The sequence below is a fragment of the Setaria viridis genome, chromosome 2, assembly GCF_005286985.2.
Source record: "Setaria viridis chromosome 2, Setaria_viridis_v4.0, whole genome shotgun sequence".
NCBI classification, from domain to species: Eukaryota; Viridiplantae; Streptophyta; class Magnoliopsida; order Poales; family Poaceae; genus Setaria; species Setaria viridis.
The window spans coordinates 5,450,141-5,573,764 of NC_048264.2; the positions used below are offsets into that span (position 1 = coordinate 5,450,141).

The 123,624-nt window shown below is 45.6% G+C and overlaps 14 protein-coding genes and 1 pseudogene across 14 annotated transcripts; 9 read left to right on the top strand and 6 right to left on the bottom strand.

Annotated features, from left to right (window-relative positions):
* Nucleotides 1-3,354: 3,354 nt before the first annotated feature.
* Nucleotides 3,355-9,183, bottom strand: LOC117844002 (F-box protein At5g62510-like). Its single transcript, XM_072291764.1, has 7 exons — nucleotides 8,435-9,183; nucleotides 8,095-8,318; nucleotides 7,849-7,867; nucleotides 7,695-7,757; nucleotides 7,533-7,589; nucleotides 7,357-7,422; nucleotides 3,355-4,033 (listed from the first exon to the last, which is right to left on the bottom strand). Exons 2-7 carry the CDS (start codon nucleotides 8,301-8,303, stop codon nucleotides 3,641-3,643), a joined length of 807 nt encoding a protein of 268 aa, XP_072147865.1. The 5' UTR covers nucleotides 8,304-8,318; nucleotides 8,435-9,183; the 3' UTR covers nucleotides 3,355-3,640.
* LOC117843329 (F-box/LRR-repeat protein At2g40920) lies at nucleotides 3,959-5,788 on the bottom strand. Its single transcript, XM_034723897.2, has 2 exons — nucleotides 4,844-5,788; nucleotides 3,959-4,763 (listed from the first exon to the last, which is right to left on the bottom strand). Exon 2 carries the CDS (start codon nucleotides 4,716-4,718, stop codon nucleotides 4,332-4,334), a length of 387 nt encoding a protein of 128 aa, XP_034579788.1. The 5' UTR covers nucleotides 4,719-4,763; nucleotides 4,844-5,788; the 3' UTR covers nucleotides 3,959-4,331.
* Nucleotides 9,184-9,331: 148 nt separating the features above from the next.
* Nucleotides 9,332-13,471, bottom strand: LOC117845596 (protein SEEDLING PLASTID DEVELOPMENT 1). Its single transcript, XM_034726661.2, has 9 exons — nucleotides 12,920-13,471; nucleotides 12,391-12,605; nucleotides 12,087-12,237; nucleotides 11,782-11,973; nucleotides 11,315-11,477; nucleotides 10,895-11,196; nucleotides 10,414-10,590; nucleotides 10,170-10,328; nucleotides 9,332-9,816 (listed from the first exon to the last, which is right to left on the bottom strand). The coding sequence occupies exons 1-9, from the start codon at nucleotides 13,331-13,333 to the stop codon at nucleotides 9,514-9,516; spliced, it is 2,076 nt and encodes a 691-aa protein (XP_034582552.1). The 5' UTR covers nucleotides 13,334-13,471; the 3' UTR covers nucleotides 9,332-9,513.
* Nucleotides 13,472-17,864: 4,393 nt separating this feature from the next.
* Nucleotides 17,865-22,296, top strand: LOC117846495 (SEC12-like protein 1). The gene is made up of 10 exons (XM_034727685.2): nucleotides 17,865-18,207; nucleotides 18,289-18,392; nucleotides 19,561-19,693; nucleotides 20,018-20,109; nucleotides 20,345-20,444; nucleotides 20,540-20,612; nucleotides 20,699-20,819; nucleotides 21,253-21,372; nucleotides 21,722-21,792; nucleotides 21,887-22,296. Exons 1-10 carry the CDS (start codon nucleotides 18,004-18,006, stop codon nucleotides 22,063-22,065), a joined length of 1,197 nt encoding a protein of 398 aa, XP_034583576.1. The 5' UTR covers nucleotides 17,865-18,003; the 3' UTR covers nucleotides 22,066-22,296.
* Nucleotides 22,297-47,692: 25,396 nt separating this feature from the next.
* On the top strand, nucleotides 47,693-49,496 carry LOC117842857 (pirin-like protein). The gene is made up of 4 exons (XM_034723382.2): nucleotides 47,693-48,157; nucleotides 48,276-48,393; nucleotides 48,480-48,542; nucleotides 48,637-49,496. The coding sequence occupies exons 1-4, from the start codon at nucleotides 47,790-47,792 to the stop codon at nucleotides 49,225-49,227; spliced, it is 1,140 nt and encodes a 379-aa protein (XP_034579273.1). The 5' UTR covers nucleotides 47,693-47,789; the 3' UTR covers nucleotides 49,228-49,496.
* A 1,980-nt stretch (nucleotides 49,497-51,476) lies between these two features.
* LOC117844003 (uncharacterized) lies at nucleotides 51,477-52,802 on the top strand. The gene has a single exon (XM_034724790.1). It carries the CDS (start codon nucleotides 51,477-51,479, stop codon nucleotides 52,800-52,802), a length of 1,326 nt encoding a protein of 441 aa, XP_034580681.1.
* Nucleotides 52,803-63,117: 10,315 nt separating this feature from the next.
* Nucleotides 63,118-64,986, top strand: LOC117843011 (F-box protein At5g49610). Its single transcript, XM_034723561.2, has 2 exons — nucleotides 63,118-63,416; nucleotides 63,498-64,986. The coding sequence occupies exons 1-2, from the start codon at nucleotides 63,348-63,350 to the stop codon at nucleotides 64,671-64,673; spliced, it is 1,245 nt and encodes a 414-aa protein (XP_034579452.1). The 5' UTR covers nucleotides 63,118-63,347; the 3' UTR covers nucleotides 64,674-64,986.
* Nucleotides 64,987-67,060: 2,074 nt separating this feature from the next.
* On the top strand, nucleotides 67,061-67,967 carry LOC117845935 (F-box protein At5g65850). Its single transcript, XM_072291765.1, has 2 exons — nucleotides 67,061-67,562; nucleotides 67,639-67,967. The coding sequence occupies exons 1-2, from the start codon at nucleotides 67,061-67,063 to the stop codon at nucleotides 67,965-67,967; spliced, it is 831 nt and encodes a 276-aa protein (XP_072147866.1).
* A 3,339-nt stretch (nucleotides 67,968-71,306) lies between these two features.
* LOC117843388 (uncharacterized) lies at nucleotides 71,307-73,632 on the bottom strand (annotated as a pseudogene).
* LOC117842585 (F-box protein At5g07610) lies at nucleotides 73,565-75,468 on the top strand. Its single transcript, XM_034723065.2, has 2 exons — nucleotides 73,565-73,662; nucleotides 73,762-75,468. Exon 2 carries the CDS (start codon nucleotides 73,766-73,768, stop codon nucleotides 74,987-74,989), a length of 1,224 nt encoding a protein of 407 aa, XP_034578956.1. The 5' UTR covers nucleotides 73,565-73,662; nucleotides 73,762-73,765; the 3' UTR covers nucleotides 74,990-75,468.
* A 4,010-nt stretch (nucleotides 75,469-79,478) lies between these two features.
* Nucleotides 79,479-81,939, bottom strand: LOC117845475 (protein NUCLEAR FUSION DEFECTIVE 4). The gene has a single exon (XM_034726523.2). The coding sequence runs from the start codon at nucleotides 81,853-81,855 to the stop codon at nucleotides 79,921-79,923; it is 1,935 nt and encodes a 644-aa protein (XP_034582414.1). The 5' UTR covers nucleotides 81,856-81,939; the 3' UTR covers nucleotides 79,479-79,920.
* Nucleotides 81,940-90,543: 8,604 nt separating this feature from the next.
* Nucleotides 90,544-97,985, bottom strand: LOC117844004 (protein argonaute MEL1). The gene is made up of 21 exons (XM_034724792.2): nucleotides 97,212-97,985; nucleotides 95,964-96,151; nucleotides 95,707-95,847; nucleotides 95,476-95,606; nucleotides 94,944-95,053; nucleotides 94,757-94,863; nucleotides 94,529-94,664; nucleotides 94,337-94,453; nucleotides 93,848-93,955; nucleotides 93,683-93,754; nucleotides 93,367-93,486; nucleotides 93,140-93,278; nucleotides 92,709-92,824; nucleotides 92,497-92,628; nucleotides 92,195-92,340; nucleotides 92,046-92,108; nucleotides 91,775-91,971; nucleotides 91,456-91,529; nucleotides 91,263-91,357; nucleotides 91,111-91,142; nucleotides 90,544-90,962 (listed from the first exon to the last, which is right to left on the bottom strand). The coding sequence occupies exons 1-21, from the start codon at nucleotides 97,959-97,961 to the stop codon at nucleotides 90,799-90,801; spliced, it is 3,138 nt and encodes a 1,045-aa protein (XP_034580683.1). The 5' UTR covers nucleotides 97,962-97,985; the 3' UTR covers nucleotides 90,544-90,798.
* A 9,825-nt stretch (nucleotides 97,986-107,810) lies between these two features.
* Nucleotides 107,811-110,902, top strand: LOC117845588 (peptidyl-prolyl cis-trans isomerase FKBP16-4, chloroplastic). The gene is made up of 9 exons (XM_034726652.2): nucleotides 107,811-108,062; nucleotides 108,156-108,214; nucleotides 108,339-108,394; nucleotides 108,806-108,863; nucleotides 109,456-109,530; nucleotides 109,891-109,980; nucleotides 110,385-110,462; nucleotides 110,583-110,623; nucleotides 110,705-110,902. The coding sequence occupies exons 1-9, from the start codon at nucleotides 107,891-107,893 to the stop codon at nucleotides 110,730-110,732; spliced, it is 657 nt and encodes a 218-aa protein (XP_034582543.1). The 5' UTR covers nucleotides 107,811-107,890; the 3' UTR covers nucleotides 110,733-110,902.
* Nucleotides 110,903-111,057: 155 nt separating this feature from the next.
* On the top strand, nucleotides 111,058-113,644 carry LOC117845587 (uncharacterized). The gene is made up of 3 exons (XM_034726651.2): nucleotides 111,058-111,273; nucleotides 111,347-112,741; nucleotides 112,869-113,644. The coding sequence occupies exons 2-3, from the start codon at nucleotides 111,905-111,907 to the stop codon at nucleotides 113,490-113,492; spliced, it is 1,461 nt and encodes a 486-aa protein (XP_034582542.1). The 5' UTR covers nucleotides 111,058-111,273; nucleotides 111,347-111,904; the 3' UTR covers nucleotides 113,493-113,644.
* A 2,252-nt stretch (nucleotides 113,645-115,896) lies between these two features.
* Nucleotides 115,897-119,962, top strand: LOC117843055 (probable glycosyltransferase At5g03795). Its single transcript, XM_034723616.2, has 4 exons — nucleotides 115,897-116,864; nucleotides 118,151-118,353; nucleotides 118,475-118,823; nucleotides 118,965-119,962. The coding sequence occupies exons 1-4, from the start codon at nucleotides 116,388-116,390 to the stop codon at nucleotides 119,640-119,642; spliced, it is 1,707 nt and encodes a 568-aa protein (XP_034579507.1). The 5' UTR covers nucleotides 115,897-116,387; the 3' UTR covers nucleotides 119,643-119,962.
* Nucleotides 119,963-123,624: the final 3,662 nt, after the last annotated feature.

A 123,624-nucleotide genomic window follows, 5' to 3' on the forward strand; every position in this document is an offset into this window, starting at 1 on the left:
CAGTCAGAGATTTTTTTTTACCAAAGTTTCCCACAGTAAGATATTTTTCAATTAATAAAAGAAGAGTATGAACAAAAGCTTCAGGGACTATAGGTCCAAAAAGAAAACGAAGAAACCATTAAGAAATATTACTTAGACAATCAGAAAGTAGCCCCTTGATACTTAGCTTTGCTCGGTGCAACAGCAGAGCAAACTCTAACTTGATTACTTGTCTGTTTCCACCGACCAAGTGATGGAACAGCAGCATCAAAGAACTGATAGTATTTTGATGACATCAGACAGTCCATGTAACTAGTACGATGATCTCCCTAAATAGTAGAGAACTGAACCTTTGCCTAATGCCTGCCATCTTGAAACATGTCAAAAAATACCAAGGTTCAGTTCTGCGTATACGCAGAAGGCGCCAACACCACTGACTGAATGTGCAATGAACGAACAGATGTTCTGAGGCTTCTTCAAAGTTTCCATTGCTGAGAACACAATGGAGATTTGGCAGGTCTCTGTTCTTTCTTCTCAGGATATAACGAAAATTTTCATGTCCAAATGGCCATTAAGGAGTAGCCAGAAGAAGAAAGAAAATGTCTATTCCAGCAATAGGATGGCCACATCCATTTCAAGAGCGGTGGGGCTCGAACATCAGAGAATACTCTTTTTTCGAAGAAATAAAGGGGTTAGCCAGAAATTCTATTCGGTATCATTTTGCAGAAACTGAGATCCTTTGATTCAATGCGAATGAGAAAAGTAGCAGAAACAGCACCTTCAGAACACCAAAAATCCCACATGTCAAACAAGAATATGAAAGAGGGCCCATCTCCAAAAGCAGCAATCTGACATCCTGTGATAATTGTCCTTCAAGATAAAAGCATCTTGCCGCCGGAACGAGTCTTTTCTTCTTTGAGCGTGTGGTGATGATTCTGTGTGATAAGTGCCAGACCGGTTACGACATGAGTTGTGCAAGATTCCCTCCAAATCTGTTTACAACTCATCACAGATGAAGAAACAACCAATTACAAGCACTAAGCACCAAGGGGCAAAGATGTTTGCTACATGTTCCTTCTCTCACGAATTTAAAAGTCAAAAAAGTTTTGCTACAGTGGCACTCCAAAGCTCCATCTCCTGCTTGATCAGAGCAAATCAGTGATGATCTGGGTGATTGTGGACCCCAATCCCTGAAAATGTGAAAATGTGGCCGTTTCCCTCCTTCCAATTTTCCAAATGATCCACAGCAACAGCATGACAAGGAAGTCAATGCCCCTCATGTACATGTCCAGATGCTGGAGCGCCAGCCACCAATTCGATCAGGAAGTTTTGTGATTGCGTCCAAATATCCGAGCGTGCCAGCCAATTCAGTATTTCCCACCCGATCTGCTATGGTGACCGGGAGTGCAGCAACTTTCATTGCCCCAGTGCTCCCACGCTTGCTTTCCGCCGCACAATTGGACTGCGCTGCAGAGAACATTAGGATTAGGTAGGCTGAACATGGTGTGTATTGCTGGGAGCTTATCCAGCACCAGCATACACAGTCCTCCAATCCTGCCTGCTAATGGAATCGTTGAAGCTTGAGCCAGAGCTTGATGTACTGTACCATGGCCTGAACAGATAGAGGGCACCCAATATCTCAGATCCACTGCTTCCCTAAGGGCCTGCTGGATGGTCCGGCAAGAGATCACCCTGGAACTGATTAGTTTGCAAAGGTCTGGGCAGTTTAACTTATCAAGGTGCCATCCAGCCAAAATTACTGCATACATTAAACATCAGTGTCGAAAAGTCAGTGATAAACAATCCAGAGAATCGGCTATATACTGGGAATGCTAAAGTACTTGAAAAAAAGCTTTGCTTAGTTATGTGCTCTGCTAGGAGGTTTCTCGTAAACAAGATTGAAGTAACAGAAAATGAACTATAAGATCCATAACGTAAACAACAATCCCACCACATCAATCTCCATGCATGTAATATCAGTTCATCAGGTGTTTCGTTACAGAATTGACAGCTTCAGCAAAAGCAATATTCCATTCTATCTCCACACTAACTGGATTCAGTTTGAGGGTCTCAGAATCCCAGAGAGTAGCTCCTAGCCCACAGCAGCCTCCAGCTTCTGAGCAACAACTACTGAATATCATGAGATTAGTTGCTAGCCAGGTCTCCTGCAGGTGTACAGACTGTAATGTGAGCTCTGGCTATCCTAGCTCAAGCTGCATCTTCATGTCACAGGGGCGCGGCAATAGGCAAATATAAATCTCTTAGTGTTATATAGCTGGCAAGAAAGTAGAGTTCTAGGAGTGAATGAGTAAACTGTATATGGCAGCCTGTAAAATGCTTTGCTCGTTTTGTTTTAGAGGCTTTACATGTGAGTCGACCATAAACCCACTCATGCTATCTAGTAGGATCATTCCACGTGCTAGGTTCATATATGATAGAAACCAGTAGCATTTTGTTTGCTTAGTGTAACCATCATCATCCAATTACCTTATCATGCGATTGTCTACGCATCATATGATCTTGCTAAGAATGTAATGGTTGAATGGCTCTATTTCACATGATCTCTCATAAATCATCACCAAATATTACCAGGACATAGGAGCCCGTCCATCAACCTGCACAAGATGGTAAAACAAAATTAACTGAAGGCCAGACAGTAGGATAAAATCTTAACTACAAACATTCAGAAGCCAGCAGAGGTTTAATTTCTAAAAGAGTTTGCCAATATACCTGCAGGAACAGCACAAAGTACAATTTTTAACATATGATGGACTAAACATTCAACCTTTATCCTTGGATGTCACACAAATGTTGGTATCCTTTTCTCTAACACTTTTACCTCCTTATCGCCTGGCCTCTGATCTAGTACAACTTCATCTCAAGAAGAACATCCACATTTCGAATTTACAGCAACAACTATGAATTCTTTTGAAATTTTTGTTTCAGTTGAATCTCGCTTTAGGAATTCTCAAGTATCATATTACACACAAAACTGACCTGCACAGCAGTAAACTAAATTTTTTAAAGTAACATCCCAGCTATTAACTTTTGTAGCAAAGACAATTGGCTACAGTCATGTATGCCAGTCATTTTTCAGAGCACATCTACCACAGACGTGAGAGCACTGAAACTGTCCAAAGTTTCCTTTTACAAGGTTCTAGATATTATTCAGCAACTACACATGACAATATTTGCTCTGGGGACTACGTAGCATGTAAATCACATAAACTAGACAGTTTTTGAGATTAATACGGCAGAGCTATTAATTTTGAATTCCCATTACCATGCAAATGCATTGCTTGCAACAACTGGAAATAGTTAGCCCTTCAGTATGAGTAAACATATACTGGTGAAGCAAAAAAAATGAAACAATTATATAGGGTTAGTATAACTAATTCTCGAAACATACAAGGCAGCAATTGGCACATATATCTCAAACGCAAATCATGATAAGATGGGCAACTGAATTCATCAAGATAACTAGCTGTAGAGTTAGCTTACATACAGATGACCATAAGCATTGAAGCATGCCAAATCCATTTCACCAGAAAAATGCATCAGTTATCAGATTCTAATAGAGTTACACCATGCTGCTAGCTACTCTACTTGGAAGATCTAATTGATGCTAAAGGCCTTAAGGAGTACATCAAAAGAAACAATTTCAGTGCTTATTTTCAAGCACCGACAAATCTGAGAAGCAGGGAACATATGGAGTGATACGCCCATAGCCACGTCCGAGAGTGCAGACATCACTCACTTCCTTAGTATCCATGTCATACGAGATCAGTTTCCTGTCCCCATACTCAACAAAGAAGACCAAATTGTGATCAGGATGGATGGTGACCACTTCGTAGGAGTCAAATCGGCAACTCATTTTCCCAAACAGCTGCAAAATGCTCACAGTGTGCTTCAGAACCCATTCTTCTGTATGGTAGTCCTCAAGAACCCAAATAGACAGTTCAGTTATCATATCAGAGTCGTCTATGTCTCCACTAATGCAATACAGTTGCCCATGAGACTGACCTACAAAATCAGGAAAACCACGCTTCTCTATTCAGCGAATGATCCTTGATGTCTTTCCATCTCCATCAACAGCAACTACGATGCTCCGGCGTTCATAAATGTCATCGACTTTCAAGTGTAGCATGCCATTAAAGGGGCATCCAGCACCGGTGCTTATGACTGCATCCAAACCCGACTGTTTCCAATCACCTCGATGACATTCAAGTGTAGCATGCCATTAAAGGGGCATCCAGCACCGGTGCTTATGACTGCATCCAAACCCGACTGTTTCCAATCACCTCCCTCATTTGTCCTCCATACCCCAGTTTCAGATGAGTAAGTGTGCACCCCTACCAATTTCCTGTAACTTTCCTGCCATAGCTGGACCAACTGAAAGTGCGGGGAGACAGCTGGATCGAAATCAAATGGGTGAGCACATCTTCTTCTGTAAAGTAATCCTCATCCTCTTCAGCCTTGCTGTCTGGCCAAGGAGACCAGCCGGAGCTGGGCACGGCCACCCATTGCTCGGTGGCGGGGTTGCACACAATGTAGCCGACGTGGGCCTCGCCGTCGCCGTAGATGAACCCCTGCAGGGTTTGGGGGAACCTCCTGCAGCGGAGGCGGCCGGCGATGAGGTCGCGCCAGGACTTAGAGACGCACTTGAACCGGCAGAGGGACTTGGCGGGGACGCGCGAGAGGATCTCCGCGAGGGGGTCGTCGGGGAGGCCGTTCTCCATGGCGCGGTCGACGCCGCGGGTCGGAGAGGAGGGAGGTGCGGGAAGCTGCGATGCGGAGAGTGAGGTTAGGTGAGGGAACGCACGCGAGAAAGAAGTGCGGCGGCGGGGAGGTGAGGGCAGCGTACCGGTCGCCGGAGACGGACGGGATCGGCGGCGGCGCTAGCCGGTGGTGGTTGAATCCCCACTTTGCTCCCCGGCTGCACGATGAGCCATGCGATCGATGGTGCCCGTCTGCCCGAGGAGGCGAGGACGAAGGGAAAGCGGGGATCGGCCGTGGAATTGGGCGGAATTTCTTGGGAAACCCTAGCAACTCTCCCGCAGGGCACGAATTGGGCTCGCCAAGCCAAGGCCCAAGGGGCTTGCTAGCTTATGGCCTAACGGCTCTGTCAAAAAAAAACGGTTCCACTCCACCGACTCCACCTTTTTCTAGCTCCATTCCATCAACTTCAGAAAAATAGGAAGCTATATATCTCTTTGGCTACCGGATGCAAATCCAGCTCCAGGAATCGTAGGAACCGGTGGAAATAGTCACTCTTGTCATGAGTGGTTTTTTCCCCATGATCTACAGTACCCACGTTGCTACGGAACACGAGACGCTACAATACGCGCAACGCTATTGTACACGAGACGCTACGTAATCCGGCCAGCGGAGGTAGCGGCACGAGCAATGTTGGCAGCGAGAACTCTTTAAGCAACGTAGGCTTGGGTCAAAATCGATCTGACTGTAGGATTACTCACCGATTTGCTAGGACTGGGGAGTTGAGGATCATCCTCATCATCCATCTTGCTGATTTTTTTGGACGCCGGAGGAAGGGAAGAAAGCAGCGGCGGCGGCGGCGGAACATCTTTCTCCAAGAGAAGGTTCGAAATCAGTGTTTTCGGAGCACCCTTTGATGAGCTCGAGAAAAACCTTGGAGTTGGCCTTTTTTCTGGAATTGGTGGTGGTGGAGCTGAAGGTGTTTGGCAAGATGAATCCGGAGCGGAGCTACAAAACTTGGAGTGGAGCAGTCCCAACCACGCCCTTGCTGTGGAATCTTTGGCACTCTTTGTTTTTTTCCCCTGCAATACCTGAATCCAATTTTTCACTATGTTTTCCAAACTTCCAATCAGATAGAACATGTACTAAAGAAATATGGAATTCTTAGCACTATGTTTTTTCTTGCAGGTATACATCATTTTTAATAATTATTGCATTACAGAATATTTCATGATGGGAATTATATGTGTGTAGCGGCTTTAATCAACACGCTGTGGACTGTGGTGTTAGAGACTGACATTTTGTGCGTGATAGGAACATGCAGAGGTCGTCACAGTGACAGTGCAAACAAATCCAGCGCTCAAAGAAAAGATGGTAGTGACAGAATTGAAAAGGAACTAAATAAAAACAAAGATGTAATACGAACCGTATGATCTTTGTAAATGTTGATAATCATGTAATTTAGCATTTTTGAAACGAAATAAAACCGGCATCCTGTAAAATGTGTTTCACTCGAAGAATCTACAATCTCAAATAAGAGTCTGTTCGGAAGGTTTTAACAAGCTCTAGCCTCTGACCTTATACAACTTTATTCAAGGAAAATATCCACAATTCAGAACTTGTTAGCAATAAGTTATATTGGAATTTGAGTCCCAGTTAAAGCGCATTGGGAGTTCCCGTTTATCATACTGCACACAAAGCTAACTTGTACGGAGTATGGTTAAATCAAGTAACTGTAGAAGCACCATGTCAACTATTAGCTGCAACAATATGGAACAGGCATGTATCTAAACAGGACGACGGTCATTTTTCATAGAACTGATATCATAGACACAATCACACAGTTTATGTAAAACAAGCTCTGCTCGATCATGTAGTTAACATCAACAGATAGTTTTGACTTTTGAAGTTAATGCAGCGAGCTTTCAACTGTAAGCTCTCTGTTACCATGCATTGCTGCCAACATCTCAAACGATGCGGTCTTTCAATGTAGATAAACATGCGCTGTACTGAAGGAAACAAAAAAGAAAAGTCACAGATAGTAATCACTCACTAGCCAAGCCAAGGAAAAAGAGCCCATTATAAGGAGTTCTATATAATTCTACAAACACAAAGGTAGCATTTGACACATTTAACTTTGACAGAAAACATCATAGGTGGAGCAATAGCATTCATCGAGATAACTAGATCTAAAGCTAGATTAAAATGTCTCAACATGCTTGATGTGTTATTCATAACAGACATGACCAGCACCAGCAAAATATATCACCCAATTCTACTAGATGTATCCAGTTGGTAGCTTAGAACATACTTGGAAGATCTGATTTCTGCTGAATGTCCCAATAACTTAGCACTTTCAAGTACCCATAGCCATGTCCAAGAGCAAAGAGATCACACAGTTCCTAAGTCTACTAGATTTAACTGCTAGCTGCTCCATACTTAGCTCATATTTTCATTGCTTATTTGTGAGGACTGGTGATTCTGAGAAATAGGGAATGTAACGTCCAGTACCTAGCAGCTCCTTTTCGTTTTCCAAAGTAGCAATAACGTTCGTTTCCTTACGGCCCATGTCGCCAAATTGCGATCTGGATGAATTGCAACCACATTGTAGTCAGAGAGTATACCGCACATCCTCTTCCCAAACAGATGAAAAAAGCTTACAGTGTCCTTCAGGACCCATTGTTGTGTTTCATAGTCCTCCAGAACCCATATGAACAATTCATAGCTCTGCTTTTCAGGGGGGATTTCATCATGATCTATGTCAGATGGTAAATGTAATGCAAGTGCCCTTGGGATTGGCCAACATAATCTGAAAACGGCCAGAACTCATCACCCACCCGTAAAGGCACAGGGATGATCTTCCTTATGTTCCCTTCCACATCCATCACAGCTATCTGATGCATTCCCCCAGACATTACCACATACAGCATGCCATTAGCACATGCACGGCGCAAGCCAGGTACTAGGTAAAGGTCAAGGTCATCCAAGTCACATCTGACCGGACTCCAGACCCCAGATTTTGATGAGTAGACGTGCACTGGTATCATGTCCTCATCCTCGATCTGGACCAAATGGAAGTGGGAAGAGGCAGCCGTATCGAAAATCAAATAGGTGAGCTTGCCAGTGGACGACCATTCGCTCCATTCCCGTCACAGCTGGGCACAGCGACCCACTGCTCAGTGGCAGGGTTGGACACAATATAGCTCATTGATTTGCCCGGTTACTGGATATACCCAAAGAGGAGGAGGCCATTGGTGTCATCCAAGAGCCTCATGTTCTCAATGCCAGGAAGTTCAGTCAAGAAGGGGAAGCATGTGTCCACATGATGCACGGACATCTCCAACACGTCGACGAAATACCCAAAGACTTGGCGTGGCAAGTTGCCGCAGTCGCAGCAGCTAGCCGCACCTGTCACCAAGGAAGAAGAACCCTTCTAGGGTCTGGGGTAGCTTCTTGCGGTGGAGGGGGTCGGCGATGAGGTCGCGCCAGGCCTTGGAGACGCACTTGAACCGGCAGAGGGACTTGACCGGGACGCGGGAGAGGATCTCCACCAGGGGATCGTCAGGGAGGCTGGCCACCGCGCCCGCGCTCCTCTTGGAGCAGTCCATGCCACCGAGAGCAACCTGCGAAGTGGGGATTCGAGATGGAGATGTAAGGGGGTGCGCGCACGTACGCGAGAGAGAGAGAGAGAGAGAGAGAGAGAGAGAGATGCAGTAACAGGGAGTCAAGCGGAACGTACCAGCAGCCGGAGATGGTCGGAATCGACGACGACGGAGCTGGTCGGTGCCGAGGAGGAAGACGAGGAAGCGAAATCGACCGAGGAAATCGGGGAATTTCTATGGACTGTTGACTGTGGAGACGGAGTAGAGTGGACCGTGGACTAGCCGACTGGGAGTGGGGACGAGGAGGCAGGGGTATTTCTGTACAAGTATGGACTTCAAGGGGTGCGTTTTGCAAAATGAACTTCTGGGCTGGGCCTGGAGCCAGCGGATGGGCCGGAAAGTTTCCAATCCTATCGTCGTCTCTCCCTTGTTCATCATCATCGTCAGACGGCTAGTGTACACGCAAATGGTCTTCAGTCTTCAAAGGAGAATATTTTATCTGATTTTGAAAAATATGTCTGTGCACGCGGATGCTCATAAATCATAATAATAGCACTATCAAATGTGACCCGCATAACACAAACTATTACCAAATCGTTTTAATGTCACGCTCTTGTGATGTCAGAGAGGCAATTTTACCTTCTCTTTTACACGAGCCGATTTTTATTTACCATAATACTCCCTTCGTTCCAAATTGTAGGTCGTTTTGGTATTTTTAGATTCTTAGATTTTGCAATGCACCTAGCTATACACTTATGTTTAGATACATAGTAAAGTTATGAATCTAGACATGCTACAATGACCTATAATTTGAGACGGAGGGAATACGTGGATGAGGCCTGACAATTTGTACATAAAGACGAGTCATAAATAGGAGTTGTTGTTTATTTTTTACATAAATTTTTATCATTACAACACATTTTATTTGAATGTTTTGCATGAAGAAACCAAACATGCAACTTATATAACTGCCATGTGACATTGTCTTCTAACACAATAATACTGCATCCAAAGTTCCAAACAGAAGTGCAACATGAACACCGGAAATGGAATGGATTTTATTCCATCAGAAGAATGGAAGGCAATTGCTGTTAGATTTGCTCTTTCGATTCTTCAACATTCAACAATATTTACAACACTGCACAAGGCTGTACAATAGAACAATAGGAATGATGTACATTTCAAGAATAGTGATCAGACAGTCAATCTGGGTGGATCACTTTGGCAGAAAGGGCAGCCGAGAAAAACTTGAGCCGCCACCGTTCTCACTGACGATCAGATCTGATCCGGTTTGCTTAGTGGGCTTCGACCCACGATTGTCTTTACTAGAACTCTTCTTGGTTATTTTCACGGGAAGGATCTGTAACCTCGAATTGGAGTCAGTTCCGAAGGTTTCAGCGAGTAGCTGGTAGCTCTCTACAAGCTCCAGCTGCCGAGCAACTATTTCTGAACATCTTGGGAGTAGTTCAACTGGCTCCCCGCCTGGAATTACAATGTACTCAATTGCAAGCCGAGCCTCCTGCATGTGCAGAGAGTAGAATATAATTGTTAACAACGCTATTTTAGTGTTTAGAAGTTCCATCTTCCGTGAAGTGGAGCAAGAAACAGAGATACACAGTCATCAGTATTAATGTATTAGCAGAGTATCAGAAGTAATAGAAAGTAAAAGCCATTCTTATTATGGACATAAAAAACGTCCTAAGGGTTAGCTTTGTAGTCAACATCTTACATCAGTTGAAGGAAAAATGAAATGCCAAAATAGCATTCAATCAGGAAGGGAGATCATTTTACTTCCACAAGACAATCAATTTAAATTAGAACCTAAAATTATTTAAGTTATCTTCAGAGGCAATTATGCGGTAAAGTGATTACCTCCAATGCATCGATTTCCTCCAATGATGGCTTACGTTTCGGGGCATCATCCTCAATCTCTATCTCTCCCTCCATAACCGTAGGTTGCTTATTTGATGGTGAATTGTCCCTTCCAACAATCATTCTGACAGCCTTTACTATCTGGGCCATCGTATTAGACTGACATTTACAATGTAAATAGAAGTCTGTTAATACAAACACAATCGAAGGTATATAGCACAAAATGAGTGGACCGTGTAATGACCTTCACGACAAATATGGGAAGCTTGTGGTATTTGGCAACATTGTGAATCCAAGGATTCTGCTTCATTTCAGAACTTGATGCAAGAATCACATCAGCTGCTCCAATGTCATCTGTTACATCTAGTTCATCATCAAAACCCATCACCGTTGCTACTTGCAATATATCAGCTTCTGAAATCTGGAAGCAGGACATAGAAATGTCATGACCATATTGTTTCTGCATTACATTACATTAATTACAGTAGTAACATACTGCAGGACTTGTTCAAAGAAAAACACTGCATACTTAAATTAGTATTGAAACTTCAGGTGTTCTCTGCAATTGAGGTTATCATAAACAAGATTGAAGAAGCAGAAAAAAAAATATAACATTCATGAACACAACCAGCCTCAAAGGCCATTCAGGTAACATCAGCTTATGTGTTGGGTTACTAAATTGAGGGCTGCAACAAAAGTAAAACCTGTCCCATCTCATCTCTTACCTGGTATGTGTACACACGGACAAGAGACTTTCCAGGTGCAGATTTCTTGCCTTTTGTTTTCCTTGTATAAACAAAATCATCACCAAAGTTACCATCCGAGGGCATGCTCTTGCTTTTTGTTTGCCTGGAGGGAGCAAAATCATCTCTGATGGTGTCTTCCGATGACATTGTCTTGGCGACCATATGTTCCTGATATAATGGCAACGGTTCTATTTCATATTCTCTATCAGGTATCAACAACGGCATTTGTGGCTCAGTAGACTTATTATGCATTTTGCGAGCTTCAAACTTAGGAGGCTTCCCTGTACCAGAGGATAAACATAAAGTGAACTGAAGGATACACAATGAAGGAAAGAAGAAATATAACTTCATCAGATCTTCAGAGGCCAGATGGCTATTTGCTAATATTTGAGCAGTTACCTGCAAGAATAGCATCCACTGTAGTTTCTAACTTGTGATGAACTCGACATTCAGTCTTCGATATTATCTCAACAGCGCATGAAAATGTTGGGGGCCCTTTTCTCTCAAGAATTGTTTTCTGGACTTTCCTCTTTTTTGCTTCCTCATCACCAAGAGTCACACTCTACATAAATAAACAAGATTATTATTTCCACTAACAGAGTAGTCAAGTCATTTTCAGAGTTGAAATATGGTAAAATGGTACAAGGCTTCACATTTGAAATACAATATAGACAAATTTGATAAAGTTGACAAATATGCATCTTCGTACTTTGATTACCATGGTTCAGAATCCAAAATTGTAATAAAACCTGCCGTGTCAAGCTACAACACTAACTGATTGATTATTGCACTTTAATGTACCATCAGAAAGATGCTAGGTTCCAACAGCATAAAAATCCATTCAGTAATCAGGAATAAAAATGCACCTCAATCCCACCAACGAGCATTTGCAAGCAAGGGTTTTTAATTATGCTCTCAATTGTCACCCCATGAGCAGTTCCGACTAATTGAACGCCTCTCTGAGCAATGGTGCTAGCTGCCATTGCTTCAAGTTCTGTACCGATCTCATCAATAACAATTACTTCCGGCATGTGATTTTCAACAGCTTCAATCATTACCTACAGAAGAAAACAAAGTTTCCTTTCTGTCACTAAACTTGCTATAATTATGTTTTTAAGAGAATTCCTCAAGAAATAGATGATTGTATCAAATAACAACTTTGATAACGTACGTTATGCTGCATGGTAACTTTGGGAACTTGCATTCTCCTAGCACGTCCAATGCCAGAGTGAGGTACATCCCCATCACCTCCTATTTCGTTAGATGTGTCCACAATAACCACACGTTTCTTACCCTCATCCGCCAAAATTCTAGCTATTTCCCTGTATTATTGAAGGCATCATCAGCATCATATTACAACACTCACTAATCATCTTTGATCTTCTAAATTATCATACCAAATCAGTACATATGACTGTCATTACATGGAACCACCTGCTGATCTAGAGAGGCAAAATGCATATTAGGTGATGTACCTGATCAGAGTAGTTTTCCCAACTCCAGGAGGCCCGATCACCAATATTGAACCACCGCTCACCACCAGATCACGGATCATCTCTGCACTGCCAGATATAGCTCGACCGACACGGCAAGTCAGGCCTATTATCTGTGCCTTCCGGTTCCGGATAGCACTGATCCGGTGCAACGAGTGGTTGATCCCAGATCGGTTGTCCTCAGAGAAGTCGCCCACCTGCGAACAAACACATACTATTCAAGTCAGCAGAGCAACAATCGCCACCAAACAAAAAAGAATCCACAATATCTGGCCTAAAGCTACTTCATACATATAGGGGATCGTCAATTATGAGATGCTAGCATTCACCATGAATTCCATGATCAATCATCATCCCAGAGGAGCAGCTAAGTCCATTTCAAGACGCTGCCAGTTACTTATGATCTAGAGCCACTTCCGTGTAAAGAGAATTTAGTTCATTTCTCCCCATTTGAATCAAAGTATGAAGATGCATCCAGCAGGCAAAATTAAGTCAGAGCTCGCGCAAACACCTTGGAGACGGCCTGGCGGAGGTCATCGGCGGTGACTGGCTGGTCGGAGATGACCCAGTCTCCAGCCGGGAACCGCGCGATCGGGCGTCGGCCGAGGTCCATGACGACCTCCACGAGCTCCCGCACCTCCGGGTGCTGCGCCAGCCCGCTCCGCATCCTCGCCGGCACCACCTCCAGGAACGCCTCCAGCTCGCCCCGGGGCCCGGCCGCCATCTCGCTCGCACCGGGCGCCTGCACCGCCGGCGCCGGCGCAGCGCCCCGCAGCGGCGCGCGCATCCGGTCCCCGGAGGGCCGGCGCACGGGCGGCTGCTGCGGGACCGCCGCGGCGCGGGGCCGCGCCCACGGCCGCCGGCGCGTCGAGGCGCGGCAGGCCGGGCGCGCGCGGAGCGGGGTTGGGTTGAGCGCCCTCAGCATGGTGCTTGGCGGGCTGGCTAGTGATGGCTGCTAGGACCTGGGAGTAGCTTCGGGAGGCGGGGGAAATGGCGCGCGGGTATATGTAGCGAAGCGGGATATTTCGTCGAACAGGTGGCGCGCGCCGGGGGAAGGGGAGGGGGTGGTGGGGAAGACGGGAGGGTATCGGAGGAAGGAAGATTCCGGGGAAGTACTGCGACCCGGCCGGGGCCGGAGCAGAGAGTTCCACCGATGGCGGGGACGCGAGGGATTGGAACCTCTTCCAAGCCGTTATCTACCACGCTCTGCTGGGTGCGGTCCATGGACCACCAATTTTTTTCCCCCGTTCTCAGAGCACGGGAGGAGCCGGAGCCGGCACTATCTAAGCATTGATCTTCATCTGATTATAATTTTATAAGAAAGTTGATTCTCTGGAAGAAGTGATTTTAGCTCAAGGTGATTCTCTTATTTTCCAGCATAAACTCTTAAAATTAAGATGGAGAATCATTCACAGAATTAGGAGAAATTACTTTTTCCAGCTCCCAGCATCTTAGTTCATTTTAGAGAATAACTTCACAGAATCAGCAGAGACTCTAAAAAACTGTTTGGTAGAGCTTCTGTTGGATTCAGCAAAGAATCAGTTCTAGGAGCTCTGCCAATGCACCCTTAGCTCCTCCTTCTCAAGTGCTCCAAGTGTGGAGCTATTTTTAACATACTCCCTCTGTTTCAAAATGTAGGTCATCTTAACTTCTCTGAATGCATAGATTTTACTATGCACATAAGTATAGGATTATGTCTAGATGCGTAACAAAATCTATACATCTAAAAAAGTTAAAACGACCTGCATTTTTGAATGGAGGGAGTGCATGTTTGGTATGGCTCTAGCTGGAGTCGTAGAAGAAGTTAGAGTTGGAACATTGCCAAAGGACCCTAGTGTGCCGAAGTATTTAGCTTTGGAGCCTTGTTTCAAAGGAGATTGGATCAGGAGATCTTGTTCTCACTGTCAACAATTACTTTTCGGCAGCATATTGTTCGTGTTATTCATGTTGGATGGTTAAAAAAAATTATAAGCACATTAGTGGTCTGCTTCTTAAGATTACTGTGGGTCCAACAATGGCATTATGGATCAACCAACCACGATGGTTCCAAACAATGCAAGAGCTCGTGGTAGGTGGTCCATAGGCCGTGTCCATGGGAGGTAAGTTTGGAAGGGGGGGTAGATGCTCGTGGCCTCGTGGGGCTCCAGGCATCAAGTTCTGTGGACGAGAGAGCAGAGGGGGTTGCTTTTGGCGATTGGTCTCTCTCCCTCTTCTGCCAACCTCTCCAAGCCAAACTAGAGGCTCTCCTTGGACGAGCAAGTCGCCTGCACATCCTGCAAGAAATTGCATGGCCGAAGGCTTCCCCGGCGTTTGCGCAAACAAAATCTTAATCCAAAACGCACGTGCTGTGTGAAAGCGTATGTACTAATGTACGGCATATTGACACGTAACATGTTTCGATTAACTACGTACCGCGGGCTTCAGGATTATCGATTAAAAATTGATGGCACAGTAATTGTTTGGGATCCCTAATTTTTTCCTAAAAAAGATAAGAATTTCCTATTGCTATTTCCAAAAATGTCACATAAGCAAGATAATATTTAATTCATAGTTAAAATAGCTTCACAAAATGCAAAGTTTTCATTATTTGTTGTTTCCAAAATTACATGCAAGACTGCATGGTATCTTGGAAACAATATATACAAAGTTCATGGCGATGAAACTCCATTCACCTCTCTCTTCATTAATTTTATCACATCAAAAAACGCTGATATGTCACCCTATTTAATGAGAATAAAACTCCCATTAAGAATGACCTTACCAAACATCATATTTTGCACTCTACCTTACACCCGTCTCTTCATCAATGATAAAACGAGTTTCTTGCTTTAGCCTCCGCTCCTCCTCTCTTCTCTCTCTCATTGGGTATGTCTAATCAACTGTCAGTTTGTCGCTGTCCAGATGGTAAAAAGTTAGTTTTTCCTTTGTGGAAAGAGTCAATTTTACTCCCCTCACCTATCCACTTTGTCTGCTTAATCCCGATCAAAATTTTGGCTCACTTTACTCCTCTGAACTGTTTCATCTGTCCAATTTGCCCCCTAATTAGAATTCTCTTTTTTGTTTCTCTCTATATGAGTTGAATTTTGAGTTCAAATTTTGTGAGCAAATACAAAACATGATGCTTTATGTTAAAAAGTTATTTTCATAGATTAGGAATATTTAATATGAAATTGATCTTAGATATATAAAATTGTATGAAAAGTAATTATGAAAAAATTCTAATATATTTTCTAACATCGAGCATTATGTTATAAGTCAACTGACAAAATATGAAATTAAAACTCAACTTTTACGCAAAGAAACAGAAAAAAATAAATCTAATTAGAGGGTAGATTGAACCAAATGAAATAGTTCAGGGAGTGAAGTGAGCCTAAATTTTGTTCAGAGGGTTAAGCGGATAAAGTAAATAGGTAAGAGATCGTTGTTTGAGATGTCAACTAAATACTCCTGTAGTTGGAGTAGCAGTATACGATTCGATTTATGTCAACTAAGTATAGCGAGGAAAGGAAAATGAGGTACACGGCTTTAGCAAAACAAGTCAGATGAAAAAAAAACAATCAGACAAGAAAAAAAGAAAGAAAGAACAAACACAGACAAAGTAAAATGCTCATTCCTACAATAGATGTCATGGTCTAGACAAATATGGTGAAGCACTGAAGCTGAATGCTCAGTTTTTTTTCTGAGAGGAAATGCTCAATTCTATGACGCTTCAATGCTACTATTCCGATGCGATCAGCCGATCAGGGTTTGCCGACCTGTTGTCCTGCTATTGGTTGCTCGGCGCCTTCATATTTTTGAATGCATGCAACTTGCTCGGCTCCTTTCACACGGTCAGTTTCCAAAGCTGAAAGCTTCCACTGAATGCGAAATTATGACGCACGTCGCTCCACGATGGCGCTATTTTACCTTTTGGAATTCTAGCTGCCGGTTAGGCCATCCTCGTTGTAAAAAGTTTCATATCCATTTTTCCAAGAATACCATGTAAGTAGGAATGTATTTAGTTCATAGATGAAATAGCTCACACAATACATAGTTTCATCTTTTGTTATTTCTAAGACTACATGCAGGACATAAAGATCTTGGAAACGGTGTACACGTGATTTCATCTCCATAAAATCATTTTCTTCTCTCACCTTATAAATAGTGTATCATGTTATCAAAATTTCCTATGTGGCAGCTCATTATTATCCATAAACTCCTATTGAAAATGGCCTTAAGTCGAGTATTTTTGCGTGAACTGGAATTAGCTGCATAAATTTTCACGAGAACGAATTTTGCGTATATATTTTCTCTTCCATAACTCCATTGATTGATTCGATATACGTATTGCTTTTCCTGCGCCCCCGGCCCTGACTTGAATTGGGCAATTGGCATGCATGTCGCTCTTGTAACAACTCCACTCAACATTTTTTCTCTTTTAAAGACAATCTTAGTGCTCAATTTTATTGTAAAGTTATTAAGATTGAAAACCAGGTAACTAAGCCTGATGGGTGTCATGGGGATGGAACTAACTCCTCTCTTCATCTGATGAAACTCTTGCCTCCTCTCTCCTCATAATTACCTTGCTTGGTCAGCAATTTTGATGATGTGATATAGAAGTTAATGCTTATGAAACTCTCATGAAATCTCTATTAAAACTGGCTTATTGGCATTTCTTTTATGCACACTGTCACGTTAGCAGCTAGTTGGACCATTCATGGTTGTGTTCTTCACTTATCTATCCATTCACTTCTTGTACTCGGTGTGACAGCATCCGCATTTAAAAGCATGAATGGACGTGAAATATAATACTTAGCAAATACTTCCTCCATTCCAAATTGTAGATCGCTTTAATTTTTTAATATTCATAAATATTATTATACATCTAGACATACATTATATCTAAGTGCATAGTAATGCATCTAGAAAAACTAAAACGACCCACAAGTTCAAACGGAGGAAGTACCTATAATAATACTATACTCCACTATTAGACAACGAGGTCTATTATCCTAGTAATAACACTATAGGTTGGCAAAACAGTGAGTTATGCACGCACCAATTGTGAATGAATTGTCCAATTATGATCGACTTCTGCAAATCTCATCCCAGTCTCTCCGAAATCTTTTATCATTATTCATTCATCTGCCCAGATGCAATATTCATTCATCTGCCCAGATGCAATGATCTTTGAGTAATGTACTGCAAAGTCATCGAATTAACCTATGCAATATATTGCTCATGAGATGGCAACTTGGCAAGCATTGGAACCAAATAATTTTTCCCAATCATCCAAACTAAAACCAGCCTTAGTCAGATCAGACTGTCAGAGAGAACCAAAAAAATAAAAAAATAAATAAACATCCTCAGCTGGCGTTGACTAGCGCCCAAAGTCAGCGAATAACGAAGGAATATCCGGTGGGCCCACGCGCAATCCCCCATCTAAACACAATGATTTGGTTTGGTCGTCGCTTTCGCCGCCCTTCTCCCCCTCCCCTGTTCTCCATCCATCCCCACCTCCACCTCCGCCGCTTCTCGAGCTCGCCTCGCCCCCTCCCCTTTTAAACCCCTCCCACGAAATTTAAACCCTGCAGCTGCAGATTGCCACCACCAGACATGGGAAGCGGCGGCGGCGAGGAGGCTTCGGCTGCGGGGGGAGGGAAGGTGGCGTGCGCGGCGTGGATCCGGCGCCGGGACGAGAAGGCGGCGGCGGCGCGGGTGTTCGCGGCGCACGCCCGGGCGGGTGCGGCGGGCTCCCTTCCCGCGGTCGAGGTGCTCGGCTTCGACTCCAAGGAGTGCTCCCTCTCCCCCGAGCCCCTGGTGCGGAAGCGGCCCATCCATCCTCGGTTCGCTTGGCCAGGAATTGGCTATGTTTGACCTCAAGAGTCGGTTGCGTTGCAGGCGAGGGCCGTGCTCGGGGAGGGCGGCGCGGGCGACGCGCCGCACGGCATTGCGGTGCACCCCGCCGGCGATGAGCTCGTCTGCGCCACGGCCAAGGGCTGCAGGTGCGTCATTCTGCTCCTCCCCTTCATACTGGTTGTTGGTGCTGCTGCTTGTAGGTGGTGAAATTTTAAGGTGCGTGGGGAGAGGGCGTTTCTCTTGGAGATGGATTGGGTGGGTGTGGGATCGATTGCCCACTGCTCGCTCACGATTTCCGTTTTTTTTGTCCATTTAGGTTCTTTCGAGTGCAGTGTTCGACCGTGGTTCTGTGAATTGAAATTGCAATGATCTTCTTTGCCGATTGGTGGTACTTAGGGGTTGGGGGTGTGGAATTCAGATTGACTTAGATGGTTTCTCCGGTTAATTGCTCAAGTGATGGCTGATTTGCCACTTTAGGGAGGCTCAATTAAGGCTCTGTTTTGGAAACCCCTAGAGCATCCTCTAATCGGTTGTTGCTGAATTTTACTTGTACTGTAACATTATTATGGATAAAATGTTGTGCTGAATTGAGTATAATTTGGATGATTTTGAGTCACATTTTGTGGCACTAGATTTTAGAGAGATCAATTTATTGCTTGTGAAAGCACTGATATCTGGACACTCCTTGCAAGTGCTTTCTCAAAATTAGCATTCCTTATCAGTCTTTTGCAGTACCGCATTACCAAATGGTCAAACCTCAAAATCCTTAAATAGATTGATCTCAGATGCAATTGCGTAATGGATTTTCATGGAATTAGTTGGGATCATAAATTATTCATACACAATTCTCCTCCTGCTAGTTTAATTATGTAAGAAATGCATGGCTTGTAATCTGCGACATATAGGTAATGCTTACACTTTGAGTTTTTCAAGTTTTAGTAAATCTAGTATTGCTAGCAACATCTATGGATTTATAAGATCATGCGATACAAAATCATAGGTGAATGAAAAGTTATTGTAATTTATCCTTATAGCTATACACATTTTGTAACTTCATGTCATCTAATTGTGATTGGTCATCAATTTTACAACACACTGCTGGCTAATTTAAAGCAGGCTTAATTTAGTTAATGGCCTAGCATAAGTGCAATAGAAATATTCTTCCTCACTTTTCCTTGTTAATCAAGTCAGTTCACATTTATTTCTTTCTTTTTACTTTTGATTATATTGATATTGAAAACTTCTTTCTTCGCTTTTCTGCATACTCTTATCAATTCCATGACTTCATTATCATACCGTCTCTCGAAACTATAGGTTATTCAAACTGATTTTTGAAGAGTTCACCGTTCGCATTATTCCAAGAGATGCCCCACCTCTAGAATCTGTTGGACCACAGAAGTGTCTTGCTTTCAGCACAGATGGTGCCAAATTTGCCATTGGTGGAGAGGTATGGATTTGTATTATATTGATATCTGCATTTTGTGGGATCAAAGATTTTTTCTCAATTTTCTATTTCTTTTTTGCATTCCTATTGTTTGCTATACAGGCTAAGTAGAAAGTTGTCAGCAGTAAGATGTTTTTAATTACTCTGTTGCATTTAAAATCATTTTTTATACATGCTGTGAAGAATATTTCTTGCAACCGCTTCATTTTGTTGTAATCCTATTGTTCAATGCAGTGACCTGCCTGATAGCAATACTTTTATAGCTGAATCTCATACTCTCATACCATTGACTACTTATGGTTCTTGTTCTTTTGTACACCACTGTAGGATGGACATCTCAGAATATTCCATTGGCCAACCATGAATGTGCTCTTGGATGAGCCTAAAGCTCATAAGTCCTTCCGAGACATGGATATCAGGTTAGAACAAGCTTAAAGCATTACTTTTGTTTTTCATTTATTGTTCACCAAAGAATGCCAGAAATATCATCATTAGATTAACTAAATGTTTATGTAAATGGACACACTCACTAGAGCATAGAACTGATAATGTAGTTAGTGTACCAGAACCTTTACCTTAAGTGTTACTATTTCTGGTTACTGGTCACTTTAATCATCACCAACTGATACAATATTGGTGCCTTTTCTCTTTTAGCTTAGACTCGGAGTTTCTAGTTTCAACATCCATTGATGGATCTGCAAGAATATGGAAGATAGATGAGGGCACACCACTGGTTAATTTGACTCGATCCTCGGTATGCTACGATAGATTTCTAAAATTTACATTTACTTGTTAAAATGGTTGAAATTTTGACTCTTGTTTCCCCCTTTTTTCTTTGTATGCTTACAGGATGAGAAGATCGAGTGTTGTCGCTTTTCTAGAGATGGCATGAAGCCATTCCTGTTTTGCACAGTTGCAAAAGGTGCGCTTTTAATTGAACCTGAGAATTATGTGTATTCAGAATTTAAGACAGGCTGGTTTTGACTTCTGTGTTCATTCCTGGAGCAGGTTCCAAAGTTGTTACTGTTGTCTGGAACATAAGTGATTGGAAGAGAATTGGGTACAAAAGACTTCTGGGAAAGCCTATCTCCACACTTTCAGTAAGCTTGGACGGAAAGTATCTGGCATTGTGAGTGGATAAAATACTGCTTCTACTGTCATAATGAACTGCTGTTATGTGAGTCCATTTAGCATTTCTAGGGACATCTACACCTGCCAGGTGTGGAATTAACATACTTCAGACTTCAGCATTGCCTAGTTAACTCTTTCTTTTTCTCTTAAAGAATTTAGCCTATTTTTCAGTATGACTCTGCCTTCTTGTATATCTGATTATGTGTTCAACTCGAATATAATATGTTGACTTACAGTGATTGTCTCTGAAACATTAGTCATACAATCCGATAACAAGTGAATCTTGTTGGCAAGAGCATTATGTTACAATTCACAATGGAGAGGAAGTCATACTATCTAGTTTCGATTATCACTTCATAACTATGTGATATTTTGTTGCCATCTACATACAAATCTGTATCATTATTCACAAGGATCTGTATTTCTTTCAGAGGAAGCCATGATGGTGACTTCTGTGCTGTTGATGTAAAGAAAATGGAAGTTTCTCACTGGAGCAAGAAGGCTCATCTTGGTTCCCCAGTCACATCCATTGAGTTCTGTCCTACTGAAAGGTAACTATAGCTTGGTGCTGTATAGATTGGTAGTTTTGATGGGTATAAGTAAGGCATCCTTGTTTATTATTCATCACTAGGTAGGTGGCATAGTATAATGTCATGATTGCATACATGGCTTAAGTATGCTTACCAAGTATTTATTGTTTAGAAGCACCAACGAGTGCCTGAATCTTTAAGCCCTGTTCCAATATGTGGCCTTCAAATACTGTGTAGTTCAGCCTGAACAGACTGCAACTTAGTATGGATTTCTCCTGCTAGGTTGGCATGAACTCTAAAATACATTGAACTCACTTTTGTCATCCAAATTTAGGAATTTCTCCTAATACCATTACTGCTGATATTGCAGGGTTGTAATCTCCACATCCAATCAATGGGGAGCAGAGCTAACGAAACTGAACGTGCCTGCTGACTGGAAAGGTAAACATTACATGCCCAACTGCTATTTAGGCCTTCTGTCCTGTGATATGGGTTTGTAACCGATCTCCTGTTCCTGTTTCTTTTTCGTCGGCAGAATGGCAGGTCTGGCTCGTGCTCCTGGCTCTCTTCCTGGCATCTGCCGTTCTGTTCTACATGTTCTATGAGCGCTCGGACTCATTCTGGAAGTTCCCCATGGGGCGGCACCAGCCGGCCAAGCCCTGGAGCGTGCTGAAGGAGTCCCCTCCGGTCCCAGAGGACCAGACTCCATGGTGATGTTTTGCATTACACCATCCACGTTCAGGGATTCTTTCCGAAAGTTTGTGTCGAGTGTTGTTTATCTTTGACTGTTGTACCACTACGCTTTTCCTCTGATGATCTGACCACACAAGTCTGTAACCGCGTATTGTGATAAACTGATAATTCAGAACCAGGCGGTAGTAATCGAACACTTTCTGTATACGGGGACTTGCTATATGATTCTGGATTCTAATTTTGCTCAAAGCAGATCGTGAGTGTTGTGGTTTTGCTTCCTGTTGGTGGGAGGTCATTACTCATTAGTAAACGCTGGTGCCGTGCGCTCTTCCCCTTTGAATCTAACTTTTGCAGATAAGCATTTGCTGCCTAAGGGCTTGTTTGGATAGAAGAGTATTAGGGTGGAATGAAGGAGATTGAGTCTAAAATGAACTAATTTCTCCTCCAATCCCTCCCATTCCACTCCAATCCACTGTTACCCAAAGCTGATTTCGATGGAAACCTTAATGCAATCTGATAGAAGATGAATAAGCTGATTTCGATGGAAACCTTAATGCAATCTGATAGAAGATGAATTTCACGCAATAGTATATTGTATTCAGCTGAAAGCTGAGGTTACAATACATAGGACCCTATCAAAGACTACCTCAACCACCCGGACTTATGGAAATAGAATTACTCGTGTAGGCATGCTAGCTAGGCTACAGCCGTGGACACGACGGGGAGAGGAGAGGCTCGCTAACACTCGTTGCTTACGACAAAGGGTAGTTGCAATGCTCAACACTCGCAATAATATCATAACATGTGAAATGCTGACCTTATTTTGTCTACTATCTATTCTGAATTTCTTAGATCTCAGTGCTTCGAAAAGTGCTAGGTGCTAGGTTGGCGGTGAAAGTCCTAGCTCTTATGCGATTGTTTTGTCAAATAGAGAAATTTGACATATTAAACAAAGAATTTAACATTATAGACGACCATCCATGAGTTTTACAGCTATAATTTATTATCTTCCGTATCTAATTCCCCCACTTTCATATGTTATTAAATTAAGCCTTAAATGTTTTAAGTGGAAAAACGCCTAGGTAAAATACCTAGGGGCTAAGCGAGGTGGTGATGCTCTGCCTAGCGTGTAGATAGAGGTTGGCGTCACCTTTTGAAACAGGACAAACTCCCAAATTCTACATTCCAAAAATATATATTCGGAATCCTTGTAATACCTTTTTTTTTTTGGTCCTAACAGAGTACAATACAGTGTTAGAAATGATCGATAATGTGCGGTCTTTGCATAGCAGCGAAGAGGGAGTATAAACCAGAGTACGATGCAATGTTAGAAAATGATCGATGACGTGCAGTCTTTGCATAGCTGCGCAGCATCCCTGCGGTAATTGTAGTCGGACAACGAATGTCAAATCCACTCCCAATCAAGTTATCCCCGATTCTTGTCGAAAGATCAGGAGCAAACCCTCACGGGTTCCATCTCCGACAATGTTAAGCTTCTTCAGCGCCAGAATACAGAGGTTTTTGGGGCATCCATGGTGCCCCTCATCGACCTCTCCTTCTCATTCCTGACCAAGGTACTGCTCGGGAACCTGCACATCTTCCTCCCATGACTTGTGCAACGGGATCATCTTTGGCAGGACCCCATAGATCATGCTTATGACTCCCCAGACTTGTCAGAGTCGTTTGCTAATTTTCTCTATTCTTGTGGGTCAGATGTGTGAAACAACTGTGATAATAGGAAAATTAAATCTCTCTCTCTCTCTCTCTCTCTCTCTCTCTCTGTGTGTGTGTGTGTGTGTGTGTGTGTGTGTGTGTGTGTGTGTGTGTGTGTGATCTTTAAGACTCTCCGAACTTGTGAAGTCAGTTTGCTGATTTGCTCTGTTCTTATGTGTGTGGGATGTGAAACAACCGTGAGAATAGCAAAAAATTGTGTGCCCGCTCGTGTGTGCACGTGCGTGTGTGTGTGCGTGTGTGTGCGCGCGGGTGTGGCGCACAAGTGAGAGAGTGGAGTTAGGTGGCGCCATTTGAAACAGAGGACAAACTCCAAATCGTACTCTTTGATTTCAATAATAAAAATTCAGAGTTGCTATACAGAATTTCCCCCTCTCTAATACCTTTTTTTTTTCCCCTCCTAACAGAGTACGCAACAGTGCGTGTTAGAAATGATCAATAACAAACATGCTGTCTTAGCATAGTGGCAAAGAGGATAAAAATGGTTTTTACCAACTAGTAACTGGATAAGTAGTTAGCTTAGCTAGCAATTAGTTCAGCACGAGCTGTAATTAATACATTGTGCTGGATGGTTGATTTGGTTAGATGAAAACCGTGTGTTTTTTTAGGCCGGTTTGTTCAGCCTATAAAAGGATATGGAACCTCTTGGTAAAGTGTAACAAGGGAAATGGGATGTTCCAGCGGGTGGAGACGGCCTGGGTGTGGATGCCATATGGAAATGGAGATGGTAATGTGATACTAAATTTGCCGTAGGACACGGCGATAACACCTAATATGCCAGTTCACACCGCAAACACATGAATTGGCTGGGTACTATTATGAAATCATTGTATTTACCTGTAACACACTGCGACGATTATAATACTCATTTTTTCAATATGAGGAAAGAGAAGGTGGGGGGAGGAGAGATGACCATTTTGTCCTCGTCTTCAACCTCTGCCTCTCTTCTCTTCGAGTTTTGTCACCGGCGTGTTTAACCATGAGCATCGTAGGATGGCCGCCGGGTTGGATCTGGGGCGGCGAGTAGCGCATGCAGCTGGGGTGGATCGTGCGCAGATGCAGATGAGGGAGGGGTGGCACATGTGCCACAGGTGGGCAGGCGACTCGTGTAACACCTCGTGTTGTTGACACTCTAAAGATACCAATGAGAAGTGGTAATGATGTTTGGAGCAAAAAGAAAGAAATTTGACTCAAAGTCAAATCTGAGCTAAATTTAGCCAAAATTGCAATTTGGAGATTTAAATTTGGAAAAATTTAGCAAAAATATGAAGTTGAGGCTTGAGGAAGTTTAGAACTCAAGGGAATGAAATTGGGCATTAAATTAAGTCCCAAACTCCTCAAGAAATGCAATTGAAAACAATAAACAGATGAGTACTATTCATTATCCGAAAACAGGAAAATTCAACAAAATATTATGAGTATCCACTTTGGAAATTGATTCCTGCCATATTTTCCAAGTAAATAGACAGAAGCATCTGAACAGAAGTGGAATATAATCTTTGGACAAGTTTATTAGGGTGTTGTTGATCAGGAATAGTGAAGGAATAAAATTTAAATTGAGGCTCAAAGTCAGCACTCTGGCCCTTTTCGGCCTAACTACTGAACTGCACTTTTCCCAAGTCTGAAAACAGTAGCAAGTGGCTATGTTTGGAACAAAATTCAGAGAAAAATAGTGCAAGAGGTATAGGAGTTTATGTGCAAAATGGAATCCCTGTTAGTTGTAGAGCATGAATGGTTAGTGGTTGGACTATATGGGATGAGTTTGTGCCACTGAAAATGAATCAAAAGAAGGGTAAATGGCCATGAACAGGGCCTGTCGAACTGAATCAGGGAGTTCAGAACATTTTAGTTTTGCCCGAGAGAGAAACTCAAAAATGTCGACCTTGGGATATTTATCTCGGGTGAAAGCTTATATATGAATTAAAGTGCTTGAGTTTATCTCCAAGTTTGCTTAAAGGACTTTGGGACCGTCAAATTCAAAATCGGCCGTGTGAAAAGTCTGAATTTTCGGATGAAAGAAAGGGGGGGAGGGGGGGAAGAAAAACCAGCGTCTTCACCCGTCATCCAGCTCGGCGCCTAGGGCCACCTCCTCACCACGCAAGCCTACGACTAGGCCACGGTGTCGCCCATGCGTGCGGTGAATTTTCGCATATCTACCGCTCCCGCCGTCGCCTTTACCGTGCTGTTTTTACCGCCGCCAGTCGAGCTCCTGCCGCCAGGCAAAATTCCACCGCTTCACTGCCTCTCGCGCCGATTCCTTTCACCCACATCTCCACCAACACCTGCCTGACCACCGTGTCTACTCGTTGTCCCACTTCCCCACCGGCGAGCTCTTAGCCGCCGCTGTTTCTGTCCGTCGCCGCCAAGCTCCCTGCTCACGTTGAGCTCTCCCTTGCCGTCGCTTTCCTTCCTTGTGGTAAGCCGTGGGTAAGTTCTTAGGTCACTAGGAAGCTATAGAGGTAGTTAAAGAGCCGAGTGGTGCCGTTGCCGTGCTTGGCCACGGCCGGCCATCGGTCAAGCCGCCCGCCGCCGTGGAGAGGCTAGTTCCGACTGTCTTTCGGGGAGCCGCCGCCTCCCACGAGTGCGCTGAGGCTTGGGGATGTCTCACCAGCCCGGCCCCGTCGCCGGTGGGGCACCGGCCGTTGAGCCGCACCGCCCCCTGCCGCGCTCTGTTTTGGCGCGAGGTAGGAGAAGGAGCTGGCGCCGGGGGCCCGCACGTCAGAAGGAGAGAAGGGAAAGAGAAGGAGGGCGTGCGGCTGAAATCGAGCCGTAGAGAGGTCGCGGGCCGAGGCGCAGCGGAAGCCCAGGGAAAGTTGGGCCAGTCAACAGGCCGGGCGCCGGAGGGAGAAAGGAAAAAGAAAGGTGGGCCGGTGGGCCGGCAGAGGATTAGGAAAGAAGGAGGGAAGTGAAATCAGCCCAGTGGGCCCGGCAGTGAGAGAAGTGGCCGGCGGGTAAGAGAGAGAGGAGGAGAAAGTGGACCCGAGCTGCGGGCCCAGCACGAGTGAGAGAGGGTAGAGAGGAGGCGAGTAAGAAAAGTTGGGCCGGGGGTTTAGGGATAAATTTAGGTTTTCCTTTTAGTAGAGTAATAGATTAAATTCGTTTTTCACCATTTAAATCATAGAAATTTCTAGGAGTGTCCAAAATTAGTGAAACCAATTTTGTTAGCATTGTTTTATTTTCCTTTATGCATTAAAATTCTTATACCTTAGGAAAAATAATAAAATTTAGGTATTTGTTTAATGCCTTTTCATTAAGGTATTTAAATAAATACTTAACCTTTATTAAATGCATAAAATATGGAATAATATTTTCATATTCACAAATTATTACTAATCCATAGGAATTAAGTTTTGTGATTAGAAAATTATTATAATGCTTTTAAAAATAAAAGAAAAGGTCTAAGGTAGAATTAGTAAAGGAAAAAAATGGTGGGTTAATCTTTTCAGGTTTTTGTGTGTTGGCTTGCAACTTTATCATGAGAAGTTGTATAGCCACTTGTTGGCTTGCAACTTTATCATGAAGGAAGGTTGTATGGTCTTGTATTTGAAAAGTTGCATCACTAACCCATGCATGTACTTTATCATAGACACCGAAGCACCTGAAGGGGAATTCTTGGAATTATCAGAAGGACCTTTGGAAATTGAGGAGATTGTTGAATTGATCCCCTGTGAAGCTAGTCTGTCGGACAACGCTAACATTTTTATAGATCAAGGCAAGCCCCGGTGCATTTATACCTATCTACTTTGGAGTTATTATTTCATGTGTCCAATTATTGGTTAATTTCTATATGAACGCATTAAGTCTAGGAGTTGATTGAAATCTATTCTTGTGCATGATCCTACCTTGTTTTAAGGACATCTTTGCCACTTGTTCAATAATTAGTAATTAACCCATGCTTAGCAATGCTTAGATACTTTAAGTAACTTGGTTACCGAACCTTAAGGTAAATTGTTGGGTCATACATGCTAGATATGGAAAGTTACCTTGGAAGTTTTGAAAAGCTGACAGAAGCTAGAGATGTTAGTTCTGTCTGCTAGATTAATTTAGTTAAGGCCCGATCGTTGTCTTAACCTTTGATCAAGTGAATGTCACTTGGTTGCTTACTGGGTATGGGACCAGTAAAGCCCGGTAGGTTAGTAGACTCTCTGATCGGGAATATTTCGTACCCGTGCTTGACGCGCTGGAGATTGGCAGGGACGTAGCCTGAAACTCACATGGAGATCGGGCCAGACGTGGGGTCCCATGTGGGGGTGCGTCCCTGGGTTCGGGTAGTCTTATACCCAATCTTTGGGTATGCTAATCGAAAGGTCGTTATGTACGACCCGGACAGTTGTACATAGCTGGTGATCAGGGTGCTCTCCTGCAGGATGTAAATTGATCCGGATCGCCGCAATTCTCGGTTATGAATGCACTTGATCACTGTTAAGCATCGTAGTGTAATCTCATGAATGCAATGTCTTTCCAAATTAAATTATTTTGTGACTTAATTTCCTACTGTTTGCAAAAATATTTCTTTTTCATCATCTAGACTGGTTAGGTAATAACTCAATTGAATTAAAAGATAAAGTTAAGGTTTCACTTTTAGTAAGCTCTTTAGGAAAATGTGAGTCAGCCAGTACACTAAACAGCTTTCATGCAGTTCCAGAAAAGCTATTATATTGGTTAGTCGGGTTAGTCTTGCTGAGTACCCTGTACTCAGGGTTTTCCCCGTTGTTATTTCAGAGCCACAACAGGAGTCCGCCGAGGAAGAAGCTCCGAAGAACTAGGGTATTTTTACGAGTCTCGAAATACCCTAGAAATAAAACTTAGATGTTTATCTTTCACCTGGACCAATTTATATTTAAACTCTTAGAACCGCTCTAACCTGCACTATTAAGTTTGTTTCAAACTATGGTCTATAATAATTCGTACCCCGGTATGTATGTAAAAAAAGTAATGTTTGTTGATGCCTTCCCATCGAGGAAGCGATCCTGGTGTATGGCTATGAGACATGTCGTGGATCTTTCGAGGAGTCCTAGGGACACTCGACGGACTACCAAACTTATGCTGTTTTAGGTGCGTTTCGGATAATTGCTGTTCCGACAGCGATTAGGCGCACTTAAACCAGCTTAAGTTGGGCGGTTCCGCCTCAACTCGGCTCAGACGAGGATGGTCGAAGGAGGGGGAGGTGACGACTTGCGCCACCGTGGGCGGCCCTCCCTGCGAGTGGATGCGGCGGTGCTCCATGCCCAACCACTTCGATCTCAGCACGTTGGCGCCGGTGTTAGTGGGAGCTCGTGAAGAAGAAGAGGTGGAGAGGATAATACCTGACATGTTGGCCCCCACTTCTATGGATGGCAAAAAGGACATTGCCAACCTTGTCTCTCTCCAAAAATTAGAGAAATTCTTATTTTAATCGGTGCGGTGTGATTTAGCAAAGAGACCCATTTTCATAATGGTACCGGGCAAATTTGATGGATTGCGGTGTGCGCCAACATATTCTCTATTATTGCGGTGTCCATGAGCAAGTTTTGCTTAAATTTTTAATTGCCCCTGTTTCTTGTGTGTGTGTGTGAAACAATTGAGTGCAGAAAATAAAGGGAGGTGTGTCTATATGTATGTGTGAGGCACACAAATGAGAGAGTGGAAGTGAGCGGTTCATTTCTAACATGTTGTCTGGAACAAACACATCTTTCTCCTGGACTCTTGCATACTGGCTGGTCCTCTTTAGTCATCCTTAGGTGTCTTCTAGACTCCGGTAGAGAGTGGAAGTCTGATCATGTTGGCAATGCACATCTCTCTTCTTTTTAACCCAACCCTCTCCTCCCATTTTCACTTGGTCATCTTCCGGAACAACGTTGATGGAGGTGGCATGATAGTGACAACGGTTCACACATTCTCATAGAAAACTGAGGTTTGGAGCCACAGTGAGATTGATTGGAGTGAAGAAGAAAGGAAAGGGCTGTGGGAAAGATAGCGGCATCACGAGAGCTGAGTGACAATTCCAGCCTTTGCAGGTAACCGAGTACCTTGGTTGATGGCCTTTTGTACTTGATCTTGAGGAGGAACTAGATACTTTGGGTGGATGAGCAAGGGATGATCATCCGAGCACCTACAGTTCATGTGGATGAAGAAAATTATGTGCTCTTCATTGGTCAGTCCCAAGGGCTTGAACATTGCATTGTCGAAGAAGGTCACGAAGCTCCATCTCTGCTACCCAGTGAACATTTTCAAGGCCACCTGCACCGCATCACTGAGTGATGCAAATGATGATATCCTCTCAAAACTTTAGTGCCAAATCATGCTCTTAGACAATACATAGGGGCTATGAAATATCCACTTGGGTTCTTAAGGATAAGCAAGAATTGGTCCTCAAGCACAGAGTGAGCTATGTTTGACTTGTTGTGAAAGAATGGTTGACTACCATGTGCTCCCTATGCATCCATATTGCAATATGGTTTTCTTTGCTCAGCACCGGGATACTCAAATTATACATTCGACATTGACCGTGAGGAAGTGTGTGCTCCAGACACATTTCAATATGATTACAAGAAGAATACGCTGATATATTCCATACTTGTTGAGGTTATTTCTGGAAGTCATCCGTGCTCACAAATGAGCACCAGAAGTGTGGGAACTTTCAGCAAGAATTTCATCTTCCAAGTATGGTGCTCATAACGCAACACCGGTTGCTCCTCCCCAAAATGCAACATCGGCGACAGATGGATGCAGAGGGGAATTCATGTCATGGCTGCGAAGAGAGGATTTGGTTAGTGAAATGGAGAGGAGGAATGAGGGTTGGGGCTGGGGATTGGATCTGACTTGCAGCATCAGGGTTGGTGGGGGGCTCGTGGGGTTGGTAGGGTTGGGGACTGCTCTGACAACCTCAGTCACGCTGCACACCACTGCCTCCATGTCCAGCCGAGCCCACAAAGAGGTTGTGTGCCTTGGCCCATGGTGTCAGTCTCTCCTCTCTGTCCCCACGAGAAGCAAATCATATTCGGCTGGCTCTGACCGATGCCCACAAATCCTTCCACCCACTCCCCAAGCTGGTGCTACTAGTTGTCCCAGGTCACCACAGCTAACCTCGGATCAACATGGCACCCAAGCTGCGAACGCGCCTAGGGCTGGGAGCCAGGTCAGAGAACACATAGGGTCTATGAAATATCCATTTGGGTTCTTGAGGATAAGCAAGAATTGGTCCTCAAGCACAGAGTAAGCTATGTTTGAGTTGTTTGCGAAGTAGAATCGCACAGAAGTGGATGACTATTGTGTATGGTGTGGTTTATTTCATATTATATTGGTTTCAAAAACTGACATCCTATGATATTGACTGTCAGGAAGTGTGTGCTATCCACACTTTCCAACGTGGATCTATCAACATATATGTGCTCCCTACTTTTTTAAACATGATTATGATTAGAGGAGTCTCCTCCCTCTTCCATGTGGTTCACTTATGAGAGGATGACATTTGCAACGGCCGCAATGACAACGGAGCACACCTACTCATTCAAGGGCTCAATTGTCGCAAATGCCTCTATGGATCTCCGCTAGTATGTCTTTGCCGTCTTGCCATGAGACGCACTTCATGATGCGCCTCTTCTATAAAGCTTGTCTCCGATTAGAAGATAGTTCTTGCTGCGTCATAAGGCTTGCTCTGCTTCTATCTTGTCTGACGGTAACTTGTGCTCTTTGATGTAGTCGATGAAGGGGACTCTCTAGTCTACGTCGATCATCATGACCTCCCAATCTGGTGTGGTAGGATCTCGATCAGTGGTTGTTGATGGTGCCGGCTCCGTTATGGATGGCTTGTGTAGCTCATGGATGGAAACCCCTGCTGGAACTTGAGCACGAGTAGATCTAAGCTTGGATAGGACGTCCGCGACAATGTTGTTGTCGCGAACTACATGGTGGAACTCCAAAACAGAGAATTTGTTCTCTAGCTTGTGTACTTCTAGGCAATATGCATCCATGTTTTCCTTATGGCGGTCCTACTCGTCGTTGACTTGATTGATCACCATCAGTGAGTCGCCGTAGACCAGCAATTGCTTTATTCCTAGCGAGACTGCCAGATGGAGCCCGTGCAGAAGCGCCTTGTATTCAGCTTCGTTGTTGAACACTTCCTAGAAAATTTGCAGGACGTACTTGATTTGTTCGCCCTTGGGAGATATCAAGAGTACGCCTGCACCGATGCCCTTGAGCTTGAGTGATCCATCGAAATACATGACCTAGTGCTCTGGACGCTCTGCTAGCATTGGTAGTTGATTCTCGCGCCACTCTGCCATGAAATCGACTAGGGTCTGAGACTTGATTGTAGTCCTTGATTTGAATTCCAGGGACAATGCTTCGAGTTCTACTACCCACCTAGATATTCTTCTTGTTGCATACCGATTGCGGAGAATTTCTCCCAGGGGGAAGTCGGTGACAACAGAGATCTTGTGCTCCTGGAAGTAATGTCGTAACTTGTGCGAGGTGAGCAGTATTGCGTACAACAGCTTCTAGACCGGTGGATATATGGTCTTGGAATCTGACAGCACCTCGCTTACGAAGTAGACGGGTCTATGCACTTTGAATACATGGCCTGGTTCCGATCTTTCAACCACAATCGCCGTGACAACGTGAGTAGTTGCAGCGATGTAGAGCATCGAGTCTTCGTTAGGGTTTGGCGTCGTGAGGACCGGTGGCTTTGATAGGAAGTCCTTTAATTGTTGTAGGGCTTGATCTACCTCCTTGGTCCACTGAAACTTGTCTTACCGCTTGAGTAGTTTGAAGAAGGGTAGGCCCCATTCTCCAAGCCTTGAGATGAATCTGTTGAGGACTACCATGCATCCGTCAGCTTCTGGACGTCCTTGATGCGTGATGGGGCAAGCATGTTAGTGATGGCGGAGATCTTCTTGGGGTTAGCTTCAATGCCTCGGTCACTAATGATAACACATACGGCTGGCTCCGATTGAGGCCTACAAATCCTCCCACTCGCTCCCCGAGGCTAGTGCTACTGGTTGTCCCTGCTCACCATGGCTAACCCCTGATCAGCATGGCGCCCAGACCGCGAACGCGCCCAGGGTTGGGAGATGAATCGGAGGTGCATTCACCGAGCCCAGAGCACCGTATGTAAAAGTTACAAATTTTCTGATTTCCGCGTCCATACGTGAGCTGGCGCAAATAATCCTCGAATCATCCCTGCTGGCTCTATTACGAATAATCTTCAAGGATATTCGTGCTGGCTCTATATCATAGCGGCAGAGATGATTTATTCGTACATGCTCATTTATAGCAGGCACAAATGAACCAAAATGAATAAGGGTTTCTCTAGTAGTGTTTGGACGTCTGTGGCTCCCCTCCTCGACCCCTCCTTCTCTTCCTAACCAAGGCACTGCCCGAGAACTTGCACATCTTCCGAAGGAGATCATCTTTAGCATTGAGTAACATTCCAAATGTTGTACACTGTAGTATGATATTTGTGCACTTTGAAGATGTTTGAGCTGAAACTTGGGTAATAAAGATTCATTCGCACAAGAAGCAGGGAACTTGAGGGAGAACCATTTATAGTAAGCTGAGGGCCATGCAAGTTGTCCGGAGTTTAGCCTAGGCTCCGGCTGGTATGATCACCCTATGAGGAAGATCTACTTGGTGATCTGAAGATAGGAGTCACAAGTCATAGGTGTGGCCTTGATGAAGACCTTGTGTGATGAACATATTGTCTTACCAATGTAATTATTGTGTCCTGATTCAAATCCTTTCGTTATTTCTACTGTTATGGACTCATGCAATAGGCTCATCCTCTTTGGCCACGTCTTGGATGTCTCCAACATTCTAGACCCGTACATCATGTGCCATCGGAGCAATGGACAGCCATGTCTTGCTACGAGCTAGTGGCACGGTGAGTGCCCACCGTTCGATACTTACCCAACACTATTACGCATGGAAACATCTACCTGGCCTTTGATCCAGCTATCTTTACCCACTCTTGGAGAGAAGGAGACCGGGGCCACGAGAAAGGTTGGTGCCGTGAAATCAACCACAAGTTCATTGTTGTAGTATCCTGAGCCTTTGTGGATGGTTTGGTATACTGCACTAGGTAGAGATGAATGTGGAAGGGAAGATCCGTAACATAATCCCGTCGCGAGCGTGATGTGGATGTAGATGTAGATGATTTGTATTGGTCTTTATGTAGATACCGGCGCGAGCGGGTATACTGCACTAGGTAGACACAGAACTATGTGATCTTTATTGGTCGGTCAGAATGCCACCTGCATGGCATGATTTGTATCACTGTAGATCGTGATGTAGATGATGATCTTTACTGGTCAGTCAAAAGAAAAATCGTGGGAATTGAGAACGAGACAGATGAAGATTATGATTAGTTTGACGGCCACCTCTGTTGGTGGTGGAGGGTTGACCAAGCATCCTGCTGTTAGCCAATGAGAAGGTTCCTCTAAGGGATGCTAGTAAAGAAAGAGTTAGTTACTATTCCATTACATCATGATCTTTAATGTATCTCAACCATTCTGTTAGACAGTGAGCATAGCCTCATGTTATATTTTGTGCTGATGGGAAAAGCTCATGTTAGACTTTGTATTGTAATGAGAAAAGTTCTTGTTATGCTTTTATGGATTCTACATATTTCTATTTGAAATTTAACATGGCATTTCTGCAACTTTTGAATTTTAATCTAAGGCACAAAAGCATCAACATGGTGTTTATAAAATTTTGCAAATATAAAAGAAGCTAAAACTTTTTTTGTTTTGGACCAACCAATAGTAACATTGTCGGCTCGTAGATTAGCACCGGTAAGGGTATGGTAATATTCCTACCGGTCCCAAAACACAATGACAACGATATGATCAAATCCCTACTGGTGCTAAAATAATAAGGAAGAGGCAGGGATATATTGAGTATCGATGCCGGCTTCTTATTAGAGTCCGGTATCAATAGCTAACTATCCGTGCCAACTTTTTACCTTGCACGATAAAGTTTCTTGCCCGTGCCTTCTTCATAGCGTCAGCTCTAAAAACCAGTAGTTAAACGCCCAAAATGCACGTATGAGTGATGGTCTCTACAGTTGTATTTTCCTGTGTGTCAATATTGTAACATTTCTATGAGCAATTAATAAAGATTTATCTTTGCTCATAAAATGTCCATCACACTCTGTACCGAGTAGTGATGTGCGTCATTTGGCTGTCACATTTCTTGCGTAAATAATACCCCGTTTTCACGTACGTAGTGCTTCAGCAGAGTCTGGATAAATGATTCTCATTTGTCCCTTAACTGCTGTCCTGCAGATGGGACTACAAATTGCTTGCTACTGGCTGCTACATGAGAGAAACGGCAGCACGATGTGGTCAGGTGGCCTGGTGGAAGACGGTCATCCAGGAGGCGTACGAGGAGATGGCCAGCGACGACGGCGATGACACAACCTTCGTCGGCTCGACAGCGCTCGTCGTCGCGCTGGTCCTGGAGAAGTACATCGTGTTGGCGAGTTCCGGTGCCTCCAAGGCTGTTCTAGCTATGCCGCGGCGGCGAGCACTTCGAGCTCACTCCCGAGCACAGGGGGGCAATAAAACTTCATGCCTCCGTCATTCATATATGTCTGTCCAAAGTCCGACGCATTTCTGTTGTCCACCAGTTTTCGGAATACAGTAGTTCACTTCAGAGGTAGAGTTGGCGCCTCTTTCATTGATTTTAGAGGTACATGAACTGGTTGTGCGACTATTTTTCCCTTTGAGATTTGAAATAGTTTGGTGACTCGTGGAGGCGCCAAACTCGGGAAATGCAATTCCTAGTTCCACTACCAGAATATGTTTAGCTCCCGAGTGCGGGGTGGGCATAAAACCCGATACTCGAAGCCCGTACCTGAAAAACCCAAGCCCAAACTTAAAAAACCCGTAATTTGCAAAAGCCCGAACCTTCCTCGGGTTACAAGTCAGAGAACCCGAAATTATTTTGGAGTTCGGGTTTATAACCCCGGTACCAGAATAGCTCGTAAAACCCGACTTTCAGCCCCACGCTCGCTTTCAGCCTAGCCTGCAGCCACTGGCCACAGCCCAACCCCGATAGTCAGAGTAACCCTAGGTCCATCGCTCTCCCATCTAGCGCCACCCCCACCCCCACCACACACTGTCCATACTCCATAGCCACACCTGCTGACTTGCTGAGCCAAGACGAACTCCCGTCCCGCCGTCCGCATCTTGCCTCGTCAGGGCTAGTCGCCGTCTCCCCTTACTGCTCTGCTGGGTTGCTGGCTGCTGCCGCTCTGACCACCGGCCGCCATCTACTTGCCTCCGCTCCGTGTTCGGCCGGTTGGCGCTCTGCCCCCTTGCGTTCGGCTGCCCCGCGTCCAGCCGTGGATCTGCATCAGCTTTAACGCAAGCCCCGCGTCCAGCCGTGGATCTGCATCAGCTTTGAAGGTGTTGAGCTGTTCGCCGTTTTTTCATCTACGACTGCGACTGTTGTTCCTATACTGCATGCGCTTCTCATGGTGGGGACAGAGGACAGCAGCAGGTTGGGTGTCAGCATATCGAAAAGAACCAGAAAGCAAGGGCGTCCTTTCTCGATCACCAACAAATTTTTAACGCAAGTGCTCTGCTCCTCTTTCTCGAATGCTGCATGCCTTGTTGGCTTCTTCGATTGATGGATGAAATCTTACTTCCTTTGTTGTGTATGCTCGCTGCCGTACATCTTTGGCTAATTGATTGGAAATCTGAGTGTTTAATCTCTCGTTTGTTTTGGAAATTTCTTCATAATTCATGCGAAATGTACCAACTCGTTGATTCTTTTTAGCTATTCTAACTTGAAATCGGGTAGTTAGGGATTACCCGAGTCTGAACCCGAATTTTCGGGTACCCAAAATCTTGAGTTCTGAATATTGCCAGCACATCTCGGCCCGGGATGCAGTTTCCAAAATCCGAACTTTCAAAAACCAAAAAACCCAACCCGAACTTTTCAGGTTACCCGAACTTCCACCCCTACCCGAGTGTCAAAAACACTCGGCAAAACAGAAAATACACTAGGTGCAGAAGTTCCCAACGGTCAGCCTTTGGGAAACCCCACTCGGTGATATATGTGCACACATGGTTAAACTTGATTGTTCATTCCATCCCCCTCTTATACATCTGACCTACCATGATTTTCTCACATATACCCTATGATATTTTTCACCTACCATCCATGACACGAGTCTTAAAGCAAACGAGTGGCTTTGATAAGCCATGTCTGTGGAGAGAGGCGCCAACTACGCATGAATCATATAGAGTGTACAGCAAGACAACGATGGGGATACTAAAAGCCACCACTCTGCCCACCCGCACGGTGAGTTAGTGATCTCCAAATGCTACCTTTTATTCGCGGTTTCAGAATTTCAACTCATGATATGTATTGGATTCTTTTTTCTAGTCCTGACAGTTTTCTTGAGTGACTTCTAACTGAGATTTTTCTTCATTCATGTAAAGAGACATTTTTTAAGAAATGTTGCTTCCACATTGTTCGCTATTTATATATGCTTAATAAATGTAGCTTCCACTTGTCCACCTACAAATTAAATATAAATGTAGCTACCACACTAATTTGGGGTTTATGGTTTACCAGATTTCCATACTAATTGATCGATGGTTGAAGCTATCCGTTGGGACAAACAGATGCTGCATTTTTATAATTCACTTACAGTAGAGTAATTGATGATTGAATTTTTTTTAGCCTTTTTTTCTGCATTGGAATGCTTTCTAACTGATAAATTTCCAAGGCTCTCTACCTGGGTCGGCGGTTTTAACATGTTTTTTAATAGAGCTAACCGTTAGGCTGCAGGACTTAGGAGGGGCCAGCCCAACAAGTTTTGATAAGTCAATAGTGGTAGTTGTTGCTTTTTCAGCCATTCCAATAGAAACGACTGAAATTCTCGTATAGTAGGAGAAGTAGATCATACAACGGTAAGATGTTCAACGGCAACTTCAACTTTTCGTCGCTAAATAATGTTTCATATCCTCTCTCTCCTTCCCACACAAGGCCACAACCCTTTCTCACAGCCGCTAGGCAAGTCACCTATGGCATCAGGATGGCATGGGCACACGGCGAGCAAGCGATCAATACGATCATCTATGGCAGGTACCCTCCAGCCACCTATCCCATACCTCTCCACTGAATTTCTTGAAGGGCTGGGCTCATCTCCTGATCTGTCACCTCGCTGGCTCCTTCTAATCTAATAGTGAGCGTGCGGAATGGACGAGGATCGCTGGCTCCGCCCCAATGCGACACACTCGAGGAGCTTGTCCCCACCAAGAAACCCCTCATCCGCGTTGGCTTCTTGTTGTGGCGATCCAATAATTGACACGGTTGACATTTATTAGAGCCGGCATGGATAAAACTCTCTCCAGCAGTGTGCAATTTTTTTCTTAGTCTTGATAGTTTTCTTGAGTGAATTATAATCGGGAGTTTTCTTCATACATGTAAAGGGACATTTGAAAAAATGCTGCTTACACATTGTTTGCTATTTATGCTTAATAAATGTAGTTCCCACATTGTTCACCAATAAATGTAGCTTCCACTTGTAAACCTACAAATGTAGCGTGCTCACACACTGATTTTGTGGGCTTATGGCCGGTTTACCAGTTCTTTTATACTAGTTGCTGATTGTATGCTATCCGTTGGACAAAAAGATGTTGAATTTATTCTACAATTCCCTTGCAGCATAGAAATTGGTAATTGAAGATTTTTTACCTTTCTTTCTGCACTGTTTTTAGCAACTGATAAATTTTCGACCTGGCTCTGAAGATTCTTTTTACCTCCACCTGACTCGGTTTTTTAATTTTATGCGTTTTTTGAATTGTGATGGAGCTAGCCGTTAGGGCTGCAGGAACGGCTAGATGGAAATCTCATCATTAGAAATGCTCCAGATATTGTCTCTCTCCTCCCCACAACCCTTTCTCACCGCCGCCAAGCAAGTCACCTACGGCACCAGGGTGGCGTGCAGTCACACGGCGAGCGAGCAAGCAATCCCCCAATCCCGTCGTCGTCTCCGGCAGGATCGGCTGCTTTGCATATTTGAATCGTCGAAGAACGTGATGACGAGCTTGTCCAATTCCCATTACAGCTGACCGGTACGGGTCTTCATGAACTGCAATCGTGGAAGTTGAACCATGGATCTCAATCTGGGTTCTTCAGGACTTGGATACGCAGCAATGGGTCCTCATCAGGGCAGGGTGAACTATCTGCAGCTGTTTGGGAAGAGGAACCACGAAGGAAATATTGATTACCGTGTGGCTACGATGCATCCGGACTGCAATTTGGTTTTCTTTGTTCAGCACTGGGATTGCAAGATGGTATCGTATGACATTGACCGTCAGGAAGTTTGTGCTCTCAACACACACTTTAAACATGACTATGAGATTACTCCATATGTTCCGTACGTATCAGAGTTATTTCTCAGTAGGGGTGGGTGTTCGGCTAAACCAAAAAGTTCGGGTCGGGTTTTTCGAATTTTTGAAAGTTCGGGTTTTGGAAACTGCTCAACACCTTCAAAGCTGATGCAGATCCACGGCTGGACGCGGGGCAGCCGAACGCAAGGGGCAAGAGCGCCAACCGGCCGAACGTGGAGCGGAGGCAAGTCGATGGCGGCCGGCGGTTAGAGCGGCAGCAGCCAGCAGCCCAGCAAAGCAGCAAGGAGACGGCAACTAGCCCATGACGAGGCAAGATGCGGACGGCGGGATGGGAGTTCGTCTTAGCTCAGCAAGTCAGCAGGTGTGGCTATGGAGTATGGACCGTGTGTGGTGGGGGCTGGGGGCGGCGCTAGATGGGAGAGCGATGGACCTAGGGTTACTATGACTATCGGGGTTGGGTTGTGGCTTGTGGCTGCAGGCTGAAAGTGAGGGTTGGGTTGAAAGTCAGGTTTTACGAGCTATTCGGGTACCAGGATTATAAACCAGAAGTACCCAAAAATAATTTTGGGTTGTCTGACCTGTAAACCGAGGAAGGTTCGGGTTTTCAAATTACGGGTTTTTTGGGTTTGGGCTTAAGTTTTTCAAGTACGGGCTTCGGGTATCGGATTTCATGCTCACCCCTATTTCTCAGAGTCATTGGTGGTCACAAGTTAGCACACTAGAAGTGCCGCTTAGGGAGCACCTATCTGTATTGTCAGTTTCAATTTTATATGTTCCAAGCATGGAGCAGCTACAATGTGGGAATCTAGTAAGAGTTAGTTTTCTTGAGTGACTTCTAACTGGGATTTTTCTTCTTTCCTGTAAAGAGACATTTTTAAAAAATGTTGCTTCCACATTGTTCACCAAGAAATGTAGCTTCCACTTGTCCACCTACAAATTAAATGTAGCTTCCACACTAATTTGGGGTTTATGTTTTAACAGATTCTCATACTACTTGATGGTAGAAGCTATCCGTTGGGACAAACAGATGTTGCATTTTTACAATTCGCTTGCAGCAGAGTAATTGGTGATTGAATATTCTTTTAACCTTTCTTTCTGCACTGAAATGCTTTTTTGCAACACATTTTTGAGTAGAGCAAGCAGTTAGGGTTGCAGGACTAAGGAGAGGTCAGCCGAACAGGTTGCTTTCTCGGCTGTTCCTATAGAAATGATTGAAATTCTCGTATAGTAGTAGATGGCAGTAAATCCTACAACAGTAAGGTTTTCCATGGAAACTTCTGACTTTTTACCCTAGATGAACATGGAAGTACGCAATGAATGTGCATGGCCCTATATGGGACCAGAATATTTTCAAATAGAATTTTACCCACGCGGACATGATTGAAATTCTCGTATAGTAGTAGATGGCAGTAAATCCTACAACAGTAAGGTTTTCCATGGAAACTTCTGACTTTTTACCCTACATGAACATGGAAGTACGCAATGAATGTGCATGGCCCTATATGGGACCAGAATATTTTCAAATAGAATTTTACCCACGCGGACGGTATCACTATGCAACAAAAGATCCGTGCTGGCGGCTAAAAGGGCTCTGTGCTGGCGGGCTGAGCACCCGCCAGCAATCTTGAGCCAGCATAAATGGTGTCTTTGTGCTGGCGGGCGACGTTAGCCACCCATCAGCACAGATGGTTTTAGATACCACCCGCCAGGAATATGTATTTTCCCATCCTATATATTATTTCCCGTGATTTATTTATAATTTCTATTTCCCGCCGATTTTTAAATGCCAAATTTAAATATGTATCTCCAACCACGTAACAACTAACCTAAATAATAAATAATTCACATTATTAAAAATTGCATCATACATAATAGATAATTCTCATTATTCAACGAACTTGAATAATAAATAATTCACATAATTTAACATTTGGAATAGAGCTATTCTTTGCCACGCTAATATTAAAACTACTATGTCCATCTATGAAGACCTTTGCATTCGTCCTCCATCAACACCAAGAATGCTCCATCCTCATGACAAATCTCGCGTTGGATGAACCTCGCCATGTCTCAACAAATGTTGTTGATCCCTTTGTCTTTGAGCGCCGCATCGCGAGTGTCGATCCTAGGCATCTGCAGGTATACAGTAAGCAGTAAATGAAGATTAGGATGTATTACCATTAGGAAGTTAGAACATAGCAGTGTATAAGAGACTTATGTCTTCGGGATTCGTTCGGTACCTCCCTTTGTTTCTGAGGAACTCGCACATGTAATATCCTCGTAGCGCAGTATCGGGAGGTTGCTTGTTGCACTGCAATCAAATAGAAAAATGATGAGTTGTTATTAATGACTAATTTTTTATGTTCTTACGAATCTATGATATATTATTTTCATAGCTTTCTTCCTTTTTTCATCGTGCTCCCCGCCTTTTATTATAAAAAGATTGTAAGCACTTTGAGGATATAAAGACAAGAGTTAGTAATACAACTTAGGTGCATAGAATCTCAACATGCATTTAAGTACTGCCAAAGAATATCTTACTTCTATATAATGCCTATGAATTTCTTGTAACTACCTCTGCTAAATCTATTTGAGTTGAGGACCACTGCTTCTCTGTACTTGGATAAAATAATGATGCAAATCCAGTGGTCTCTGCATTATATTAGAATAATTTATATTATAGATAGCATTAAATAGCACCAAGTGTGTATATATATATATAGTAATTAAAACTAGCTAGCTTACTGAAAATTGTAAGCCACCATGATATAATCCTTGTGAGCATTTTTCCTCGTTACTCTTGCAATGTATATGAACACTTTGTGCATTTCATCTCTGTGGGCTTTTTCTTTTATAGAATTTTTTTCCGCTTGTGTCTGTGCTGCTTCCATTTGTTCTTTGACCGTTTCCATCATTTTGAACTTGTGCTCTAGCTCGCTAATTTGTGCTGGGTCAAGGTACGCTACCTTGAACCTGCCATTCGTCAATTCTTCCTCCCTCCATTGCATCCTGCAGATTAGGTAGTTGCTCAGGTACTTGACATATAAAATATATACGTATGTATTTAAAACTCGTGTATGCGGTACATGTGGACTTACAAGCACCATACAGTAATGAGATTCACGTCGAGGTGTTGTCGGCGGTAAAGTCTGTGCAAATCCTCGAAATTGATCACAATCTCATAATCGAGAACGCCAAGAAAAATCTTTTTTGAGACATGTGCGGTGATTGCTCGAATACCTTGCTTCATTGCTTTCATGATCCATCCATGCAACTTATTCAGTTCCCATGGGCCCTCCAGTAGATCCCACCGATACAAGAATGGTTTGTCATGCTCATAATTCTCTGGGATTTCATCTAATGCAAAAAATTGAGGTTTTCATCCTTTTCCTTTTGCCAAGAGGCGCCGCAAGCTACAGATTTCTCATCGGAAGATGAAGCCTTCTTCTTCAATACATTTAAAAACTTGTAGACTTCTGTTTATGGAGCCTTTTGATCATATGTGCTGACCATACGAGGTATCGCTGGCCTCTGGGGAGGTGGAGATGCCGGCGAAGGCGATGTTGGATCAATAACTGGTAAATCATCTACCTGTTCATCGCCATGTAGTGATGTCCATTCATCCTCAGTGAGACCTTCTAGAACAAGTGATAGCATTGACTGCTCGCCCTCATTAGTAGCTCCCTGCACATGTGACTGCGTCGGCTGCTCCGTGTCAACATTTGAATGTAGCAGGGGTACATCTTAGCTAGGCCGTTAGGTTTCTAGCGATGCATTATTCAGAATGATATCTTGGCAATGCCATAGTATGTATTGGTTCATCGCATCACCAAGAACCTCAATCCCCTCATCAGTAGGGATGTCAATCTCGCACGACTCATCCAACACCATAACAATTTGCACCCATGTGTATTCTGACGGGGGTTCCTTTGGGAACACATGACCCGTTACTGCCATGCCGGTTGCGACCTCTCGAAACTTATTTTGTTTCCTTCCATAAGGTATCACCAACTTGCATGGTGTATCCACTTGTATGTCATCAACGGGATACCTCACGTTTGCAATGGAGCCAGCACTACTCGGAGCAACGAATCCTATGTGGGCAAGCTGCATGGTTGGTTCTGTCTGTCGTTGACCATCGGATACTGTCGGGTCAGCCCTTGTTTGTAGTTGCTGGCTGGCCAAGAACTCCATGAACTCCTGCTTGGTGATTTCTCTCATCTTCTCCTCAAGGTCTTTCTTATAACGATCCCGCTTCCTGTAGCTTGCTTGGTCATTGTAGAATGCTTTACCCCAGAGCAATATTGATGACATCCCTCGAACACACCCAGAGTGCTCCGCGGTTCTGATTGCGGCGCTTAGCTGATCTCTCTCCCTGTCCAGTTTGAAAAGACCCATCTTTTGCAGCTCGGCGAGCTGTTCCAACCTTGTGTAACTTTTGTCTGTTGCTGAGTGTTTGAATTTAACCTTGCTGTGGGGTGTGATTGTCGGAATTCGAGCTAGTACCAAATTCCTGCTGCGCTCATCCAAGCCTTCAAATAAATCCGGTAAACCAGCTATCCTCTGTTCTTCTTCCTCTCTCCTCCATTTAGCGATCATGGGGGTTCTCGACGGCTTTCATAGCCTTCTTGGTATTTTCTTCGCTCAGGGCTTTTGTTTCCGGCGTGTTCTTCTGTTGTATGAACTCTTCCCACATTTCTGGAGGAATCCCACCAAAGTCGTCCCCAGCATTCTTGCCTTTCTATACATATTCTTTATTAAGAGTAGACCTTCAATTCCTGAAATATCTCCCAAGGAGGCCCTCACCAAATTTTCTTGCGGATTCCTCTTGACTTTCAGTAAAAGTGAACTTTTCTTTCAATGTGGCCCACAATACATCATTTGCAGTGGTAGGCACATTCTTCCAATTAGTAGTCGTGATCCAAGTCTGCAATTTATCCCTAACAATAGCTCCACATATATTCTGAAACCTAGCAACCATCCACTCAAGTAATATGGGCTCACCTTTGGAGCCAAGCAATTGTATTACGAGAACACCTTTTTAGGAATCTGGTTTCGGCTCCTTTTCCCACATTGCTTTTTTGGAATACTAGTGGGAGCAGTTGTAGCCGAAGGCTGTGGTGCAGAGGCAGCTACCTCGCCTTCATGCAGAGTAGATGTTCTACAACGTTGTGTGGCGGCGAATGAACCGAGGATTGGTCATCGTTCTATAGAGAAAACAATAGTTGGAGTTTATCATCTTCATGTGAACAACAAATGCATCACTAGCTAGTATATGAATATGTATGCATGTACCTGATGATCCGCGGTTGGATCGTATTCAGTGTCATCTTCATCTAGATGCCTGCAAGTCCTAGGTGGGCTTAGTTCGTACTCAGGTGGACTAGAATACGATCCACAATCGTCGTTGGAATCAGAATCCTCCTCAACAGATTCATCTTTGTTCTTATTGTTGTCCATTGTTCTTAATATTTTTAAAGTAGTAATATTTTTATTTTATAATATAAATAGTTAACAATTCATTCTGCCACAGGTATTCAAGTGGATACCTCGTTCTACAATACATGGCCACGTGGAACCGTCCTTAAGCCACGCAAATCTGTACGGTTAGCATAAATACTTTGTTGCAATGTCTCGTGTGATTTTTCAAGATACGATAATACTCATCACATATGAGATAATATTTACGTGTAAACCGATATATGTACAAGATGGGAGGACAATGGCAGAACTAGTCGGATTTAACTAGACGAGTTCTATTCTTATTGCTACAAGTACTTTTCCTAAATCCTCGACTCGTTCTTGTTTTGCCATGTAGATTACGCCGTCCTGTGCCATAATCTCCATATTAGATAGGTCTTGGTGTCTAGCCCTGTATTTAAGACTATCCAAACCTTCTAGTCAGCCCATAGATATATGTACAACACTTCTTTATCAATCTTTTGACGCCCAACGCTTATTATGGGTATCAGAGACTGATTCGACATAAAACATTATCTTAGCCGCATACCGCATCACAGGCAAAGATAACTACGTTCTTGATTAAATACTTTTTTAATATCCGTGCTTATGTTTACACTTTCATTGTCTTGTTGACTCTACGTATCGCAATATAAATATTTTAACGCATGAACACGTTCCTAATTCCAATAGAAATGACTAAAATTCTCATAGTAGTCGATGGCAGTATATCCTACAACAGTAAGGTTTTCAATGGAAACTTTGACTTTAACAACAGTAAGGCATTACAAGAGGCATGCGCAAGTGAGGTGTCTACAGATCCACTTTGAAGTTGACTTATTCACTTGGCCAATCCTCGGCTGTCTCTGTTGTGGTAGCATTACTTTGCATGAGTATTAGTAAGAGGTTTGCAACATTCCCTTTTGTTGAATTGCTGCGGTGGTCTCTCGCATCAGGTTTCGTGTTGAGCTATCAGGAAGTTATTTTAATTATTTTGTATGGCACCCTGCTTTTACATGATTATCTGGTCCGATTCTTTAAAAGAAGGATTTCAAGCTATGTTTGGGATGGCATTAGTTCTTTCTAAATTTTACCCGTTAATTAGTGCAATTCCTATCAGGACCTCCAGGTGTGTCAATTTAACTGGCGTTCCCTTTGTCCACACCAACGCAAAGGATGCGCCGACATGTGAAAGCCAACAGAACGGAGGCACAGTGACAATACCCTTGTTGGCTTGGTTTGTAACAAAGTTAGAATAACGGCAAGAAAGAAAATAACATTAAAAGAAGTCATTTACCGATGCCCAGTGATCTCTATTGTTCGTCCGTTCATATAATGTTGATTAGAAGAAATGACGATGGGTGAAGGGGAGAGGCATCCGGCACAAGAATAATATAGATAAATTTGTAGCACGGAAGCTGCGCGGTATTACATAACTACTTTATTTCAAATTAGAAAAATCAAATTGGTGCAAAAAAATTTCTGAAAATGTAATTTGTTGGTGTTCTATTTGTCACTATTTGAATCTTAGTTGTTCATATATCCTGTATTTTATTACGAGCAATAAAATACTAGGAATAGCAATAAATATGATGTAAATAACTCCAAATAGAGTACCAACAAATAACCTACATTTTTTGAAAACTTTTAATACCAACTTCATATTTTTTGGATTTGAAATGAATTAGTTATGAATTTTTTATTAAAACAAAAAAATTTAAATTTCTATAAAATGCAAAAACCATCCAGAGGGCTAAATTTGCTCAGTTTTAGAAGTTGGGTGGCCCTCCCTGTCCAGTTTTATAGTTGTTATAGTTGAAGGGTGAAAATATAACTTATCCAATCAAGCTTTACTGTGTAGAAGCAGCCATCCATCCACCTACCAGCAAAATACATAAAATCTTAATCGACGTATGGTAAGGCTGTCGAATTTGATTGTGGAAAGGCACGCCTCGCACAGTCGCACCTATCAACACACTAGCAATATCTTACTATACTTTGATAATGGTAAAAGTAAAGAAAGGCACAAGATATTTGAATAGTACTTTGTTACTCCTAGATATATAAATTTTACTATGCACATAAAATTCAGTTAAAATCATAGTTTTTTCCAACTTTGAGCCTCTGTAACTTCAAATCCATAGATTTTTAGGCCCGAACCTAGTAAAGTCGCTTGTATTCTTGTGTTCATCCATCTAGCTCTAAGTACGGCGATTACCTCCACACAATCTACCACCTTGGTTTACCCCGTGGTGGTCTCAACTTTGAAGAGGTCTGTTAGAGGTTAGAGAGGGGTATGGGCGGGGAAGAACAGTAAAGGTGAAGAGTGGGGTGCAAACTAGATTCTGAAAAAACCCTTGGGGAATGCCCTTTAAAGATAGAGTTTGACAATCTTTTTCAAATATGCTCAGAGCCAAATGCTTCCGTGGCTGAATGGGGTTTGGGTTATTGGTTTCAGAAGATCGCTATATCCCGAGGAGCTAGATAAGTGGCATGAGCTGCAAACAATGCTAGAAGAGGTGCACTTAGTGGAGGGAAGGGATGAATTTACATGGGTACTAGAAAAATCTGGAAAATTTACTACAAGATCCCTTTACAGGGACATGATTTTTGAAGGGGTCCGAGATGAACAAATGATACATGTTTGGGGGTTGCAGAGTTAGTTCCCCTTAAGGCCTCGTTTGGCGAGGCGTGTTTGCGTGGAAAGAGGCCCAAACCCCACCTCCCGTGGAACGAAGCTCCCCCATCTCGGGCCGATGTTGAATTTGGCAAGTCGTGAGTTGAGGTGTATTGTGGCCCAAACCGGCGGACATTCCTGATCGAGGTGGACATCCTAATTTGGCCCAAACCGGCGGGATGATGGCAAGGGAACAAGGGAAAAATTCCCGTTCTATATATTTGGGCCTGGTTTTTGCGATCGAGGTGGACAGCATGCATCGGCAGCTGATTTTCTATCTGTATAGTGATTCGTAGGATTGCATAACGCTGACGGCAGCGTGACGCCGGCGCTGGCATGACGCCGAGGCAGCGTGGGCGCTGGCGATTCCGGAAGCCGCCTGCCCCCGCCCCCGCCGCCGCAAAGAAAAGATCCGACCACGCCGCCGGTCAACCCCATCTCTCCTTTAATTTTGTTTTTATTTAAAAATCCCCGCACCGCAGCGGAAGCCATCCATCCCCGGCCGGCTCTCATCTCAAATCCCAGCCACGATGACGACGACGATGCTGAGGCTGAGGCAGCACCTGGCCTCCTCCCCTATTTATACCTCCGCCATCGCCAGGATCGGCAACAACAGAGCCCACCGCCTACTCCCCGTCGCACCACCGCAAAAGCACCGCCCGACAAGTACCACCAACAAGCTCCTGCTCCTGATTGTTCCGCTACTCTTCTTCTTCTTCTTCCTCCGCTTGTTCCCGACCGTCTTGTTGCCCCCAGCGCGAGTCATGTCGTCGTCTTCCTCCGCTTCGGATGCCGCTGCCGCCGTGCCGTTCGAGAAGCCCAGGGCCGTGGTCAAGAAGCTCCTCGCCGAGTCGCAGTCCGAGGGGCAGGGCGCCACCGTCCGGAGGAGCATCGGCAGGTAACCTACTATAATCTCCCCAGTTCCTGGGATCCCGATTTCCTTTCATTTTTATGCAGCTCAGCTCATCATCCTGATCGGGCGTTGACTTTCCCCTTTTGCCTCTCTGTTTGCGCAGCCATGAGCTCAGGAACTTGGATCCCTTCCTCATGCTCGACGAGGTCTCAGTCTCCAAGCCCGCCGGGTTCCCCGACCATCCCCACAGAGGATTCGAGACCGTCACCTACATGCTCGAGGTGCGTGTCCTCTCTACTCAAGCAAACCCTGCCTCCCGCGAGCTGTTCGCTCAAATGTCTCCTTCTGTGTTGGGTTGGAATTGCAGGGAGCCTGCATCCACCAGGACTTTGCGGGCCACAAGGGCACCATCAGGGCAGGGGATGTCCAGGTCAGCCTCTCTGCTCTCTACTCTCTAATTGTACAAATGCATCAGTTTCATTTTCTGTCCTGACATTGTTCCCTGAACTGAAATCTTCCTTCAGTGGATGACTGCCGGCCGGGGCATCGTGCACTCGGAGATGCCGGCGGGGGACGAGGTGAATAAGGGCCTGCAGCTCTGGATCAACCTCTCCTCCAAGGACAAGATGATCGAGCCCCGGTACCAGGAGCTCCAGAGCAAGAACATCAGCCGCGCCGAGAAGGACGGCGTCGAGGTCCGGATCATCGCCGGCGAGGCCTTCGGCGTGCGCTCCCCGGTCTACACGCGCACCCCGACCATGTACATGGACTTCACCATGCGCCCGGGCTCCCAGCTCCACCAGCCCATCCCGGAGGGCTGGAACGCCTTCGTCTACATCGTCGACGGCGAGGGCGTCTTCAGCCGGGACAAGTCGGCACCCGTGTCGGCGCACCACTGCATCGTCCTGGGCGCCGGCGACGGGATCAGCGTCTGGAACAAGTCCGGCGCGCCGCTGCGGTTCGCGCTGGTGGCCGGGCAGCCGCTGGGCGAGCCGGTGGTGCAGCACGGGCCGTTCGTCATGAACTCCCGCGCCGAGATCCAGCAGGCCATGGAGGACTACTACTACGGCAAGAACGGGTTCGAGAGGGCCAGCCAGTGGAGCTCCTCCGCCTGATCATCGATCACCCGCTTCTAAATTCTGATGCATGCATTTCTTGAGAAATTGACATGGAAGACAAGGAAATTGCTGTCCTGCATACCTGGATGGGAAAAGACTAAAGAGTAGTAGACCATTAGTAGATACTCTGATCTTGATTATGATTTTTACATTTTTTTAATGATTGTATTGTAGAAGCATGTGCTTGTCGTTTGTACGGTGATTTGTTATAAGCAGGATGGCAAATTCCACTGTTCATCATAATCAAGATACACAATCCAAGTCAACATCACCGGTCGTGCTCCAAGTTTCGAACCTCTAGAGTTCAACCCGATTTTGTGGATAAGGATTTTTGTTCCTCCAAGTAAATTTTTTCAACACGAATGTTTGCGTACACGTGTCAGCAGAATCAACAGCCACGTGTCACAAGCCAGTTGGTGGGCATTCCGGTCACCGTACCTAAGGCACCGCACAGGCACATGGCGAGTGAGCGATACATCCCCATTGTCTCTGGCAGGAACCCTCCGGCCACCCTGCGTATTCTATCCTATAGCTGTCCACTGCATTTCTTCGATGGCTGGGCTCATCTCCATCTGTCACCTCCGCAGCTCCTTCCAATCTAACAGCGAGTGGAATGGACGAGGATCACCGGCTCCCCAACGACACGGTCGTGGATCGGAGGTTGTCCCAGCTGCCAATAAGCCCCTTATTCGCGTTGGCTTCTCATTGCATTGTACTGACCCAGTAACCGACACGGATGAGGTTTTAGAGTTGGCATGAATATAATAAAGCGCTCTCCATTTCTGTGCAACCTTTTATTTTAGAGCTGCCATGTATCTTACAACTAATTTGGGGCTTCTGGCCGGTTTACCAGTTTTTATAGTAACTGTTGAAGGTTGAAGCTGTCCGTTAGTCCAGCATAGAAATTGGTAAACGAAGATTTTTTTTTACCTTTCTCATGCACTGTTTTTAGTAACTGATAAATTTTCGACCTGGCTCTGAAGATTTTTTGTAACCTTAAATTTCCAACATGGCTCTTCTACCTCACTTGGTGATTTTTACGTGTATTACGATAGAAGGAAAAAACTAGCCGTTAGGGTTGCAGGAGCGCCGGGCTGAAAATTTCATCTATAAAGACTACTTTGGCAGCCCATATACCCGCGAGGTTCCCAACCTTTTCCGCGCGGAGAAAGGCCACGCGTATTTGTTTTGCAGGGCAATTCATCGACAAGTTTGGCAGCCTGCTAGGTGGGGTTATTCGGCCCACGTGAGCCCAATCTCCACGCGGAAAAGAGCCTGACCTACAGCGGTCGGGAAGCGCTCCCCGTCATGCGTTTTGCTCGCGCGAGCGAGAGAGCGGTGCCCGCTCCCGCTCTTGCGGAAAGCCGCCGCCGTGGCTCCCACCTCCGATAGCACCACGTGCTCCACGCGCGTGGGTGTGGCTCCGACAGCGCAGATCTATGCCGACGAGCTCTGCTAGGGCCTGCGCCGCGGCCGGCCTGGGCGCGCGCAGCTCTTCAACAAGGCCGTCACCCTAGCGACATTGGCAAGCTCAACCACCTCGTCGTCCCAAGCAGCACGCCGAGAAGCACTTCCCGCTCAAGCGCGTGCCGGAGGTCGCCACCGGTGAGGGCGTGCTCCTCAACTTCGAGGATAGCGAGGGAAAGGTGTGGCGGTTCCGGTACTCTTACTGGAACAGCAGCCAGAGCTACGTCCTCACCAAGGGCTGGAGCCGCTTTGTCGGGGAGAAGGGCCTCCGAGTTGGCGACACCATCGTCTTCTCGCACTCCACGTACGGCGAGGAGAGGCAGCTCTTGATCGATTGCAGGAAGACAAGACGGCCGCCACCGACGTGGTGCCGACGCCGGCCGCCGCGCCGACGGAGAAGCTAAAGGAAGCCCAGCGGGGCAATTTTCAAATAGCAGAGGGCAATTTCCCCCGCAGGTATCCTCCCAGGATTCACATGTCCACGGAAATTCCCCATAGGGCTTTCTTCCCTGGGTTAATTTGCTCCTGCTGGCAATTAAACTAGCCTTAAATGCTCCAGATATCCTCTCTCTCTCCTTATCACAGCCGCCAAGTAAGTCACCTACGGCACCAGCCACCAGGGCGTCGGCGGCGGCGCGCAGGCACACGGCGAGAGACCGAGCAGAGCAACTCCCGTCGTCTCCGGCAGGTACGCTCCGGCCGCCCCTGACCTCTCACCTCTCCGCTCATCCCCTGACCTCTCAACCCTCCGGCTCCTTCCATTTCAAACAGCGAACGCCATGGCCGACGACCGCCAGCTCCCCAACGACGCGCTCGTGGAGGTTGCCCCCGCCATGAAGCCCCTCCGCGGTGGCTCCAGCTTCGCCGTCTCCACCGCCCAGCGCGAGGTCCACGGCGACCCCCTTCACCGCACGGAGCTGCCCCCAACCCTCAAGGGCTTCTTCTTCTGCGGCCGCAACGACGTCGACGGCGATGGCAACTACGACGGCGAGGAGACCGAGGAGGACGACGCGCCGCTGCCCTACCTGCTGCCCCCGAAAAAGTACGGGCAGTTCGCCGACCTGCTGGCGAACTCCGCCGCGCCCCTCGTCGACCTCGACCCCTCCTTCTCCTTCATCACCAAGGCGCTCCCCGGCATCGACCACATCTACCTCCTCGACTCCTGCAACGGGCTGCTCCTCTTCGGCCACCTCGAGGACGCCCACAACACGCCGGAGACCTGCTACGTCGTGTGCAACCCGGCGACGGAGCAGTGGGTGGCCGTGCCGAGCTGCGGCCGGATCGACCCGACCCGGCGCCGCAGCTCTTCCATTATGCACACCTACCTCCTGTTTGACCCGGCCATGTCCTCCCACTTCAACGTCGTGCTCTTCTGGGAGAATCCTCTGATGACGACGGTCCACGCCTACTCGTCGGAGACCGGGGCGTGGAGCGGTGAGGGCCAAGAAATAGGGCCACTGGAACTATGGCGTTACCGCAATGCCCACGACAGGTTCCACATCCATGGTAGGTGCCCTGGGGCAATGGTGGATGGCATGCTGTACCTGATCTATGATAGGTATTGGATACTCCAGGTGGATGCACAAGGGAAGACGCAGCGCCAGATCACGGCGCCGGGGGTTCCTCAGGAGGTGGATTATTTCAGCAACGGTGTGGTCTTCATTGGTCAGTCCCAGGGGCGCCTGCACTGCATCATGGAAGAAGGTGATGATGATGTGCTTGTCCAATTCTCGTTGCAGCTGAACGGTGTGGCTCCTTATGAGGTGCACTCGTGGAAGTCGAACCTTGGAATTTCAATCTGGGTTCTTCAGGACTTGGATACGCAAGAATGGGTCCTCAAGGGCAGGGTAAGCTATCTGGAGCTGTTTGGGAAGAGGAACCGTGAGGGAAATGTTGATTACCGTGTGGCCGCGATGCATCCAGATTGCAATTTGCTGTTCTTTGTTCAGCACTGGGACTGCAAGATGGTATCATATGACATTGACAGCCAGGAAGTTCGTGCTCTCGACACCGACTTCTATCATGACTATGAGATTACTCCATATGTTCCGTACGTATCGGAGTTATTTCTTGGAGTCATTGGTGGTCACAAGTTAGCACACTAGAAGTGCCGCTTAGGGAGCACCTATATGTATCTTTAGTTTGAAATTCATTTGCAATCGTGATGTATCTGAACAATTATCGAGCTAGTTGTACTCTTTTTTCCTTTATAAGGTTTTTAATGAGGCAGCAAAACAAACAGCTCAAAATAATATTTGAACTCTTTTGAATTCCCATGTGTTTGTGTATGTGTGTGTGAGTATGTGACTGTGGCTTGTGAGATGAATTGTGATGTGGTTTGTCATTCTGTGATTTATCTAAGTATTGCGTCGTCCGTTTTGTTCCTCTGCCACGTGTCGGTCCATGCCGTCCGTTTTGTCATCTATACTTTGAATTTTATATGTTCCAAGCAGGGAGCAGCTACAAAATGGGCATCTTGTAAGAATTAGATTTGCTGAATGCAAAGCCTGTTTAGACATTCATGTAAGGTAGCTTTACATGTGCGAGCTGTCTCAACGAGTGTATTTCCCCCATGTTGCTCTATGTTTTGATTTGCTGTTAATAGATATATGTTCTGAATGATGTTTCTTCTTTCCAGTCAAATGTATGGCTAGTGATGTTTTGCTCAACTTATTCTATATGCGCGCTTCCAGAATTGCAATCCTTGTATATCGTAATGTTTTCTCTTAGCCTCAATAGTTCCTATTGGCACTATATATGTAACTACTGAAAGTTCTGCGGCATCAACCTAAAAAGCTCCCTACTCGTGCATGTCTAGTTTGCAGAGGAGTTTTGAAAATAATATTTTTAACATACCTGAAACACTTGAAGATCGAGCAGAGCTTACTGGTTCTTACATAGTACTAGCTTCTTTTTCAAATACACTCAGTATCATATTTAGCTTTTGCACATTAGTTCTTTGTTATGGCAGTCATTTGGTTGAATAGTAATTTGAAACTTCTTATTTATTTACATACAATTGTACATGTCAGCAAAGTATGTATGCTGATATCGATATTTGTGAACGTTGAAGGACTTCAAGACAGAATTTCGAACTTGCTATATCCTCTTGCCTAGCTAATAGGCAAAGATTGACCTCTGTAACTTGAGAAATAAATAATTCATGATCGACTCCAAATGGCTCAACTCCTCCAGGTAGGTTGACATTTCCTGAATGTAGTACCGATCCATGTCAATGTACTATCGTTTCAATTTGTAGTCTCCAAGTGAAATGTTGAAGTTCCCAGATCTCTATACATTGATCTTTTGGGGCATCCTATATATGGATTGCTATTTCACGCTTATAGCATTTCATATCTATCATGTCTGGCAGCGTATTTCATGGGGTAACATAGATGCTATAGATTTGAAAGTGTCATGATTTGACACTGTAAATAGCCATATATATATGACATGGATATTAAGGGAGTGTATTATTTGGTCTATGGATATTGGTGTCTGTTTCTCTGTCACTGGAGCTCACAAGTACTTACTGAAAGTGCGCGTGCTCCAAATTTGGATCGGACCAGGTAGCAGCTTGGTTAATCTAGTAAACTAAAGTGATTGTTCTGACTATGCTATTATTGGACGTGTTCCTTCAGTTCTCATGATTTTGTGTCTAATTAGTACTATCAGCCAGTTGAGACGACATCCATGTGTGGTTAGTTTCGTGCATAGATGCTAGTTCTATTAACGAATGCAATTGCCCAAGTGAAACTTATGATTTGAGCATCAAGTTATTATATGCATCAAATGCTGCTTTGAGCATCAGGAATTGTAATAATAATAATAATCTTCAATGTCCACCTTCCTTTTTGGTGGTATATCATTGGGAGTATTACTACTTTGGATTTTTGTTTCCTCAGTCCTGTGTGTATATGTATATTTAGTTAAGCCAAATGAATAATTCTATCTTCTATACTATGTTGCAAACAGTGCATGTGATGACAACGTTTACGCTGAAGGATCACATTAACGTCAAAAGATACTCATTACATGAAATGTCTAGTTTCTGAACAAATCTTTTTAGGCCCCGTTTGGGTCCAAGGAATTGGAATCTATTTATGGAGTAGGCTAATTTATGTTGGAATGTGGCATTCCACAACTTTCCAAAGTTTAGATATAAGCCTATCTTAAATTCATGGGGTGGGAGATGGAAATTGATTCTCTAGATTATGGTTATTAGAATGGAATTCAATTCTTATAGCACGCTCTTAGACTCGCTTCTCTATAGTAGAAGTGCAGCATACAAGTATCTCTCCCATATCACCAACTATAATATACAACTATATTCCACATACAATTATATTAGCTTAATTAATTTGTGTCTAAATTATGATTATTATGATGGAATTCAATTCCAATGATCCAAACGGGGCCTTAATGAAATGTCTAGTTTCTGAACAAATCTTTTTAATGTATGCTTCTGAACAATAACTGGAACCTTGTAGTAAGAGTGACTTCAGTCAGAACAGGGGTATATTTATATATTGATTGCTTGGACCTACTTTATCAGAGCTTCTAGATGATGATGCTTGTACCTTTTAATTATAACTAATGTTACACAAAATTGATGCCTCGGTTCCAAATTAAAATGAGGACTGAGTAACAACACTGTAAAGTTCAAGAGTGTGATACAGATAGCAACAATAATGCTCAAGCTTTACTGCTCCGAGATTCTGGCACAAGCCTTATATATCTGTATTGAAGCAAAGAGTGTGTTTTTGTTTTGTTTAATCGTAGATCTTAGTGCTCTAGGTCTTCAAGCTTCGCAAGCAGCCAAAAAATCAACAGTTTTTCATCTATGTTAAAACCTCTAATGGGCTTCAGTATATGCGAGCTTCATCGAGACTAGCTTCAAGCAGCCCACGAATCAACAGTTTTATCAAGGGGCAGTGATCCAGCATGGTTTGCATGAAAGAACTGTACACCAGCTGTCAGTTCCAAGCAGAAAAAAAAAAGAAGCTGATTCTCCCTTAGTTTGCAACTGAAAAGGTTGGCCCTACAATAATTTGATGTTGGACCAACCTGATGCTGAAAGCAAAAGTTGAGCTTATCTTCCCTCAAAAAAAAAAGTTGAGCTTGTGCTTTCACGACAAGATGTGGCCTCCTATTTGAATAAGTGGAATTCATATCCAAAATCTGTATCTCAGTAATTCTAAACAAAAAGTGCAGGAGATTGTCAAGTACTACTACTAGCTGAATGGTGAAATTTGTGGTTTCAGATATTTGCTTCAAAAATAAATGAGAAGAGTTAAAGCAAAGGCGGTCAATGGATCTAGGTTCCATGTCCATTAGGCAAACCGGCTCAGATCTGATAGTCTGTTATAGATTTTTTTTCTTTTTTTGCTTTTGCCGGTTGAATTCCTTTCTGCACTCGAATGCTAAAACTGTGGGTACTACTGACAGGTAAACTGCTGACATAGCCTGTAGATAAAGAACTGTAGAAAATTGCTAGGGATTTACCAGCTGGTTCCCTATCTACTGGCTGAAACGTACGGTACGTGCTCTAGCTGAATCGGAAGATATGCTAGCCGTTATGGCCTACGGCTACATAGGCCCTCACCCCTCACTCAAATCCCTTGGCTACAAGATATGCTAGAGGAGTTGCTAAAGCTTGGTTGACTACCATGTGGTCACTATATATGCATCCAGATTGCAATCTGATTTTCTTTGTCCAGCACACTAGGATACCCAAATGATATCATATGATATTGACCGTCAGGAGGTCCACGCTCTCCAATCCTTTTGAGATAACTTTGGGCCAATTACTCCATTTAATTATATTACTCTTACTCCTTATGTTCCATACTTGTCGGAGCTACTTCTCGGAGTCATTGGTGCTCACAAAGAAGCCGCAGTGGAAGTTCTTTAGGAATCTGGAGTTCTATATCTTGAAGTCTCCAAATATATATGTGTGTGTGCGCGCGCGTGTCATCTTCGTCTCAAGTTCCCAACAAAACATGAAATGTGATGATGCTCCTGTATCTCTCTATTGATCTCTATTGAACTTTGTTTTACTGTAAGGTAGTATTGTTGGCATCCTATGAATTGCTCCATCGCTTGGTTTTTCTTCTACTTATTTTGTATGGCCGCGTGTTTCATGGTAACTTAGGCACCTTAGATTTAAATTTGTAAGTGTCATGGTTCTACATCTAGACATATTTATTGTTTCTTATGTCCCCTGTTCTTGGAGTGACCGGCATTCACAAATATACATTGAATGTTCATGCTTCAAGTATTGTCAGAACTTAGTTAATCTAGTAAAGTTGTGTAAAGTTCTTCATGTGTGCTTAGATGTATTCTTCTCATGATGTTTTATCTAATTAATACTGCCAGACAGTTGAGACTTCCATGTATGGTTAGCTTCATATATGCTTGTTATGTTGATGAGTGCAGTTGGTCAAATTGCTGAACTTATGATTTTCAGTGTTCAAGTTATACGTGTCGAATATCTGTTTTGTTTCAGGAATTATAATAATCTTAAATGTGCTGCCTTCCTTTTTAGTTACTACCAGAATCCAGAATTGCCTTGGCGGCCGAAAACCACCAGGAAATATACCAAAACCACCAAGGAAATGATCCCTGGCAGCCGGCTGCCAAGCAAAATCCGCCAAAATAGAGCCAAGGAAATTAGACTTTCTTGACAGCTAGCTGCCAAGTATGAATTCCTTGGTAGTTTAGCTACCAAGGAAACTAGGACAAGATAAAAATCTCCAAAGTGCCAATAAAATATCCCAACCGCCAAGCAAACATCCTTTCTTGGTAGCCGGCAACCGCCAAGAAAGATTTGGGTCATGCAGACGCACCAAAAAATGGCTGGCCCAACTTTTTTTTTAGAAGGCTGGCCCAAGTTTTCTATTCTAAGTAACTAATTAAGACTCACTTTGTGAAGTAAACTTGCAAATAAAATTATCTTATGTACTCGAATACATTTTAACATATAATAGACTAAGTATGTTTAGTTATGTAGGAGTTTAAAAAATTTAAACTCATTTACTATTTTCTACGGTGTAAATAAATTTATGTGTGTTATCGAACGTAATTCCAAATTGAACTATTTGTACCTCGAATATGATTAAAAAGTTGCATCAAAATTGATTTTAGGCTCATATGTTCTATTATAGTCCATGCCCCAGAGATAGATGAAAAATACAACTATTTGCTAGGAATAATTCAACCTTCTATCTCAAAATTGCTACATAATAATTATAATAATACTTAATTTTGGTCAGAGAATTCTAATAATTGACATGGCAATATATATTGGGTCCATAAGATTATTATAAAAAAAATTCAAATGGCTTTAGTGAAGTGAGAATGTACATTGTTCACAAATGGGTACATCTCTCACAAAGTTTCATATAACTCAACATAAACATTGCAATTTGTACACCTCATGACATTTTTGAACTCTTATGCACCTTAATTTTGGACATAACCTTATGTTTACCTCAATATTAGAAATTATGAAGTTACATTACCAATTGTTTTGGAAAAAAAACCATTTCTATTCCCTACTTGGTGGAAGAAAACAAGTCATATGAAAAGAGATCCAATAAATAACAATTGACATACAAACTTACGAAATTAAATAAAAAGGCATGATTTTAGAAAAAAAATAGAAAAAAGAACCATCAAATTTAGAGTTCTGATGAGGAAGAAATACAAATTACAAGTTTTAACTATGGATTAAAAAGAGCAAGATGAACTATTTATGTGTTCTTCATCTCATCCAGCTAAAATTGTGAAATTTACTTGGCGGCTCAGCAAAACAGCTAAGGAAATGCACACTTTCCTTGGCAGCTCAACTAAACAGTCGAGAAAATGCACACTTTTCTTGGCACTAGCAGCTCAACTAAACAGCTAAGTAAATGCACACTTTCCTTGGCAGTTTTGTAAAAATGCCAAGAAAAGTGTGCATTTCCTTGGCTGCTTTTAAAGACCGCCATAAAATTACATTTTCTTGGCTGTTGACGTGCACTGCCAAGAAAAGTACTATATACCTTTGTGGCTTCAATTCGGCTGCCAAGGAAATTGCTAGCCGCCTAGTTTGGTGTAGTGAGTGGCCTCACTAGTGACTAATTCCTTTGTTTCCTCGGTCTTGTGACAGTTGATTTATGCCGAGCTAATTAAAAAAATGTATGTAGTACTATATGTTGCGAATAATGCATGTGAAGACAAGGTTTAAACTGAAGGCTTACATTCAAAAACTGCCAAGTTATTTTTTTTAAGAATAAGAGGACATGTTTTGCTATTCATGGAGCTTTTTGTATCAACATTGCAGAGCTGCATGAGATGACTATTACTTGTTTTTTGCTAGTATTACATTGGACATGTCCAATGGAAACCCTCCAGAGGCACTGGTGCATATAGTGGAATCTTAAGGAGTGACAGTAATGTGAAGGGAGGTAGGCGGAGGTCGAAATTGACATGGGAGGAGACAATTGAAGAAGACTTGAAAGGATGGAATATATTCAAAGATTTATCCTTGAATAGGACTATTTAGACAACAGCTATTCATGTGCATGAACCTTGATAAGTGGTTCCTCTTAGGTTTCAACTTTCAACTCTAGTCTACCCAACTTTCTTTGGATTGAAAGGCTTTAATTTGATGTTGATTTTTTTATTACATCAATTATTAGATACTTTGGTCGGTTCCAAATTAAAATGAAAATGAGTGTAAAGCTCAAGCTTGTGATACAGATGGAAACAATGCTCAAGCCAACTGCTCCAGAGCCTCTGACACAAATGCAATAATTCTAAATTTTGAGCTACTACATTCAGTCGCTGCACCCCTATGTCTGGTTATTTGATTGATTCCTATCCACCTGAACTCCTGACCCATAAAAACCAAACCTTCCTCACTCCATATTTTCCTTCATTGTCTTTAGTTTTGTCTATTGCGCACATACATCTTAGTGCTCTAGTTATTCAAGCTTTAGTGTCTGACGACAACATATCATCAGTATCTCATCTTTTGTTTTCTACTCTTTTCACGGTGCAATCATGAAACATGATTATATATATAGCACATGTGTCCCTAAGTCCTGTATATGTCATATAATATTACAAGTTTAAGTTATGTTTGGGCAAGTGGGGGCAATTTTTGGATAGCATGTTTTCTTTGGCAACTATTGGAGATCTAGACTTTTCTTATGAATTATGTCCAAATCTAGTCTAAATGGATTCTTGATCTTTTAAATTGCAACTTAACTAAGGAAATGATGTAGAAATCTTATTACCCAAGATCAAACTAGTGTACCTTATGCATTTGCAAATACTAATTTGGTCGTCAGATTATTCGCATACGACAATAGTGGTGCATCTTTTTACTGTTCCATGGCGTGGATTGGTGTGAGTTAACAATGGTTATGTGATGATATTGATGTGATTTGGTGGGGACCAAAGTTGTGTAGTGTGATTGTATGTGGTTGTAATTTATCAGCAGAAAGTGCTAACCAGTAGTTAATTGAATAAGCGTAGTCCTAGAATAAGGCTTTTTTTAGATGACCGGGGTTGAAATAAATATACTTTCTCCACAGGTGCATAATGTGTCTCATCTGTTGTCAGTTTCATGACCAATCGAATTCGCAAGTGCTTGTTAATCTGCTATTATTGTTTGTGGCTGAATATAATTCTAGATTGATGCATGCGTTTTCAAGTGCTATTGATGTCTATATGTGCTATTGCTGTCATCCAAAACTGATCAATTAGCCCCTCTGCTCCGGTGAAGTAACTTTGGGCCAAGCATTGTGAATTCTTTCCCTTCTGTCAGACAAATATATATTGGACCACCGTGGACCCCAAAAACTAACATCATATGGCATGATTAGGACACAAACTGTTGAAGTATCACTCTGTATGTCCCCTAGAATTCTCTGAGTTGTCATCGCTCGTCAATAAGCACTGAAATCTCTACACTCAATGGGACATTCAACAGCAATCAGTAGACCTTCCAAGTTTGGAGTAGCTAGCAACTTGGGTAATGATTTATCTAGTTGACATGCTTGTAGTCCAATGTGCTGCAAACTAGTTCAGTCATGAAAATGTAAAGTCATCTTTATTTAGAGCCAGTTATCTCAATGAATGCAGTTGCCCAACTTTTGATGACCTGCGTTTATGCATGTCAGTTGCGACTTTTGTGTTTGCAGAATTCTCTTTTCATATATATAATGTATTCCTCTTCACTAGTGTAACTAGTAAGTAATTAGTATATGTGAATCCTTTTTTTTGTTTCTGCAGTCATGTGATTCGTACAAGTCAATTACTTGACATATCTAGTTTCCGTTCCAAGTTGTCATGTAGACAGTTGAAAAACAATAGCTAGAATCTTGTAATATGAGACTTCAATTTGCAGAGAGCATATTATGCTTTCTCCTTTAGATAAAGCAGTACAAGATAGGTGACAAGTAGGTAAAAAGTGTATAAACTTCCAAAAGAAAGATTGAAAAGGGTCCCATAATAACTTTCATGTGTTGTTATGATGATACCATAGGCTGAATGTTGAATAATGAATCCATCCCATGTTATAAATACACTTATGGTCTATGCATCCTCGAGAAGATAGAATCGGTTGCTCATCTCTTTCTTCGCTGCAATTTCGCCAAAGCTTGTTGGGCTTCCATGCATTGGAGTCTCAGTTATCATCATAAGACCACTTCTAAACATTTATAGACAGATCAAGAACAAACTTCTAGTGCCCTTTTTCATGGGGATTATCAAAATGATTGGGTTTTTAATAATAGGGATCCATCGGTGGAAGCTTGCAAAAGAAAGTCGATTTACGACTCTCTTTAGTCCTTTACAGAGCCAAACCCAACTTGATCCCTCTTAGACCTACTCGAGGCCCCTAGTTTTTTCAATACGGGCTCTTCTAATTTTCTGGGGCTATGTTTTTTACCATCAACTATAGCAACAGCCCCTACTCCTCAGCCTCTACTGTTGATTTGACTTGTAGACCCCACTTGTGCGTGTCTTTTCTTTTTTTCCCAAATCCCCCTTCCTCTATCTTTCCTCTATCTTCTTTCTGCTCTCTCTCGCATTCTCCCTCCGGCATGCGATTGATGAGCTCGGGGTGGCGCTTGTGGGGTGGTGGCCTGCGCGTGGGGCGAGCGGCGTTTGGGGCGCACGGGCCGGCTGACGGGCTGCGTGCGAGGTGCAAGGCTAGACGGCCGTGCAATGGACAACACCATGCGATGAGCGGCGCTGGCAGCTGGGTAGCAAATGGAGGTTGCCAAACTTCGTGCGGGCGGAATCGATCCGCTGGCAAGCAAATTGGATGGGGGTGGTGAATGATCTGCCGACATGGAGGTTGGAGGGGGCTGGCTAGAGGCCATCATGGAGACCGCAGAGTGTGGCGGTGCACGGGGGAGAAGCCAGCGAGGGAGAGCAAGATGATGCGTGCCAATCAAAATAGAATAAACGACCGAGTAGGGGCCTTCCCGACCACCTGTTGGAGATAGGGCTAGGAGGCTGGATTTGGGTTCCTCCCTACTCTAGGTACCCGAGCAGGGGGCGGATTTGTGTTTTTTTTGCCATCAATCCCTACTTTAGTATTTTTGAGTAGGGGCTTGAGGGGTCTTGCAGAAGTTGTTCTTGTTTGCAATATTGCCTCCTTAGCTCCTCCTCACCTTCCTCTAAAACTGGATGTTTTTTGTTTTGTTGTAAACTCTTGTATGCTTTTTCTTTTTATAATGTGCATTCATTAGGGATTTGCCCTTCCTATTCATTTTTTAAAAAACTACATCTTATAAACTACACTTTATGCTACTCTTAATTGTAAAATGACGTGCTCTTTTAAAAATTCTCATCAACTCTCCTGCCTATTCGAGTAAAAACAAATTAAACCTCATTACCAAGGGCATGCGTGTTCAAGTAAAAACAAATTAAACCTCATTACCAAGAGCATATTTGGTTTGGTGTCAACGCCAGCCCCACCAATCTTTTGACCGTTGGATCATGTTTGGATCAATGCCCACGGTTGGCACGCCAACACCCTACACCCCGCTATGCAGTGTTTTTCGCACCTACACACAGGCGAATCGCAGGTGGGTGAATTTCTCACCAATGAATTTGCTCGACGATGGATTGGAAAGGCTGGTGCAGGCAAAATCCAAAGAAGACCTAAGTTTCCGCATATTTGGAATTAATATATTTCCTTCTATGTGTAAATATAGTTAGAAATTAAACATAATATATTTATTTAACATCACCTGTGGCTGTCAAATCTGCAACACAACACCTTAAGCCGATGTTATTTGTTCACTATAAACCCCTTGCCGGAGAACATTAATAAGCAAAATGCTCTTCCAAAAATGTACATTTGCAGAACGCACCCTGAAGTTCAGATCCCTCCAAAATGTGCCCAGCCTTCTGCCTCTCCAGCATCCTCACTCCCTCACTCCACTGCCCGATGTCCAGTCTCCCCAATCTTGCAATGCGCAGGAGGTGCTAGGGTTTAGGAACCCGATCCCCGGCACCGGCGCACCAGGTGAATCCCCCGCGGCGCTCGGGAGCCGCCGCTCTTCTCGTCGCCGCTCCGGTGAGGTGTTCCCGCGGCCATCTCCAGAGTCCAGTTCTCTCCCCTGCAAGCGCGCAACACGGATCGGATGGAGCAAGGGACCCACCCACCAGCCGCCGTGGCCGCCGCCGCCGATCTCGACCGTCTCCGTCGGCCGGTACGCTCTCTCCGCCTCCCAACTCGCTGTAATTTATTATGATCTCCGATGCCCATCCCCTCACCTCCTCCGATTTGGCAGCGTGCGGCGCCTCCCTCCTCTCCTACCAGCGGCGTGGGCGGCTCCGAGGGGAGCGCGGTAGGCGGCCTTGGCTTCCCCGAAGACCCCCTCACGGAGATACTCTCGCGCCTCCCCGCCAAGCCCCTCTTCCGATTCAAGTGCGTCTCCAAGGCCTGGTTCGCCCTCGTCGCCGACTGCCTGAGGAAGCTCCCCCAAACATTACAAGGTTTCTTCTATGGGGAGCATTTCGTTGACCTGCTGGGGAGATCCATGCCTCCTGTCGACCCTAACTTCACCTTTCTCACGAAGCTGCCCGAAATTGAGAAGATCTCTCTGATGCGTTCCTGCAATGGGCTTGTACTCTTACGGCACACTCCGTTTCTGGACCCAAATGACACAAAAGCACTGGGATATATCGTGTGCAACCCCGCCACCAAGGAGTGGGTGGATGTTCCTAACTCGGGCTGGACCCTGCAACCCCTCCACGAAGAGTATTACAATACTGAAGATGCGCACACCATCACCTATTTGTTTTTCGACCCGGCTGTCTCCTTGCAATTTAAGTTGTTCCAGTTCTGCCAAGACTTTAGCATGAACGTGTTACAGGTGAACACATACTCGTCTGAAAGTGGGGTATGGAGTGGCAGGGCAGTTGAATGTTGGTCGCATGAAGCCATGAGATCCCGCATAGGCAGTGCATTGGTCAATGGTATGCTGCATTGGACCATCTTCTGCCGTTCTGCGCAACAGAATGCCTTAGTTGCGGTTGATGGGGAAGGGGAGAAATGTAGGATTATCCACTGGCCCAATGAGGAGCGCGGTTTGCTTGTTTTTCTTGGCCAATCTCAAGGGCTCCTGCATTGCATGAGTGGACGTATGGACGACTTTAACAAGTTCACTGAACTGTCGATTTGGGTTCTTGAGGACTATGATGCAGAAAAATGGATCCTGAAGCACAGTGTGAGTTGTTTGCATCTGTTTGGAGAACCAAGTTGCTGTGTCCATAACTACCATATTGCCATTCATCCAGATCACAACCTGGTCTTCTTTGTCCAGCGTTTGAACAAGAAACTCATATCATATGACCTGGATAGTAAGGAACTGAGTGTTCTCTGTACTCTTGAACACAACTGTGCTTTTATTACCCCATATGTTCCCTATTTCGTGGAGTCATCGGTGCTCGTTAAGAAGAGCTGAAGTTTGTTGCTTGTGGTATATTCCTCCGGATGTGCAACAGCATTTATCTTCCAATTATGGAGTGGCTAGCAGCCTAGCAACTTGGATATAGATACTACAATTAGATGCAATATTGGATAAATCCGTTACAATAAGGTGATACATTTTGCTGATGCTTGGATACACTCCTAATGCTTTTGGTCTATTTAATGCTGCAAGCAAGCAATTGAGATTTGAGACTTAGAGACATGCTAATTTATGTATCCAGTTCCAAGTCGCATAACTTATAATATTTGGCATCAAGTTATAAGATTGAAATGCTACCCTTTGTGTCTCCAGAATGGTAATCCTATATGCTGGGTTCCTTTTTCTTGGCCTAAATGAGTGATTATTCATTCTGATATTTTGTTTCCTCAGTAATGCATATGCTTATTAATTTTGTTTCCTCAGTACTGCTTATGTTTATTTATGCTGGATGAGTATATGTATCTTCCATGTGTTGCAAACAGTGCATGTGCTGGGAAATATTTAATCCGAAATATCAACACTCAAACAGTGTTGAGGATTATATCAGAGACTCAAATATCAAGATCATCATCACTCAAATACATTTGATGCTATTCTTGCAGTTAAACTGTAAAAAAACGACAAATTAAACCTCTTTTAAGGCAATGCCAAGCTTATACCTTAGAATTTAAAAAGATCTATAAATATCTGCTGATTTTTTAATGTTTTCAGTTATATCTGGAGCAATTAACTCTCCTTTCTGTTTTTAAAACAGATGTCTATTTGACCAGTAGTAATGTGCTAGCCTATCTGACCTGTGGCAATTTTTCAGCACCAGCCTGTTTGAGGTTGGATCTTAATAAGCAGTATAGCCTATTGCCCTGTTTTCATATTAAGCCATCCTTACTACTGGTTTAATGTTTACTTTTACTGTTGAGCTTATATTTGCTGATGTGGATGATTTGGCAGCCACCTACTTATTCAGGATCAGCCTAGTGTTTTCCACAAGTTGGTTATGCACATGCGGGTTCCACGCATACGCATAATTGCTTCTGACATTTTGTTTGGTGGATTTTGTAGCAAAGCTATCTTTTAATCTCATTCTGAAATATGCATTAGTCTCACAATAGAAGTGCTGATTCCAAGTTTGGCAGTATAACTTTGAATTGGAGCTATGATATTGTGTCAGCTACAGTGCAGACATATCCCTGGCACGTCAAAATCACAATGCATCAGCTCACTTCTCGGGCTGATGCAATGTGATTTTGGTCAAACTTGAGATGATTTGTATAAATCATCTCACCTTTGAGCATTACATAATACAAATCACCTCACTTTTGAGCATTACATATTCCAGAAGGACCTAGCGGGGAGTCAAAACATCTCAAGTTTGATCAAATTTATACAATAAAGTACTAACATTCATGATACCAAATAGGTACCATTAGTTTCTTCATTAAATATATTTTCATAGTATATCTATTCGGTGCTATAAACTTTTGTATTCTTCTCTATAATTTTGGTCAAATATAAAATAGTTTGACTCTTCAAGAAAAGTTGGAATGACTTATAATTTGGAACGGAGTGAGTACCCAACTACTCATTGTTTTGAAATGTCCAATGTGAAATACTAGCAGAGCCAGAGTAGCAGTCTCGTTGGTCTCTTTACTCAGATTCGTAAGAAGGTACTCCCTAGGCCCTACAGTCTGTTTCGTATTGGTAACTCCCTAGTCCCTACAGTCTGTTTCGTATTAGGATTTGAAAAACATCTGCAAAGAGTATACTTTTGCTATCTATTTCTCTTACAATGTATCGTCAATGGCTACAAAATAATATCAGGTTAAAAAATTTGAAATATTAATCTGTTCATAAAACTTTTTCACTGTATAATTGGACTCTGATTGTTCATCGTTTGTCAAAACTTACCATTTTTTATGTTCTCAAAGTCATAATACGCCGTAAAAATATAAAGGAAACAGAGAGGCAATGAATTCTACACAAGAAACCCCTGGTAATCCTAAACAAGGTCTGAGAGCCTAAAGTGGTACAGAACGCTGAGGTTGTATGGCAATAATCAACTGGCTCATATATTTTGAAAATTCGTTCAAGTCGTATGATAATTTGAATTTTGAAAGCTGCCGCAAACTTCTTGTTTTAGGCCTCGCTCGCTTGGGTAAATGGGCCGTCCATAATTCAGATAGGATTGCTTCTCACGGCTCACGGGTACCCACCACCGGCCGCCGCCAGCGGCCGGCTCCCAACGCTGCCGCCGTCCCGAACCTTTCCGGTAGCGGGTACGCTCCCTCTGCCTCCCCTCTCGTCGTATTTCTTCTCCTCGCACTCATCGCTGCGGCTGCGCCCTCACTTCTCGGGCTCTCGCTTTGCAGCTCTGTTCCGGCGGCATGGAGCGCCCCGATCCCAAGAAGAGCGCGGCGTCGGCGGCCGGCTTCCCCGACGACGTCCTCCTGGAGATTCTCTCGCGCCTCCCCGTCAAGCCCCTCCGCAGATCCCAGTGCGTCTCGAAAGGCTGGCGCGACCTCCTCGCCGACCCTCTCCACCGCAAGAAGCTGCCCCAAACTCTGGAATGCTTGTTCTACGGCCGCGGCGATTTCTACACCTGTGGAGACGACTTCGGAGGCCTAGGGTATGGGCATTTCATCAACCTGTTGGGGACACCCGCGACGCCAATCGTCGATCCTTCCTTCCCTTTACTGAAAGATCAGCTGCCCGGCGTTATTTCCACCATCAGCCTCGTGGGATCATGCAATGGCCATGGCCTCCTCCTGTTTGAACACGAGGTGGAACCTGACATGATGGGGCATATCGTGTGCAACCCTGCCACTGGGCAATTGGTGACTGCTCCTGTCGACTCGACTCAGGCGGAACCGTATGAGGAGAGTAGTGGTACCTATTTGATTTTCGATCCGGCCATCTCCTCCCACTTTCCACTTGGTCAAGTTCTGTGGGAAATCTTGTCTAGAGGTGCACATCTACTCGTCGGAAACCGGGGCATGGAGTTGTAGGGTATGTGACTGGGGTGAATTTTACATAGCTGGCTTGGCCGGTGCCTTTGTTAATGGCATGCCATACTTTATCTTCAAGGATGCAAAGGATCTGATGATAGTCCAGGATGTGATGGTCGCGGTGGACGTGGAAGGGAACAAACGGAAGATCATCCCTGTACCACTTCAGGTGGGCGCGGAGAATTACTATCGAGTTTCAGATTATGTCGGTCAATCCCAAGGGCGCCTGCATTACATCTACCACATTGAAGATACATATCATGCTGAACATGCATGCCCCCTCTGAACTGTCTAGTAATATTAATACAACTGGTGTTGATGATAAACAAGGGGTCATCTATGGGCTGTTGTTAATTTGGGTTCTTGAGGACTATGATACACAACGATGGGTCCTGAAGCACACTATAAGCTTGTTAAAGCTTTTTGGGAAGAAAGTGAGTTTCCAAATGGACTCAGACTACAGCGTGGTCACCATCCATCCAGATCGCAACTTGGTTTTCTTTGTTCAGCACTGGAACCAAAAGCTGATATCGTATGACATGGATAGTAGGGAAGTGTGTGATATCTGCACTCTTCCACATGGCTATGAGAGCATCACTCCCTATGTTCCCTACTTCTCAGAGTTAGCATCGCTTGAAAATAAGCACTGAAATTGTTGCTCATGCGCTACTCATTTGGATGTTCAACAAGAATCAGATCTTCCATGTTGTAGTAGCTAGCAAATTGGGCAGATTTAGAAGAATTAGGTGATACATTTTGCTGGTGCTTGGACTTGTCATGGTTGTGTTCCAATTAACACTGCAAGCCAGTTTAGCATGCATATGTAAGCTAGCTTTACATCTAGTTATCTAAATGAATGCAGATGCACAGCTCATGGTGATCTGAGTTCATGTTATATCTGTCAAATGCTACCTTTTGTGTTGCCAGAAATATAATCTCCTTATAAACGGGTTCTTTTCCTTGGCTTCACCAATGAGTGATTACTATCTGTGAAAATATTCTGTTTCCTGACTCCTGTACATGTTTATTTATGCTGAAAGACTACATCGTCCCAGACGTTTTCAGCGACTCATGGTATCTGAAAGTTCATAGTTGAAAGCTCTGCTGCATTAACCTCAAAAGGTGTCCAGATGATGCTATTACATAATGTATCTAGTTCCCAGACAAAATTTGTCATGTATGCTGCTGAATAATAATGTCATCTGAAAGTTCATAATAGAAAACTCAGCTGAGCTTAAAAGCTGTCTAGTTGATGCTAATTACATGATATATCTAGTTCTCAGACCAAATTTTGTCATGATATATCTAGAACCTTGTAATCAGAGACTTCGGACATACTATAGAATATTGCTTCCTTGTGGAGCATTTTGTTTCCTATTGAGCATTTCAGCAAATGCATCATCTTCCAGAGCTTGATACATATTGAGAAAGTTTATATATAGAATAGTATCAATTATCGTGGTGGACTAGCATTCTTCAAATTAAAACTATGTTTCAGTTTCTCGCAGTCATGAGTCTTTGGGTCCATGTGTGGTGCAGCCACTAGGAACATAATATATACTGTTTTTCCTTGAAAACTGCGTCACTGCTGTTCAATTTGGACAAGAGGTTACCCAAATATCAGTTCATCATGGCTAATTCTGTTCTTTTATAGATTCGTCATGATCATGATCGAACAACTCTCTTTCATTTTTATATTTCTGCTTGGTTGAGCTATATGCAGGTTTGACGCAGACAATTGGAACTATAAGTTTTTTGTTTTGAAAGTAGTAGTCTGTGTTTATGTTCCAGTTTGGCTTGTGAGCAAGGAGCAGTGATTTCAGCTTTCTGATCACACTCTTGGAATTGATAAATACTAGAATTTTTATGGTTTGGAATCAGCACATAAGGTTGCACTTGCCCATATAATGAAAAACTGAAGAACATGTGTCTTCAACTTCAATAGACATGGAACTCAAACCTTCAGCTAAAAGCCTGGGAAATGTGATTGACTACATTGTCATCAACTTCATCCAGGTTATCATAATGCAAATCCTGTATTGACAGCTTGACGCATCAGATTTAGTTCACTACAGTCTATGGCCTTACTGAAGTGGGTGTTAGGGAACAGCCAGCACAGTATTTTTTTTTTACATGCAGCCATCTATATTGCCGCTGCTAATGTGAAATGAATGCCATTCCTATCTTCTTGGGTGAGGCATGAGGCAGACAGAGAGGTCACAAGACATTAAAAGAAATTACCCTTCTTTTCGTTTAAACTCATAACAATGGATATTTTTTTATTTTCATATTCAAGAGTAACACCGGTAGAATCACTTCTACTACTTCATTCTTATCTTGTGTTTCATGACCCATTCCGCTGTTTTGTGTACATGGTCTCTCTCTTATATGCTATTGTTGTGTTTCTGGCGGTTGGCAGGCTGGGAGCAACTAATTTGCAGATTATTGGGCACGCTCAGAACACTTTTTTTCCAGCAAAAACTCATTGTAAACTTAACAACACATTTTGCTATTGATGAGATCATGAGACAGCCGCCACATCTAAAGAACAGGTCCCGCGTTGTCTCCCGAGGGGCGGCTTGGGGGCGACACCCGCGCCCGCCCAAACCACCACCACCGGCGGTGCTCCTTGGCCGCCGCCGCCTGCCTTCTCCTCATCCCTCCCCTTCCTCTCCTTCTCCCTCTCTTCCTGTTTCTTCCTTCTAGATCTCGATCTGCGGCTTCAATGGTGCGAGGGCATGGTAGCGCAGCAGCGTGCAGCCTGGGCAGCCGTTGCCTTTGGTGCGCGCCCCTAGCCTGCCCCGGCGTGGCGGCAGACGGACTTGGGTGGCCGGCCCCGACGCGGTGGCGGGCCGCCACGAGTGACCTGCCTGGCGGCGCGCTGCGACGGTGCAATGCGGTTTGGGGCGGCTGCTGCCGTCGGCGCATGGCCCTGGCCTGCCCCGGCGTGGCGGCAGGCGGCCTTGGTTCCAACCCGACCGGCCAGAGTTGCGGCTTGGGGCGGCTCGGCCAGAGTTGCGGCTTGGGGCGGCTGCTGCCGTCGGCGCATGGCCCTAGCCTGCCCCGGCGTGGCAGCAGGCGGCCTTGGTTCCAATCCGACCGGTCAGAGTTGTATGTTGTGATGAGTTGAGCTATGTGACACGTTGTGCGTGGGTTGATGTCCCAATCCAACGTGCGTGGGTTGATTCCCAATCCAACCCGCCGGTGTATACTTATGACATCTCAAGCTGGCATCAACTTGTTTTTGCACGCTACTGTCAAGCTGCCACTCAGGACAAATGGCTCGTTCCATCAGGCATCCGTTGATTATTCGATTAAATTGAGCTTTCTGCTTTCCTGTTTGCATATTGCAGAATTTATGTTTGCAGTTTGTTTCGGCGGCATCGGATTCGATTCAATGCAATGTTTTGGCACTATATGTTGTAGATCACCTGATGAAGCAAACCAAAACGTCAATGAGATTGGACACCACCTCTCGTGCTGCGCACACGAGATAATCGGTAGCACATCTGAACGAACACAAAACTTGAAGCATTGAACATCTAGAGGAGATGGTAAGATTAAGGGCAGCAGAGCTGACAGATTGTTCCAGAAGTGAAAATTAAACCGAAGCAGTCTGATTCACACTTCAGTTTAGAGAACCACAATGTGTCATCAGTTTTGGTGGAGTTGACAATCATCGTATAACACTAACAAAAGTAAAGATTGACAGTAGAAAGTAAACCTGAAACATAGTCTCCAGGGTCATTATCATAACCAACTAGAGAAGAACAACATAAGGTCCCATAACTGGCCATGGTGGCTTACATTTTCACAGATTAAACTACCCAACAGAATACTAAACATTTCGAAGCATTGACCCTGCCAGATGCCATCGACAGCAGAATCAACTTGATGCCCTGGTGCTAACTGCTAATGTACTTCGGCTCGCTCCCAATAGTGATTAGTGTGCCTCTGCTGGCAACGGCAATATGCTGCTAGCACAATCTGAAAGTAACATGCATATATACAAAGTCAAAATTATTTCATAGCTCAACTTTTAAAGATGAAGTAGTGGAGGGTGCCAGTTGTGTAGTAATCAAAAGCTACTAAAATAATGTACGAGAAAAGGGGGTGTTAATCATTAGCTTAGGAAGTTATGATTCCTTAGTGCAATTCCGAAGAGCGTCAGCTTCAGAATACCCATCAGAGTTACAAGAAAATGGTATATCAGCAACTTCTGGTTTGTTAAATAAGATAAAGGACTGCTACTTGCTGGCACATCCTGCTGTTTTCAAAGACGGTGTCTAACAATTCAAACATAACAAGTGTGACCTTCCAATAATGTCAAACATTCAGTTTGCTCTAGGCTCTAGCATTGACCAACATTTTCATGGATATTATCAGTAGGCAACTATTATTTACATTCCACTGTAGATATCTACAAATCAGACTACGCAAATGTATAGAAGCTGTAGAGTGCATACATCTAAATAAAGCGCTAGCACGATACCTGGAGTGTAGAAGCTCGTGAAGGGGAAGATGGCAAAGTATTCCCCCCGCTCACCTACCTTCCATTTGCGGCCTGACTTGAGCTCTATTGTGAAGACACCATCATCTGTGGACACAAAGGTGGTACCGAAGCCTTCTGCAGAAGCAACCACTTCTACATAATTCCTAAAGTGCGTCAGTGTCTGCAGCTCAATGTCCCTACATCGTACCCATCCTGCAACTACATCTGGACCAGCATTCCACGACCACAGGCAAATCCTTGAACATAGAACATCAGCGAACCCCAGCGAGTCATCCTCCATTGGCATGAGGGCAACGCCCTCAGGGATATCGTGCGCCTCCGGAGGGGGAATGATGGATGAGCAATTCTTGCCCAAGCTGTACCTCAGAATTGTGTCCCATGGGGCAAGTATGAAGTAGATATCATCTCCAATAAGAGCGCTAGGCTTACGGGTGGTATAGCAACCGGGACCTTGATCATCAGATGCATTCCAAGCATCACCCTCGGATGAGTACAAGTGTGACCTCACGATCCTTACCTTACTGGTGCTCACCAAGACAACGAAGAACGGGCCACCACGGCAGTGGAGGTGGTCGCAGCCGCGCACGGCACAGAGCACTGCCGCAGTGAAGCTCCAATAATGGGGGATTGGGGGCTGCGGCAGCCCCTGACGTTTGCCGGTAGCGGGGTCCCAGACGACAAGGTTAACGCTCTGGCCGGGGATCTCAAAGAGGACGCGGCCGTGGCGGCAGTCGAGGATGCGCCAGCCGTCGCAATCATCGAGCGCCCGCTGGGGGAATGGGGAGCGTGTTACGGTGGGGACGAAGCGGGGCACGGTGCCCAAGCCGCCGATGGTGTAGTGTTCGTGGAGGAAGCCGAGCAGGGGCGGCGCCCGGTGGAAGGCGCGGTAGCGGCGCCCGAAGGCGGGGTCGGCGAGGAGGCGGCGCCAGGCCTTGCAGACGAGGGAGGCGCGCGGGGTCGTCCGGCGGGACGCGGAGGAGGATCTCCCCGACGAGATCGGCCATCAGGTCCGGCGGCGGGCACGGCGGCGCCATGCGCGCTAGTGGGCGGCGGAGCTAAGCGAGGGTTTGGGTGGGGAACCGGGGAACGGCGAGGGGGAGAAATGAGTCAAATGACGGAGCCGGAGAGGAAAGCCAAGGAGTGGTTGGGTTTGGTCTGGCAATTGCCGGCCCGGTGCGTATCGTGCTGGGCCGGGCTGGCACGAGCTGCGAGCTAGAGGAGCCCACCAGGCACGACGGGCCTCTCATCGTGCCAAGGCCCCGTTAGTGGTCAGGTGGGCTTGCCTTTATGTGGGCTAGTGAGTGCTGTTGGGCTGATGTTGTTGGTGGGCTATTGCTGTTACAGTTTGCGGAGATGCATTTAGTAGGCCTGAAAACAACCGAGCCTTTTCGGCTCTCGGGTAGGAGGGTGAGATTGGAAAACACTGCCGCACCAAGATTCCGGCGATCCCCACCGTCTCCGGCGGCAGGTAAGGTTCCCCTCCCCCCCGCCCCAAAAAAAATCTTGCGGTGCGCGCGTGTTCATCGCCTCATGGCTGACACCCGTCTGTTTCCCTCTCCGTTCGCAGCGGCATGGAGCGCCCGAAGAAGAGCGGCGCGGTGGCTGGCCTCCCCGACGACCCCCTCGTGGAGGTCCTCTCCCGCGTCCCCGCCAAGGATCTCCACCGATCCAAATGCGTCTCCAAAGGCTGGCGTGACCTCATCGCCGACCCCCTCCACCGCAAGAAGCTCCCCCGAACCCTACAAGGGTTTTTCCACGCCTGGGATTTCATCAATCTGCTCGGGGGATCCCGGCCTCCCGTCGACCCTTCCTTCGCCTTCCTAAAGAAGCTGCCCGGCATCGGCAACATCTGTCTCAGGGATTCCTGCAATGGCCTCCTCCTCTTTAGGCACTTCACCAGTGGCACGATCAGCTACGTTGTGTGCAACCCCGCGACAGAGCAATGGGCGGCCGTGCCCAGCGAGCACACTCCGGCGGACTATCATATGCGAGTGAGAAACACCTATTTGGTATTCGATCCGGCTGTCTCCTCCCATTTCCAGTTGGTCACCATCTGTGCAGAGGAGGGGAGCCTGGCAACAGTGCACATCTACTCCTCAAAAACAGGGGTGTGGAAGCACAGCCAGACTGACTGGGCTGAAGAAGAAAAGCAGCTAGGGCTTTGGAAAGGGCCGAATCCTCAGATCAATGGCAGGGTCCGTGGTGCTCCCTTTTTTAATGGCCTGCTGTATGTTATGTTGAATAATTATCAGATTGCTAAGGTGGATGTGGAAGGGAAGACACGAGGGATCATCCCGGCGCCATCTTCGATGAATAGTCTAGGTGCTTACTACGGTCCACCTTTCATTGGTCAATCCCAAGGGCACCTATATTGCATCCATGAACCACCCAGTCAGGTTTATACAAGAGATTCCAATGATGGTCGTGATCTACTGTCAATCTGGGTTCTTGACTATGATACACAAAAATGGGCACTTAAGCACAGGGTGAGCCGTACTCATCTGTTTGGGAGCAGATTTTACACAAGCGATTGTGACTACAATGTGGTTGCCATTCATCCAGACAGCAATATGGTATTCATTTTTCTGAACTGGAAACGGCAGCTGATATCATATAGCTTGGATAGCAAGGAAGTGCATGCTCTTGGCACACTTGAACAAGACCCTGGATGGTTTGTTCCGTATGTTCCCTGCTTCTTGGATTTCTTATCAGTGGTAGAGCATGAAGAGAAACTAAAGGGGCCTGGCGAGCAAAGCGCAGAGGATGTCGCGAGGGTAGGTGGTGGTGGCCAGTGATAGCTCAGGGTGGAGAGCACAGAGGCCGGCAAAGAGAATCCTGTGGCAGCTACTGAGCTCATGTGGTCGTTCTAGCATCCACAAGCTTTTGTATTTGCTTAAGAAATGGGCTATCTGCTAGTGCACTTATCTACCAGGTTCTTCACTACTTCACTAGTTTTGTTTGGGAAATGGGCACCTCGGCCCCTTTCGACCACAACTATGCTTCATCACCGCTTCTTATCTAATTAATATTTAATACTGCAAGTCAGTTGGGCTCCTTCAAGAAAAACACTGAAAGCTGGCAGCTAGCCAATAGAGCGTTGAGACATACATGTAAGCTAGCTTTACATGTACCAGTTGTCCCAATGGATGCAGTCCTCCCAAGTTGTCCGACTTAGATGTTTTGCATTCAAATAATATGTTTCAAATGTACCTCTGGTGTTCCCAGAACTGCAATTATCTTTGATGACGAGATCTTTTTGGTTTCCTTTCATGTTGCTAGCGAGTATGTATATATTTCTTTTCCTTCTTTCTGGTATATATGTTTATTTATTCTTAAGTAATAATTGTAGCTTCCACCTTCAAATTAGTTTGCCAACAATGCTTGGTGTTGATTGTTGAATGCTCAAAACTGGAAAATATGGAGGATAGATGAGGATTGAGTCGAGTTGATCTGATCTGTGGTGTACCCGCATCTATCTGTTTTTGTCCTCGTCTCTCACTCTCTCTTCTAGGATCGATCCTCAGTATGCCGTGATAAATTTATGCGATTTGCGTCTACCTTTTGAGAAGGTTGAATATTTGAATCTAGTTTTTCTCTTTTAATTGTGTGTTTGCTGGATGAGAGATGAGTTCATCACCGGAGCCGTTCTGAAGGTGTTGTCGTCATCTGGAACTCCAGTGATTGGAATAGAATTCTCCACACTGCTTATCCTGACTCACTTTACTGGATAAATTACTGCTTATCCTGACTCACTTTACACTGTAGCTGTGTGATGCTGTTTACCATTTCTATGAACATCTGCACAACTGCACTTTTCAGTTTAGCATGTCTTAGTTGCCTTCCCTTTTTCAAGAGTTAGCCTTCTTTTCAGTGTGATTCTGGTACCCTGCATATCTGATTATGTGTTCACCTTGAATCCAAAATATTGACTTGGCAGTCATTTTCTTTTGAAGCATTAGCTGACCGCGCCAGTATTAAGTGTGTGGACCCCGGCAGCAAGAACCGAAGGATAGTAACTGAACATTCTGTGTAACGCATGCAGCCTGCAACGTGATTCCGCCATTCTGGATTGTGATGGTTTCCAAGCCGAGCTGTTTGTTCCTGCACCTTTGCTTCCTGAAACTGTGCCCGTATCGAGGTCATCACAGTTTCAGAAGTACCTTTGCTGTTGTTCCTGCACCTTTTGATTGTATCTCGGCTCGGCATAAAAGACAAAACCTTTGCGCCACCCCCCCCCCCCCCCCCCCCCCCCCCCCCCCCCCCCCTTTTCTGCAGCTGAGAAAGGTGCTTTTAGCTGGAGGCGTTGCTGTTTTCTTTGCAGGAAGGAATTGGCGTGAAACCATTACCGTGTTCATCAGTGGAGCAGGTACGTTCTGAAGTTGTTACCAATCAGTGATTGGAGATTCGGAGTAGAACTGATGGTTGGGCACACAAGATTTCTGCTTCGTGAAGTGGATAGAGCACTGCTTGTATACTCTGTCCCAGCTTACTACTGCAGCTCTGTAATCCTGCTGAGTACTCACAACTGGCTACCTTGCAGAGTCTCCGTTTTCTGGCCGCCGTTAGTTTTTCTTTTTCTTTTTCGGAGAGCCGTGTGTATTCAGCTCGGCTTGGATTTAAAATTGTGACCTGACGATCATTTCATTTGCTAATGCAGTCAATTTCATCATACAGGTTCAGAAAAAATAGTGGTATGAATCCCGGCTGAAAGGTTGCATGTGTCCCTCCCTGGTCGTGGGCCGCCATGGCTGTTTATTTAGAAATAAAACCTGCAGTGCAGAGCTGCGGACGGCAGGCAGGCTAATCCTGTTGGATCCGTTTCGAAAAATTCTGCTACTGGATTTGATCCGATTCCGCGTTGAGGAAGGAGGAGGATTCGGTTTGTGGCCATCGACTAACAGCAGGCAGAGGAGCCTGTCGGGGTGCAGGTGCAGATGCGCGCGCGGTTTGGGGACCAGGCTTGTTCGATCTCGATCCGATGCACATGGCGCGTATTCAAAGCCCCGCTGGTACGGCGGATGGGGACGTGCCCGCGAGTTGGTTCTAGCCTTCCTTCTAGGTCGCCTACCCTGCCGCCCCTGCGTCCGAAGCTGTAGCGATCCTCGCCGCCGCGGCGAGCTGGCCATCGTGGTGGTGCCCCTGTCCTCGACCCAAGCTCGATGCCCATCCACATCTGGAGCACATCACGCAGACGTGCAACAAGATATGCATTCGTAGGTTGTAGACTTGTAGTACGCACGCACGTTATCCTTGTAGGGTGTAGCCGGAAAATAAAAACTACAAGTTGGATGGAGGGCATCCTCGGTGGTGGCGAGATCTGGAGCAGGCAGGCAGGCCAATAATGCAGCCGCGTCGCACGGCGGCGGGTGCGTGCATTGACTCGAGCCGACGACGACGGCGACGGCCAAGCCCTCTTGTTGCACCGGGAAGAGGCCCCGGCGTCCGCCGCACGGGCGCTGGCACAGTGCGCGCGTACTACGCGACAAGCCACCCGGGCTTGTCAGCGATCGCTACCGGACGCGGCCCAGTGCCTGCACGCAAAGCGTTGCGCGGCGGCATCCGCGTCCCCATCTGCATTTCCTGCATTGCACTGGATCGCTAGGGATTGGACCTGGACAGACGGTGAAAAGGGAGGACACACAGAACGGCGGTGAGCCGTGAGAATGCACGGCACGGGCGAATTTTTAAGACATGCGTAGCGCGTTTTCATTAAAAAGAAGAGAATTACAAAAGAGATCTCAAAGCGTAGAGGTATAAGAACCACCACCATCTGTGACCAACAACAGAAGCAAAACAATACTAAAAGGAAACCACAATACCACCACCACACTAAACGCGACCTAAGACGACTGAAACCTGCAGGAGATAAGAACATCATGAACTCACGCACATCACCGATAGCCTAACAACCCGGAGCCAGCGGAGGTAGAGCGAGAATGTCATGCAAGACGATGCCTTCAAGGGGGGAAGCGCCGCCAACGCCACCATCGTCTGCCTACCCATGAAGAAGCAGACCAAGTCTTCACCTGGCAAAACCAAATGGATTTGGTGGCCGCAACAACGCCCCCAACGAGGTGAGCTACATTAAGGAATGCAACCGTTGTCGGCACCGGTAAATACCGGGTAAAGCTTTCGCTAAGGCCCCCAAAACCAACTCCACGCATCCGACCGCCAAGGCCTGGATGAGAGGCAAATCGATGGGATGGTAGCAAGCAATCCACGGTGACGATGATGGGAAACATCTGCAGGTTAACGACCGCCATCTCAACAACAACCATCGGCAGAAGAGCGAGCGACCCACTGCGATAGGGCGGGAGGCTCCGGCGGCAAGTGGGTCATCCACGGGCCATCCATGAAGAGCGACCGGAGCACGCCCAGGCTGAGGTGGGGTGAAAGGAGGGGGAAAGGAAGGGAAGGGAAGGGTAGGGGAAGGGGTTAGGATCGCGCGTGGCAAGTAGGAGCCCAAGCCGGCGAAGAGCGACCAATGACCCTAGTGCGGGGCGAGGGGATGTCTTCCACCGACGAGCACACCGTGCAGGTTGATCATGCCCACAAGCCCCACTGCACCAGATCCAGGAGCGGAGCATGACCCCACCAAGGGTGCCGCCTCCACGCCCGCGTGCGGCCGCCCAGCGACCCCCACGACCTCCACCAGCGGCGACCCTAGCGACCATCCAGCGACGCGCCCAAGAAAAGGCCGAGCCTTGCAGAGGTGGCCGCGACGGTGTATGGGTTCCCGAACCCGCAGCACGCCGCGCATGCGTCCCACAGCCCGCTGCCGGCCCAGGCATGGCGGCGGAGGAGGAGCAGGCAGTTCCCGTGCCCGCGAGCTACCCCACGACAGCAGCGGAGGGGGAGAGGGAGGTGGAGGCAAGGCCCCGCCGGAATCCGACCGTCGAGCGTCGCCCGTCAAAGCCTCGGCTCCGATGGCGGCGGAGGGAAGGAGCAGGGATGGCAGACCTGGCCACGACCACATGAGCTGCCGCACCCCCCGCGTCCTCCTCGTGCCGCGGTGGTGGTGCTGAAATAGCCTGCGCGGGGCCGATGGCGTGGTGGAGGGGGGAGCGATGCTTTGAGCCCTGACGATAGCGGCGGCGGCCACAAGATCTAGGGTTAGAGGTAGGATTCGGAAGAGACAGAGTTGGCTCAGTCGCCACCATCCTCGGTGCTTGCCGGACTTCCGACTCGCGGCTCCGACGACGGCGGAGGCAGGGAGCGGTGGAGGCGGGCCTAGCGGCGGGGAGGTGCGACGGCTGCCCGAGTGGCTCGAGGCGGCACGGGTGATTGGGTGGTGAAACAAACAGGGATGTATATGTATATGTACATGTATGGCCGGATGGCCCCCACTTGTCATCGTTCTTATAAAAGGCTGCTCAGCATCAGCCGTAAGATTTCAACGGCTTCTGTAAAGCACAGCATACTCGTGAAGTGTGGACGGACGGAGATTTCAACGGCTTCTGTAAAGCACAGCATACTCGTGAAGTGTGGACGGACGGAGATTTCAACGGCTTCTGTAAAGCACAGCATACTCGTGTAGTGTGGACGGACGGAGTGACCAACTGCCTCACACGCCCGCTCCGGCGGGTCCTACTGCTGCCCTCCACGTCAGCAGTCTTAGCCGTAGAAAGCGGAGCCCAAACAGTCAAACACCCACCAGTGTCACCTTTGACCGAGTCAAGCATCCGAGCTGGCATCCCGCTACTTGCTCTTGCTCCCGCAGTCCCGCTCACCCTTTCCTGCTGTTGACCGCTCCTGCCTCGCGCTCCTCTTCCTCCTCCGCCGCAGCTTCCACCCGCCGCCGCGGCTGCCCGACCGGCAGGCGCCCGTCGACCTGTCCCCGCCCCTCCCCGCCGCCGGCGGCCTCCTCACGAAACCTCGCGTAGATGTCCCCCTTGTAGAACCCCCAGGTCCGCCACACCAGCACCAGCGACACCGCCGCGCCGACCACCGTCGCCGCCGTGATGATCAGGAACGACCTCTTGAAGCACTCCACCCCGAGGCACACCCTCTCGTGCTTCGTCCCCCCCGCGCCGACGCCAACGACGTTCCCCTGCCGCGCGGCCTCGGCGTCGTAGAGCCGCCCCGCGACGCGCACGTTGAGGATGTAGGACCCCACGGGGCTCGCCATGCCGCCGAAGTTGTAGAGCGTGGAGTAGTACTTGAGCCCGAAGATCTCGGAGATGGCGGCGAACACCAGCGGCCACTGCGCGCCGAAGCAGAACCCGATGATCACGGAGGCGGCGTAGAGGGACTGGGGGACGCCGAAGGCGATCAGGAGGTGGCCGGCGCAGGCGAGGAGGAGGACGAGCGTGAGGAGGAGGGGGCGCGGGAAGCGGTAGCGGGCGAGGACGGCCTCCGAGGCGTACCCGGCGGTCACGCGGCCGGCGTAGTTCCAGATGCTGATCAGGGAGACGAAGGTGTTGATGCTCTTGGATGGGTAGCCCAGGGATTGGCCGATCTGGCCCATGTTGTCGATCGCCGTCAGCGTCCCGCCCACGCCGCAGATGGAGGCCACGAAGAGGACCAGCATGTCCACGCTCACCAGGGCTTGGAGGATCGTGTAGTCCTCGCCGCGCGCCGGCGGCCGGAACATGGTCCTCACACACCCGCCGAACCTTCCCAAACAAGATGAGGAGGTCGACGTCGGCGGCGCCGGCTGCTGCTGCTCTGTTTTCTTGGTGTCCGTTGACATCTGAATGTTGTCGTTGGCGGCGCCGGCGACGGTAATGGTGGGCGGCGGGCCGGCGGCGAGGAGGGCGGCGTCGAGCTGCCTCTCGCGGAAGATCTTGTACTCCTGCTTGACGACGACGCCGAGGGGCATGAGGAGGAGGATGAGCAGCGGCGTGGCGGCGAGGCCGTAGGCCTCGCGGGAGAAGGGGACCTGCTTCTGCACGACGATCATGACGAGGAGGAAGGACGCGAGCGCGATGGAGAGGTAGAGGAAGCAGAAGAAGGGGTCCGGGCTCGTCTCCTGCCCGCCGCGGCGGCGCGGGTACGGCATGTACCGGATGGTGTGCACGAACACGACGGACACCGCCGCGGGCAGCCACGCGATGAGGAGGATCAGCGACTCGGCGTCGTCGCCGCCGTAGAAGGCGAGGTACAGCTGCGTGTACACGGCGCCGCTGAGGCCGACGAACCCCTTCAGGATCCCGAGCACCACGCCGCGGCTCTCCGGGAAGTTCTTGACGCAGGTGACGAGCGCCCCCGTGTTGGCGAACGACTGCGAGTTGGCGCCGATGAAGAAGTAGAGGCAGACGAGCCACACGGGCGGGCGCGCCGTGCGGCCGGACACGGCGAGGTAGACCATGAGGTAGCCGGAGAGGTTCATGGTGGCGCCCATGGCGAGCACGACCCAGGGCGGGGTGACCTCGTTGATGAGCCCCGAGAAGACGCCCAGGTTGGCGCCCAGGTCCTTGAAGAAGGAGACGGTGTTGAGCGTGTGCTGGTCGTACTCCAGCGACGACTTGAGCGTGCCGGAGTAGGACCCGAAGATGTAGGTCGCGCCGGACGCCGCCATGATGAGCAGGCTCGCGAACACCGTGAACCACCGGCCCACCAGCACCTGCCGCGCGAACCCGCGCGTCAGGATCACGCGCAGGGGGTTCCCCGACGGCGCCGCCGCCGGCGGCGAGCTGCCGGCGCCCGCGTCGAACACCATGGCGCGCGCGCGGGGGCGGAGCGGGCCGGGTTTGGTTGGTGTCCGTTGGGTGAGGTTGGGGGGGGGAGGGGAGAGTTATGAGGTCGTTTAGGCAGCAGATGCTGCTGCATTTAACGAGCTGGTCTGATGGGGGAGGAAAAGGAGTGTGGAGTGACAGAGTTGAGGGCGTCCTCTGTTCTGTCGCTTTCACACGCGTTGCTGTCGTGGAGGTTGAGACGAGCTGGCTAATTGAGGGTTTGGATCTTCAGAGACGAGCTGGGGGCAAGTGTGTAGGACTGTAATTACGCTGGGAGCCAAGGGTTAAAAATGGTTACTGGTTACTGAAAACGCGGGGAAGAGGAGTAATCATCTGCTGACACTCTGACAGTGTCTCTGTTGGGAATTGTTGATCGCTTTCAAGGGACGCCAGCCAGCGCTGCCCGAGATCAAGCGAGCTGGCTGCCAAAGTACCCTCGCGCGTGGGCGCACGAGAGCTTGACTCGGGAGTGCAACGCGAAGACCTGACTCGGGTGCCCGGGGATGGCGCCGCGCGCGTGGTTGTGGTTGTGTGAACCGGGCCGGAGACCCGGGCCGCGTCCGCCTGGTTAGGCTGGAGGATTAGCGCGCCTGCTTGTATTATTATTACGTGATTAGGTTAGTCACGTCTTGTCATGTGTTTGTTAATTGTTAGCTTCGTTGCTGAGGTAGGTGTGCGTGGTTCATGGCGCATCCAATCCAGCGAGGCTCTGCTGTGAGTTGCACAGGCCAAGCGCAACTACTCCGCAGCTACGAAGCCTCAAGGTGGGAAAAGGATACGATCTACGCATATTACAAGCTCTGCACTTTATTTGGCAGCAAACATGGAAGTGGCAATGCTCCTCTCGATGTTCAGGCTGACCTCCGACTCTGGTCGATGCTGGTCCTCAATTTAACGTCGATAAGAGCAGAGTAATATTCTTAAGGGGGTGTTTGGCTCCCCTAGATTAAATTTTAGCTCCTGTCACATAGGATGTTTGACACTAATCAGAAGTATTAAATATAGACTAATTATAAAACTAATTGCACAACCCCTAGGCTAAATCGCGAGACGAATCTATTAAGACTAATTAGTCCATGATTAGACAATGTGGTGCTACAGTAACCATTCGCTAATGATGGATTAATTAGGCTTAATAGATTTATCTCGCGATTTAGCTTAGGGGTTTTGCAATTAGTTTTGTAATTAACTCATGTTTAGTCCTCCTAACTAACATCCGAACATCCGATGTGATAGGGCTAAAGTTTAGCCCCTGGTATCCAAACACCCCATAAGTCCGGTGAAGCACAACCAATATCTACGAGCCGGTTAGATAGCCGAGGGGAGCACCGGCTGTACTATCGGAGTGCAACATAAAGGACCCTCGATGTCTCTGGCGTGGCCATCTCTTGGCCTAACGCCCCATTGGAGATATCACCTATGCTTGCTCCACCATAAGTGCAGAATTCGGGATTTTAGACCAAGTACCCATGCGATTAAGTGCTTTTACTTGAGTCATCTGTTTGACTCTTTTGTAGTAGCTCAGAAGCTACAGCTTCATTTGGGATGGGAGATCTCAAAACTTTGTACTCTGTTTTTATTATATTAATATAATCAAGTCATTAAGTATATAAAAAAAATCCAGGCCATCGCTGCGGGGAGGATCTTGTTGATACAGTACTCCCTCCGTTCCAAATTATAAGTCATTCTAACTTTCTTGGAGAGTCAAACCATTTTCTGTTTGACCAAAATTATAGAGAAAATCACAAAAGTTTATGGCACCGAATAGATATACTATGAAAATATATTTAATGAAAAAACTAATGGCACCTATTTGATATCATGAATGTTAGCACTTTATTGTATAAATTTGGTCAAACTTGAGATGTTTTGATTCTCCAAGAAAGTTGGAATGACTTATAATTTAGAACGGAGGGAGTAGTAGTTAGCTAGCTGACATGGAGGGAGACCCTTACCCGTTGCTGGCGATGGCAATCAGTGAGGCGTCCTTGCTACCGTGGTTTGAGTTCCACGGGTCTTGTTCGATTTGATGTGGATTATCATGGTTCGTGAAGTATTCGTGCAAGAGAATTGAACTATGTTCCCTGCATACAAGAGTACTGGTAGTTCTGTGTTTTTCGTTTGCGAGTCTTCGACAAATTTGGTTTCCTAAGGTATTTGGTAGTAACCCTTTTGACCGCGAACGAGACGTCTAAATGTCGGGGAAACAAATACTCCTTCAGTTTCAAATAATAGATCGCTTAAAACTGTGTATAGATACTAAAATATATGTTTTTTGAAAAGTCAAATTTGGAATGGAGTAGTATGTCATTTCGAGACCTGCCACTCTCACTTGGCACTTTTTACTTTGCGAAATGGCGGTCACATTCCTTTGCGACGTGTATGGCACACACGTACACGCTCTGCTTGATTGTTGTGGTGGTTAGGATATGGAAGGCCTGAACCGAAGCATGACACACAAGTCTTTAATTTGCGTATATTATATTGCAGCTGAAGCATCTAACTTTAGACAACCTGGTATATGAGAATATCGCCATCTAGATGCTTGGACGACCACAGAAGTCGTCCTATCACTGCTGTTGGTTGGACTTGGACTGTTACCAAACATGCACTTGCATGGCCTTTGCTGACCTGAGGACACGGCGCCGTATCTTTCATGTACCAGCTAGTCCACACTCTCCTTTTCCCTTGGAGTGTAAAATACTTGTGAGGAACTGGATAATTACGGGATCTTACTTACCATGGATTTTGTAAACACAAGTGATAACTAATTGGATTAGTGGCCGATAATATATCTTTTTTACGGCACAAGAGCATGGTGTCTAGTATGCCCCCCCTCCACTCCTCCCCGCCCTTCCCCTTGCTGCAGAACTCAACGCCGGCGGCACACTCCATGCTCGTGCTTGGGGAAGACAACTTGGAGGTGCTTGGGGCTCGATTTAGGCGGTGGAAGGCCGATTCAGAGCAGGTCGAAGGATGGCCGGCGTCAGCGGAAGGGAGGGACGGGCGGCGGCAATGGAGGCGGCCTGGCCAAATCGGCCCCCCTTGAATCTCTCTTCCCTGTTCCGCGTGGGGGAATCAAGATGGGAGGGGCTTGGGGCTCGATTTGGGCGGTGGAAGGCCGATTCGGAGTAGATCGAAGGATGGTCGGCGTCGGCAGAAGGGAGGGACGGGCAGCAGCGCAAGGCAGAGATGAGCGGCGGTGCGGAGGAAGAAAGAACGGGGAGAGGAGAGCGAGCGCACGGAGAAGGAACTGCTTCATGTGCTAATGGGCCCTACCCCTAAAGCCCATATGTGGTTTGGGGTAGAAATAGGCTAAAAGACTGGATCCACGCGTAAGGATCACTCGATCTTTGTACATTGCTCATGACCCAAATGAAATGAAAGTCTAACAAGAGGAGTGAACGAAAGTCTGAAGTCTCCCCATCATCGTCCACTTGCATAGCCTTTACTGACTTGAGGGGGAAAACGGCACCAGATCTTTGATGTAGTCCACACTCTCCTTTTTTTTTTATTTCTTTGAGTATAAAATAGGAGACTGTGAACTTTTGGATTTAAACCGCCGTGCGTGGTGGTTGCCTCTACAATCCTACCAAGATTATGGTCCTGGCTCTTGTTAAAAAGATACTACTCATCGTTTTATAGAGAAGTCCTCGGTCATCTTCATTCAATTTGTGATTAGACTGCCCATTTGGAGTGAACAATGCATACAACTAGATGCTTTACCCGTTATTAATCAAGGTTTCTTATGATAGTTCCCATTGTTTGAGTAACAAATAATCTTCGAAACAAAAAAAATTGTCATTATTGACGTGGCAATGGAAGAAAATAGGGTAAAATAATCTTAGCGACGGAAGAAATTATCCAGATCTATTTAAATGGATGGTTTGCAGTTAGTTTGGAGTACCATATATCGCAAAGCTCTATGCAAAAACCAACCTAAACTCTTGCTGCTTAAAGGATCCAGAAAGATTAAAGACCGGATTAGCATGTATCTAGGAACAGATAGAGCATTCATAAAAGAAAGAGAAGACGATCATTATCAGCTTATAGGGCTGTTCGCTTCAGCTTATTCAGCCGGCTTATCAGTCACCAAACAGTATTTTCCTCTCACAACAAATCAGCTGTTTCAGCTTTTCAGCCGGCTTATAAGTTGAAGCGAACAGGCCGTATGTTTTGTTTAAAACACTCATCACAGTGCTACACGTTGATTGGTCTTTGTCATCTTTGTGACTGAAAATCCCTCAGACAAACACTTCGTTGGTTAGCTCTTTCGCCTTGTTCTTCAAAGAAACGACAGCACGTCACTACCAAAAAGGGGTGCATTCCTACTACATGGTGTGAGCATGACACATATAGTGCTTTGCTTACATTCTTGTAAGATCTGCATAACTATGAGACCCTACCATGAATTTTGGGAAGAAGTGTTAACTAATGGGATTGATGACCAATAAAATTTGTTTTGACACTAGCACCATATCTGTGCTTCACGGGTGTGCTAATTGGCTGGTTGATCCGACCTTCGAGAAAAGCATATGTACCCATATTTCTTTTTTAGAAACTTTATTTTCAAAAAGCTTTTAGAAAATTTTATTCTAGAGTTTTTTACAAGCTAAAATTAAAAATAATCAAAGTATCTTCCATTTTTCTACAATTGTTTTCCAAAACTTTTTTCGAGAAATGTTTCCAAAATAATCTAAAATTATTTCTTCCAAAGCTTTTTGAAAAACATTTACTAATTTTTTGCATTGGAAAATTGTGGGAAAACTTTTTGAGATTAATTTTAAAAACTAAGAGAACACGGAAAATCATCGACATTCACATAAAAAAATTATGGAAATTGTTTTTCCTTAGTGTTGTTCGTACTTCTTAGTTAGTATAGATGTCCACCTTTTTTATGAATAGATGCCATACATTCGTATTCATGATGGGTGCCCCATGTTAATTTGTTAAACCAATAAGATGAGTATATAGCTTCGTTGCACACCCCGTGATGAGAGTATCATCTGGATGCCTAAAGTTAAACTATTGCAACATGTGTGCATTTGTGAGAATACCATCTAGATGGATACAAGTCACGAGAGAATGACACGCACGTACGGTGCTATACACTGACTCGCTCGTCATTGTCGTCTTTGCCATGTTGTTACTGAAAGTCACACTAAAAACTTTGTTGGTCAGCCCTTTGGTAGAGCCCTCTGGCCTTGTTCTTCAAAGAAATGACAGCACATGTCGATACCAATAAAAAAGATCGAGTGCATTACTGATCTCCATTTGAGAAGTGCTTAGAAAAGCAAAACCAGATATTGACGCGAGAAGGGGGAAACAGACATCCACAGTGAGACGTGGAAGCTTTATCTGTACGAGTAACCACGTGTGGATCGCGTACAAATCTTAAACAGACATCCATATTGAATTTGTGAATATCGTATTCAACGAGAAAATGTTCTCCTACAGAAAACCTAGTTGAATTTGGGAATTTCCCAAGAAAACAAAATCCGCTAAGAAGTGTTCTAGCTTCATGAGAAAAATGTCCCGGAGTGAATAAAAATATTGTAGTAGTCCAAAAAATGTGACCAACGAATAACAACTTTACAAGGAGATAGACCCAATTTTTTAAGTAAACCCTATATCTAGAATAATAGTCACCGAGACGTGCACTCAAGAGTAACACCATCTCTATCTGTTTCGTTAGAGACGTAATCGCATTCAATCTCGTATAATTGAATCGCTGATTCATCGACGATGATATTGATCTCTAGTCATATCAATGCCTACCACTATACAGATTACACATTTCAGCTCAGATTCTTTCTCCTCTCCGTTTGACCAAAATGTGCTGGATGTATTACCTAGCCGCATATCCCAGGCTGCTGGGTTCAGATAAGAGTGATTCAGACCAGAGATCGAAGAAGGCGACCGCCACTAACTATGCATGTGGCTCATGATCTCCCTCGTGCTGATAGCTGACACCACTAGAAGCACATCCATTTAACACGAGCACATAATCAGCCTTCATTTTACAAGAAATTCAGGCACTCATGTACTGGAATGTATATCTTGCGCGTTTCTATCAATGATGTACATTTCTATCAAAATGAAGAGTTGCTGCTGCACAAGAAACAAAGCGAGTTTAAAGTAAGGACATAGAAGTGCTGCACAAGATCCAAGCAGGTTTGAAGTAAGGACATAGAAAAAGTAGGAAGCTTAGTCTTTCTAACTCTTTTGTAGCCGTCTAACTTTCGATCTTATTTTTGTGTGTTCCTCAGTTTCGAGATTTGGAGTCTAAGAATTATTGTAATCGTTGGCCAGATTTATCTAAAAGATCAACAATGTAACTGAAAAATCAGTAGCCAGTTCGTTCCGGGCTCACAAGTAATCACTACTAGAGAAATAGCCTTTCATCCCAAGACTCAATACCGGTTGCATTTTAGATTGGTACTAATGTGAACATTAGTACCGGACCTAACGGATAGACCCCGAGGAGGACCCCGTGACCCCCTTTAGTATCGGGTGGGAGCTCCACCTGGTACTAAAGGTCACACATTATAGTACCGGGTGAAGCTCCACCCGGTACTAAAGGTTAGTACCGAGTGGACCTCCCACCCTTTAGTACCGGGTGAAGCCTCCACCCGATACTAAAAGCCACCACACGCTCCTCCCCCCGCTACCCCCGCACGGCTCTTATCTCCTCCCCGTCCCCTTCCTCCTCAGCACCGGTCTCTCTCCTCTCCTCTCTCTCTCTCTCTCTCTCTCTCTCTCTCACACACACACACACACACACACACACACGCACACAGTGAGGAGCCTCCTCGGCCGGGCGGAGGCAGCGGGGCCGGGCGGTGGGAGCAGCGGCGGGCGGGAGCTGGTGGAGGGGGAGGCGGAGCCAGACGGAGACGGAGGCGGGAGGCCGGGGCCGGCGGGTGGACGGGCGGGCGGAGGGCGGCGGGAGTGGCGGAGCGGTAGCAGGCGAATGGGCGGGCGGGAGTGGCGGCGGGCGGATAGGCGGGGGCGGCAGGAGCGGTGGTGGGCGGACGGGCAGGCGGGGGTGGCGGGTGGGCGGAGGTCGGAGCGTGGAAGGCGGCGGGTAGGCGGGCGGAGGTGGGGTCGGGCGGAGGAGGGCGGTGGGTCTGAGCGGGGGTGGGGCCAGGGGGTGATTTTCTTTTTTTTTTTTAATTTTTTAATACCTTTAGTACCGATTATCTCAACCGGTACTAAAAGCCCCCCTTTAGTACTAAACTACCAGTACCGGTTGCGAAATCGGTACTAAAGGTGTTCCCAACCGGCACTAATGGTATTTTTCCTAGTAGTGAATTCCAATGAGTAGATGCAACAGTAAAAAAAACACGATGATCCTGATTATATTCCCGACACTACAGTCGTGCAGAAGATTCTGCAATCTGCAAACGGTATTTGTGGAATGCATTAGCAGCCACAAATTCTCCTTTCAGAAGAAGCAAAACCACATCAATTTTAAGCCATGGTTTGCTTTCAAAAAAAAGAATTCCCGACACTACAGTCGTGCAGAAGATTCTGCAATCTGCAACGGTATTTGTGGAATGCATTAGCAGCCACAAATTCTCCTTTCAGAAGAAGCAAAACCACATCAATTTTAAGCCATGGTTTGCTTTCAAAAAAAGAAAGGAAAAAAGCAGTAATGCATGGACATCGAGACAGAAGAGATGTGTGGACCGAATTGGTGTATGGACAACCTGCTTTTGGCGAGACCACGAGAGCAATGTACATAGGAAGAAAGGCAATGGTTTTGGACCTGACCAGAAGTTAGTTAATTTTCTTTTGAAGGGAAAAGTATTGTTAAATCGCCTCAAATTGGTGGCAGATAGAAGGAGAGAGAAACGAAGAACAACACTCCTTTTGGTGGCAAGAGGAAAGATTTCTTCCCTTTCATCACAGAAATGCCCTTTTTGGTACCTTCCATTTTGGTAGACAAAAAAAAACACATAAGTACAGTATCAATTTACATGCTAGGAAAAGTGGGGTCACCTCCGTATACAACAAAAGTAGATCAAATACTTAATCTCAGAAACATAAAAGACTAAACAAATCTATATTCACAATGCAATTGGGTTTGTATGACTTGCAGATAAACCATTGGATGAATGGTCCCTGTGCAAATAAGCACCGGCTTCTCATCGAGGTTAAGCCGTTGGAGCAAAAATGTGCCTAGAAATGGAAAAATGGAAATAAAATTGTACTCACCAACCCATCTTCCCCTGTGTGTTGTACCGGAGCAAATGTGAGATGAGAGGGAGAAACAAACAATCGGACAGATACTCTATGATATGATTCCCTAGTGGATAACAGGAACACAAACCCACAAAACAATTCAGAGTGCACATAGGCCGAAACTGTGACAAAAATGCACGGCACATCAACAATCAGCCTGGAAACCCCTGAACGAGAACCCACAAAACAATTCAGAAGTATACATGGGCCGAAACTGTCACAGAAATGCACGGCACATCAACAATCAGCCTGGAAACCCTGCCCGAGACCGAAGACACAAGACAGGACATAACAAATAGGAATAGCCGGGTGACACAGAAATTCGTTTAACTTTTTTTTTCTCATATCTCCAATTTCTATCTGATTTTTCTTCCCCATTCGGTAAGTGAGTTCCACCAATCGCCTCCCTTGGGCATCACATCACAGGACTCGAAATTTCTCCAGCTATGCCCTCCTGTTTGGCTCATTGAGCCTTGTGCAAAGTTATCTCAAACTGTCACGGCACAAAACATCAGCAGATCTCTGGGCAGTACGGAAACTGCCAACCTCTGTTTACCGCATCCTAACAGTTACATCAACAGCTAACAACTTCATACATCAACACGGCCTGTTGTTGCAGGTCGAGGCTGCCTGAAGCCGGACATGCACCACAACAGCTACCGGCAGCACGCGCAGGTACATCAGCAGAAGAACATCACTTCCTTCACTTTGTCCTTGACCTGCGGTAGCTGGCGGAACGCAGCTGGACCGCCACTGGCGACAGAGGCTCCATCGGCGCCCTCTGCTTGCTCGTCGTAGTACCTTGCGCGGGAAGCCGCCAGGTGGGCGTAGTAGGCCGGTGGAACTGCACGCAGAAGGATTGGAATCAGTTTTCCAATGGCAAATAAGAAATCTATAAGAAAGAAACAAGAGGAAAACTAATCTCTCTCTCTCTCTCTCACACACACACACACTGGAACACACACACACACACACACTGGAAGGAGACTTACCAACTGAGATAGAGCGCGTGCAGCATGCATATCTGCATTTGCAAAACAAATATCAGCTGGCAGCCACAGTCAACAATAAAATTGAATTGGGCAACAAATATAGTGACAAAAAAGGAGCAGCAGTGGTGAATGGGAGTGCCAATCAAGCTTACGTGTAACACAGGTTGTTAGTGAGCATCTGCAGCGCATCAGCCGAGAAATGGTTCTCGTCGTACAGGACATGATAATGTGTTGGCCTGCTTGTTCCCTGAAGAAATGCATTTACATTTAGTGTGATGACAAATATTGAAACTCAGAAGGTCCGCGGCACCTAGCACAAATGGCACCAGAGTGTCTGACACATACCTGAATTCCTGCATGGCTACAAAGGTAGAAATCAAACTCACTGGGATGACAAACGTCAGTATCAACCACAGTTCCTGCACAACCAAAAAAACGAGTGGCAATTCACAATCAAACAAGTGCTAAAAGTTACTTTACTGGAAGTAGAGATATCCCTAAGATACACTGGCTACAAGGGTTTAGTAGAGGGGTAAATAAACCAAGCCAACCAGAGTTCAATTCTCACCTACTGCATATTAATGCTAGGTGGATATCTCTTCTCCCTATTTTTTTTCTTACTTTTGTCTCAATGATAAACAAGGATGGTGATCATGGTACTAACCAGGAAGAATGTTTCCACTTCTATCTGTGAGATCACGCCTTCTATGATCAGGGAAGAGCCTTGTGTGGTGCCTTTTTTGTACTACTACAAATGTCACTGGGGGTAGATACCCCTGTTCCATAGAAGCACAAGCCTTCCTGATTGCATCCATTTCATAGAGCAAAACATGGCTGAACTGCCCTTCACTTACTCCATCCCTAAATAAACAAAAAAGATAGTACGAAGTCAAGAAGGCTTCATACAAGGGTTATGTTAATATTCAAGCACGTACCTGTAAAATATAATCCGTTTAGGCTTTTGGCCAGTCTTTTTATAGAATGATAACAGCAACTCCCTGCAGAAAATAATTTAGAGGCATCTTAGTTTCAAACTATCATCTCTTAATTCACATCCATCATGAACATAAAGGATACAAGTTACCTTATCATTCCACCATTTACTGCGGTGCCTTTCTCTGGATCTGTAGTGGTCCAGAAGAGATTCTGTATAATTTCCTGCCTATGCTCTTGGGCAGAGACCAGAGCTTTATAGGTTGTTATTTCAGGCCAGTCCATGGATGCCACCACCTGCAAAAGGTGATGCCAGCTATCTATTACTTTGTCAGAAAAGGCCAATAGAAGTTCAGAACCATAACAATTGGCATTCAAATATGAAGAAATTTTTTCGTTTCAATTACTACAACATTTGAACGAAACAATTCCAGCAGAGAACAGGAAACTGACAGCTGCAATAGATGCTGATGAGTCTTCTCCTGCTACAGGATGGGTCACATCAGCACCAAAAATGATTGTCGGTGCATCCGGGACAAAAGGTATTCCTTTAGGCATCTCAAGCAGTGTATTGCACCCTCCAACCTGATAAACACAAAAAAAAAATCCATTTTCCATGACAACTGAAGCACACCAGAGAGAAGAAAACAGTAAAATGCACTGACCTTCACATTGATTTTAAGGGCGACGTTTTCAAAATACTGCTTGTTTTTTGGGGACTTTGGATTTATGCACTGAGATACTATATCAAGTTCAGTCTCACACAACTTCTTAATTTTCCCTACAAAAGTCACACGAAAATATGTGTTAACCATGAAACCAAGCAGAAACTCTCGTAGACAGATATTATATGCTGAATGTTGTGGAGAAGTTAACCCTAAGTGTGTTACACAAAAAATGCAAATAACTTGCCCTATGTGTGCTACACCCAAAAACTAAAGACACAAATAACCTGCCATGTGTGCACTACACAGCCACATGTTACTTGTCAACCTTTTCCATAGAATTTTGTGTAAGCATAGTTTTTCCATGACATTCATAACTTTCTTTTTTTTTAGAAATTTTAGAAGTGAGAGATATTCAAGGATGAGCATACCATAATGACCAGAAATTTCTGGAAGAATCACAATAAGCAGCTGGAGATTGGGAGCATTAATGTGAACATTCCTTAGAGCAGCTTCTATGTTGTTGGGAGAAGCTGACTGAACTTCTATCACTGGCGTTGCATTGAAATCCTGAATTCCATTGACATAAAAAATTCAATGTGCTGCGGCTGACGAAGTTATAAGCTACTTGTATCCAGAAGCATATGCACGAACTTACCATGCCAATGGACTTGCACATATGAACCAAGTCATAGCATATTCTGACTACATCATGATGTACCATCCGCGAAAAGCTCAAACAAGTCCATCTGTCAACAGTTCTACCATTGACCATTTTCTGAAAACATAAAGTGAAACTCAGTAGGTAGAGTATTCCAAGTCCAACAAAAGCCAACTCTAGGAACCACAAAATCCTTTGTTTGCATTTTTTCCTGTAATTATACATTTTGGCATTATTCCAACATAAAAATGAAATTGAGCTGGCAAGAAAATAACCAGATAAGGAAATCTAACTCGCCAACATATAGAATCACCTTGTTAATCATATTCCACTTCCCGACGCTTGGTGCCACAGTTTTCTCCCTTCCGGATTCATGGTATTTCAGCTGAAACAAGATTAAACTTAGTCATCATCCTTGGAATTAGTTATGGAAAATCAAAAGTCAACCATCAAACTGAGAATGCTGTATAACAGATACCACAGGTGGAGGCAGCACACGCGCTTGCACCTCGACCATATGATTGGCAACAGTGATCCTGAACGCCTGTGCCAGGCGATCAGCAGAATAGTTGTTGCGGCCAACCATCTAAACAAGGCAAGCAAACATTAAAAATCATTGCACTTTAAGTTGCTGGCCAAAACATCATAAATGACATTAGATCACAAGAAAGTGAAATGAGTAAATTTAAGAAACATAAAGTACAGTATAAGAAAACTACACATTAAATGTATAGTACCCTTGCTTACTGCCAAATGTATGACTATTTACAGTTCTTTGATACATATGTTAAGAAGTCATATTGTTCTTAAAAAATTACTAAACAGACTGTGAATACATGGATAAGGATACAGCCAATTTATTGTTTTAAACTTTAGGTATTTCAAAAAGAAATTGATGTAACAAATTTCAAGAAATTTTAACCCTTCGAAAAGGCAGTGTCATAGCCAAAATGGGTTAGACACATACTTGAATGATATTGTTCTCCCTCTCTTGGGGACGTTTACAGGTTGCCTTCAGTATGCTGGCCACCTGTGGGTCACTAAGCTTCCTAGGGTATTTTTGCCCTTCAATAATTTCACACACCTGCAAACATGTTATACAAACAATTAGCAGGGTACACAGGTGTTGTGCAGAAATCACAAATGATGCAAATGCTACCTCCATCGGTAAATATATCGGCTTAGAATCTTTGCCGGACTGCAGGCAGGGCCAAGCAGTGTATTGCAACCGGTACTTGTACCGTTGCTCAAAGTATTGAACAACAGTCAGCTGAGGGCCATCATTGCAAGAAAAGCTGAAGATAAGCAATGGTAACAAGTAAGTTCGTATTGGAAGAAAAATACTAGACTGAATAGGCAACGGGATAAGAGATATGAACAGATGAACCTCAGCTGTGCCAATGGGACAGAAGTAATCCCAGTTATCTTGTAGATGCTCCTTTTGCCCTGCTGGTGTGTGGTCTCAACACGAACTCCACGCAGGGCTTTCTTAATCTGAAAAGAAAAATAGAGAGACAGATCTGTCAGTGACTGCACATATATAGTATGTAACAACTTTTGTTGACAAATATTACCTTCAAACGATCCCTGTCCGAAAAAGGCTGCATGGGGTTGGTCACCCGCAGAAACTCATCAACAAATTGTACCACAGGGATAGATTTATAAAACGAAGTCGAGCATGTGTCTAAATAAGAAAAGAACAATCAAGAGGTTAAACACTGAAAAGAAATGCACAAGAACATTCCTATGAACATAAAAATGAAGGTCCCATTTATACCCTACTAAAGCGTTTTAGGGGAGAACTTGATTTTGAACAGTCAAAAATGCATGCCATACAGAAGCTATTTTATTGAAAGTGCAATGACTAAGTTCGTCTTTTTGTGAATGCCACCTGAGTTTGAGACACAAATTCCAATGTCACTCACATAAATGTGGGACCAATGATGGCAACCAACAAAACACCAACTTGTGTGTGGCTTGCACACAATGCCAAAGTTGAAACTGCTATGATTGCTCAATAATTCAGCATCTCAATATCAAGTCTCTATTGAAACTGAGTACACCCGTGTAATTTTTAACAAAGTAATTATCGGAGAAGATATTTACCAATGTTCAACGAGAGGCCCATTTGAGTGGGGCGCAAGCTCTGGTAGTATCCTCTCCAAAACTCCAGCCCCTCACCAATGTTCCCAGTACCAAACTGCTTGGAAAAGAAGGATCTAGAAACAGTGACATAACTGCAAAACAAAAGGAAGTCAGTAAACACATGGTCAGCAGCTCCAACAAAACAAAGCATTCCAGAAAAGAAACGGTGATGAAATAGCACTGATATCATACTTGAGAGAAGGAGACTCCCTCATGACAACATCAAGTGCTTGGATTGCGTCATGTGGCGAGTCCCTTTGCTGACCGTTGATGAACTGCTGCAGGTGGCACAAATTTGCCCGTGCTGCATATCGAATTGTCACTGTATACTCACTGAATTTCAGTAATTAAGAAAACAGGACACATGGTTCATCAGTTAACAGCTTCAAGTCACAAAAAAGTAGTGTACATTGTGCAAAAGACACATAGAACACAGGTGTGGTGCTTACATTTCTCGGCGTCCCAACTTGACAACAAAATCCATTGATTTGAATGGCAGCTCGCCTGCAGTGTACAGGCTCCTGCTTCCATCATAAGCAGGCATCTGGTGGGCAAGAGACGCACCGTGCACCTTAACAAGCTCCGAAAGCAGCACCCTGTTGGTTCTTCTTACCTTCGGTTCAGGACTGATTGAAACCTGGTAATGTATATGGATTCAGTCAGACGTACAGGGATAATGATCATATCTTTCATGAATATAAGCAACATAAATCACAGATGTTACAGTAAACAAAACCTAGGGCCAAACCGCACGTGTTCCAAACACAAATATGCTGATCCAATGTTTCATGAATACAAGCAACATAAATCACAGATATTAAAGTAAACAGCATGCATGTTCCAAACTCAGCTACACTAAAACTGCATAAGCACAGCACTACTGATCAGGTATGCAGGTTTGGAACACGTACACAAGATATCTGGATAAATACCTGGCTAGCAATTCTAGATAACTACCTTGCTAACAACAGGTATGAGGCGCAAAATAAAGGCTCCAACAGGGAATAGACCAATTAGGCACCAGAACCCGGCCAAGCACCAACCAAACCCAAATCCTAAACAGCCTATCCCTATCCACCGTGCAACCACCAACAAGCAGAAGCACAAAGACGTTGCCTAAACCATCGATCATTGGCAGAGCAATAATGAAGTGGCCATCAATGCCATGTCATATATGGAAATGGTGAAAGCAACAAAAAGTTGTGCTTGGCACACAGAACCCAAGGCGTCATCATCAACCCACTGCGTTTACACGAGTATAGCAGCAAGCACGCTGCAGACTTTTGCTCGGAATGGCAAGTGCAGAATTCCCCTTAGGGACCTAGAAAAAATAAGAGGAAATCGGACTGCTATGTATCTGCTTCACGTGACGAACATAATCTACTTGAGAATCATATCGCAGAACAAAAACGCATACGTGACGAACATACTAAAGCATCTGCAACAGAAACTACAGCTGAAAGTTTACCGGCCTAAAACACTGAAACTGAATGGTAAAATTAGAGAGGAAACCGGACGTGAATCTCTACTTTGTCTAAGGAAACCTAGATCATAGTGCGGCCGTACGGAGAAAACCGCACCGCACCGCCAGAAGAAATGAACAGAACCTTAACTAGATCGTCGTGAACAGATCCAGAGCAATCAAACGCTGAAAACAAGCAGCGCACGAGTGGATGGAGAGGAGGGGGAGAGCTCACGTCGTAATGGCATATGTCGTTGTCGGCGAATTTGACGAGGAAGTGGTTCGCGCGCACGAGGACCTTCCTCCCCACCGTGCCGATCCCCGGGCGCGCCGGGTGCGCTATCCCCTTGCTCGACACCGGCGGAGCGGCCGGCGGAGCGGCCGGCGGAGCGGCCGGCGGCTGGTGCGCGGGAGGCTGCGCCGCGGATCTACCTGACGGCGCAGGGGGAGCGGGGCCCGCGTCCGCCACGGCCAGCCTCCCCATGCCCCTCGCCAGAGCACTTGCAGCCGCCGCCGCCGCCGCCGCGGGGCCAGGAGGAGCTGGCGCTGGCGCTGGCGCCGGCGCCGTACTCGAAGCGGACGCGGGCGCAGGCGGCCGCGCGGAAGTCGAGGCTGCCGCCGCGGGGACGGCCACCGGCGCTGCAGGACGCGGCGCGGCGGGTGCCTCCACGCGGCCGCGGCCAGGGCCGCCTCCGCCCTCCCTGCGCCCGAACGGCGGCTGCTGCGGGTGCCCGCCACCGGCGCCTCGGCCTCCGCCGCCGCCGCGGCCGTAGGGCTGCTGGTACCAGCCTCCCCTGCCGCCGCGGCCGTAGGGCTGCTGGTACCCGCCTCCCCCGCCGCCGCGGCCGTAGGGCCCCTGGTGCCCGGCCCCGCCGCCGCGGCCGCCGACCCCACGCCCTCCGCCCTCGCCGCCCCGCCCACCAGGGCCTCGCCCTCCGGCCCCGCCGCACCCACCGCCACCTCCTCCTCCGCCACGCGAAGCCATGGAGGGGAAGGGGGTTTTCCGAGCTGCGACGCGAGGCGAAGTGTCACGAGACAAGAAACTGATTCGGTGAGCACGCGAGACGCGGAAGGCCGGGGTTTATAGCCGCAGGCACGCGACGTGGGCTGCTGCGGGCCTGCGTGTTTGGGAAGGGACGGGGCGGGTTGTACCGGCGCACTCGCTGCATGTGGGGCCAGAATAAAAGGGCCCCACCTGTCAGTGACGTTAAGAGGATCCTTCTGTGTGCATTAGCATAGCATACTTGGAGTGGTCCTGTCCAAATCAGACAATTTTGTCACCCTTGGATGCGAATTGGACAGTAGATATTACAAAGTAAATCTTAGTCCGCAATCTCACCTTCCGCTCCACCCTCCTCGCCGCCCACGCGCCGCCACACTTTTCCACCTCTGTTGTATCGCCTGCGTGTAGTGATTCTTTTTCGGCTCGATTTTATTGCCTAAGGTATATTCCTTAGTTGTAAGGCATATTCCTTGGTTGTATCGTCCAAAGATATTTTTCTCAGTTAAAAAATAAAGGGATCCCACCTGTCATGTTTAAGGTATCCTTCTGTGTGCATTAGCATAGGGTATCCGTATATATACACACACAAAATCAGGTAATTTTGTGGCTCTTGGATGCGAATTAGACGGCAGATATTATAAGTAAACTCTATCCGCAATCTGTTCTTCCGCTCCATCTCCTCTCCACCCTCCTCTCCACCCGCGCGCCGCCACTCTTTTCCACCTTTATTATATTGCATGAGCCTTTTTCGGCTCGGTTGTTTTCCCTAAGGTATATTCCTTAGTTCTAAGGCATATTTCTTGGTTGTATCATCCAAAGATATTTTTCTAAGTTAAAAAAAATAAAGGGATCCCACCTGTCAGTGATATTTAGAATATCCTTCTGTGTGCATTAGCATAGCGTACCTAAGCACTCCTGTTCAAATAGGTAAGCATGTTTTTAAGTTCCCTTGTATATACAAAATCAGGTAATTTTTGTGGCTCTTGGATGCGAATTAGACGGCAGATATTATAAGTAAACCCTAGTCCGCAATTTGAGCTTCCGCTCCACCTCCTCTCCGCACGCGCGCCGCCACTCTTTTCCACCTCTGTTGTCTCACATGCACATAGCAAACCTTTTTCGGCTCAACTGTTTTGCCTAAGGTATATTCCTTGGTTCTAAGGCATATTCTTTGGTTGTATCGCTCTAAAATATTTTTTCAGTTATACCAGCCTAAGATACATTCCTCGGTTGTATCACAGAAAGATATTTTCCTCTTTTGTACCGTCACAAGATACCTTCCTCGGTTGTATTGCCTAAGAGGCTAAGATACCTTTCTCAATTGGACCACCCTAAGGAAGTACTACGTGAATGGGCCTATGTGTCTTGCCCCCCAACCCACATCCACAAAGTATGAATGGTACAGTGGGCTCACTATTTACATTTGGCTCAAAGTAGCGGTGAATTTTGAATTTAGAGCACCCCATCCCTATTTGTTAGTATACTAAGGTTCCATTTGGCATGGCTTTGGCTCGTGAAAAAATATCTCTAGCTCCTGCTCATATGGAAAAGCAGCTTTTTCTAGCTTTGGCTTATTTTGTACGAAAACGTTTTGCAAAACGGCTTTTCCTAGCTGCTTTTAAGAATGTAAAGATGTCAAATGTCCAAAATACCCTTAAATTTTTTTTCTCTTTTCTCTTTTCTTTTTTCTCTTCATTTTCCTTTTCTTTTTCTTTCCTTTTTTATTTCTCTTTCCTTCTCCCCTTCTTTTCTTTTTCCCTCCTCTCTCCTTATCCGATCCCAGCCAACCCCTCCTCCCTCCCGGCCTTCCCATCCCGGCGGTCATGCCCCCATGCTGCGTGCACGCGCGAGCGCGTGCACCTGAGGGGCGGGGGGTGCAGGTGGGGCACAGCGCAGGCGGAGCAGAAGGCTAGCCGTGGGGGAGGAACCGGGGGCGGAGGCGGGGCGCGCTGACCGAAGTAGGAGCTGGTGGTGGGGCGGAGTAGGAGGCTAGCGGCCGTGGTGGAGGAGATGGAGGCACGCGAGGAGGAGCAGGAGGCCAGCGGCGGGGGAGGAGGAGGCTAACGGCACATGGAGGCGGCCATCGGCGCACGGGCGCCAGGGAGGAGAGCAGGCCGAGGACAAGGATGGAAAATCATGTACGTGGACGGGGAGAAGCCGGGGAAAGCCATTTTTTCTAGCTCGTCACACCCAATTGATTTCGGCCTACGGCTTTTGCCGGCTCATGTGCTGAAGCCGTTTTCTCTTGATCCGTTTGGTACAGCTTGTGCAAAAGCTGGTGGAAGAGCCGGTGGGAGAGCCATGCTAAAGGGGGCTAACTTTATGAGCACACTGTATATATTGCGTTTCCACCGTGGCATATATTCACATTATCGTGCTAGAGCAAAATCATGCCATGGCCACTGCCTATTAAGAGCACCACACGTCCACACCACCTATTAAAGGATTAAGGGCACCCTGCTACTACCTTGCATCACGAGCTTGTTAGTGGGCTCATAGAACGAGAGGAAACCTCAAAGCTCCTCGTAGCCCGTCATGATCAAGGACAACGATGAAAGACAAGACTCTGTGCTATAGTCTTGCCCAAGGGGCAACCTAAAATCCTTCTCACTCCCTCTCATCGTCGTCGTCCTTCCCTCCAGGCCCCAGTATCTGGTGGTCTATTGTTACTGATGTGTTTCCATGGTCAAATAAACGAGGAACTCCCTCCTGTACGACAATCTGCGTGCCATCCCTACACTGCAGGGCCTGCGCCTCCATCAACAGAGGACTAGATACTTGAGACGACGACGTTGATCTGTCGGCATCTGACGACGCTACAGGCTACAGCCGTCGCCTTTCGATCGGTAGCACCGCAATATCTCCAAGCTGCAAGCAAGACTGCAAGTTCATCGTGGTGGCAGCAATGGAGTACTCCTACTCCAACACTGAACTGGTAGCACAGTGTGTTGATGGTGACAATGATACAATGTGATGTGAAACCAAGTACAGTGAGAAAGGGTGGTTGTGTGTGCATCTACTTTGGCGATGTGCTTTATCAGGACATGCAGGATATCTCCTCGGCAGATCCACCCACAGCCTGCTGTCACTACCAGAAAACTTCCTCTGGTACCGGTCCTAAACCTCCGGTCCTAAACCTCCTCCTGGACCGGTTGTGACAACAGGTAGCTGAGGGTGTTAAAAAATTAAAAAAAAAATCCCCCCACCGCCAGCCCTCCCACCAGCCCCCTCCACCCCAAGCCCGCCGCCCCTCCTCCTCCTCCACCCCCGGCCCGCCACCCCTCCTCCTCCGCCATCCCGCGCTCGAGCCTGCATCCCTCCGCCGCTGCCGCCTGAGGGGAAGGAAGAGAAAGCTAGCTAGGTAGAGGAAGGGAGAGAGACGGGAGAGGGAGGTGGAGCGCTAGCTGTTGAGAAGATAAGGCCGGGAGCGTGTGGACGGGGAGGCAAAAAAAATCCTAAGTGCTGCGCGGGGGGACGGAGGAGACCTCTAGTACCGGTGGGAGAGTCCATTCGGTACTTAGAGGGTAGCCTCTAATATAGGTTGGAGCCTCCACTAAATCTTTTAGTACCGGGTGGAGGTTCCAACCGGTACTAGAGACCGGTACTAGAGGATCTCCGGGAGCTTCTAAATTTGGAACCGGTACTAATGGTCCAAAAACAACCGGTACTAAGATTAGGGATGAGAGGTCATGGGCCTGTTCGCTTCAGCTTATAAGCCGGCTGAAAAGCTGAAACGGCTGATTTGTTGTGAGAGGAAAACACTGTTTTGTGGCTGATAAGCCGGCTGAATAAGCTGAAACGAACAGGCTGCATATTTTTAGTAGTGTGTTTTGGGAGAAACTACGGGTGTGTTTGGTTGGTTGTATCATTTGATTCATGTATGAAATGATTCAAAATAATAATGATCCTTTTATTTGGTTGGGTGAATTGTACGAATTCATCCAGGATGAGGCAATCCCACTTAATACATTATTCTACTAATTAAAATGAATCATACGGTACAAAACAAATTGGTTGAACCACCCTATCCAGAATCATCCATGCATCTATCATGTGGTGCATGCAACCAAACACACCTGTATTTTTCATTAATTTTCTTTCGTGAGTATGGAAGCAGCGATTCATGATGGTAAATGAGCTGTGTATTTCTAGTGTGACTGACGATTGTCTTTCAGATAATTTTGGGACTCATGATGGGAAAGCAGCTCTGAAGCTGGCTGATCCATTACTTCACCATGGCGCGAGTCAAAACGGTCAACCCAGCGCTTGCATCTCCTATCAGTTTTCTCTGCGGCAGTGGCCAAAAGAGGACTCATGATGCTGAAGTGGAGGACGGTACGTACGCACGGTATCAGAAATTCAGAATTCAGACAGAGACGGCTCGATCAGAAAAAGGACACCGCAGAAAGGTGTCAAGGGTCTCTTCTGCGTGCTGCACCTGCGTGGCGTCAGGCGATGGTTCCGGCAGTTGGTGGATTGTGATGCTTTGGGGTTCTTTTGAGTTTTGACCCCGGCCCTGGAGCTGGAGACCGCTGACGACTGCCATGTGATGAGATGGAAGAGAAGTGGCTCCCGAAATTTATGTCACATTAAATATTCGGATATTAATTAAGAGGACTAAACATGAGTTAATTATAAAACTAATTATATAGATGGAGACTAATTCATGAGATAATCAATTAAGCCTAACTAATTCATCATTAGCACATGTTTACTGTAGCACCATATTGTCAAATCATGGACTAATTAGGCTTAATAGATTCGTCTCGCAAATTAGCCTACATCTGTGCAATTGGTTTTATAATTAGTCTATGTTTAATACTTCTAATTAGTATCCAAACATTCGATGTGACAGGAATTTTAGGAGTTCCTAAAGAACCAAACACCCCTTAATCCATCTTGCAACGATGGAGTGATAGTTTTGAATCTTTCTCAAATGTCGTGCATATTTGCTTCAAACTTGATATGAACATCAACGAAGCATAGAGAATGGGGTGTTTGGATACCAGGTGCTAAACTTTAGCCGTGTCATATTGAATGTTCAGATACTAATTAGGAGGACTAAACATGAGCTAATTATAAAACTAATTGTAGAACCCCTAGGCTAATTCACGAGATGAATCTATTAAGGCTAATTAATCCATCATTAGCAAATGGTTACTGTAGCACCACATTATCAAATCATGGACTAATTAGGCTTAATAGATTCGTCTTGCAAATTAGACTCCATCTGTGCAATTAGTTTTGTAATTAGCTTATGTTTAATACTCCTAATTAGTATCCAAACATCCGATGTGACAGATGCTAAACTTTAGCACGTGGGAGCCAAACATGCCCTAACTCAAAATGTGTTGAGTTTCCTAGATATCGACGTAGTATTCAATAAGGCAATGCTTTGACTAGCATTTTTTTTAATAAAACATAACATCTTAGTAACATAATTATGTAATAAAAAATATTTTTATGGGAATCTAGCTAGATGTACCTCGTATTGTCAATTTATGAAATTCTTCATTATTGTTACGGTTGCAATTAAAACAATGTTTGACTAATTGAAATGCTAAAACAATGAGCATCTTGAATAAGTAGGAGCATCATCTTTTTTTTGTCTGGTTTTGTATCGATTGTAGTAGTGTTTTCAACATCACATCACTGGTTACTACGTGTGCTTTATACGATTTAGAGTCTATATAGAAATGAAGGTGGTTTTCATACTTTTGTGATCAGTCCTTTCTCATGTAAGGAATCACCTTTCTAGGATCCTAGTCATTACTTGATCAAAATCAGTCTTTGCATCTTAGCCATCTTCTTAATTTGTGAAGTTCTTACTCATTTATAAGTTCTTACTCTCCTTTATCAAGACTCATCTCATCGTCTTTGTTCTAAACAACGTCGTGAACCTCCCACCAACTACCATCTAGCCTCTGTCTACTCTAAATCCATTACTTGATCAAAATCATCTTCTTGATTTATGAAGTTCTGACTCATTTATAAGGCTCTCTTCATCTTTGCTCCTAACGACCTTGTGAAACTCCCACTAACTACCATCTAGTCTTCATAGTAACATAGCATGGTCTTATTTGATTAGACACTCACTCCGTCATAAAAGTAAGGTTAGAAATATGCGACTTACCATGAAAGTGTGCCAACAAATTCGTTGCTACACGTACAATGTCATACCCTGAAATTTTTAGATTTCAAGATGTGATATAAAGAACAATTAAACAATAATTTTCTCATAATTTTAAAAAATTTCCCAACATTTATTTTCTTGATAGGTAATTTAGTATAGGAAAATAATTAGTTATTTTTCTGAATTAAATAAAGTTGTTTTATGTGTGTTGCACTCATGCCGATGCATTTATTTTTACTGATTAAATGAGGAAGTTTGAGTTCAAATATGTTTAACGCGGTAGAAAAATAGAAAGAAGTTTTGTTCGTCTCTCTTTTCTTTTCTTTTCTTCCTCTTCAGCTTTCTCTCTTCATTCTTCTGTCCTGAGCTCACTTGGAACCTAGCAAGTAACATGTCAATCGCAGAAGTCTGAAACTCATCTCCCCTTGTCGACAATGTCAAACACCCTCCTATTGTCGCTTTCTGCCAACCAACTTAGCTGCAATCCAAGGGTGCGTTTGGTTGGGAGACAATGTAGAACGGGACGGTCCCGTTCCAGTTTTTCGGGATGGGATGATCCCATTTCTTGTTTGGTTGAATGGGATGGGATGATCCCATTTTTTGTTTGGTTGGAGAGATCGCTATAGACGGGACGAGCACCGTTTTCTTCTCCTGTTAACACCGTTCGTGGGACCCACCTGTCATACTAACAGGTATTTTCTTCCTCCACCGGCCGGCCGCGGTGGAGCTCGCGCCCGCCGGCCGCCGGCCGCGCCCGCTCGCCGGCGCCCGCCCGCGCCCGCCGGCCGCCGCCCGCGCCCGCCGGCCGCGCCCGCTCGCCCGCCGGCCGCCGCCCGCGCCCGCTCGCCGACCGCCGCTCGCGCCCGCTCGCCCGCCGGCCGCCGGCCGCGCCCGCCCGCCCGCCGGCCGCGCCCGCTCGCCCGCCGGCCGCCGCCCGCGCCCGCCCGCGCCCGCTCGCCCGCCGGCCGCCGCCCGCGCCCGCTCGCCCGCCGGCCGCGCCCGCCCGCGCCCGCTCGCCCGCCGGCCACCGCCCGCGCCCGCCCGCGCCCGCCCGCGTGGACAGACGGCGCGTGACGGGGGTGAAGTGGGATGCCCCCGTCCGCTCGTTTTGGTGGGACGGGGGCATCCCGCATCTGGAGGGTATATTCCCTCGTAGGGATGTCCCCGTCCCACCTGTCCTCCAACCAAACGCGGGACGAAGTGGGATCGTCCCGTCCCGTCCCACTTCGTCCTCGCAACCAAACGCACCCCAAGAGGGCCAGATAGCAGGCTCGACGGAGCTATTGTCCTCCGTGGCCATGATGTTTTGCTGAATGCTATCGTCGTCGGCCATGAACAGCACCATGCTAGAGTCTTGCACGTAAACTACTTCCACAAATCTATGTTCTTTATTAATCTATCTATGCCTTATCTCTTGCAAGTTCTACATTATAGCCCCTGCAATCTTTAATCTTGATTCCCTACGTACTCATTCTGCCTTGTTACTCTCTTATGCCAACCGTGCAATCCATTGTTATTTATGATCATAATTAACTGTGTTACTAGGGGCGTATATATGATCATAATTAACTGTGTTACTACTAACAGGAGCGTATGGTAAAATTTAGGACTAAAATGGCGGCTACGTTACTATCAACTATATTTAATGAACGGTTAGGTAAACTATTACTACGTAACGAGGATGAAATCATCGGAAGCTCCAGTGATAGTAGAGAAATAGTAGAACCTAACGAGATTCAGCAGATCAAACAAAAGAGGAAATCTACAAACGACCGTGAAAATGCACTTAAACCGAAGAAAATCGATATAGAGATAGACTCAGATAAGCAAGATGTTCTTCTATACCACAAGGATTGGCCTTTGAAGAGAGATGAGTTAGCTGAGATTTTTGTGATTATATTTTGACAATCAAGGATCCTGCGAAATTGGAGTAAATTGGAGTAGGCTCAGTACTTCGTACTTCATCACTTTCGTTTACCACTAATAGTATTGCGGTTTATTATGATTTCTTATGCATCGTCCCTATCTATTGTTTTGCAGTATGGTTTGAGTGAGAAGTGATTTACCCTACAAGAGTGTGTATAAACTCGGTGATCTCAAGGTGCAGTTGAAACGAGGTTCACCTATGCCTGAACTATTTTTCAACTTAGATGTCTGGTTTCTTGCATGCCGAGAGGCTAAAGGGATGACAAGGTACAACAACAAGGTTGCAAAGCATCACATGGATCTGCGGTTCTGTGTAAGTACTGTGGAATATATTGCATTCATTGTCTATTTATATTTATTATAAATAAAATTGATAAGTGGTACTGATCATGGCTATATATCCTTCCGATTTAGAAAATGTTGGAGTTAACACATCATGAAAAATATCGTACACGTCGTAGTGGTAAAGAGTTGGATGATGTGATTGGTGGATGGGAAATAGTAAAATATGATATAGTAGGTTGTAGGTTGTAGATACGTAAGTCCTTTCATGTTGTTATTTGTTCATTACATGTTCTTTATGATCCTAATACTAAGTGCTTTGCAGCACGTCAATACCTACCTACTTTATGTACTCGACATTAAGCGAAAGAATCTTATTGTGGTTGACACTAAACGCATTCCCAATTATGCCACGGATGTACCATATAAACATTATGCGATATATATTGTAGGGTTTCACCTAAAATTTCAAACCGCATTTAGACAGCTTAAACCTGATTCATGGAAGGATGTTCACAAATAGGAATTTGAACGTGCGAAAGGGATTACGGATGACACCGATGGGTAACCAACTCTGACACACCTGCATTTTAAAGTGTCAATATCCTTTATTTTTTAAAATATATGTTTGTATATTTATATAGCTGACAATTCATCATACCACAGATTTTCATATGGATGGCTTATTCTACAGTACATAGCATGGTGGGATAGTCCTCGAAATGTGCACATCTATACAGTGAGTAAATATACTTTGTTGTACTTTTCTTTGTGATTTTACAATATACAATAAATCCCATCACACGAGAGCTAAACTTGAAGTAAGTACTCATCTTACGTACAGGATGCTGTTACGATGCGGCGCAACTTCTTCATCGATTTTTTGGCGCACAAAGCGAATGCATGGAGGACAAGACTACCGAGCATTGTGAAACATTATCTTTGGCGCATCACTGGTAAAGAAATAGGATAGATGAGGGTGGCCTTTGGATAACCTGTATTCGTACTTGTTCCACGTGATTATTGTCCTGCTGAATTCAATATTGAAGGTTGTTCAAGTCGCTATTAGAGCTTGCTAGAAACGAATACGATGTAAAAGTGATTAACTAAGTGACGAACTGCCATATATCATTTAGAATTAGTCACATGATTATTCTTTTGTAAGTTGAGATAAAGAGCATCCAAGCGTACTTATGCTTATGTACTCATTGCAAAGTTATTTTTTATTTCACATTGAGGGTATTTCGCAGGTGTTTGAGTTTGTAGAAGTAAATATTTCACAGATAATGTTTGATACTTCCGGACGAAATTTGTTTTTGCTACGCACGGGTACGATCTAGTATATATTTATTTTCAAAAAGAAAATCAAGAAACTGGATCATGCTTGGACTTGGCTGTACAGCCTGCTGCAGTGTGGCTGAAATTGAAGATTCTGATTTCTGCCGGTGGGAGCGACATCCTGAAACTGACAATTCCAGGATGGAAATTCAGAGGCCACGAGCACACGAGCCCAGCTGGAAAATACCAAATTTCAGAGTTCGCCGGCTCGCCGCTGCCGCCAGCCCGACCAATGGAGCTCACCGTCGTGCCCTCCATCTCCCTCTCCCCGCTCCGCGCCCTCCCTCTCCCCACCAGGAGGGTGGCGCGGCGGCCGGCCTTCGCCTGCCGCTGCAGCTGCTCCCCGGACGCGTCCCAAGGGGCCACCCGGCGGTGGTTCGCCTCCCTCCTCACCGCCGCCGCAGGTTCTTGATTGCTCTGCTCTGTTCTGCTCGGCGATTGTCTGGGATCGATTCGCCTGGGCCCTGCGTGTTCTGATCCTCTCTTTCTTGGCGAAGCGGTCGGAGTTGGCGTGGCCGGAGGGGAAGCCGGCGCGGTGTCCACCAGCAGGAGGGCGGTAAGGACCTGGCGACCTTGTACTCCACTACAGCATTTCTGTGTCAGGATTTGGTTGATCTTGTGAAATTGGGTTGAGATGTCTGTGCTTTGTTTTCGTGTGTTTGTGTTGGTTGAATGGGCAGCTCAGGGCGTCCAAGATTCCGGAGAGTGAGTTCACCAGCCTGCCCAATGGCCTCAAGTACGCGCTTGCTCCGATTCTACTTCATGTCGGTCTGATTTTGGGTGGATTTGGTTTTGTTTGTTCACGTATAAGCATGACCACACGTGCAATAATTAGTGCTCCAGTAATAAAGGCAACATTTTCTAGTACTTTTGGATGTTATGAAGAAGATAAGGATCGAGGCCTACTGATATTTTGTTTTTTATTTTTGGTTGGTGCATCTAAACTAGAATTAGACTGATACTGCACTGGGATCAATTTCCCGGTGTGGCATTCCACTGACGATGAAGATAGCTGTGTTCAAAATAGACCATTTCACGTGTGAAGTTCTCTATTCAGAGTTCAGACTTGTTCTGATCTTTTGACTGAATGCTGAAGCATGCTTTTCTGTTGCCTGAGTATGCACTAACTTGCCAAATTTCGGACCAGGTACTATGACATCAAGGTAGGAAGTGGGGCTAAAGCTGTTAAAGGATCCCGTGTCGCAGTAAGTACCACCACAATCTGGGTATCTTGGATCGAGCATAACATGGTATAACCATAATGGACAAATCATTGGCATATGCATTTGTACTGCAGTATGCTAATCATAGCTGGCACTGAACAGAATAATCCTAAGGAATAGAGGAAACGTGAGCCTGAGGTCTCTCGAGTCCTGACGCTAGGAAGTCTGAATTGTGCTCATTTGTTTTCTGATTGAGGACTAAATTTCATATCTAGAAGTTATTTCTTTCAGATGTGATTGTTGCTCTTGTTTCAAGCATGCTTACAAGACAATCTCTTGCTGTTTTATAATGTGCTCTTGTTTTGATAAATCACGCGAGTCAAATAATGGCTTGCTTGAGATAAGTTAGCATGCTATAACTAACTGACTGCTGAAAAGTGTGTGCTAAACTAGGAGGATTTTGATTTCAATTGAACTTTGAATGATTGTACATAACTAATGTTGTCATACATAACAATAACAAATCATGAACTACTTACATACAACCAATATGAATGCACCAGCTGCATTGTTATTACAGATCCACATTTTCATATTTTATTTTGTATAATGATCTATGCTTATGTTAGTTTAGGTACATTATGTGGCCAAGTGGAAGGGCATAACATTCATGACAAGCAGGCAGGGTCTCGGTGTTGGTGGTGGAACGGTAATGCTACGACATCTTCTGCCTCTTTCTCCATATAATTGCTACAAATCGTTCTCCATATAATTGCTACATAGCTTTCTTACATTGAAACCGTTATACTGAGCTAAATTTTCCTGACATATTATGAAATTCTGACATTCGAGAAGTTCCTTGCTCAATACATTTGTACAAATATCTCTAATTATTTCTTTGCTTATTTATCCTCACGAGTTGAGGTGATTGACAATGACAGTTTCTGTATAAAACAAAACCTGATTAATTTTCTGGTTTCGGTATTTATGGGGGTGATTATAATTGACAGTATCAGCTGTGATTATTTAATATGTACTGCCATTTACAAGTCTTAAAACTTATGTGCAGCCATACGGTTTTGATGTTGGCAATTCTGAGAGAGGCAATGTTTTAAAAGGACTGGATCTTGGGGTTGAGGGGATGAAAGTTGGAGGACAGGTCTGTCAATGCTAAGTTTTGATTTGGTTTGCATCTATGATCTACCTTTTCAAATTATAAAAAAAACATCGACTCTGTAGACAATTAATATATTGGCACTGACTCTATAAACTACTAGTATAACTGTCACTTGATCAGCTTATAAACCAGAATGAGGACAACTAAGTTCCCCATCATATAAACCTTTATCAAAGAACAATGGAATAGTTGTCCTAGAATCTGTCAATACAAGATTGTGCAAGTTATGTCATGCTTGAAAATAAAATATTGAATATCCACTTGTATTTCAAACAAAAGAAAAGATGCATAGAAAATGTTGATCTACCTCATTTATTTCATTCTTTTCAACAAACATATATGAAAATATTTAATAGCATTGGACAACATAATAATGAAATTGTCAGAGGTTGATCATCGTTCCTCCTGAACTGGCGTATGGAAAGAAAGGTGTCCAAGAAATTCCTCCAAATGCAACTATTGAGGTAGACTGTTATTTGTTTCCAAGTCATTTACAAACTCTGTCCTGTTCTTTGTCAGTTGCATCCCCTTGTTCTGTTTTGCCTTTTCTCCATCTATTTTTTTATGTTCTCTCTTTTCAACAGCTGGATGTTGAGCTACTATCAATCAAGCAGAGTCCATTCGGGTAAGCGAGATCAACCAGTTGTAACTGACATTCACCTTTTTTCTCCAACTGTCACTATAATATAAGCTTCCTTCTTTACAGGACTCCTGTGAAGATTGTCGAAGGATAACTGTGCATAGCTTTCTGAAGAGAATGGTACATATGTGTGTGGTCAGGAGAGTGTTGCTCCTGGAAAAAGGCTAGTTTACCAAAATATGCTGGTGGTATTGCATTGATAGTGGCATGTGCACTCGTGTAAGATTTTGAACTTTATTGAAATATAGAATTCTTTTCTGCTTACATGTGACGAAAATAAACAATATACTCCAATTTCTATATTATCTGTGCTTCTTAGGAAAATCCTTGTCGTAAAAATTAGGTGGAAAGAAAAGTATAAGTGGTTTCGTAGCTCATGAATAACAAATAAATTTGGGGTTTCCATGTGCAGTTTTGTGTTTGAGTAACTAAGAATGTACGTATGCAGTAGGGCCAACCCCTCCTGATTCCTAAAAAAAGAAAGTACATATGCATTTGTGCAAAAAGAAAAGAAATAAGAATACGTGAAGTGTAAAGAAAAAACCGAAAGGTAAGACCTAAATGGACTGTCTTCATCTAGCACACGCAAGCAAAAAGGTGGATTTTACCCAGCACGCAAACCTGCCTTATCTGTGGTGAGTTCCTCTACTTTCTGTATAAGCATGCCCCTTTCCACCTATTTTATCACTAATTCTTCTCCATAATCAGCCATAACCACAAGGAGGGAAGCCTTGACTGGTAGAAAAGGTTCCATGCTGCCAGCAGATGATCCTTGGGCCTTGGCAATGTTAAAAAATAAAAGCAGGGAAGCCTTTGCATCTTCTGCATGCAAAGTTTATGCTTTCTTCTCTTAATCAAGTAACGGAATAATACTAATCTTTCTCTGAAAGATAAAGATGAGTTCCAAGTTGTTTAAAACTCTAGCTGTTAGTCATTATCCCAGAGGTATATTTATGTGAAACAAGATAAAATGGTACTCCCTCCGTCCCAAATTACTATCCGTCCCAAAATGAATAGTAATTTGGGACGGAGGGAGTATGTAAGAGCCCCTAACATATGCATTTGTTTATTCAAACAAGAACTTTTGTGTGTTCTTCACCAAAAGATAGCTGTTAGCGCAAAATCTTTGGATGGTTCAGTACCTGAACAAACTTGGCATAGTTTAGCCCTGAAGGCAAAGCAATGTAGGAACAGCTTTGGGTTGGCATACATATAGTAGTTAAAAGGTTATTCAACTGAGACTGAAGGAATGATGAAATCTTTTCAATGGAAAGCAACAAAGCTGAGGGGATCACGAATCTCCTTCTGAAGATAGTTTTTCCATTAGCTTTTCCTCTGGCTGGTGCTTTTATCTGTGACCTGATAACAAGTAGGGCAAATAGGCACAGTAGTTTCACAGACTCATCCGAGAGTTCATTCCAATTGGACCAATCATTGGGTTCAATCTGCAACGAAGAGGAGGAAGAAGAAATGGAGTCAACTCGTCGCGCGTCGCGGAGGTTGGCGCGAACAGGGAGTGCCTGCAGCACTGCAGGTAGACTTGTGATCAGTGAACTTGCAAGACAGGCTTCGAATGCTGAAGAAGTCATGGTGGTAGAAGCCACTGAAAATTCGTCAGAAGCTGCAGCCAACAAGCAGCTCCAGGATGATCAGAGAATGGCCGCCAACGAGATTGCGAGCCTGAAGCTCATGGTGTCAGCCCTTGAAGACCGAGCTTGCAGCATGGAGGCGCAGTTCAACGAGTACTGCGACATGAAGGAGCAGGAGTCGGCGTACCAGAAGATGCAGATCATGTGCCTGGGCATGAAGCTGGAGCTGCTGGAGTCTCAGAACCAGCGGCTCGAAGCGGCTGCTGTGGAGATCCGTGCAGCTGCCGAAGAGTTTGCTGCCATGAAAGGCAAGCTCGACATGCTGCAGAGCAAGTTCAAGAAGATCACGAAGAGAAGCAAGCAGGATTCGGATGCTTTTGGTGAGAAGATCCTGGCTCTTAATGTCAAACAGTCCCAGATGGCGAGAAGGTGCGAGGAGTTTGAGCAAGCCATGGAAGAGATGAAGCAGCTGACGTTGCAGCTGCAGGAGCAAAAGGCGGCAGCAAACAATGAGGTAATTCATCGACGATCAAATGATCCTTTTGGCTTCATCTTTGCATTTTTGTTTGATCTGCGATTAGAGCTGCGATCAGGCGATGTATTTGATCAGCGTGTTCTCCTTTTCTGCAATTGCATTTCAGAACGTGGAGGTGGTCGTGGAGAGAAGCTTGCGGAACCTGTCGAGCGGCAGGGACCTGGTGGACGGGCTGGAGGCGCTCCGGGACCGGTGGGCCACGGGCATGGAGGAGATGATCTACCTGGGCTGGATCACAGCGTGGCTGCAGCACGACCTCATGCTCATCGACGACGACGACGATGGCAGCACGGTGCTCGGTGGCAGCACCTACGACGGCGGTGAAGACGTCGGCGCCGTACTCGGTGGCAGCGCCTACGACGACGACGATGACCGGAAGCGGAAAGGTGTGCACCCGCCGGAGGATGAGAAGAAGAAGGGGGAGACGATGGTGGCCGCGGCGGCGCCGAGCAACGAGGTGGAGCTGTGCAAGGCGGGCTCCGTGTCGTCGTCCGGGTCGTCGTCGGGCCCGCGCCGCAGCGTGGAGGTGGAGCCGCCGGCGTCGTCGTGCTTGGGGTTCGCGGCGGCGGGCGGGTGTAGCAGCAGCAGCAGGGGCGGCGGCGGCGGGTGGAGCATCGGGCGGCCGAGGCTGCTCCGGAAGCTGCGCGGGTGGGCCGCCGCCGGCGGGAAGGCCGGCGACAGAGGAGGCAAGGCGCGGTGCAGGATCGCGGGGCCGTGCTGTCAGAAGTAAATAAAATAAACAATTACAGCCATCGATCTGTGTATACTCCTATTTGCTTGTGAAAATTTGAGAATGGAATGTACTATATTCTTTGAGAATAGGGGGAAAGAAAGAGAATTGCATGTGACTGGGAGAGGAAAAAAAATGTTTGATTAGCGTGAGTTGTACGTGTGCGTTGAAGATTATTGGTTTGTTCGGGAGTCGGGAGAACGAAGGAATACGCTGTGTTCATGTGCTTAGCGCTAACAATTTGTTCGCTTCAACTTATCAGCCGACTTATCAGTCACCGAACAATATTTTTCTATCACAACAAATCAGCCGTTTCAGCTTTTCAAATCCAACCGAATAAAAGTTCTCTTCACATGCTTTGAATAAGAGTTCTTGCGTTCACGGGGATTGCAGCCAGGATAACGTGCATGGAGAAAGTAGCTTATGTATTTCTTTTGTCGTTCGTGGATCGAGCACGTTTTGTTTTTGCTGCAAGCTAGCTAATGTGCGTCCTGAGTCCAAAACACTCTCCCCATTTTATATACGCGGGTGGTTTTTGAGGATTTTGTATCTTTCAAAACGTTCTTTTAACTTGGCAACGAATTGAATAATATGAAACATGGATCAAGATAGATCTTGCTAGATCGTCGTAAAATTAAATCTATAATGTTTAATCTTTCGCACATTTTAAATTCGGAGCGCCTATGGGTAATATTAATTGTTTTCTCAGATTAATTGCAATGACATGTCACTCTAATTTATTTCTCCTTCCAAATTACTTGATCTTAGTTATTTCTCCTTCCAAATTATTTTATTAGGATTCGTGACAGGACATAGGAGGGCTGTACTTGAACCCTTGAATTTATTACATCGATTTCCTGAAAAAAGGAATAAACTGTATACTATGGGCAAAATCAGAATATACTTATCTTCGCGCATGTTGGACCAAAAATGCGTACGCCAGGGAGACCCGTATGACCACCACCAATACTTATTCTACAATCATTTGCTGTGCGTGCGCCACGGCGTCAAGCGGAGACGGGAACAGTCGTCGGCTTCCCTGGCGCGGCGCCACGGCAGCGCCGGCAGATTCGCCGCGTGTAGCCTCCCTTGCGCTTTGGCGGACGCGAAAGCAGATGCGTGCGGTGCATTGAACTCGCCGTGACTCCCCTCTGCTGCCGAGATCGACCGATCGAGAGGCGAGCGATAGGCACGCATTGAAGACGCGCATGTGTCGACGCCGCCGCGCCCCTCGTCTCCGCTCCCCTCCACGTGTCCTCCAGCGCCCGCCTCGCCAGTCGCCGCCGGACACGGCGGCGGCCCAGCTCCGGCCCCCTTCGCCTCGCTTGCTTCTCTTTTCCCGGCTGCTGGCAGGCAGCATGGCTGCATGGCGGAGGAGGCTGGGCGGGGCAGCCTGGCACGTAGCTACAGGGAGGGGGGGCAGGGGAGCACGAGTCCAAGATCTCGCCTCAGGATTGATGATGCATCAGGGCGCGGAGGTGTGGACGTGCGGTTAATTTTGCGCGCAGGTCCCCAACCTTATCGCTTGTTCAATTCCGCCCTGCCGGGCCGGCGCCGTCGCGCACTGCACATGCGGATTGCGGCAGGGCCGCAGGCAAGTCTTACTTGCAACTTTTGTTTTTGGCGAAACAATATTATAAAACTGCCAAAATGTTACGGTCTTCTCCTCCTTAAGGCCGTACGTCGAGTATCGTTCCAGTATTTGTCAAAGCATTAGGTCTCAAATTCGTGCTTTCTACTGCTTGTTTAGAAATCGAGGTCCCTGTTCATTTCAAAAAAAAAAATTAAGAAAGAAAAAGAAATCGAGGTCTCTGTACCAGTCGCCTTGACGAGAAAGCTAAGGTACTCCCTCCGTTTTCAATGACGTAGGTTATTTTGGTTTGTTTTCTATATATGTATCTAGACATAACTCTATATTTAGATGCATTGCAAAATTTATATATCTAGAAAAATTTAAATAATTTATTTGTAATTTATGTATCTAGAAATGTTAAAATGATTTATATTTTGAAATGAAAGGAGGCGGCGCTTAGTTCTCTTGCAGCCGCTGAACGTGAACAAGTGCCAACTCTATACAATTTGATTTGAGAAAGAGATTAGCTTGTATGTTTGAGTGTACACGTATGATGCGACTTTAATTTGTGTACGCTTTGCGTATGGGTTAGTGAGCACACTTATTAGTAAGATTCTATTGAGAAGTATGGCTCAAGGTTTTACGGTGTCATGGCGTATTTGAGAAAGAAAAAAAGTCTAAATTACCCTCTAAACCATTTTTTCAATTTACTCCCACTACTATGTTGTTAATTGGTACAATTTAACACTTAACAAAATTTATACTTTTTGTTCCTTTATGCACAAGTAGAGTTCTTAATTTAAAATTTGTTGGATGATAGTATACATCTAAATTGAAACCAACGTTATTGACATACTCCCTTCTTTTATATAACGTCTGATACACTCGACGTATACACAGCTTATATCAGTACTCCTCGAGGACTCGAAATGAAAACTTGAGAAACCAAGGAACCTAACTGCAATATCCCCTCGTTTGACCAAAGTACTACTGTGTTCATCGATCCTGTGGGTCCCAGCCCCTCCTTCCATGTAGTATTTCCTACTCGTACCAACCTTTCTTTCCTCCGTCGCCATCATCAGCGAACGCAACTCGCACACACATGCCTTTCTTCCTCGCCATGGCAAGCATCGCCGCAGCATCTCGCCATCGGCGCACAAGAGCATAGCCGCGCGCCGCCACCGGCCTCATATGAACATGTCCTAAGCTTGCCGCCGCATGCAACCGCACCTCGCAAGCCACGGCGAGAAGCTCTGGTCTTGCAGCTAGCTTGTGATGGCGGCATCGTCCTTGCCTTGACACCCAGGCCAAATTAACCAGCCATGCGAGCCACCGTCCCCACCACCTCCGCGGCTGCTTGCTTGCCGTGCTCGCACGGCCATGGCCGCGGCAGCGCGGCCGCCGCCGCCTACGCCGTGGCGGCGTGCCTTGTGGCGGTGACCTTCTTGGCGCTGGCTGCCTTGGACCCCAGGACGCAAGCTTCCTGGTTCCTGTCTTCTTCCTCCTCCTCCTCCTCCTCTCTCTCCTCTTTCACATCGTTGCAGCCGAGCGGAGGTGGCGGTGGCGCCGAGCACCTCCTGGTCACCTCCAGCTCGTACTCCGACGGCGGCGACGGCGGCCGCAGGAACAGCACCGGCAAGGAGGTGCACGAGGAGTTGCAGGTACAGGGTGGTGGTGATGACCTCCTGCTGTCCTTCGCCAACTCCAACTCCGGCCATGACGTGCCTCAGCTCTCCGTCACGCCGCCGGCTGCACCGGAACCGAAACCGGCGCCGGCTCCAGCTCCAGCTCCAGCTCCGGTATGCAGCTCGGCTACCCTTTTTAATGGTGCTGTTTATTATTTCTAGGACTGCAAAATCTCTGTTCAGGATGCCCGTGAATCAGAACTGAACTTGTAAAGCAATTTTTATTGTTGCTAGCCTAACATGGATGCCAAAATTCACTGGCAATTTGCACACGTACGTGGACGTTTACGGCGCACATCTAGTGTATGAGTACTCTCATCATGCCACCTTTTGGCCAGAGCACTTGGTGTAAACTTTTTTTGTGCTGCCTAGTAGTTCACCGTCGAATTCATCATGAGTAGATTTTTCTGACAACAATCCAATGATGCTACAACTATTCGTGTGTTACACCGTGGAATTCACCTTAGATCGAACGGTGGAGATCACGCGCCAATGAGGAAATCAATTAATTACTATTTACATTAGCACAATCAAACCCCTGCATCAGATTTACCAAATAGAAAAAAAAACACGGCATCTTGGTCAGTGACGCGTGGCTGTCCTCCGTGTCCCATAAAGAAAATGTGCATCATTTTCTTGGAGAAGGCAGGGTGGTTCTTGGCTTGCCAGCGACAATTTAAGGTGCAAGGAAAGACAGAGCCGTCCCTTTCGCCGAATTGTCTTGTGTGTGTATGGACTATGGAGTCTTGGCTCATCCTAAACTTTCAGAATCATCCGCAGGAGAATAAACAGACCTGCTTGAACTTTGCAATTAATTAGAGAATGAACATTGTGTAGCTGAATTAGTACAGTATGTTGCTTGTGCAGTTGAAGCTGTTCAGTAATTAGTATGAGCAACTTCCGACGACCTGTTTTAATTGCGTAATTGGTTTCTGAATTTTGCAATGTCTTCTGTTGCCAGTTCCTGAGAAAGGAAGCTAGTTTTTGATGTTTCTGACTTTCTGTCAAAAGTTGGTGGCAACTTCTAGCTGCAGATACGCGTCTGAATTTGCATTTTGGGACAATGGTTGGTGTCCACCACTTGTGACTAAATCTGGAGCATCATCATGTAACCTCCGCAAGCTTCTCAGCATGCGGGCGGGGCGAAAATTTGTAGGCTGGCTCGCAATTGGTTTCTGAACTGGTTTCTGAATTTGCAACTGTCTTTCGCTGTCAGTTCCTGAGAAAGGAAGTTAGCTTTTGATGTTTCTGTCAAAAACTTAAGTGCTAGCTGCAAATACACCTCTGAAATTGCATTTTGCGACAATGATAGCTGTCCACCCATTGTGACTAAATCTGGAGCATCATCATCATGTAACCTCTGCAAGCTTCTCAGGATGCGGGCGATTTTTGTGTTGCAGGAAAGTTCGGATGAGGTGATCCAAGCCACGCCACAGTTGCCGAGGAGAAGGGATGTAAAATTGGAGCGATTGGAGCTTGGTCTGGCCAAAGCTCGGTCAGCGATAATGGAAGGTATCCGGAACAAGGACAATAGACCTCCGTTGGCTGACAAAGATTACGTGCCAATGGGACCGATCTACAGGAATGCCTATGCATTTCACAAGTACATAATTCTCCAGCTGAAACTTCATTGTAGTTAGTCCAGAACAGATACCTGCTTGTTTATGCAGGCAAAATTTGCAGCGTGTCTGAATTTTCTGAACTTCCCTTTGCTGTCTGCGCAGGAGTTACCTGGAAATGGAGAAGCTGTTCAAGGTCTACGTGTACGAAGAAGGCGAGCCACCGGTGTTCCACGATGGGCCGTGCCGTAGCATATACTCGACGGAGGGCAGGTTCATCTACTCCATGGAGATGGAGAGCCGGCTGCGGACCAGGGATCCGGACCTCGCCCACGCCTTCTTCCTGCCCTTCAGCGTCGTCAAGATGGTGAAGATGATCTACGAGCCCAACTCGCACGACATGGGCCCGCTCAAGCGCACCGTCTCCGACTACATCGGCGTGCTGTCCACCAAGTACCCCTACTGGAACCGCAGCCTCGGCGCCGATCACTTCATGCTCTCCTGCCATGACTGGGTAAGCATCTAGCTTCTACAAATTGAATGATTTGTCGTTAAGATTTTGAAATGTCTATGTTTTGCAAACTGTAGACCGTTGTTTTTTGCCTTGCATTTGAGGAATTTTAGCCGAACGGTACAAATTTGAATTTGGTGTCAGGGGCCTTATGTGTCGTCGGCGAATGGTCACCTCTTCGGCAACTCCATCCGGGTGCTGTGCAACGCCAACACGTCGGAGGGCTTCAACCCGTCCAAGGACGTGTCCCTGCCGGAGATCAACCTCCGTAGCGACGTCGTGGACCGGCAGGTGGGCGGGCCCTCGGCGTCGCGCCGCCCGATCCTGGCCTTCTTCGCCGGCGGCAACCACGGCCCGGTCCGTCCGGCGCTGCTGGCGCACTGGAAGGGGAAGGGCGACCCCGACGTGCAGGTGAGCGAGTACCTGCCCCGCGGCGTGTCGTACACGGACATGATGCGGCGGAGCCGCTTCTGCCTGTGCCCCGGCGGGTACGAGGTGGCGTCGCCGCGGCTGGCGGAGGCCATCTACCTCGAGTGCGTGCCGGTGGTGATTGACGACGGCGAGTACGCGCTGCCGTTCGCCGACGTGCTCAACTGGGACGCGTTCGCCGTGCGGCTCCCCACCGCCGACATCCCGCGGCTGAGGGAGGTGCTCTCCGCCGTGTCGCCGCGGCAGTACATCCGGATGCAGCGGCGGGTGCGGGCGGTGCGGCGGCACTTCATGGTGCACGGCGGCGCGCCGCGGCGGTACGACGCGTTCCACATGATCCTGCACTCGGTCTGGCTCCGCAGGCTCAACGTCAGGATCGCCGCGCAGGGGTGATCGATCTCTCCCGGAGCGGAGCGTGCCACATAGGAGTACTGATTAACAGAGGACGCGGTCTGAATTTCTCAACTGTGATGGAGAGTGAGTTGTGTGTGTTGGTGTACATTTTGACAGGGATTTGGAGGAATCTTGGAACTTTGATTTTGGAAAGGAAATTAATGGTGTGCAACCTGCACACAAACTAGGGATGTTGAACTGTATAGAGAATCAGTGAAAAGGGCTGATGTAGAGCTATCCTTTCTTGTAAGTCGTTAGTCAGAATCCCATAGTCTGAATGTTTGCTTCAGACTTCAATAAATTTCTGCATAATTTTCCAACGATACGAGTAAACATTCATCATCTAAAAAGTTTTGAAGTAGTATAATACTGTACTTTTATATAGGGACGACCGACATTTGAAGGGTTGAAGGGATGGGCCAACCTTGATTAACCACCGAACGGTATTTTTCTCTTAATAAATCTGCCGTTTCAGTCAGCCGAAAGGAGAATGGACCGAAGAGAGGTCAAAAGGTCGTGTGGCCCACCTGGTCAGCCTCACAAATCCGAGCAACCTCCGTGTCTCACACGCGGGTCCCACCATCGTCCGCACGCCTCCCCTCTTTATCACGCCCCCTCTCCCTTCACCGATTCGCACCACCGGTCCACCACCGAAATCCGGGACGGCCGATTCCGGCGCCGGCCGATTCCACCGCCGTGTCGCACCCCAGCCGCCGCCGGCCGATCCCACCGCCGTGTCGCACCCCAGCTGCCGCCGCCCCCAGTATCCCTCTAGGCCCGCCGTCCCCCAAACCCTAGCCCTATCCCGAACCCCACTCCATCCCTTCGTTTCCGGCGGCGTCGATTGGTACAACGCGCGCGCGCTATGGAGACTGAGGTGGGCGGAGACGAGCTGGCGCAGTTCACTATCCCCGGTCGCGGCAAGAAGAGGCCACCTTCCCCGGCAGCTCCTCCGAGCGACGAAGGAGAGGACTCGCCCATGTCCACCACCAGGGATGACGACGGCTGGAACATCAGCCACAGTGACAGCGGCTGCGAGGAGGAGAAGGATAATGAAGGTACAGCCCGAGTCCTGACTTAATTTTCTTTTCGTTTTCTTCAATCGGATAGCCCTACTTATAAATGAATATAACTTCATTCTCAAAACGTTAATATACTTCCCACTTTACTCTGACTTTTTTTTCACGCTTTTTGTGGGCTGGATTCGATCCATACCGAAATGCAGTAAGAATAATGCTTAAAATATATTTTGTTAGTCCTTTACTGTGCGTTTCTTAGACTCTACCTGGATTAGTAAACACAGTGGGTGCTCCTGGTTTGGGTGACACTGCAAGGAAAAACACTAAATCATAATATTTTTCCTTGCAAATATTGAAGAACAGCTTTCTGGGCATAGTTCTTATCCGATTCATAATGCTTGCTTTGAACATGTCGTATTGCTTTCAGTTTGTTGGTAATAAGAATATAAATGATAGTTTTCTTAGAAAATAATGAATCTATTTGTAATCTTATATTCATGTCCTGTGAGGCTGTAACCATAGATTTTCTTTGCTGTTTTTGTCTGCCATCACTTAAAAATCTAATTTTAACGTTTGTATCAATGAGATTTGGATGGACTTGAACTCCACAGCTTGGTTTTTTTCCCTCAGTTGATTTGATTATTCAACAATTTTGGATGTAGGGACTGATGGCCCTTTTACAGCTAATAATTTTCCAAAGTTCAGCAGTGACCATTTTGAGCAGACTACTACACTATATACATATCCACGGATTTATGAGCTTTTTCGGCAAGCAGTCAGCTGGCTGCGCTCCTGGGTGCGCTGCTTCTGGCTGCAGCTTTTGTTTTGCTCCTGGTTGCTGCGCTTCTGGCTGCGGAAGCCGCATTTGAATTCAAATTTTTGACGGTAAAGCGAGCAAAGAATTTCAAATTTTTGACGCAAACGCAGCCCAGTCAATCAAAGTAACCCACTATCACCATATCAATAGCCAATGAATCAGGATCGTTCACTAACAGTTCATTACAATAACAAATTACGCACAAATTACTTACATACATCATATGACACAAACAAACACACATAGACATACAACTACATGAAGCGGAATCCCGTCACGATCCAATCTCGTACACTATCCATATCAGGTGTAGTATTTGCTGCCACCCATTCGGATGTGGTAATCCGCAGTTCACGCCATATTCCTCTCTGCGGTACTTGCATCGGCATGGTCCAACAAATAATTGTCTGAGTGCAAAGCAAGCAATAACGATCTTTGTTTGCCTCTCTCGCTCATAGAATGGGACTCCTCTCTCTCACTCATAGAATGGGACTCCTCGCAAAATATGCCACCGGACAAACAGGTTGTGTCTGGTATTTTTTAGGTTAGATTTTCATATCTCCCGTTTAGGTCAAGAAAAAGACTTGAAACAAATTCCACTTTATAATCTTGAACTTAGCATGAGTCTAAATCTAACCCGCAGCTTCGAATTCATTCCTAAACAAAAGTACCCTATCCAGTCACAAATAAGTAATGTTTTGGTTATGGACATGGTCTTCAAACACCACTTTGAATAGTACCTTTTGTTACAAGATAGTATTAAAAATGTAGCAAAGGCATACTTTTATCAAACTATATTTTGAGGCAAATTCTACTCATATAATTTCCAAATACCTATATATGATCATACATAAAAGGCAATATGCAACCAAAATTAAATTAGTTGGCATAAAGCGTTACTTTATTTGTTCCAATAATGACGACCATGCTACAAGACCCTCGACTCACTCCAAAGATCAAAGCGATGAGGTACGATCACGATCGTACTACATCCATAACAGCCTAAACAAAAGATGATATCCCGACTTGGCTTTGTGTTGGTGATTCACCACTAATTGATTTTAAATCTTATAAGTGTAGTGAATCTGTATTTGGTCACACGTCCGTGGACCGTGGCTCTCTATGTTCTTCTTCTTCTTGTTTTTTTCAAGATAAAATGAGGCAACCTTGCTTCACCTAGGCAATGCCGCAATGGGTATGGGAATGGGAATGAAAAGTGTTTTTTCTTCTGTCAGCAAAGTGAGTTCATTTATCATATCAGCAAAGGTAAGATGATTGTTTCACCACTATGTTAACCATAGTTCAATAACTGGACAAGCGATTAATTTGCAAAATACTGGGACTGTTTACGGGCTCACCATGTCTATGTGAGCTGGGCTAGAGCGTACAAAGAAGGTTGGGCCTATGTGTATGTGGGCTGGGCTAGAGCGTACAAAGAGGGTTGGGCCTCCCTCAACATGACATTCGTCAAAACCGGCCCTCAAAAAGGAAGTTGTTATACCTTTTCCTCTAACTATAAAAATTGAATTACTAAACATGCTGACTCAAAAAACCTGTAATAAAATATTAAGTTAAAATATTTTTTTAAATGTTGAATTATTAATATTTCTGGTAAACATGTCATCAATAAATTTGGTAAATAAAAATTTGAGCCAATAAAATAGACAAGGGAAAGAATATCCTACTTTTCTTTACTAATCCTAGTTTTATTTAGAAGACACGGGTGATAAGTAAAAAAAGAATCACCAACAAGTATAAGAAAGAACAACTATAAAAATTAGTACGAACCATACCGTAGTTAACCCAGATATGTGCAAGCATGCATTGAACCCCCAGCAACGAAACGTAACCAAACATCCTGACTAGTGTTGCCTGGTGTGAGGTTTCGATGATGCTCTGATGCAGACATAAAACCATTTGAACTATATATTGATGCGGTGATAAGAAAAAAGATGCGCAAAGAAAGAAATCAGTAGATGAGAGACTATGATCGTATTAATCAACTCTTTCTTTTATTATGGAACTAGGAGAAGAAGAATTAATTAGGAGGGTAGTTTAATCTCAAGGTAAAAATACAGGAGACGACATACGAGGAGGTAGAGAGCCAGAGAGCTTACGGCAAGGGCGGTGATTAGGAATGATTGTG

Coding starts and splice junctions, on each gene's coding strand:
- LOC117844002 (XM_072291764.1), bottom strand. CDS start 8,303: ATGGACTGCTCCAAGAGGAGCGCGGGCGCGGTGGCCAGCCTCCCTGAC. Junction 7,590..7,694: donor AATCTGGGGTCTGGAGTCCG/GTCAGATGTGAC, acceptor GGAATGCATCAG/ATAGCTGTGATGGATGTGGA. Junction 7,423..7,532: donor TCATCCCTGTGCCTTTACGG/GTGGGTGATGAG, acceptor CCTGAAAAGCAG/AGCTATGAATTGTTCATATG.
- LOC117843329 (XM_034723897.2), bottom strand. CDS start 4,718: ATGGAGAACGGCCTCCCCGACGACCCCCTCGCGGAGATCCTCTCGCGC.
- LOC117844004 (XM_034724792.2), bottom strand. CDS start 97,961: ATGGCTTCGCGTGGCGGAGGAGGAGGTGGCGGTGGGTGCGGCGGGGCC. Junction 95,848..95,963: donor AAGTTGGGACGCCGAGAAAT/GTAAGCACCACA, acceptor ACTGAAATTCAG/TGAGTATACAGTGACAATTC. Junction 92,109..92,194: donor GTAAATGGTGGAATGATAAG/GTAACTTGTATC, acceptor TATTTTCTGCAG/GGAGTTGCTGTTATCATTCT.
- LOC117845588 (XM_034726652.2), top strand. CDS start 107,891: ATGGAGCTCACCGTCGTGCCCTCCATCTCCCTCTCCCCGCTCCGCGCC. Junction 108,063..108,155: donor CCTCCTCACCGCCGCCGCAG/GTTCTTGATTGC, acceptor TTCTTGGCGAAG/CGGTCGGAGTTGGCGTGGCC. Junction 110,463..110,582: donor CTCCAAATGCAACTATTGAG/GTAGACTGTTAT, acceptor TCTTTTCAACAG/CTGGATGTTGAGCTACTATC.
- LOC117842585 (XM_034723065.2), top strand. CDS start 73,766: ATGGAGCGCCCGAAGAAGAGCGGCGCGGTGGCTGGCCTCCCCGACGAC.
- LOC117846495 (XM_034727685.2), top strand. CDS start 18,004: ATGGGAAGCGGCGGCGGCGAGGAGGCTTCGGCTGCGGGGGGAGGGAAG. Junction 19,694..20,017: donor AATTTGCCATTGGTGGAGAG/GTATGGATTTGT, acceptor ACACCACTGTAG/GATGGACATCTCAGAATATT. Junction 21,793..21,886: donor CGTGCCTGCTGACTGGAAAG/GTAAACATTACA, acceptor TTTCGTCGGCAG/AATGGCAGGTCTGGCTCGTG.
- LOC117843055 (XM_034723616.2), top strand. CDS start 116,388: ATGCGAGCCACCGTCCCCACCACCTCCGCGGCTGCTTGCTTGCCGTGC. Junction 116,865..118,150: donor CAGCTCCAGCTCCAGCTCCG/GTATGCAGCTCG, acceptor TTTGTGTTGCAG/GAAAGTTCGGATGAGGTGAT. Junction 118,354..118,474: donor AATGCCTATGCATTTCACAA/GTACATAATTCT, acceptor CTGTCTGCGCAG/GAGTTACCTGGAAATGGAGA.
- LOC117844003 (XM_034724790.1), top strand. CDS start 51,477: ATGGCCGACGACCGCCAGCTCCCCAACGACGCGCTCGTGGAGGTTGCC.
- LOC117845596 (XM_034726661.2), bottom strand. CDS start 13,333: ATGCTGAGGGCGCTCAACCCAACCCCGCTCCGCGCGCGCCCGGCCTGC. Junction 11,478..11,781: donor TGCTCGTTGGTGGGATTGAG/GTGCATTTTTAT, acceptor TTATTTATGTAG/AGTGTGACTCTTGGTGATGA. Junction 11,197..11,314: donor AGTGGATGCTATTCTTGCAG/GTAACTGCTCAA, acceptor CCTCTGGTACAG/GGAAGCCTCCTAAGTTTGAA.
- LOC117842857 (XM_034723382.2), top strand. CDS start 47,790: ATGACGACGACGATGCTGAGGCTGAGGCAGCACCTGGCCTCCTCCCCT. Junction 48,394..48,479: donor CCGTCACCTACATGCTCGAG/GTGCGTGTCCTC, acceptor TTGGAATTGCAG/GGAGCCTGCATCCACCAGGA. Junction 48,543..48,636: donor TCAGGGCAGGGGATGTCCAG/GTCAGCCTCTCT, acceptor ATCTTCCTTCAG/TGGATGACTGCCGGCCGGGG.
- LOC117845587 (XM_034726651.2), top strand. CDS start 111,905: ATGGAAAGCAACAAAGCTGAGGGGATCACGAATCTCCTTCTGAAGATA. Junction 112,742..112,868: donor AGGCGGCAGCAAACAATGAG/GTAATTCATCGA, acceptor ATTGCATTTCAG/AACGTGGAGGTGGTCGTGGA.
- LOC117845935 (XM_072291765.1), top strand. CDS start 67,061: ATGGAGCGCCCCGATCCCAAGAAGAGCGCGGCGTCGGCGGCCGGCTTC. Junction 67,563..67,638: donor ACCGTATGAGGAGAGTAGTG/GTACCTATTTGA, acceptor AATCTTGTCTAG/AGGTGCACATCTACTCGTCG.
- LOC117845475 (XM_034726523.2), bottom strand. CDS start 81,855: ATGGTGTTCGACGCGGGCGCCGGCAGCTCGCCGCCGGCGGCGGCGCCG.
- LOC117843011 (XM_034723561.2), top strand. CDS start 63,348: ATGGAGCAAGGGACCCACCCACCAGCCGCCGTGGCCGCCGCCGCCGAT. Junction 63,417..63,497: donor TCGACCGTCTCCGTCGGCCG/GTACGCTCTCTC, acceptor CCGATTTGGCAG/CGTGCGGCGCCTCCCTCCTC.